Below are 144,179 nucleotides of genomic sequence, written 5' to 3'. Positions count from 1 at the left end.
TGCCTCAGCATATCTGTGACTGACACTTATCCTCTCAGAGATTCTGCACACTACAATACACAGGGTTGGACGCAGCTGCTTTCAAACCCCCCCCCCCCCCCCCCGTTTCTTCCAGGGTTGTGGCTTAAACTAAGTAAAAAAAAAAAAAAAAAAAAAAAAAAAAGGTCTACTATTAAGCCTTAGACACAGACTTTTTTGTATGATAACCTATAAAGAGAAACAGAGGGCTGGCAAGATGGCTCAGTGGATAAAGGTGCCTGTAGCCAAGCAAGACAACCTGAGTTGGATCCCCAAGACATACACACGTGGTAGACAGATCCAATTCCCACTGGTCCTCGTGACTCTTGAAAACTGTTGTTGCTTCAGATGATTCAATTTGGGGCCTTATGCATAATAGATATCACTACAGGGGCTGGTGAGATGGCTCAGGGGAACACTGGGTGCTAAGCGTGGACACCTAGGTTTGAACTCACAAGATGAAAAGGGAGAACCAATGCTCTCAAGAGCCCCTCTGGCCCCCACACATGTGCTCAAACACCAATCAATATAGAATAAATATCACCGCAGGGCCGGCATCTAGAGTGCCTGGACCGTGTTCAGTCCTTCAACGAGCAACTGTCCAGAGCCTCCTGACAGGCGCAGCTGCACGCTGATCACGGCACAGCGTTTGGACTCTGTGCTGACCGTTCCCTAAAGGCCTGTGTTGAAGGACTGATATCATCCATTGGCTTTAGGAGACAAGAGTCTAGAGGGAAGAAATTAGTCACTGGTGACTGTTTCTGGCCTCCCAACCCACACATACACACATTCATACTTAGAATTCAAAATAAAATCATTACAAAGGTTTTGAAAGGCTCATGTGTCCTAACACGAAAAGAGGCTCAAACTCTATGTGAACAGTAATGTGACCCAGCTGCTGGGGAGGCTGAGGCAAGAGAGTGACAAGTTTTAGGACTGCCTGAAGCATGGAGTATGTTTAAGTTAGCCCGATCAACTTAGTGACACTCAGCCTCAAAATCAAAAAAGGCCTGGTGACTTAGCTCAACCATTGAGCACCTGCCTGGCATGGGAGAGTCCTTACATCCCCAGTGCCGCTCCTCCGCAAAGAACAGACAGCTTACAGTTATCACTCCATCTTAACACTCATCTCTGAAGACTCTGTTAACCAGACCCCCGTTTCTCATCAGCTCAGTATATCCTCCATGGGCCTGGATCCCTTCTATCCTTAGCTAGAAGTGAGATCAGGCTCCAAACTCCCCCAGTTACACTCCTAAGGGAAGGTCTTGCTTTGGGCCTAGCCCTTCAGCCGTTAACGCAGCAGGGACTGTGGACACAGGAGCAGAATAAACCTACATTAGAGATGTCTGTAAGCAGGATGGGGAGATGGCCTCCGAACCTGCACAAAATGCTGTGTGGGTGTGCCAGCTTGCATGTAAGTCCAGAGCTCAAAACAGCTTGTCCAGGAATTCTCAGGACAAGCTGTCTAACCAGACCAGCCCCCCCCCCCCCGAAAGTTCTGAGACCCTGTGTCAAAGAATAAGATGGAGGGCTATCCAGGAAGACTCCTGATGCCAGCTTCCAAATGCAGACACACATGTACACACAACCACACCAATTTGAACAAGCCTACACACCACACACATACATACTCGGGGAAGGGAGAAGCAGACAAGGATCTCACCACTCACACACCCCAAACACAGCCCAGAGAGGAGAGGCATGGCAGGTCCTGTTGGAAGCAAGTGTCTCGTCATGTGGAGAAGATAACGCATGCTGTCCCAGGGAGAGGGACAGAGTAGCAAAGCATGTCCAACACGGACCTGCTGGCTCTCTCAAAGCCCGTGGCTCCTGACTCACAGCTCCGAGCATCATGGTTACCCAGCCTCAGCTCCGCAGGTGGAAGTTTCCCATTATCACCAAGTCCTAGCTTTCTCGGACTCTTCCCGTCACTCCTCTCCCTTGCTCCCACCTCCCCTCCGGCTCCTGCAGCAGTCTCTGAACTGACAACTGTTTGCTTTGGCGGGGGTTAACACGACAATGTTATTATCCAGCTAGATCACCCCTAGGAGATCGGAAGCTGCTTTCAAGATGAAGTGCGAAGTTTCTGCCATGATTTACAAGGATCCATGGTGGTGGGACTCTGCTCACCTCCTAAACCTTGCCTCTGATTCAGAATCCTGGGAAGGCCGGATGTGTGGTGCACATCTGTCATGCTAGGATGAGGAATTCACAACCACCCTGGGCTATACAGTTTGAAGCCAACTTGGGATATACAAGGTATTGTCTGTCTCAAAACAAACAAACAAAAAACCCATTGATGAATGGGGAATGTAGCTCCACTGTAGAGCATCTGTCTGCCACATAAAGATCCTGGGTTTAGCCCCTAGCAACACGTACATAGCCCAGGCTTCGCTCTAAGAGATTCAGGAGTAATTTCTCCAGAGAATGAGCTGGCCTCACGATGTTATTAAGTCACCATGTAAAACAGCAGGGCTGATAATGCTGCTCTAGTCAGACTCATCTTTCCCACAGATCTGGGTTCCTTGCACCTGCTTTGTTTCTAGAAGTACTGAAGTTTTCCCACGTATGGCCACGAAATCAGACCTGTTACCTCTCTTGTCCACTGCTACATTCTGGGCACCCGAATGAAACACTTGTCAAAAGAAACGAAGTAGAAGAGTAAATTTCTGACACCTAGTTAGCCTGCTTCACACCATGGTGATTACATTTCTCCCTTAATCCATATTCTTTGCAGGAGCCTGGTCTACGTGTCCCCGCCACGCTTGCATGTCTAGCAGGGTTGGCAGCGTAAGTTAAAGTTACCCAGACTTTAAATAGTGCAGGAGGACACATGGAAGTACATGGATGTCCTGTGCTGGGCAAAGGAGGGGTACAGGGTGGCTACAGAGGCAACGGTGGCAGATGGGGCTGGGGAGGCAACAGCTTTGTGGTCACACAAGGAGGCGGAACACTTTGAACACTGAGTCAGCAGACATTTTACATTGTGACTTTATCAGCTTCTATTACTAGCACAGGGGGCTACAGGCATTCAGGGCAACACAGGCAAGACCAATGGAAGACCAGAGTGAGCCAAGGCAAGACAGGGAGAAGGAACCAGGACAGAGAGGAAGAGAGAGACAGACGTGAGATGGATGATCCTGACGTCAGCAAGGAAGACTGCGGTCAGAGCACAATTAGATGTGGCGTTGGGGTTAGACAGGCAATGTGACAACGTGGACGCAGGAGCCAGACTGCCTTGGTTCAAATCTTAGAACTCGAACAGGGCTTAGGTTAGTTTGCCAAATGGGAAGGAGAGGCAGACAAGACGTGGGTACGGAATAGAAAGTGAAATTCTGCCTGGCCGATGAAGGGAGAGGAAGTCTGTGAAGAAGACAAGAGGTAGTGATTAGGGAGGGCAAAGAACCGAACTAGGAGAAGCCCAGCAGTAGAATACTTACAAGCAGCTATGAGGGTGGGAGTGGGGGGGGTGGGGGTAGGGGGGGTGGGAGGGAGTAGAGGGGGGATGGAAGTAGATGGAGGGGACGGGGAGTAGGGAGTGGGAGTGGGGGGATTGGGAGTGAGGGGTGGGAGTGGGGGGTGGGAGTAGAGGGGGGGGAGTAGGTGGTGGGAGTAGAGGGAGGGGAGGGGTAGCAGCAAGGAGGATAAAGGCGCTTACCATACATGCCTGACAACCTGAGTTCGAACCCTGAAGTCCACAAAAAGCTAAATATGGTGGCTCATGTCAGTACTTCTGGCAGTCCTAAGGTGGAGACGGGAAAACTGTCCTGGAAGCTCACGGGTTCATTAGCTTGTCTGAAACACTGGCCCCAAAACACGATGGCGCTGGTGAAATGGGCATGTAGAAAGTCTTCCCATCAAGTTTGACAACCTGAGTGTGTTCCCGAAACCCACATGGTGAAAGAACCGACTCCTACTCCACTGACCTCCACATATGTACACACACACACACACACACACACACACACACACACACACACACAATATAAAACCAAAGTGGAGGCTAGAAAGATGGCTCAGTGGCTAAGAGTATTTGCTGATCTTCCAGATTTCACTCTCTGGACTTCAAGAACACCCACGCACACTCATGGCACACACAAACACACACACGGACACATGCATCCAGGCAGAATTTAAAAACTAAAGCTAGGAGATGGTGGCACACCTTTAGTCCCAACACTTAGGAGGCAGGACAGCCAGGGCTACACAAAGAAAACCTGTCTACAAAACCAAAACAACCAAACAAATAAATAATAAAATAAAAACACAGTGCCGGAAAGATGTCCCAGTGGTTAAGAGCACTACACTGCTTTTGCAGAGGACCCGGTCTTTTTTTTTTTTCCTGAGATAGGGTTTCGCTGTGTGACCCTGGCTTCCTGGAACTCGCTATGTATTTCAGGCTGGCCTCGAACTCAGGGATCCTTTTGACTCTGCCTCCTGAGTGCTGGGACTAAATACCTACACCGCCATCCCCAGGTGAGGACCTTGGTTTTATTCCCAGCATCCACAAAGCAGCTCCCCAGAATCTGTAACTCCAGTTCTAAAGCATCTAGCTCCCTCTTCTGGCCAGTGCAGGAACTGCACATATGTAGTACACAAAATTCAGGCAAAATTATTTGTAAAAATAATTTGGAGAAATAAAACAAAACCTCACTCTGCAGCCAAGAAGCATTCCCTCCCCGCATCCAAAGTGAATCTTTGTGCCTGCACTTGCCACCACCCTGTCCAGCCGTTGAGGATGGCACCAATATTGAAAGTCTATGTCTTATCTCCCTTCTAGGTTTTTCCTCTCAGCTGAATCCTTCCCTCTGGCCTCCAGACACACACAATCAAAACAGAACCAAACACCTCACTTCCCTTTTTCCTCCCCAGTCAAAGGGTTGCCAGCTGACACTTCTCCTTCTTTAAAATCTGTGTTTATTTCCTAAGCCTTTGGCTCCTGAGTGTATATCTTTTATTTTTTATCTATGAGTACACACACACACACACACACACACACACACACACACACACACACAAGTGCAGGCCAGAAAGAGGGGATCGGATCCTCTGGAACAGGTGGTCCCGAGCCATCTGACATGGGTCCTATAAGATGAACTCCGAGCATCTGGAAGAGCAGCTTACCACTGAGCCACCCCTCCAGCCCTATTGTAACTTTAGCAGCCTTGGGCTCTCCCTGGCATAGCTCTTCTTTCTTTTGATGTGTGTGTGATGTGTGTCTTGTGTGAGGGTCAGAGGACAATTCTATGGAGCTTCTTCCACTGTTTTGTGGGTTTCTGAGACCCAGCGCCGGTGGTCATCGGGCTTGCCTGGCCAATGCTCTCCACGCGGAGCCATCTCACCACCCCAGCACAGACGGTTCTGATGAGCAGGCTCAGATAGGAACCTGAGCTTCATCTGCTTGAGGCACAATGGAAGAAGCACCTGAGCACAGTGCACGTGGAGGGGGAGGTGACAGCCAGGAGCAGAGGCCGAGGGAAGCAGCTGCCACACACACTCCAGATAAGGATGGAGCCTTTTAAGAACAGGACATGCCCCCACCGCAGTCTGCCATTGTCTTTGTGCCAGAAACGTTGGCATTAGTGGTGGGAAGACTGGCTTACCCTCTGACAAGAGAGGGCTAGATCTCCTCAGTGAACACGTCACAAGCCAGGCATGCTCCTAGCTTGCTTGCTGAGAGGTGAACAGGTGAATGCCTTCCTCTGGCAATCAACCACTAGAAAACAGAGCTCAGATCTGCCTTGATGTGGCTGGCTTCTGCCATTTGCCCAACAACTCTGATACATCCACCCCACTGAACAGCAAGGGGCCTCGTTCCTGAGCTGTCCAGGGACAGACCGATGCGTCTTTTGTTTAAATGCTTTCGATAGTTACTTATTTCCTAGGGCCTTTTTCTTTTTTAAAAGACAGGACCTTGCTACATACTCCAAGCTAGCCTGGAATTCTTGGTCCTACTCCCTCAGCTTCCTGAGTGCTGGGATTACAAGCACAAACCACCAAAGCTTGGTTTAAGACTCTCTGTTAAGGCATCAAGACATCATGTAGGAACTGGAAAATCAGCTCACTGGTTAGAGCATCTTTATAGATGACGTGGGTTCAATTCCCAGCATCCACATGGTACCTCACAACCATCTGTACCTCCAGTTCCAGGGGGTGGAAGGCTCTCTTCCTGTGGGTACTGCACTCACACGGTACGTATACATGCAGGCTAATTATCATATATAAAATAAACAAATATAGACTAAAAAGAAAGAGAAAAAGAAAAAAAAAAACCTTGGGGGCTGGAGAGATGGCTTGGTGGTTAGAGCACTGGCTATTCTTCCAGAGGACCCAGGTTCAATTCCCAGCACCCATATGGTGGCTCACAACTGCCTGTAATTCCAGTTGTAGGGAATAAGACACCCTCACATAGACAGACATGTAGGCAAATCACAAATGCACATTAAAAAAAAAATCAAGTTTAACACAGAGAACCATAAAATATACAAACCATTGTTAAGTCTAACTGAAGGCTGGACAGGAATGCTGACCTGGTCAAGTGTTTACCTTGACCACTGAGTCCACATAAAGGCAGAAAGAGAGAAAACTCCTGGAAGCTGTTCTATGACCTCCACACCAGTGGTGTGGTGTGTCCCTACCCCCATAAGCAAAATAAAACATTAAAATTCATAGCTGTCACATCCTTTCACTTTGCAAGTTGTCTGCAAGATCCAGCAGCCTTCCCGGGTACTGCATAATTAACGCTACTTGCTTTCCGCAACTGTCTGCTTCCTTCTGCATGCCTCCCCCTCCTTCCATCAGGGTGGGTACTTACCTTTGATGAGCCAGGATCATCCAATCAAGGACGCATTCTCAACTCACTGCCCCCAAAAGTCAGACAGAGGAGGTAACATGGTCTAGCACATGGCCAGCATTAGCAACCTTCCTGTGGTTTTTAACCCAGACAACAGACACAAAGCTGGACAGCTGCATTGGCCGCCTACCCCAGCCTGGGGATGGAACACAATCACCACGGCGCACGGCAACCTCAAAGCTGCCCCTCTCGGGCATCACACTTGTCTTTAAGAATGAGAAAAGGTCCCCAACACACAAAGTCAATTGCAGGACTCTCTATGTTTGTCCTTTGATGCTTAAACGTGAGGCTAAACTACAAGTTTCAGCACCTTTATATCAAGCAGATGCTGCAAAAACCTTTCCTTAGGCAGAACCGCAATCTTGCAAGGGCTGGTAACTCTGACTTCTACTTCGCAGAGTCTCCACTAATAAACCACTGACAGATGCGCCACAGCCGCCGACAGTCCAAACTCCAAGCTTAAGAAAACTTTTACCAACTTTTTTTGGTTGGAGTAGGGGGTTGAAGAGTTTCTTTGTGTAGCCCTGAGTGTCCTGGATCACACTCTGTAGACTAGGTTAGCCTTGACCTCAGAGATCCTCCTGGGCTGGGATTAAAGGCATGCACCTCCATGCCCTGCAACTTCCTTAATTAGAATGAGATAGGCTCAGATACTGAGAAACTAAAGCAAAACCAATTAGGGGTGTAGCAAATTTTGCTATATTTCCCTATAGCAAATCGGTCTTCTTTTAATCGTCATCGGCTAAACCTATCTTTCATCTGGAGAGACGACTTGATGGTTAGGTGCTCGGATGCTCTTTTATAAGACCTGTGTTCCTTCCCCAGCACCCACATGCAGTTCACAACTACGCGGTAACTCCAATTTCAGGGGTCTGACGCCCTCTTCTGGTCTCCACAGACACTGCATACTCGTGGCCCACAGACAGCGACGCATGCAAATCACTCATATACATAAAATGCAAATAAATAAATCTAAAATACAATCTGTCTTTCATGAAAGAAAGCAGCTATTCCATTCCTTTAAGTAACCTAAACAAAGTCACCAGCTATATTTTGTCCAAAATTCATACTTTTGTGAAATAAAGGTGCTTTTAAAAAGGAGGACACAAGAGCCTCATCTATCTTGCCCAGGAAACAAAACTAACGAAAATAAGGAGCCTGCATATGTGACCATCGCTCTCCGCCCCGCCCCCATCACGCTGTTACATCAGGTACACAGACAAGAACACAGGAACATGTGATTCCCCCTCCGACCCTCCACCTAGGGAAGAATTTGCCACCCAGTGACACCTGTCTAGATTCTGTAATGCAATTCTCTCTCTTCAAGAATTTGTGTTTGAGGTTTGGATTTTTTTTTTTTTTTAAATGGTTAGGAAAGAAGACAAATGGGATGTGAGGCTTGGAACTCAAATCTTAATTTCAATTTAACTGAATGATCTCGCTTCCTCCCGCTCCCCGGTCCCCCCTCCACCCCATCTTTATCTGCAGGAAAACGCAGGCATATTGGGTAAAATTTCAAATGAATATTTCGGGCAGTTAAAAAAAAAACATTCCCAATTAAGAGAACAAAAATGGAGGTTGGCAACCAAGGTGGAGATGGGGCTGAAGCCGAGGACGGTATGGGTCGCCCGAGTCCAGAAGGCACGGTGGCTGAAGGCAGCATGCGAGGATGCCACCGGACTCGTCGGCGGCAGCCGCCTTGGGCTTCTGCCAGGGACTGCACAGTCTTGGCTGCCCACTCGCACCTAGGGTTGGTCCGGACTTTAGGCTAGGCTCGTTCACTTCCGGTGACAAATCCCTCCCACCACCTCTAGAAATAATGTACCGTTTCCCCATCGCCTTCCTAAAGCCCGTCGGCCCTATAGAGAGAGGCGAGGCGCTCGGGATGGGGGTCTTAGCCCCGCGCGGGCAGCGGCTGCCAGCTGCGCAGGGAGTGGCTGCCACCGCGTCAGGGAGCAAGACAGTGGGGGTGGCATGTCATCCTCCCCCGCTCCCCCCTCCGACTGCAGCAATTGGCCATTAAAAATATAATAATCTGTTCTTAGTCTCCCCCAGGAACCCCAGAGCCTCGCTCCAGCGAGGAACCAAGTCTCTCCCATAGCGGTGCCTCGCGCCTTCTTCCCGCCCCAGTAACTGCCCACGGGGACCCAGACGCCCCCCAGGCCGCACCGAGCTGCAGTGGATGGGGGAGGGCAGGAAGGATGAGGGTTACCGGGGCGGCAGGGACCGGCTGAGCAAAGAGGTGATGGAAGGGAAAACGGGAAGAAAACAGAAAAAAAAAAAAAAAGAAGGGAAGAAAAAACCCAGAGGCATGCAAGCGGCTCCCTAGCCAGCTGTTCCAGCTGCAGCTTCCTCCGGCGCGGCCCGGGAGGTGCAATAACCCCCCCTCCATCTTTCTCGCACTACCTGTCCCCCACAACACCACAAGCACAGATTCCTCCCCACCACCCTGCAGCAGATCTCCGGCCTGTAAGGGGGTAGCAGGGAGGAGCTGGGGGGAGGGGGAGGCCTGCGAGTTTCTAACCTTGTTCTTATAAACAAACCCACATGTGCAGCTGCCGCTGCTGCAACTCACCCCACAATCCCGGATATAAGTCCTGCCCCTTTAAGAAGAAAAAAAAAAAAAAAAGCTTCACCCGCCTGCCTCCCACCCCACCCATCCACCAGGACCTTTGTCTCCCCACCCCCTCCTGTCAGCCAGCCCCGCCCTCCTCCCCGCCCCTCCAACGCGAAGAAACCAATAGGCGAAGAGAATATGGCGGGATCTGACGTCACCGCAGCTGGCCAATCACTGCGCGCGTTGGTGGGAGGCCTTGCGGAGAGCGCTCGGAGCACCGGCGGCGGGGGAAGAAGCTTGGAGTCAAGATGGAGGGTGTGGACTGCTCCGTGGCTTTGGCCGACGCTGCCGCCGGGTCCCCGCGGGACCTGAGCCTGGTGCCCGAGCGACTTCAGCGGCGCGAGCAGGAGCGACAGATGGAAGTGGAGAGGCGCAAGCAGAAACGGCAGGACCAGGAGGTGGAAGAGGAGAAGGGAGGCTTCTTCGCCGCCGCCTTCGCCCGGGAGCGCGCGGCGGCCGAGGAGCTGCTGCGGGGCGAGGCGTCGGCCGAGCGGCTAGAAGAGGCGGCCAACCGGCTCCAGACGCTGCGGAAACTCCTGAACGACTCGGTTCTGTTCCTCGCCGCCTACGACCTGCGGCAGGGCCAGGCGGCGCTGGCGCAGCTGCAGGCGGCCCTAACGGAACGGCGCCAGGAGCTGCAGCCCAAGAAGCGCTTCGCCTTCAAGGCGCGGAAGAAGGATGCAGCCGGGGCCGCCCAGGTAGACGCCGCACCCGTCGCCCCGGCCGCCCCTTCTCCACCCTTGGCCAAGGAGGAGGGCGCTCCGGGAGCCAGCTGGGCCTGTGGCTTCTCCAACCTGGAGTCCCAAGATCTAGAGAAGAGAGCCGAAGAGCTGCACCAACGCGACATCCTTTTGAGCGACCTGACCAACTGCACTGTCAGACTGCGTGGCAATCCCAACACCTTGCGGCTGGCAAAGGCCCGCGGCTGCAAGGTGCTCTGCGGCCCAGTGACCACCTCGGTGTTCCTGGAGGACTGTCGAGATTGCATCCTGGCTGTGGCTTGCCATCAGCTCCGCGTACACACTACCAAAGACACCCGCATCTTCTTGCAGGTGACCAGCAGGGCTATCGTGGAGGACTGCAGCGGCATCCAGTTTGCCCCTTACACCTGGAGCTACTCGGGGATCGACAAGGACTTCCAGGACTCCGGTTTAGATAGGAGCAAAAATAACTGGGACCAGGTTGACGATTTCAACTGGCTGGCCCGAAATGTGGCCTCCCCAAACTGGAGTGTTCTTCCTGAAGAGAATCGAGACATCCAGTGGGACTGAGCACTGGCCACACTTAGTTCCAGTCGGTTTACCTGATATTGTCTGTTTATGTTTGCGGTCATAGGGGCTTGAGATTGTTGAACGTTCCCTGCTTGTGAGTCTTATTAAATTCATAGACAGAGTAACGGGATTTTGCTACTTTGCTGACATTTTCCTGCCTTCCTTTGAGTATGACAGCTTTGAAGAATTAGGGGAAGAATGGAGGAGCTTTGAGGGATTTGCTGTTCTTACAGTTGGTCACAAAGAATGATAAAGCAGGTCTTCAATAAATAATAAGGGTGTCAGGAGAACTCCATTAGTGGACAGTTTAAATGGGAGTAGTAGCAAGCCCATAAAAGCTCCACTAATGGCTATTTTTCCCCCACTAAAGGTCTGTTCTGTATTCTTCAGCAAGGCTATGAAGACTCCTTCCTCGACCTCTGGACTCCAGTGTCCTGTTAAGTTTGGGGTTTTGAATGGACTCCCAAGAGGTGTACGAGACCAAAACAGTTATTAAGTGTACCACCTCCCTCCCTTCATCTCGTAGAGACAGGGTTTCACTGTGCAGCCCTGGAACTAGAACTCCCAGAGATGCCTGTCTCTACCTCTAAGTGTTTGCACCACATCTGATCACACTGTACACTTGTGTTATTTTTCAAACCCTCAAGAGCTATGTGGCGGTTTCTCTTGGCACTAAGTTCACGTGAGAACACTGGTAGCGTGAGGTCACTTCTCATGTGATGTGCTGCTGAAATTTGAAATTAGGTGTAGACTCATCTTTTTTTTAAACATAAGTTCCCATGCTAGCCCAAGTTGGCCTGGAACTTACTGTGTAGGCTGGCCTCAGAACTTATGGTGTCCTCCCACTCAGCCTCCTAAATGCTGAGATTTGGGGCCTGAGGCTTCACTCCCAGTGGGACCCCATCTTTACAACACGTGCAGAGTGTGAGCACTGAGCATGGAGTTGGGAAGAAAGCTAAACACAGGCCAAATTAAATGTCTGTCATGCTCCCACTGCTAGCAGACATCCAGAAGGAATGGAATCTTCTGTTGCCGCCTTGTTCCACCTGGAAACCACTCTCCAGCATTATTAATTGCAGAATTTACAGTGTTCTGTTTTGATTTGCTTTTGAGGTTGCACTCACTGCGACCTCAGCTCTGGCACTGGCTATCATAAAGAATTACAATGCTTGACATGACTTTTACACGCTTATGTTTGAAATGTGTGTGTGTGTATATATATTATACGTACATACATATATTATGCCTTGAGAAGAGGATTTAAAGTAGTTTCTTGGAATCTGTTATCTGACAGGGTGACAGAAGGTAATGGGAAGAGGCCTGGGCATCCTCAAGACGACAGACACTATTCCTGAGTAAGAAATGAGCCGGAGTTTCTTCCCCTTACCCACTAGCGGTGGAAGGGACTGCTAATAGTGTCAGGATATGCAGCATCTACGATGAGAAAAGTCAGTTACTTAGAAGAAACACTCCTGCTAACAGATGAAATAATGGTGTTCGTTATGGTCAGTCAGTCACAGCTGATCCCCTGCAAGAAGCAACACACCAGCGGCATACACTAATGGGCTTTCAATTAAACTCACTACATTTAGAAAAATTCTGGCATTTGATCTTTATTACCAGTAAGAGAAAAAAACAAGAATAAAAGGAAAATACTGGAGCTGACTGGTGGTGGCACATGACTTTAGTCCCAGTGCTTGGGAGGCAGAGGCAGGTGGATCTCAGAATTTGAAGCTGGTCTGGTCTACAGAGCAAGTTCTAGAACCTCCAGGGCCACACAGAGAAATCTTGTCCTGGGAAACCAAGAGGGGGAAAGATAAGTAAATAAAAGGACTGTTGCTAGGACGTGGCTCAGTAGTTGCAGAGGACCAGCCTCAGTCATTTCCAGAGTTTTGATGGTGGGGTTAGATTAGCTTGAAATCAGAGGTGCAAGCCGGCAGCTTTCATGGTTTTTCTCTCTGAGTGCACCCCAATCTTTTGGCTACACACTTCTTGTTTTACAGTAATAAGTAACCAAAAGCCTTTTTATTATTTTCCTTATACCTGTTATTTTTTTTCTGAAAAACCCCATGTAACTATGTCACCAAAAAGCACAATGCTCACATAAATTCACAATTCAGTGTCTGCAAAGTCAAGTTACACATTAACTTTAAAAAAAAAGATTTATTATATAAGTACACTGCAGCTGTCTTCAGACACACCAGAAGAGGGCATTAGATCCCATTACAGATGGTTGTGAGCCACCATGTGGTTGCTGGGATTTGAACTCAGGACTTCTGGAAGAGCAGTCAGTGCTCTTAACCGCCGAGCCATCTCTGGAAAACATCCATATTACAGGTCATCTGGGCATAAACCTGGAGTTACAGCATTAGCATAAGAACAGAAAGGTGCTAAGCAGGCCAGAGTAAGGTTAGTATTTTCAGCTTGTCTAAGTTTGCAGAATCTCTGCTTTATTGAGCTCATCCAAATGTCTATTTCCACAGTGCTTGTCAAAGTCTTTCGTATATGCAATATTAGTTCCCCTTGCAGCTTCTTCCCTCAGGGCTCCTCCACAAGCCTGAATTCTACCTCTTAGAATATGTACCCCAATTTCCTTAGGCAGTCAATGCCAGGGGGGCAGATCAGTATGTTCCAATCTCCCGGAAGGTCAGTTCAGTAATCCAAACACCCCTCATGAGGTCCAAACTCTTCTGCCCACCCTTTTACATTTTAGTTATATCTTTCAATTTTGCTCAATAATATTTCTGGATCACAATATATATTATTAGAGATCTCCCCTAATGGGGACCCCATCATTGCTCACTAATCCAGTAGATCCAGCTATTTCTTCCTGTCTTGTCCCTTGCATGCTCTGTGGACATCTCTATCCTTAGTGACCAGGCCCAGTGTTGCCTTGGGATCTTCAGTTCTCTTAACTACTAAAGCTTCAGGCTTCTCAAAAACATTTCCTGCTTCAAATATTTCCTGGTACCACTTATTCAGCATGAGTTGGCTAAAATTTCCTAGAGAACAATTAAGGTAGTCAGCCTCCACATCCAAACCTCCTCGTCCTGTTAGGCCTGGGTTGTCTGCTTGAATGGCCAGGACCAGAGTAGTTTGTTCCTAATCGACATTGTTCCTAAGAGCCATTTCCTTCTCTAGTAAGGCCCTCAATCCCTTTCCCAGAAATTTTTACCAGAGTTGGATTTAAAGACAAATACGGTGTCGATAAAAGCAAAATGGATGAGCATTCGGAGCAACACCATCTGCATACTAGAAAGCCAGAGTTGCGTTAACTGTCAAACTTGATCTGAGTCGGAGGAGGAGACAGGAGAATCAGGCTCACTGGCCCCCAGGCTAACCTAAAGGGACTCCAGGCCCCATGAGAGACCCCAACCAAAAAGCAAAAGTCAAAAGGGGAAATGCACCTCTGGCCTTAACATAAGCAGGCAAATGTGATCTCCCACTGAATCCACTAAGGAAATATAAGGTGTTTTGAAATCCCTTAGATCTTAGAAATATGTCTTTTGGTTTTTTCTTTGTCCTTCAGACAGGGTTGCACGTAGGCCCGGCTAGGCTGAAACTCATCTCCCTGCCTCAGCCTTGCCTGTATTATGTGCTTATATAACACTGCACTTGGCCACAAGTTGTAACAGTTTGAACCATAATCTGGGCTGACCACCTTAGCTCTCCCTGCTGTTCAGGGCCCTCTGTCCCTCCCTGAGTGACACCGTTTCCCTCATACCACCTGTTCCCAGCCTATGCCTGTGACTCGGCAAACCTCCCCGTTAACATCCTTCATAGCACCCGTATGGTGGTTGACAACCTCCTAACTCCAGTCCTTGGCCGGATTTTACCTCTTTTGGCCTCACAGGCAAACGCCCATATAAATACAGAATGGGGGCGGGGATACAAGAAGATTAATGTAAAATTATTCTCCCTGCTTGACCCTGGACCTTCGTGTATTTGAGGACCACTGTTTACACAGAGAACCTATGATTCACTTAATCAGCATCTAAGGAACAAGCTGGGTGCCATGGCACACGCCCTTAACCCCAGCACTCTGAGGCAGAGGCAGGCTGATCTGAGTTTGAGGCCAGCCTAGTCCACAGAGCAAGTTCCAGTTTACCCGGGGCTACACAGAGAAACTGTCTCATAGAATCAAAAGTTATTATGGAATATCTTTGTGTAGAGATGACTCAGCCATGTACCATTCTTAGCTGTAGGCCAAGACCTAGGGCTGAAATCCCTGCCTCGACAGGCTACGAGCATCCAGGATATTGATATCAGTGGTTTTCCTAAGAGGTTTGTTAATTTACAGATGCTCTGAGAGTGCTGTGTCTTCCCATCTATGACACAGCGGGCTGTGAGCTGGCTCAGCTCTGCATCTTTGCCAATCTGATAACACCTGTTATCCTCTTGATATCAATCTGTCATCTTCCTGTAGTCTAGTCTAACTGTAATTGTCTTCCCCTCTCTGATGTTTAAATCATTTTGTATGCCGCCACTACCAAACTGGTCTTTTTAAAGTATGTCTTTCTTGGTCTATACCTCTCCTAGGCTCCCCTTTTCCTCCAGGACTTGCTCCTGGCCAGTGAAGACAAGCTATTCCATTTCCTCAGACACGTCACACTCCGGCTCATCTGAACTCAGTCATTAATCACACACAGCATCAGTCAGGGCCCTGGTGGGAAACAGGCTCTTGAAGAAACTCAGGGGAGTCTGTGAAAAGCCTAACAGAGGAGCCGTCTATAGAGATGCAGGCAGTTTAGGAGAAGGAATGAGGTGACTGGAGCTTCCCTAGGGTTGAAGCTGGTACCTGGACAAGAGGGAGAAGACAGGGAAGGACACCGTACAAGCATCATAGGTTTCAGTGGAAGAACACAACCAACCCTTAGAGTGGAGGCAACTGGGGGACAGCCCCACCTGGGTATTGAGTCTCCTACTGCTTGACACTGGCTGAACCCAACTGGAAATGTGAGGGCAGTGTCGTCTGTTGGCACAGCCCATAGATGAATCAACTTCCAGGACACAGGTCAGGCTGGGAAAAAATGAAGACAGGATCTAGAGAAGCAAATGGAAGATGATTTGGCTACAAACATTTTCTTCCAAACTTCCTGGGCTCTGTTCCATCAGATTCCACACAGTTTGGGTGGGTCTGTGTTCACTGGCCAAAGTTTTGTATAACTCAGATGTCACTTCCTCTGGGGATTTTCCTAGTCTCCGAAAATGAAGCACAGTGTGAACATACATACTCTTTGTCTCTCTCTCTCTCTCTCTCTCTCTCTCTCCCTCTCTCTCCCTCTCTCTCTCTCTCTCAGACACACATACTTTGGGCAATGCTAGCCATGGTTTGGTCTGCAGTCCAATTAACCCAACAATGGGCAGCTGTGGATGGAAGTCCAAGAATCCAGTAGCTTCTCAGTCCCTTGAGACTAGGTGTTTCAGCTGCCCTTCTGCAATGTACTGGCAAGTAAATGCCAGCAGGTGAAGGACAGAGTCCCCCCTCTTCCAATGTCCTTAAGTGGGCCTCCAGCAAAAGGTGTGGTTTGTATTAACGGTGTGCACCTCCATGCCTGGACCTACGCTGTTTTTTACTTGGAACTTGTCCCAAGGTGGCCTTGAACTCAGAGATTTGTTTGCCTCTGTCTCCTGGGATTAAAGGTGTGTACTACCTTGCCTGAGCCTAAATTTTTCATGGCCACAGGTGTGCCCTCCATTTCTGGATTGTAGTTCAGGCCAGATTAAAAATCCAAATGAAAACAGTAACCAGATAATGATAATAATAATAATGCCTAGCATAATATAGCTATCCTTTGTTCAACTACTAATGCATAAACAATAAGCTAAGCTGGATGGGATCTTGCCTGTTTGTCCCCACTCCCTTAATTCCATTTAAATCCTTGAACATAGGATTTAGCTCCATTTCACTTCCAGATGCCCCTTTAATTACTCGAACCATACTTTTTGTATTTTTTTCTTTTTAAGATTGCTATGCTTGATCAAAAACCCTCTTCGTGAGACTAAACCAGAGGACAAAGTCTATGCTGAGCTGTTCTAAGACTTTCTTTGTCAATGCAATTAATGTAAATCTCTTTACCTTAGCTTCAGGTAGACTCTTCAGACAAGCAGTCACATTCTTCACCAACATATCACAGGAAGTCTCTAGGCCACATAGTAAAATTCTTCTCCACTGAAACCTCTTGGGCCAGGTCTGCACGGTTCAAATCATCTTTAGTACCAAAGTCTTCCATATTCCAACAAGAATGGCCCATTAAGCCCCACTTGAAGCATTCCACTGTTTTCCAAATTCAAAGTCCCCAATCCACATTTCTCCAAACAAAGGGCCTATAACACAACAATATTCCAGTCTCTAGAACCAAAGAACGACATTTAATTGGGGTTAGGTTATAGGTTCAAAGGTTTAGTCCATTATCATCACAGCAGGAAGCATGCCAATTAAATGTTGTCCTTTATAAGAGTTGCCTTGGTCTGCACAGCAATAGAAACCCCTCACAAAGGCAGATGGAATCCAGGGTTTTGTCACACCAGTGACAAAGTGCTCAAATGCTCTACCACTGAGCTGCATTGCTGGCAGAATGTTTTGTTTGGTTGGTTTTTGACCCCGCCCCCACCAGTTTTTAAGAAGGGTCTTACTGCATAGCTCTGGCTGTCCTTGAACTCACAGATATCTGCCTGCCTCTGGCTCAAGAGTGCAAAGGTTAAAGGTGTACACCAACATGCTCAGCCCAGAATCATTATATTCTGAGACAATATGAACAGGACAGGACCTTGAATGAGGTTGACTCTGAGGGCAAGTTGTTGGATTTTCCAGTAGCTACATTGTTTTAAAAAGCTCTTTGTTACAGGATCTCATGTGGCTCAGGTTGGCCTCAAACTTGCTGTGTAGCCAATGATAGCATTGAACGACCCTCCCTGGGTGCTGGGAGTCCAGCACATGCCACTATGCCTAGCTTGTGCAATACTGGGAATGAAGCCCAGGTTATCCCTCCATGCTGGGTTAGTGTTCTACCCACTGAGCCCCATCTCTAGTCCCTTCGTTTGACTTTTGTTTGAGATGTAGAGTCCCGGGTGGCTTCAAACTCTTGATCCTTCTGTTGGAACCTGCAGACAGTTGGGAATAATGGTGTGCACCACCCACTCAGTATGGTGGGTTTGTGATTAGCTGGAGAGCGTGAGCAATACAGGCCAACTCAGTCAACATTTCCTCAACTCCGGGGTGCCTCTGAGTCAGGCCGCTTGGCACATGATTTCAGCGAAGTCACTGTTTCTCTTGAAGCATTTAGGAAAAGATGAGACATCACAGGAGAGACTCCCAACAGGGAGGACAAACAAAACAGTTCTTAGGAAAGAAAGGCCAATGTGAGCGCCTGTAACCCAGGAGTTAGGTGTCTTCAGATACCGTGTCCTATGGAGGGAGTGAACTTTTTATAGTAACAAGAAAGTCAAATACCAGTTACAGCAAAGCTGGGGTGACAGCTCCGGGCCTTGGATGCTGTCTGTCAGCATTCTGAGACCTGTGATTGGTGGAAATCAGGGCTCTACTCATCCATGCCAAAGAAGGTGACCCAATGGCGACAAAAGATCTGGAACAGAGGAAGGCAGTGGGTGGCTTGAGGGGCCAATGATGACCCAAGAAATTGTGGCTCAGGACCTGCAATATTGCAGTCTCCCCAGGCCACTGACATGCTAATCAGTCAGTAGGCCTCTGGGGACCAGGCTCCGTCTGAGGATTCTGGTAGGATGGAAAGATCAGAGGGGGCCTCCAGCGTTAGCTGCGCTCTCAGAGGAAATGAAAAGGGGGAAGAAACTGCATCTTCCTAGCTTGGGCTACTGAAATCTTTGGGGGTTGGTATTTGTTCATGTCCTACTATAATGACAATTTCCAAAAGAGATCACAGGACTGTTGACTGACTCAGCTTCCAAAGAACTAGGAGTTAGACAGACCCCTGAGAGGCAGACAAATAAAGGGGCTCGGGTATATATTGATAATGGCAAACCTCCGATTTCCTCTTCACCCTCCTGACGTGAGCAGATGCCTGCTGGGCCTTTTCTCCTGCCAACAGCCACTCCCTCCATCTGACTGGTCTAGGCTGGCCAGATATGGTCAAGGGTGGCCTTGAACCTGTCTACCCGAAGCCATGAGCCTGTCAGCTTCTGTTTCTTTGCTGAAAATTGGGAAAGGGGGTCCACCCCAGGCCACCAACAGCACTGCTCAAGAGGTCTGCTCTGTGCTCTTTTTGTGTGTTGCACATGAATGTAAGTGTGCAAATGTGTATGTGCGTCTCCTATGTGCTCCCTGTTGTGTGAGCTTTTTTTCTACCTTTTAGTTGTGTTTTTTTTTTTTTATTCTTAAGGTTTATTTATTTATTTCATTTATATGAGTACACTGTGGCTGTCTTCAGACACACCAGAAGAGGGCGTCAGATCTCATTACAGATGGTCGTGAGCCACCATGTGGTTGCTGGGAATTGAACTCAGGACCTCTGGAAGAGCAGTCGGTGCTCTTAACCGCTGAGCCATCTCTCCAGCCCTAGTTGTGTTTTTTGATACCGGGTTTCTCTATGTAGCCCTGGCTGTCTTGGAACTCACTGTGTAGATCAAGCTGGCCTCGAACTCACAGAGATCTTCCTACCTCTGCCTCCCGAGTTCTGGGATCAAAGGGGTGCACCACCACTGCCAGGCTCCAAGAGTCGACTCTTTTTTTTTTTTTTAAGATTTATTTATATTTATTTTATGTACATGAGTACTCTGTCACTGTCTTCAGACACACCAGAAGAGGGCATCAGATCCCATTACAGATGGTTGTGAGCCACCATGTGGTTGCTGGGAATTGAACTCAGACAGTGCTCTTAACCACTGAACCATCTCTCCAGCTCTCTCTCTCTCTCTCTTTTTTTTTTTTAAATAAAAGTTTATTTCTTCCATGCATTGGTGTTTTGCCTGAATGTATCTGTATGAAAGTGTTGGATCCCTGGAAGAGGAGTTACAAACAGTTGTGAGCTGCCATGTGGGTGCTGGGAATTGAACACTTGATCCTTTGGAAGAGCAGCCAGTGCTCTTAGCTGCTGAGCCATCCCTCTAGTCCAGGGACCTTTTAATTTAATTGTATTCATGTATTTGTCCTTTAGAAATAGGTCTCATGGAGCTCAGTGTGTCTCTGACCTCCCCGTGTTCCCTTTTACAGAGAAAGTGTGCTACCAAAAGTGAAATTCCCAACTGCTGATGTGTTTTGCCTTTCTGGGGATACTTGGCAATGATGCATTTCTCCCTGTCATGGTTGGGGTAGTGTGAGAAGTGAGAAGCAGCCATGGATTCTGAAAACAGTCTGTGATATACTAAGTAGCCCTCCATAACAGAAAACTATCTGGTCCAAATGAAAATTCAGTTCACACACAAAGAAATGGAAATTAGGATCATAGTCATCTCTATTAACAACAGCAACTAGAAAAGCCTGGAACAGTTCCAAAGTGTCGAGAGACAAACAAATATAATATATAATAATAAAATTATACTGTGTGATTAGAAGATTTCAAGTCAGGCATGGTGATGCATGCCATTAATCCCAGCACTCAGGCAGAGGCAGGCAGTTATCTGAAAGTTTAAGGCCAACCTGGTCTACAGAGTGACTTCCAAGTCAGCCAGGGATACATAGCTAGGCTTTGCTAGCAAAAGCAAAAGTAACTCAATTTTGTACTAAAGGATGATGTACAGATAGGTTCAGAAACAATAAAATTGAACAGCTTCCTGGAGTGGTGACTCATGCCTTGGTTCTTGTGAGTTCGAAGTCAGCCTGATCCATAGAGTAAGTTCGAGGCCAACCAGGGCCACACAGAGAGAGACACAAACTCAAAAGCAACAACAAAAAGCAAAATAAACATATAGGGCTGGAGAGATGGCTCAGTGGTTAAGAGCACTGACTGCTCTTCCAGAGGTCCTGAGTTCAATTCCCAGCAACCACATGCTGGCTCACAACCATCTGTAATGGGATTCAATGCCCTCATCTGGTGTTTCTGAAGACAGTGACAGTGTGTTCACAGACATGAAATAAATAAATAAATAAATAAATATTTAAAAAAAATAAAAATAAACATATAAAATTTGAAACCCAAAATCTCTAGACAGAACTGCAACAAACAGATCGGATACCCAGACAAGCCTGGCGCCCTCGTGGCTCTGGGAATCAAGCTCAGGTGTGGAAACTGGGGAGTTCAGGTCTTTAACCAGCTGAACCATTTGACCAGCTCTACTTTCCATATTTTAAATATAACATAGGAAACATTTACAGAGGTTTAATTATAGCGTAATTTCCTGATGAAAGTGAAACGCTTTCCTCTCACGGGCCCATTTCTAGTTTGCTTTTGCTTCCTTGGTAATTTGACCTCAGGGATGCTGGTGACCTATCTCCTTTCCATCCATTAAAGCCATTCTTCTCATGACCACCAGGGGGCGCTCACAGGCTCAGCATAACCTCTGCTCTGTCCCTGCGCGGTTTAAGATCCACACAGATCAGGAGAAAGGTGCGTGGCTAATCCATCGTCCTTGAAGCTATTTTTACATGCCCATTTCTGGCTTCTTCTCAGCTCTTCTTTTCTATTTTCTCTCACCCACAAACGTGCCCTGAGGGCCTCCTACAGCCATGTAAACCCTGTTTCGGGGAAGCTTCCACATGCTTGCATGAGGGAGACAGGAGTCACCGCACCAAAACACAACAACTCCAGCCAGTGAAGTTCCTTCTTTCAGATGTCTCTGGTGGCAAAAAGGTGAAATGTTTTGAAGATCCAAAGATGTGAGGAGCCCGGCAGCAGCGCACCCTTAAATCTAGGCACTCTGGAGGCAGAGGCAGGCTTTTCTCTGAGGCCAGCCTGGTCTTTAGGGTCAGTTCCCAGACAGCCAGGAGTACACGGAGAAACCCTGTTTGGACGCTCCTTCCACACTAAAAACAAACAAATAAACAAAAACAAACAAAATTAACAAATACACAAACAAAACCCACAGTAGATCAAATAAAACAATCAGAGACCTGGGTTTAGGTCCCTAGCACCCGCAGCCATGTTGAACGCTGGCATGGTGGCTCATCCCCATGATCCCCGCTCTAGGAGTGGTGCATGGTCTGGGCTCCCTGGGCAGCCAGGTCAGCCCGGTGGAGACTGGTAAAGAGAAAGATACCAGCACCTCTACCCCATCCCCCATGCAGAAGTACTGGCACATGCACCTGAACACACATGCACACACATGTTCCTGAGTGTGAGGCGACTGCAAATTAAAACAGCAACGTGCTACCATCACACACACTTAAGAATGGCAGGGTAGCCAGGCACCATGGCGCCCACCTTTAACCCCAGCACTCGGGAGGCAGAGATGGGCAAATCTCTGTGAGCTTGAGGGTAGCCTGGTCTACATAGTAAATCCCAGGGCAGTCCAGGATTACCTAGAGAGACCGTCTCATAAGGTACACGTGCATGTGCGTGTGCGAGAAAGAGAGAGAGAGGGAGATACTCAGAGAGACAGAGAGAGGGAGGGAGGGAGAGTGGGGAGAGAAAGAGCGACAGAGAAAGACAGAGAGAGACAAAGAGAGGGAGGGAGAGAGGGGGAGGGGAGAGAGAGTAAGAGAGAGAGAGAGAGAGGAAAATTGGGGCAGGAGAAGAGTCCCTTGTTGCTTTTACAGGGAACTGGTGTTTGGTCCCTGCCCTGAGTTCAGCTGCAGAGATTCGGTCGCCCTCTTCTGGCCTCTGTGGGTTCCTGCACCCATGTGCACATCTTCCTCCACTCCCACCCATATATATATATATATATAAAATCTCCTTTCAAAATGTATATTCCAGCAGTTGAGGCAGAAAGGGGGATAATTCAAGCTAGCCTGGGCTACATGGCAAAATTCTGTCTCAAACAAAACAATCATAAAAATATAACAGTCATACAAGCTAGTACTGGTTGGGATGTTTTTGTTCAAATTTTGTATTTTCCATTCAAAAATTTGTAAGCCTAAAATTGCTTTTAAACTATCTACTAATTTGAAGTAACAATAAACTGGCTTGATGGTGCTGATATGGGAAGATTTCTTCAATTTCGAGGCCAGCCTGGGCTATATAGTGATATAGCCTGGGCTATAGAGAGCTTGTCTTAATAATGGAAAAACAAGGCAGAAAACCCAACCGAAGCTATAGACCTCCCTGCCTCCTTGCTTGTAACCATGGTGACAGATGTTGATTTGGTTGATTGTTTGTAATTGGCTCTCAAGTAGCTCACACCCACCTTGAACTTGCTACATGTAGCCATGTGTGGTACTGTAGTCCTTTAGTTCCCACATTCAAGAGGCAGAGGCAGTTGGATCTCTGCATTTGAGGCAATCTGGTCTACATGGTGAGTTGCAGGCCAGCCAGGGCTATATAGTGGGGCCCTGTTTAAAATAAAAACAAAACCACAAAACACCCAACCACCAAAATAGGGGTGGAATCTGGAATTATTTGTTTGTGATCTCTAACTAGAGACAGGGTTTCTCTGTGTAGCCCTGACTGTCTCGGAACTGTAGACCAGGCTGGCCTCGAACCCACAGACACCTGCCTGCCTTGGCTTCCCTAGTGCTGGGATTGACGGTGCGCTACTGCCGCCTTTGTTGGTTTTCTTTCCGCATGTGAATGGTTGTGTTGCCTGCGTGTAGGCCTGTGCACCACTGTGTGTCTGGGGCTCATGGAAATCAGATCCCCTGGAACTGAGTTATAGATGGGTGTGAGCCGCTTTGTGGGCGCTGGGAACCAAGCCCCAGTTTCCTGCAAGCACAGTCAGTGTTCTTAATCGCGGAGCCATCTCTCCAACCCCTGGAAGTTAAACCTCTCTTGTCTCAGACTCACAGATCCAAGAGACCCTCACTGTGGCTTGCAGGAACTGCCCAGCCTATACTTCTAGCCAGACTCTATTCCTTTGGCTCTGGGTTTTTGGGCTGAGCTGGGTCTAGCATGGAAGCTCCTCCTGGCCATGTTTTGAACTGGCATAGCTTTGTCTAATGGGATGACCCTGGCTAAAGAGATTAGCAGCTGCATTGAGGATCCCATTTTAATCCGTACTGTTCGGACTGTCTCTCCTTGGCTGGGAAGGACTCTGCAGATACCGCGGCCTAAACTAGCTCCGGTTACTGTTACTGAGTTAACGGGGATCCCAGGCTAGGGAGGCCCCAAAATGGGCAACTCCCTGCAGCTTGGGCCCATGGTGCTCTTCCCCAGACCCTGAGTGGTCCAGCCCCTGAGCGCATTCGGGCTAGGAGTGGAAACTGAACTGTGGGAAGCTGCTGAACCCACTTGGTAAGCATGGCGCTGCTCAAAGTCAAGTTTGACCAGAAGAAGCGGGTCAAGTTGGCCCAGGGGCTCTGGCTTATGAACTGGCTGTCCGTGTTGGCTGGCATTGTCCTCTTCAGCCTGGGGCTGTTCCTGAAGATTGAACTCCGCAAGAGGAGCGATGTGATGAATAATTCTGAGAGCCACTTTGTGCCCAACTCCCTGATAGGGGTGGGGGTCCTGTCCTGTGTCTTCAACTCTCTGGCTGGGAAGATCTGCTATGACGCCCTGGACCCTGCCAAATACACCAAGTGGAAGCCCTGGCTGAAGCCGTACCTGGCTGTCTGTGTCTTCTTTAACGTCATCCTCTTCTTGGTGGCTCTCTGCTGCTTTCTGCTGCGGGGCTCCCTGGAGAGCACCCTGGCTTCCGGGCTCAAGAACGGGATGAAGTACTATCGCGATACAGACACCCCAGGCCGGTGCTTCATGAAGAAGACCATTGACATGCTCCAGATCGAATTCAAGTGCTGTGGGAACAACGGCTTCCGGGACTGGTTCGAGATCCAATGGATCAGCAATCGCTATCTGGACTTTTCCTCCAAGGAGGTCAAAGAGTGAGTAGCCACCACACCGACCCAGGTCTTCAATTTCCTCAGCCTGCCCAGTTCCCTTCCCCCTTTATTGGGCATAGAACGATGTCTGTGTGAGGGGACATTGTGCTGGACCATGTGACATCGCTAGCGGCCTGGTCCCTCTGGCCCTTAACGATGGCAACCTCATCTGGTTCAACTTCACATCTGGCTGAGGTGAAAGAAAGATGCTTAGATAGATGGGAGTTACCAGGAGGACAGCCTGAACATGGGGTCCCTTTCTACAGAAAGAATGGGGTCTTTGGAGCTCATGTTATTTCTCCTTACTTATCTTGTTCCATCTGAGGTGGAGTCTGTCACATTTCCTGCTTTGTATCTCAGTTTCCCAAGCTTTTGATGAGACCAAAGGTACCTACAGGTCCTTGGATATGGTGAACTATCTTCCTGATATATTCAGGATGGGAGGGCAAACAGCCTGGGCTGTGCTTCTTGCTTTGCTCCCAACTGACATGTGACTGGCCTCTCTCTCTCTCTCTCTCTCTCTCTCTCTCTCTCTCTCTCTCTCTTTCTTTTTTTTATATTTATTTATTTTATGAGTACATTACAGATGGTTGTGAGCCACCATGTGGTTGCTGGGAATTGAACTCAGGACCTCGGGAAGAACAGTGTTCTTAACCGATGAGCCATCTCTCCAGTTCTTTCTCCATCTTTCAAGGAAAGATACTGGAATGTGTGACCCCAGAGTGCTTTTCCTGGCCTGTTTATGCCTGGTATACTGCAGGTGCAAATTAAATGCCTTCTTATTCTGGTCTTTCTTTTTTTTCTTTCTTTTTCTCCTCCTTCCTTTCTTTTTCTTTTCCTTTCTTTTTCTCTTCCTTCCTTTTTCTTTTCCTTACTTTACTTTCTTCCTTCCTTTCTTTCTTCCTTCCTTCTTTCCTTCCTTCTTTCGACTCAGGGTCTTATGTAGTTTGGATGCCTGGAACTCTTTATCTAGACTAGACTGGTCTTGAACTCAGAGGGATTCTTCTGTCTTTCAAGTGCTGGGATTAAAGGCACATGCCACCATACCTGGTGCGATGTTATCTGTGTGGTGTATACAGTGTGGTACAGTGTGTTCAGAGGGCAGGGGACATCTGTAGGGAGTCCGGTCTTTCTTGGCATGGTGGCACCTCCTCTAGATTGTGTCGCGTGCAACTTTTACCCACAGAGCTGCTTTGTTTGCTGGCACAGCGCTGCTAAGTTTTTCCAGGGTACTCTTGGTTTGTGTGAAAATGGAGTCCTGTGCTGGGGAGGTTTCAGGGAGAACCTCAGCCTCAGCTCGGGCTGCTGTTCCCCAGAGGATGCTCATTATGGAGGGGCCGTGCTCTGTGGCATCCCGGGGCAGTGGTCCGTCCTGGTTTTGGTTTTTGTTTGTTTGTTTTTCCTTCTGTTAAGTACTGGCAAATCCCGTGGGGTCTTGAACTGACAGGCACCCCAGCAGCAGGATGTGCTTGAAGCCCCGAGGCTGCTGGGTGGCTGGCTTCTAGCTTAGACGAGGTTTTGTTCCTTGGGTGGAGGGGAGCCCAGTGAAGGTCACTGCTTGGATGTCATTTTCTCTGTGGAAGGAGATTACAGCCACAAATCCCCAGGCAAGGAGAAGATCGTGACTAGCAATGCCCTTCTGATGACAAGTCTTGGGGACAGGGCAGGGGGGTGGAATTTGCATAAGACACGGAGGAAGTGAAGCCGGGGGACAATTAGAACTCTTGGGCATGAGAGAGGCTGGTGCTAAAACCAGAAGAAAGAAGAAAAAGATTTTCATTCATTTCTGGCAGTTTTCTCTTTTCTAAAGTGGACTCCAGATGGAAATCTTTTCTTTTTTTCTCCTTTTCAAATTGACTGAGTTTCACAAGGCTCTAATCTAATGTGTTTTAGTTACTTCCTTCCCATGCCCTTCTAAGCCCCCCACCCACTCCCAGTTTTAAGTTCTCCCTCTCCCTCTCTCTGATAAATGGACTCTCGTTACTGCTATCCATGTCACGGATGTCTGGCCACTGGCCTTGACTGAGCATGGATAGTCTGTCAGGACCCACGTCCTCACCTCGCCGGTAGCCATTAGTTGCCATTGATTCCTCAGTGAGAGGAGCTCCTGTCCGCATCCACACTGGGACTTTTCCACTTGATTCCTCGAGGGTCTTCTGCCCTCAGTCCGATGCTGCAGACAGTTCACAGAGGCCATTGCCCTGCTGTGTCTGAAAAGCACTGGCTTCCTCTAGCCGTCCACTGGGTCTTACGGTCTCTCTGCCCTCTTCTCCCAGGATGATCCCTGAGCTTTGGGAAGATGAAGGTCTTGGACATGCTAAGCAACTGCTTTACCATTTCTCAACAGCTGCCCTCCGGCCTGCCTTCCTCCTCCATCTTCCTCTCCCCTGCCTTCCTCCTTCCATTTCCTCTCCCCTGCCTTCCTCCCTCCATTTCCTCTCCCCTGCCTTCCTCCCTCCATTTCCTCTCCCCTGCCTTCCTCCCTCCATTTCCTCTCCCCTGCCTTCCTCCCTCCATCTTCCTCCCCTCCCGCCTTCCTCCCTCCATCTCTCCTCTCCCCTGCCTTCTCCTTCCCCCTTCCTGTCCCTCTCATCTTTATTCTCTCTTCCTCCTTCCCTCTTTCTTCTCCCCTACTTCCTCCCATCCTCTCCCCTGTCCCTTTCCCTTTGTCCTCCTCTTTTTCCTTTCAGGGAGGAGCAGGAGTTGTCCCTTTTAGCTACCCCTCCCCCCAGCCCTCTCTGTCAGGGTCTTGTCTTCCCCTTAGAGCCAGTTTTTAAAGAACAATATAAAACTTCCTTTGCAATTCCAAATTTCTTTTGCTTTGAGAGTGGAGAAATGACCCAGGTCACTCTACTCCCAATGACCAGGGGAGCTAAATTTCCAACTGGACATTTAACTCAGAACTACTTCAGTGGAACTAGCAAGGTAGCTCAGTGGGTGAAGATTCTTGCTGCCGAGTCTGACAATGTGACTTCGATGTCACATGGTAAGAGGCCTCACTCTAGCTAGTGTTCCCTGATCTCCACACAAACGCTGTGGCATGCTTGGGCTCCTGTCACAATAAATAGTATGTTTTATGTTTTTAGAAATCCTTTAAAAATTTACCTCTGTGTACCATACCAGCTTGCTGGGACAACATCATCTTAATTCCATTGTCCTGGAGGAACATTTCGCTACTATACGCACTGACAACATGATTGGCCACAGGAGAGACATGAAAATAAAAAAAGCAGGCAGGTCTCTGAGTCCAAGGTCAATTGGGTCTACAGAGAAAGTTCCAGGACAGCCAGGGCTACACAGAGAAATCTTGTCTCGAAAAACAAAAACAAACATATGAACAAACTAACGAACAGAAAAAAGAAGGAATAGGAAATTCTGACATTTGTAAAGTTTATTTATTTGTATTTTAAGACCCCAATCCCTGAGAAGTAGAATGCATTTATTTTTTTGGATTCTCAGCAGCCTTAGGGTAAGATTCTGATGGCAGGAACGAGGCTAGAAAAAGGGGGGGGGGGTATATGACTAGCCACAAAAGCTTTAAAAAGGAATTTAAATGGCATGTATTTATTTATGTATTAGTGTGGGGTGTGAAGGGGTGCATGTGCCACAGTTTGTAGAGGAGAGAGGACATCTTGAGTCTTGGTGCTTCTATGTCAGCACCCCATATAGCAAAGAGGTGCCCCTCAAACCAGAACTACCCCCTTAACCTTTCTTCCGCTCCCCTGGTTCTGCAGGCTGTCCTGAAGGCTGTAACTGTGCCTTAGCGACCCTCCTCAGTCCTGTATGGGCCTGGGAGAAGGGACTTACTGTGTTGTCACTGCCTGATATCTGTAGAGGTAGGAGCCAAGGCTGGGAGTGACCCCAGTCCACAGGGACACATATCTGTCCCCTGCCAATGTTTCTCTTATCTCATTTTAGGGCTGAGCCTCTTCCATCAGACTGGGGCGTTGGGTCCTCCTGATCTTCCATCAGACTGGAGCATTGGGTCCTGAAGAAGGACCCAAGATTAGCACAGGGAAGGACTGGCCAAGCTCTAGGTGGGTTCCAAGAGCCCTCTTCGAACACAGCTCTGCCCCCATCCCTGTATCACCTGGCTTGTTTCCTTAGGGCCTACCCTCTTTTGCACTGGCCAATTAGGGCCCCACTCACCTCCTGAGACAAAGCCAGGTCAGGTGCAGAGCTCCTTAAGGGGTGAGCTGGCTATTTATAGCAGAGCAGTTCCCAGGCTAGGAAAGTGCTTTACTTTGGGGGGAGGGCAGGGGGAAGGGGTTACTGGGTCTTGAGCCTGTATTCTAGGCTACACCTCACATCCAGGGCGATCTAGCCTTCTCAAGGCAGCCTGCAGACCCTTCTGGAGAAAGATGGAATTTAGTGGGTGACTAGATATATCAATAGGGAGAGAGACAGAGAGAGAGCTTGAGAAGGGACCCTCAGGCATCCAGTGACTTAATCCTCCTCAAGGAGCAGAGGCACAGCTGGGGAACTGGGGGGGTCATTCCTTTGACCCCTGACCTTTGGTAACCTATCTAAAGAGTGAGAATTGAAGAAATTGTGGTGGAGAGCTGACTGGGGAGGCTGTTTAGAGAGTGTGGTATATGAGGGACTGGCATCCTGCTCTCATCCTGCCACCTCCACCCTCTCCCCACCCCTCCCCCACTTAGCTTATTTTTCTCAACCCACTTCAGGTGGCTCAGCTATGTAAGGAATTAAGTCTGTTCTCAGGGAGCCCCAGTCTGAGGGAAGTATAGTCATGTCCTGTGGAGACCAAGGGTGTCTTGCTCACTAAAGGTTAGGGAGGGGAGGTGGGGAGTTGGGGACACTTAGGAGTCCCTGTTGGCCTCAGCCCCATGATTGCTACATGACCTCAGGTGCACTTGTAGCATGTGTGAGGCAGGTGTGCAAGTTTTACTTCATCTTGGGGGCACCTGAGGTGGGTGTAGAGACACAGATGGGGGTAGGCAGTGGATCCTGGGGTACAGATGAGAGGATCCTGTTTCTTACATAACTGTCTCCAGAGAACTGGGCTTGGGATAGAACTTGGTTGAATGTGTTAGAAGCATGACGGTGGCTCAAGACCCAACCCCATCTCCACGTAAAGTGGGTGTGGTGGTGTATGCCTGTGATCTTAGCACTTGGGGGGGGGGGCGAAGGCAGGAGGATCAGAAGTTCAAGGTCATCCTCAATGACAAAGGGAGTTAAAGGCCAATGTAGGACACCTTGGCGTCCTGAGAAGTGGGTAAAGTCCAAGGCAATAGGAAGTCAGTGGGCAAGCCTTCAATTACCCATGTGGTTTTAGACGAGGCTGTCCTTTTCTGGGTCCCATTGCCTTCTCTACTGAATCATCTGGTGGTTTTCAAGGTCCTCTTCAGTGGGCTTTGTGTGGAGAGGAGCCAAGATTTTCTGAAGGTCAAAGGCTTGGTCAAATGTGTCACCTGTAAGCCTGTGAGGTGATAGGTTCACAGCCACCCCATGAGTCCAGAAAGGACCAGCATCACAGGACAAGAGGAACTGTAGTTTGTTCGCTGCAAAACCCACGCCTACGCCTGGGTAGTAGAAATGGCTTTGGGGGATCTGTGTGTAGACTCCAGAGACAGCCTGCAAGTCAGCAGCAAGAATGGCCTCTGAGTGTGGGGGCCCTCAGCTTTGAGTAAAGCCAGTTGTGGGTCCTGGGTGCTTGGAGGGAGGAAATGTCTTGGAGACTAAATTTAAATTCTGCTCCGTGTGCCCAAGGCCACGAGCCTTCAAGAGGGGAGAGGTGGAGAGATGGGAGCGTCTGCCGGCCTCAGCCTCATGACTACTGGTCTGACCCTCATTTCAGACATCCTTGAGGTAGACTTGAGAGGTGGATGTACAGGCTTCACATCATACAAAGGACACCCAAAGGCCCTGCCAATATCCTTCCAGCCTGCCTTCCTGCCCTGCCCCACCTAGGGTACCGTCACCAGCATTGACATAGGCTCCGGGAGCTTGACAGAAGCCAAGCAAGATCTGGTTTACGCTGCCCTGTGCACAAAGGCGTCATCAGGGAGATGGCTCATCAACCGCCAAGGCGTATGCAGCCCCTGTCGCCCACAGGGCAGTGAGTGAGCCTGCGCACCCCCGCCTGGGAGAGAATCTTGCCCTGTAGCTACCCTCAAAGGCCAAGAACAACTACAAATTTACAAGCGACCGTGTCCCTGTGATGTCTGTCCTCTAGTCTGTTCGTTTTATAACCTGATGTGGGCTCCCCTGTTCTCTGATGGCTCTTGCTTGACCGCTGCCGGGTGAGGCACCCTTTGCGCATGCGCTTGCCCTTTGTAGTTCCTGTGCGCCATGCTCTCTTCAAGCGTAGTTTACATCTCTTCACATAATCCTCCTGGCACAAGGAAGCCGAGGCAGGCCAGGATTAAGGAATCTGTCTGAAGGGAAGGAACTGGTCTGTACAGGTCAGAAGTCAAAGCCAATGGTCAGTCCTCTCTTACCCGTCCCATGCCCGTGTCACCTAGTGCCACCTGTTAGGTAGTGCACCCTGTCTATCTGTAGTGTCAGGACTGAAGGACGTGTGGACATACGGCATAACCCACGTCACCAGGTGCAGCCTTCCTAGAGCCCTAACTAATCCCGATGGGCGGGAAGCGGCAGGCAGCTCTTAGAAAAGGCCCACAGGCGGATCCTGAGGCAAAGGGTGTTCTTGGAAAGAGAGAAGTGTAAATTCAGGTAAGTTGAAGGGAGCAAGTGAGTCGGCTCAGGTCGGGGGCGAGGGTTCAGCTCCTGCAAGTTGTCCTCTGACTTCCGCATGGCGCCATGATACAGGCGTGTGCGTACAGTAACAAATGTAAGAGAAACTTACCTTCGCAAGTAAGAAAGACACTGATAAATTAATTCTCTTGATGATGATGATGATGATGACGACAATCCCATAAAACTCCGTCTACAGAGATCAGAGCTTAGACTGCTGTGGTACAGGTTGTCTCTCCCATGGCTGGCAGGCTATGTGACCCGGCCTCTGAAGGGGTCACCCACAGGCACAGGGCGGCCACCGCCACAGCAGGCTGCCACAGATGTAGCTCACTGGAATAAAAAATAGAAAAAAAAAAATTCGGGACACTCTGTTTAAGGCCAGCATGTCAGACAACTGTGTGGGCTTTTCAGTTTTTGAAAACAATTAACTGTCACCATCATCATCATCATCATCATCACCATCAAGTGTGTCTTCGGTGTGTGCCTACAGGTGTGCATATTTGGCCGAATGCCTCTGGAGGTTAGAAGACAACTTGTGGAATTTGGTTTTTTTTTTTTTTTCTTTCTACCACGTGGTCTTGGTGATCAGACTTGAGTCACCAAGCTGGGCAAGTCCCTTTACCCACTGAGCTGTTTCAGCAGCCCAGCGTGGGCTCTTTCAGATGAAGGCCCAAAGACATTATTTTATGTTATGTGTATGAGGATGCATGTGCATTTATACAAGAGAACACATGGGTGTGTGTGGAGGGCTAAGAACAACCTCAGGGGCTGTCCACCACCACCACCACCCCTCCCCCTCTTCTTCTTCTTCCTCCTCTTCCTCCTCCTCCTCTTCCTTTGTCACACAAAGGAACTTGCCAAGTAGGCTATGCTAAATAGCCAACAAGTTCCAGGAATCCATCTGTCTGAGACCCTCAAGCCCAAGCCATGTATCAGCAGATTGTCTAGCTCTTTACCAGGAGGGCTCTCTCTTTAGCCTTTATTTATGTATTTATAAATATATAAATGCAAAAGGCTGCAGCCTTGTGTAATCTGAGCTGGCCCTGAATGTGCTGTGTAGCTGAGGGTAACCTTAAACTGACCCTCCTGCCCCCCACCTCCCAAGAGCTGGGATTACAGGATGTTCTACCACATCTTAAGTACACACATCTTAAGCGTGCTGACAAGCCCTGCGTAGGCAGCATGTACAGTTTGTGGGGGTGTGTAGAGCAGTTCTGGGCACCACCCCACGTTACCTCCTGTTACTCTCTGGCCCCAACCATGGCCACCCTCCTGTGACTCTGCTGCAAGCTCTGCTCACATTCCCAGCGTCTGCCCCTAGTAATTATTGTCACAATTCCCTCCATATAGACATCAACCACAGGGGCAGGAAGGACCTTTCACTGTAGATTCCTCTGGGATTGTGGGTCTCTGTGAAGGCGTAGCAGACCCTAAAACAACATGCATTAACACAGACACTTGGAGTTGCTGGGAGCCTTGTCTGTCTTTCAGAGTGAGTAAGGAGAGTCGGCTGTTAGTGTGGAGTTTACAGAGGGGAGGCCTGTGCCGCTCCCCAGCCCCCATGTCCTCTCTCTGCATAGGCCCAGAGCCAGAGCAGGCCTGGGTCGTGAGTGATCTATGAAGGGGAGAGATGGTTGGTGAAGGGATGAGGGCTCAAACCCTGCCTCCACCTTCTAGAACGTCCACTGCAGGAAGGCTGGGGTAGTTACGTGTTCTATTTGTAGTACAGTGGCTGGCACGTGGTGGCTGTTCACGGGCAGTGCGTGGATGAACCTGATGCTGACGGTTGTCCCGGAGCCTGAACCAGGCCGTTTCTCTTCCAGTCGCATCAAGAGCAATGTGGATGGGCGGTACCTGGTGGACGGTGTCCCTTTCAGCTGCTGCAACCCCAGCTCACCACGGCCCTGTATCCAGTACCAGCTCACCAACAACTCGGCACACTACAGCTATGACCACCAGACGGAGGAGCTCAACCTCTGGCTGCAGGGCTGCAGGGCCGCCCTGCTGAATTACTACAGCAGCCTCATGAACTCCATGGGTGTTGTCACATTTCTCGTCTGGCTCTTTGAGGTAGGTCCACAGAGGACAGGGAAAGGGAGCCTGTCAGACTTGGGTTTAACATGGTGAAGCCAGACCTGGTAAGCAAACCTACAGGGTCTCATGTAATCTAGGCTGGCCTTAAGCTTGATATGTAGCCAAGGCTAGCCCTAAATTGCTTATCCTTCCAAGTACCAGGAAACAGGTGTTCATCACCATGCCTGGCATCTTTTTGTGGTTGAGACATTCTCTCATTATGTTGCCCATGCTGCCCTTGTATTCATGATCTTCTGCCTCAGCATCCCCCAAAAACTGGGGTCACAGACATGCCATCTTGACTGGCATCATTACATACAAAATATTTAGTTAAAACTCAACATAATAACAACCTTTCTTTTCCTCCTTTCCTTTCCTTTTTTATTTTTGAGATAGACTCTCTCTCCTCTCTCTCTCTCTCTCTCTCTCTCTCTCTCTCTCTCTCTCTCTCTCTCTCTCTCTCTCGACCTGGCTATTCTGGAACTCTCCATATAGACCAGGCTGGCCCCAAATTCACAGAGATCTGCCTGCCTCTACCCCCCAAGTCCTGAGATTAAAGGCGTACACAAAATTAAGCTGTTTATTGTATTCACAGTAGCACGTATCCACCTCAACCTAGTTCTAAAACATTTCATTTGTCCTCCCAAGAAAAGTTTACACCCACTAAATAGTAACACTCAGCACCCCAGCCCACGGCAGCTACGCATTTGTAACTGTGCCTCTGTTTGTACCTACACAAACTCTTATGCCTGGCTTTTCGCTTAACCAGACTTTGGGGTTCTCCAGCACTTTGCCTGTTGTGTTCTGTGGCCTTGGATGGTTACATTAACTGTTACATGGGATCAGTGGCACAGAGACTCCCAGTAGTCCCCACAGGTAACGCCATTGATCCATGTATGATGTGTATGCTGGGACCTTCAGCCAAGGGAGTCTGTATGGATTTGTACTTTTGATGCTAGTCTAATCTTATGCCATCTAGAAGGCTCAGTTCCCCTTTTTGTAGTTTCTTGAAACTCAGCACTCCTGTATCCGTCATCTTTCTTTGTCCAAATAATCCTTGGAAGGAAATTCTAACACATGCTGGGAGCTGTTCTAGGTTCTGAACAGGCCATAAACTAGTGTGTGTGTGTGTGTGTGGGGGGGGGGGTGACCCTGTGCTTCATGCATCAGAAAACCTACACTCCAAAACCAAAATGTAGCAAGACAGAAACATGAGCTGAGGAAGTTTCCTTCTATTAGAGAAGATTCTTTGGATCTTTCTTGTAGTACACGCACAAGGGCAGGGTGTATCCCCACACCTCTTCTAAGCCACCACGGGTGGCTGGACCACATGCGAAAGAAAGCTTTTGACGTCAAGGCAAAGGCAGCACATCACGGCCATTTATTGGAAACGAATGTCATGTGGGAAGCAGCTAACCACCAGGTGGACAGTCACCGACCTAAGATCCACGACAAGATGGCTCCCTGCCCTGGGAGACTGCAGTGGACCCCCAGTAGCCTTCCAGCTCACCATTGCTGAAACCAGGTCACGGGGAACAGGGAGTCGAATACTTCTAACTTGTAGGGAGCAGAGCTGCCTCAGGCATTAGGCTGCTGGAGCTGAGGGCATTGCTGTAACCTTAGCCTTGACCTCTTGTGCATCCTAATCCAGTCAGGAGATGGTCAGATACGGTCAGTGTGGAGTCTATAGTGCAGCAGGCTTCCTTCAGGAGGATGTAGCTTTTCCCATTGTAAAAAACGTTAGTAAACTTTCAACAGACAGTAAGAATGCCTAAAATTGGCCAGTCACTATCATTAGATACTCCTAAAATTAAATACACACCCGTGCACCTACTGTTAGATGTTTGGTGAGGTACCATCACGACCCTGAGTCCTCTGGGGCTGAGGTGTGGGATGCATCCAATGTCTGGGAGTAGGGGTCAGTCCCACTCTTAGGGAACAGCCTGAAGCTGCACAGGAAACTTGAGCTTGCATAGAGGCAAGTAGTGAATGGGATACAAAATGAAAGGGGAAAATGGTACCTGCCTTGCCAATCGGCTGACAGCTCTACCCAGCCTGTCAGGTGCACACAAGGTGTGCTCTGCACACACAGGGTCCTACGCCGCCCACGGGAGGCAGCTGCTACCTCCTCAGAAAACCTGCAAGCTAGAAGGTGCACCATGGTCTCCTCTTTGAGTCTCATAGCCACCTACATGCAGGCTGGTAGGCCAGTCCAGGTACTTTAGGACACAGGGTCTGCCACCGTGGAGGCTAGTGCAGAGATGGGACCAGCTGGTGACCAGTTTCTTACCACAGGAAGAAGAGATCACCCCACACCCAGGGTGTGCAGAAGAGGGAACGACCTTTTATCTTTTCAGACTAATTTTATGTGCACGTGTTTTGTCTGTCCGTATGCATGTGTATCCTGTGTTCATCTGGTGCCAGTGGAGGTCAGCAGAGGGGGCCGGATCCCTTGGAACTGGAGTGACAGATGGTTCTGAGCTGCCCTGTGGGTAGTGTGAACCGAATTCATGTCCTCTGCAAGAGCAAGTGCTCTTGACTGCTGAGCCATCTTCCAGCCCCAGAAGTGACTCCTTTGTTGTTTTGAGACAGGATCTCTCTACATAGTTCTGGCTGTCCTATAGCTCTATGTAGCCCAGGCTGGCCTCAAACTCACAGAAATCTACCTGCCTCTGCCGCCTGAGGGCTGGGATTAAGGGCGTGTACCACCAAGCCTGGCCTGGGAGAGAGTTTTAACAAGATTCTATTTGTTTGTTTGTGTGTATGTATACATGTTTGGGCTTGTGTGTGCCGTGGCTTGTGGAGGTCAGAGGACAACTTGTAGGAGTCAGCTGCCTCTTTCCACTATGGGGAAATCAAACAAAAGTGGATTCTCTGCAGCAAGTCTCTACCCACTTTGCCTCAAGCCATCTTGCTAGCCGAGGAAGTGACATTTTTATCCCATCCAGTAAAGCTGCCAACATTCTTATGAACAAAGAAACAGGGCTGGACGTGGTATGAAGGACTGGTGTGTTCATCCTGGTGGAGGAAGGGCAGGAAGAAAGGGAGGGATAGACACAGCACAGGTCACTTAGGGTCCGCTCTGGATTAACAGGCAACTCAGGAGCCATGATGACGTAGGCAGAGGATATCAAATGTTCTAGATGATGATGTAGGCAGAGGATATCAAATGTTCTAGATGATGACGTAGGCAGAGGATATCAAATGTTCTAGATGATGATGTAGGCAGAGGATATCAAACGTTCTAAATGATGACATAGGCAGAGGATATCAAACGTTCTAGATGATGACGTAGGCAGAGGATATCAAACGTTCTAGATGATGATGTAGGCAGAGGATATCAAACGTTCTAGACATTCAGGGGTCTGGAAGGGAGGCCAGGGTTGGATGGCTCACTGCTCACAACTGCTCACATTGTCCTAACAGCCCTCCTACCAATGCCCCGTGTCTGGTGTAAGTCTCTGTTCTCCCCACCAGGTGAGCATCACTGCGGGACTCCGCTACCTCCACACAGCGCTGGAGAGTGTGTCCAACCCGGAGGATGCTGAATGTGAGAGTGAGGGTTGGCTCCTGGAGAAGAGTGTGCCGGAGACCTGGAAGGCCTTTCTGGAGAGCTTTAAAAAGCTGGGCAAGAGCAATCAGGTGGAGGCAGAAGGCGCAGATGCAGGCCAGGCCCCAGAGGCTGGCTGATGGCCTGGGGCCTCTCTCCTCCTCACCACTTAGTGGACTCCAGGGAATGTGGATACCCCCTTGTCCAGCTGAAAGTCCAAATTTCCCAAGAAAGCTGGTTACCTACTGACTCGCCTTGAAGTTCAGGGTCCTTAGGGCACGCTACAGACATTTGTGAGATGGCTGCCTCCAAATGTGAGTGACTGAATGCTCCCAGAGGATGCCTAGTCTCACAAAATTGGCCAGTCCAGGGCTCTGTCCAAGCGTGAGTCCAGTTCTCCCATAGGTGACTGGCTACACCAAGGGCCCCCCACTCCTCAGTAGTGTTTGCCTCTTTTAAGCTCCAGGTTCTGCATCCTAACCATCACTTGACACATAAAAACAAGGAGAAAAAACAAAACTCTAAGAGCCACGTTGTCTTTTCCTTAATGAAAGGGTTAACAGCTGGTCACCATTAGCTTACCGTTATGCAATGGAGGAGAAGCAATTACATGTTTGTATAAGTAATGGACTCCCCAGAGGGTTACCTCTGCAGAGAAATTCACAGATGGTGCAGGAAGAGAAAACTTTATAAAAACCCAGTGAGAGTTCCAGACTCTGTCACTTACTCCAGCATGTCCCACAATTCCCTCTGCTCACAAAGCGCTGGGTGAGCCACCGCCTATGGCTTGTCTGAGAAAGCCCCAGGTGAGTTTGCTGTCCTTCGGTGGGAGAGAAGGGACCAGGCCTAACCTCCTGGTGGGCTTGGGGATGTGGACCCAGATGGCCATGGCAGTCCGAGGGCAAGGACCTCGGGGAGCTTCCGAGTTTCCTCCCACAAAACACTATGGGAATGCTTCTGTATCCGGAGAGATTCTGGGAGACTGGCTGTCTTTCTGAGCTAGCCTGTGTGGGAAGTGGCTGTTTCTTCTGGGACTCAACAGACAAGCTCTCGGGAAGCAAAATATGATTTTGGTGGCACCCAGACTACGGTACCCAGATCACCACAGGGCTCAGCTGCTGCTGTCCTGTGCTACTTGGCTCTAACTCTCAGGGGGAGACCAGATTAGAGATGCTGGCACACCCAGCGAACTATGACCCCGCTGTTTAGTTTCCTGAGTCTCTCTGAGCAAGGAATGGCCCAGATGCTGAGCCAGGCATCTATGGAGGGGACCCTCAGGGTTCTGCTGTCACCTCTCAGAAGGGCCAAGATCATGGTGAAAGGTACCCACTCCTAACTATGTTGTCAACAATAACAACTATGTTATTAAGAGATATTAAAAACTGTATTGTATGAAAATCACTTTTGCTAAGTGACTGTCCATCTATTCAACAGCACACATCACAGGACACCCAGTTCTAGCCATTACCTGTTTAAAAAGGCAGAAGCCAGGTCCGACAGTGCACGCCTCTCTGATCCTAGCATTTGGGAGGTGGAAGCCAGAGGATCAGTTCAATGTCACCTTCTACTACATAGCAAGTTCTAAAGCTAGCCTGGGGTATATGAGACCAGTCCTTTTTTTTTTTTTAAATTTATTTATGAGTACACGGTCACTCTCTTCATACACACCAGAACCAGAAGAGGGCATCAGATCCTGTTATAGATGGTTGTGAGCCACCATGTGGTTGCTGGGAATTGAACTCAGGACCTCTGGAAGAGCAGTCAGTGCTCTTAACCACTGACCCATCTCTCCAGCCTCCATAGGTACATTTTTACAATTGTTTGTAACTCCAGCTCCAGGGGATCTGATACCTTTTTTTGGTCTCCATGGGTACCCATACATGTGCAGAAATAATAACTTCAAAAAGTCAAGTCTTAGCTGGGCGGTGATGGTGTATGCTCTTAATCCCAGCACTCAGGAGGCAGAGGCAGGTGGATCCCTTCGTCTGAGGTCAGCCTGGTCTACACAGTGAGTTCCAGGACAGCCTAGGCTACACAGAGAAACCCTGTCTTGAACACCCTGCTCCCAGCAAGCCCCCCAAAGTCAAGTCTCTTTTTTTTCATGCTGGATTTCTAAAGCAATCATTTTCCCAAATAGGTAACTGTAAGCGTCCTTGGAGCAGGGTGCAGGTTATGTGGTTCAGAGAAGATTTAGGATTAACTGCATTGGAAATAGTCTTAGGCTGCCAGAGAGTGACCAGGAAGACCTAGGCCATTCCTCTTGGTAACTTACCAATGCCCAGTAATACTCTGTACCAACCAGGCTCTGACTTATGTGATTGCAATCCCTCCTCGAGCTTGTGCAAACTCACCAACAGCTGTTTCAGCCCAGCTCTAGGCAGGGTCACTGGTAAAGACAGAACCAGGGACTTTCTTCCTTTATAAATACTGAGATGGGGACTTGCTACACCCTAGCACAGAGCTACATCCCCAATCCAGACTTCTTTTTGAGACTGTGTCCACTGTAGCCCAAGTTGGGCTGAAACTTGTGTAGACTAGGCTAGCCTCACACCCAGCCTTTTGCTTTTATTTTTGTTTTTGGTATACAGTCTCACCATGTAACCCTGATTGGCCCGGAATTTGCTATGTAGACTGGAATGGTTTTGAATTTACAGAGATCCGCCAGCCTCCACCTCCTGAGTGTTGAGACTGAAGGCCACGTCACCATTATCTTGGCCCATTTTTCTATTTTCAAAGCAGTAACAGTTGGTGGTTTCTTCTGCTCAGCACCCAGAAAGGCAGGAATCCTGGGAGTTTGTAGTCTCAGCTTAAGAAAGAACCTACAACTTCTTTTGACATGCTTCCAGCTCAAAACTAAGCCACCAAGTAAACCCCAAGTAACCTCAATATGGGCTAATAAGATTAGCTATTGCTCTGCTGGGCAGGCCCCCAGTCCCCCCTCACCCTGGCACCTGTCCTGCTAACCCAGCAGGTTTGCAGCTTAGCGAGGACCAGGGCTTCTCAGCCACTAGTGAAGTGGAGTTCTTGGTGGAAGGTATGAAGTCTATGCATGGGTGGGCTGGACACAGTCCCAGTTTGCTGTGGACATGGTACTGGCCGCGTGATGGAAAGAAACTCAAGGAAATAGAAACCTGGTCCATACAGAACCCTACATAGGAATGCTTGTAATCATAAGATGGTCCCCAACCATCACCCAGGCCGTTAGTTGGTGACTGCACTAAGGTCTGGACACCATTAGCACCCAGAGGCATGTGTGACTCTCAAAGTACTCGACCTTTTAATGCTTTTTAGAGACCCTATCTCATGTATCCCAGGCCTCGAACTGTTTACTTGAGATGACCTTGAAGCCCCGATCTTCCTGCTGCTGCAGCCCACCCGCTGGGATGTAGGTTGTAAATATCACAGCAGCTTTTGTGGTGTTGGGGATGGAACCTAGGGCTTCCCAAATGCTCAGTAACTATGTTCTCCAGCTCTAAAACACACTAGTAGGCACAGGGAGGCACTTAATGTGACTCCAGTCACCTACTGTTCTGGAAGGGGCACAGGACAGGAGTGAGAGCCAGCACTCAGTGCAGGGAGGAGGGGACCAAAAAGGTGCATGAAGGTCATGTTCTGCAGGAATGGGACTGCTTGTTTCCTATTGTGAAACAACTGTGCATTTGCCAAAAATGCAAAAAATTCTGTATCCTTAAAAAGGGTTAATGTCTGTGAAGTATACCTTAGTAAACATTACTAGATAAAGGTAGGGTCAGAGCAGCTGGGTTATGGAGGCACACACCTTTAATCTCGTTTGAGGACAGCCTTGACTAGAGTGAGTTCCAGGACAGCCAAGGTTACACAGGGAAACTGTCTCAAAAAAACCAAACCCAAATCAAAATCAACTAACACACACATACACATGACAGGAGAGAGAGGGAGAGAGGGAGGGAGAGGGAGAGGGAGAGGGAGAGGGAGGGAGGGAGGGAGAGGGAGAGGGAGAGGGAGAGAGAGAGAGAGAGAGAGAGAGAGAGAGAGAGAGAGAGAGAGAGAGAGAGAGAGAGAGAGAGAGAGAGAACACCAGCAGCTGTGAGGTGGCCTAGGAGTTAGCCTTCATGATCAGGAGGTGGGAAGCCCAGTGGAGGACCTGATGTTTGACATTTGCCACAGAGAACTTGATGTCTTGATTCAGCCTGGTAAGAATTCTGAGAACCCAGCAGAATTCCGCTCTGAATAAGTTTCCCTCTTTAACACATCCCCAAAGCCAAGTGTCATTGAGTGTTAAGGGCAAGTACCCGACAGGGAAGCAGGCAAGGCCCAGCCAGAGATGACTCACCGGAGAGTCTCCCACAGACCGGCTCCCTACTGATCCCAGTGGCCCAGCCTCCCAGCTCTCACAGACAAGCAGGAGACTTAATCATCTGAGATAATGTCCCTGCTTTCTGGGAAGGTCAGTGTGGCCTGGCTAGTGGCCATAACTGACACTAATAGTTTAAGCTTCTTAAATTTTAGGCTAATATCCATGTCCCACTTTTGCAGCAAGGTGACACAGGGAGCTCTGCTGGGGCCTTGTGTGTGTGGAACGAAACGCAGAAGACAGACATAACTCAAACAATGTCAACACCTAAAGCATTTATTTGAATATCTTTAAACTTTTTACATATGATACATTCCAAATTTTACAATTGTCCACAGATATTAAAATTATAGCCAATTTATTAAACATATGATTTTCCCTGATATGGAAAGCACGTTATATAAACATTTCTACAATGAAAACATGCGGGACACATGAAAGTAAGATGTGTGGGTAAGAGGAGCAAACATGACATTGCCACAGTGTGAGGGCTGCAGCTCCCTGGGAAGTCACTGCCCAGACCCTGACGTTCCCAGGAGAGAAACACAGGCTCACTCTCTGCTACTCCCAGGCTCCTGTGGAATCAGGCGTGAAGGCAGAAGTGTCAGTACTACCAGTGAAGATGTTTACAGCCCGCTTAGAACAAGCAAGCTGTGCTCATGATTTGTTTCCTTTTGGGTTGGTACCAGGGCTGAACCCAGGACCTCAGTCTTGCTGGGCAAGCCCTCTAGCACTAGGCTCAAGCCTAGAGATGTTCCCATGACTTTACATTTAAGCCTGGTGAATGGAAGGTGAAAAGCCAACAGAAGCTGAATTTAAAATCTAAAGAAACGGCATGTGTCAAAGGTCAAAAGAAGCATCAGTTACATCATCCACAGCCCAGTCCGACTATGTCAAGGGACGGGAGAGCATGGGAGAGTCTAGATGGCCTTCCTGTTGCAAACCCTCAGTTCCTGAACTGTGTCATAGAAGAGTTAACTCCTCACATGACCCTGGAGACAGTGCTATCTGCAGTTCTTTGAGCCTCTGGTCTGGATGTCTGAGCCTGCTGAGAAACCGAGGAACAGATACAGCCGAGTGGAACAGAATGATGTGACGTGAAAGGCTGAGTGAAAGGTTCTTTGAAAAGGTTCTTAGAAAATCTGAAGCCCCTCTTTGTTCCTGGAGACCGGAGTCCGTCCCTTTGCTGAGCCTGTCACCGTGTCCATGTGACACCACTGAACAGATCCGCCCAACGAGGAAATAGGTGTGCAGTGTGCTGGAGCCATAACTGCGGCACCAAGTGGCTATAGTTCTAGAAAGGCACCTCTTAGAATAATACCTAAAAAGGACGGATGTTTGTGTGCAGTCTGAGGAATGTCCTAAATCAGCCAGCAGACAAGCAGCAACCCATCTGATCCAGGAGATGTGGGGCAGGGCAGGCAGGACAGCTTAAAACGCTGGCTTCCGGATGTCGTTTGGTTTGAGACAAGGTTTCCTCAAGTTACCCAGGCTGACCCCAAGCTTGTAACATGGTTGAAGCCAGCCTTGAACTCCTAGCATTCCAAGTGCTGGGGTTACAGGAGCCCCGCACTCAGCTGAAGCCTCTCGTGTCCGCTGCGGTCTGCATGAGGCGGATTGCTTTCTGTTTAGCCTTGGGGCAGAGGCTATAGTCTAAAACCTAGGAGGTCATCTACGTTTCATAAAGCCCTTTAATTGAGTAGAGCTGCTTTCAAAGCCAAGTCTTGACGAAGAAAACCAACCATCTATAGCCATGAAAAGTCAGCTGTTCTCCATGCTAGGCTCTCCTGTTAGATTCCGCAGCCCTCTAGGTCACAGGGAGAAGGAAATCCTGTCTTCAAATTTAACTGTTTTGCTCTGGAGGTGAGGTCCAGTCCCAGAGATGAACTGCATCTTGGCCTTGGGACCAAGGTAGGATGTGCCATCTTGACAGGCCCGAGGGCTCCGTTTGGTCTCTGCTGGACAGCCAGCAAGTTCAACACCATCGGCCATGTGGATTCGCTCAGCCTACTGGCAACCAAAGCAGGCGGCATCCAAAGGACCAGGCTCCGGTCTAGAGAGGCTCTCAGTCCAGGTGACATCTGATCTCAGTCCAGGACACAGCAATAAAATCTGGCAGAAAATGATTTTCATCAGTCTCTGGAGCCAGACTAAAAAAATAAAACTGGGAAGAAAAGCTTAAATAAAGAATTTATTTCAAAATAGATTCAGCTGAACTTATTTCCCGTTGTCTTTCTGGAAATGCCAGCTGTGTCACAGAATTCCAAGTCAAGTTTTTGGTAGAGGAGCGATTATAAATGCTGCCAGTCGATGCCGACCAGAGTCTGGTTGGCCTCCTGCGCGTGTCCAATTTCCTCCGTGATACTGTGCTGCTGCCAGAGCTTCTGGATCTTTCGAAACCGCTCTCGGCATAAATGTAAAGGGTTCCCTCGTCTAGAAAGAGACACAGGTCACTCACAGGTACAGTCCATCCATCCCTCGAGTCCCAACCCCTCCTGCACCAGGAAAGGTACATGGCACTAGCTTCCAACTGTACAGCTTCTGTTCAGTGCATGACCAAACACACGCATGGGCATGTGAGAGCACCCCTCCCACCTCCCACACATGCACACATACACACGAAGGATTGGGAATATGTGTTGAAGAGAGAAGGTAGGTTCTCCAGTGCCACAAAGACTGAGGTCAGGAAACAGGGCCTCTGGCCCAGATCCAAGTTAAGAGGCTAAAACTCTTTATTCTGTGGGTGGTGTGTAAAAAAGGTCATGGGGCATAGGACGGGGTGGAAGGATGACAAGAGAAGACAGGGGCTGTCACCTAGAAGCCTCCTGCAGCCACTGGGCCCCAAGTTACTGAGTGCAGGCTTTGCTGGTCCCCAGGTGGCCCAGGAGCCACCCATCTGCTTCTAGTTTGGAGTCAAGGACCTTCTTGTAGGCTCTCACTCCTTAGGCTACAGGATGAACTGCCAGCAGGTGGCATATGGCCCAACCTTGGCTATTCAAATCTGGGAAGTCACATCTGCTTTAACTCTTTTATTCCCTGGGGGCAAGAAGTTTTGGAGTAGGGCTCTCTGAGTGGAAAGCAGAGGTTCCTCAAGGGCAGCTGCATCTCCATCAGTGTGACTCTCTTCTCCATTCATATTTATGGGCAGTTACATCTGGACCTGTGGGGCTGATGATGGGGATGCTATGTGGCAACTCAAAGTGGTGACAAACAGAACTGAGCTGCAGGCTCATGTTTTTCTTGTATGTGTCCCATGTTCCTCATGGCGGTCTCTTAGTTTGTATTTATTCTCTCTCTTCTTTGCCACACATGCGGCAGTTGGAGGACACTCTCTGGAGTCACTTTCTCCCCCACTCTCTATGGGAGTCCATGATTGAACTGTCACTAGGTTCCTGCAGCCTCTGCCACGCTAAACTGTTGCCAGCCCTTTTGTTTATTATTAAACCTAAAAGCGTATTCTCCACGCCTGCTTGTGTATGCACGGGCACATGCCATGCTTGGCCTGTGGAGCCAGAGGCCAGTGCTGAGGGGCTTCCTGTCTCCTTCCACCTCACCTCCTGGACAGGGCCTTTTCACCGAGCCCAGATGGGGTGGCCTGTGTGTGCCTTCAGCACTAGGGTGACAGAGTGTGGGGACCCGAGTACAAGCCCTCAGGCTTTGGAGACAAGCACTTCACACACTGAGTCATCTCCTCAAGACATATTAAAAGAATCAGTTTTGTTTACAAGTGAGTGGTCATGCGCGTGTGTGGGCGTGCTCACGCCTGTGTGCATATGCAGGCAGAAGCCAGAAGTCATTCTCAGGTGTCTTTCTCCTTGCCAGTGTGTTCCTGAGATAGGGTCTCTTGCTTTCTGTCTGAGCTCACTGACTTGGTGAGGCTGGGGAATACCTCCGTCTCCCCATCTCCACCTCCTCAGCACGGGGGTCACAAATGTGCAGCACCACACTCATGGGTTTACACGTCCTGGGGTGAGACCTGGGTCCTCATGCCTGCATGACAAGCACTTTAGCAATGAAGCCCTCTCCCCACCCATCCCTGGCTTTCCCAAGGTGGGAAATGAGCAGCAAAGCAGGACCCAGGTGCCCTCCTTGAAAATGAGAGTCCACCGGTAACAAGCCACCTCCAGCAGAACCCACACCCAGGACTTCAGGCTCATCACGCTCTCTGTGAAGGGCTTTGAGGCTCAAGTCAGTCTTCCTAGTCCCCAGGGTCCTTACCTGAGTCCCTGGTCAGTCTCCCCGTAGTCATCAAGGTAAGGAGGGGAATAAAAACATCCTTTGGTTTTGCCAGCTAAAAATAGCACCTGACATTCCCGCACTCTGTGGAGAGAGCATCATTGTGCACTTAGCAGGGCGTTAATTTAACTCAAAGAGAAAGGGTCTTTCCCTTTGTAAGAAAATAAATGCATGAGAGCCTAGGAGACAAGAGACGCCTGAGAGCAGCAAGGTATCTGCCCAAGTCTGGTGCAGGATATTTGATCACAATGTGAACACTGAGACTGTGTTACTGAAAAAAAACTGTTTCTAGTTGTGGTGCAGCTCAATTTTAGCACACACCTTTAACCCCTCTGGCTGGAATACAGACTTGCTTTAGTATACACCTTTAATCCCATAGTTTGTAGAAGGAAACTCTGTGTTTGAAAGTGATAATCAGAGAAAGACAGACAGAACAGGATATGCCCAGCTCCCTCAAGGAAAGAGAAGCTACTCAAGGGAGCAGTGCAGAGCAGAGGCAAGAGGGTTCCAGAGACAGGATGAAGAAAAAACAAACCAGACACAGGTGAAGACAGAAGGAGCCAGAAGATTAGGACAGACTGACAAAGATAGAATGAGGTCAAGCAAAGCAATTCAGAAGCCAAGAGAAGCCAGACTGAGTGGATCAGGGGGGAGAGGAGTTTGAGTCAGAGCAGCTGAGTTGACCAGCCAGTCAGACTCAGAAAGAACTAGAAAAGGGTGAGCTAATTCAGCAGGAAGTCTCAGAGGCTGAAAACACTGTAGGCCTAGATTAGACTGTATGGGGCCAGAAGCTCGTAGGACGAGAGCTGGTGTAGCTGATGAAGGCAGTAAGCCTGAGGATGAGAGACTTACTCGTCCTGACAGGGGCCTCTACCTGGACTGGGGGGACAGAGGGACAGGGCCCCACATTTAAAGAAGCACAATGGGGAACTGAGTTGGCAGCTGGGAGCTGGCAGCAGCCATATGGATATGAGAGAGCCTGGCCCGCTGTAGTTGGAACTCAGTGGCACAGGGGCTTCCAAAGCCCCTGCAGTGCTCCCGGAACAAGCCGGCCGGCCTTACCTCAGGAAGATGCCAGCCCCGGAGCCGCAGGAGTAGGTGTGCGCTGTGCAGGCTCCGACGTCCTCGCCCTCTAGCTCAGCTTGGCAGCAGTAACTCTGAGAACAGAGAAGACTCCCACACACGAGGCACAGGGTAGGGGCTCTGCTCTTGTCACCACCTGATTTGGGGCACCTGGAAGACAAAGACAATACCCAGTCCTGCTAGGAAGGGACAGGTAGGGAGCACCCTGTCAGGATTAACTATCCTGTGACGGGACACTGGGACACACTAAAGAAAACCACAGACCAGAAACATCCATGGGAGCAACATCTGGGGGACAGGCACATGGGAGCACCGTTCAAACAACAGGAAATACTACAGGGCAGGGAACAGTGACGTCTGCAGTCACAACGTGAAGTACTGTAGACACACACAGCCACTGAAACAGAGTGAAGCTGTATGAGTGACAGTGGTTGTTGCCTAGGAACAGAAGCCCATGTTAGCTTCTTAGACACACAGGGGAGGGGGAGCGAAGAAACTTCAAACTAGAGATTGCTTTCTTGATGGCTATTAATGATGGGCAGGTGGGCCAGGGCTTTATAAGAAAGCAGACTGAGCAAACCAGTAAGCAGCATCCTTCCATTCGTCCCTGGCCTCTGCTTCAGTTTCAGCTCCAGTTCCTGCTCTGAGCCCCAGCTCTGACCTCCCTCGGTGACAAACTGTAACCTGTGATCAGGTTAACCCTTTCTGTTCCCCAAGTTGCTCTGGTCAGTGCTTTATCACATCAACAGAGTGAATTTGGGCAGGGACTTAGCACAGCACTTGGAATGATGTGTCCAGGGTAAGGAGGGAGGTGCAGAGGAGATACCCAAGCTTCAGTGTCAGAGCAATGCTCGACTTATGAGAGTTTTCTTCATGCTGCTTGTGCACTAAGTGCTTAAAAATTCATTAATAATCACAAACGAAGGGCTGGAGGGATGGCTCAGCAGTTAAGAGAATGGCTGCTCTTCCAGAGGTCCTGAGTTCAATTCCCAGCACCCACATGGTGGCTCACAACCATCTGTGATGGGGTTAGTGCCCTCTTCTGGCACACAGGTACACATTCAGATAGAGCACTCATATATGTATAAACCTTTACATGGCAAGTGACACCTTTCCTAACCATGTCTGGAAAGGACCGCTGACTTCTCTTCCCCAATGACAACAAAGAGCACCCCAAGCCGTCTGATGGTCTGCAGAAGACCTGGGGACAGGGCACTAAGACAGTAACTTACGAGAAATTGGATGCCTGGTTAATGAGGCTGCTGTAATCTTCTGGAAGGTCTATCAGTTTGTTGGCTCCTCTGGGGTAGCTGTGATGACAGAAGTGAAGAGCGCTCAGTGAACACGGCTATGTTATGACAGGAGGCTAGCGCTTGGCTTAGTCAAACAGAGCAGAGGGAGCTGAACGGAGCGACCGAAGGCCTGGAACAGTGTGGGCCAGAGGTGTGGGTGCTGTGCGCCATCAGCAGGCCTGGGTCAGGGACATGGCTCCCTTCCTTGTAACCTATGGTGGCTTGGAGAACTAGGGCCTGCACTGCAGGCTCTCACTGCTGGACAAAAGTAGTGCCTGAGTCGATTTCTGGTTATGGTGGAGATAAACCTGAAAGGCCATTACCAGATAACTATCTGAACAACCTAAGATTATGTTCTAGCTGGAGGCTTCCTGGTAAAGAACAGGACACAACACTGTCTTCCCTAAATTAATCCAAATGCCTGTCAGTCTCCTGAGCAAGAAAGTGGCTCCCCGGGCAAGTTTTCTGTTGCAGAGACTTTAGAAATGGAATAAAGTCCTCCTATAATGACTGTCCCTCTTGAGGGTTCAGTGACTGTGTCCATCGTTCACGGTGAGACAGCTCAGCAGACACAAGTGCTTGGTGGAAGGAGAGAACTAATACCTGCAGACTGACCTCTGACCCCACACAGGTGTGACAGCCTGCACCAACATCCATACGCAAATAAGAATGTTAGAAAACAAAACTAAAACTAAAAACCAATCGACCAAACAAAACCCCAGCAAACCAATTCTGTCTTCTACACACCACTGTGTCTTGTTGGGAGCTGAGGGTGGGACTGATGTGCTCAGAATGAGGTTAACAGAGATGCCTTTAGTCTTAGCCCATTTAAGCAAATGTTTGGTGGCTTTAGGAAGGAGCAGCAGCCCACTGATACAACTTCAGGACTGACATCAGAGGGTGTGTACTTACTAGGGCTGATCTGAAGGCCCTCTAAGAATACAACCATTTTCTCACAATCAGCTACACTGGTTCTGTGACTCAAGAAACTCAGAAAGACAAATTCAAATCCAGTCAGTACTTCAGAGCTTCTTTCTCAGTGTGAGCCACTGCTACCCCTGTGTCTGTTCAGCACAGGAAACACTGTGTGGGTATCCACGCTCTAGCAACTGAAAGCAAAGTCTGGCCTCCCTTGTGGGGTACTCTGGACAGCACTAGCTGGTCATCATCCACTGCAGTTTACAGGGAGCACACGCTACAACTCCAACTTCAGAGAAGCACAGTGCCAGGAGTGGCGACTGTTCTCAGAGCTTGCCAATGACTACAATGAGCACTTCAAGTTAAGAAGCACGTGCCCTGTCCCACAGGCCTAAGACTACTAGCTAAAGTGGGGTGGGTGACAGGCGACCATTTACAAATGTGAAACCTTCACAAGGTTCAAACTCCTCCCAGCAGGCACTCTCAGTTCTGGATATGTACACGAAAGCTCATCTATGAAGTCTCCTAACATGGTGGTATAGCCTCAAGAAGCAGCAGACTTGAGCAACGAGACACCTGTGTGATCCAGAGGAACGTTCTACACAACCAGTGTGTATGAATGAAAATGGCCCCACATAGGTTCAAAGGGCATGGCACTATTAGTAGGTGTGGCTGGTTGGAGAAAGTGCTTCATTAGTGTGAGCTCTGAGGTTTCAAGCCAGGATCACTCTCTTCCTGGTGCCTGTGGATCCAGAACTCTCAGTAACCTCTCCTGCACCATGTCTGCCTGCAAGTTGCCATGTTTCCTGCCATGAGGATAATGAACAAAACCTCTGAACTGTAAGCCAGCCCCAGTGAAACGTTTCCTTTATAAGGTCATGCTATCTCTTCAGAGCAGTAGAAGCCCTAACTAAGGCACAGTGTTCAACCATCTCAGACACAGCTGAAATAAATGGGAAAAGAACTGGTCTTGACTGGATAGTCAGTAGGGGATGCTGTGGTAGTCAGGTATCTCCTCCCAGCTGACATGGAGCAGGGACACAGGTAAGAAGCTCATGGATAGCTGGGTCTGTGCATTGTCGAGGTGTGAACACTCCTTCAGGAAAGAGGTGGGACAGGCAGAGGCAGCACCTGAGACCCAGCCTGTTTCCTCTGGCTCTAAGCAGCCTTTGGTCTTGGGGGCAGGGAGCCTGAGTATACAAGGTTCTCTGGGGTTCCTGAACGGCCACCCCCACTCTTCCAGTGAGTAGCCACTAAGCCACATCCTGCACGTGACAAGTGACTCCTAACTCACCAACTGGAGCTGTCTCCTCTGCTCAGGAGACGCCCGGCTCATGGAAGCTCATTCTACCATTCCTGATATTTGATTCTCTGAAACTCTTCATAATGGAAGAGGATAAGAAGAGATAAAGAGAAAAACAGCTAACAAGACCCAGTATGAAGACCTACAGTTCTAAAAGCAATTTCCCTCTAACACAGCTAACGTGGCTTTCTCTTCTCTATAAGGATGCAGGGTACTTTGTTCTTGTCGGATGCCTGGCAGGGGGCTGAAGTGTGAGGCACACTATCTTCTGGAATCTGGGTGGTCAAGGGCCACAGCTCCAAAGAAACATGGCCTTCACACTCCATGTGGCTTCTTACTACCCACCACGAACACCCAAGTTCCTCTAACTCACCTTATTGCTCCTCTCTCGCCATTCAGATACCTTTTAACTTCACTGTGCTGGCACCAACTTTAAGGCAAACAGAGGAGGAGAAGTTATTTTTATTTTGTGAGACAGCTGGCCCCTGACTCAGCCTTCTGTCTCAGCCTCCTGAGTGCTAGGATCCCTGGATTTTCCAACATTTACCAGTTCTCTGACATAAGTACATTCCAACCCGTCTTCAGGTCGTCTTCAGGTCGTTCTCACCTGGACCACACACTTTTCCTTACAGCCCCTCCTCCTCTTCTCCATGGACCACTCACATTTCCTTACAGCCCCTCCTCCTCTTCTCCATGGACCACTCACATTTCCTTACAGGCCCTCATCCTCTTCTCCACAAACACTGCTAAGTTGGCAGCAATCTCACCCCAAAGCCAAATCCTTAGCTAGACACTCATTCTTTTTTCTTTTCTTTTCTTTCTTATAACTTGAATGATATGCTGAAGTCTATCAAGTTCAGAAGTGAAAAATTTTGAAATGTGGAAGACTAAGCTTTATTTTCTAAATCATTCTAAATAATGCAGAAAAATGTCCAGACATTACCTTTCAATCAGAGAGTTTATGATGTCACTGTTTTCTTGAAAAAGGAGAATGAGGTTGGTTGGTAGGGAAAGGTAGTTACATAAGTGTTCAAAATGGCTTGTTCCAGAAGCTGCAAATGGGAAGGAAAAGAGGCATAAACACCCAGTCTTACGTCCCCACAGAAGCAAGAGCGAGCGGACTTCTCTCTCTCTCTCTCTCTCTCTCTCTCTCTCTCTCTCTCTCTCTCTCTCTCTCTCTCTCTCTCAGACAGATCTCACTACATATCCTTCGCTACCCTGGAACTAACTCTAGACCAGGTTGGCCTCAAACTCAGAGATCTGCCTGCCTCTGCCTCCCATGTGCTCAGTTTAAAGGCGTTCACCACCACAGCCAGCCTCTTTTTTAAGTAAGGCAAAATTAAATATGCTATGTATGCAACTTGTAAGAGGTCCCTGGTAGAATATGACTCCATGAGCAGGATGGTATCAGATGACCTTTAAACCAGTTAAAGTCCTTGTGACTCAGCCTGGGCCTTTGTAAAACATGCAAACCTACAGTTTACATCCTGGGCTGAGTGTGAGCCTAGAATAACAAAAACAGTCCCGTAGGTGCTCAGGACAGGACAGGGCAGTACAGAGGTCAGGTGGCTCTGCACTAGAGATGGACTCACACTGGTCCCCACTGTTAATGCTGAAGGCAGAACGCTGATGCTAGTCAAGCAGTCTTTAGGAGATGCTGTGCCCAGGCCTCCTATGACCAGTGCTAGCACAAGCAGGGATGAGACAGAACCATGGCCCTCACACTACTCTCCTCAACAGAGTTGGGAAAGACAGGGGAGTACGGAGGAGCAACCCATAACTGCCACTGAAGAAGAGACAATGCCATGATGCCAATGGAATTTCCTGTGCTACAGAGAGAACTGACTCGCAAAGTTGTCCTCTGACATCTCTGTGTACACACACACACACACACACACACACACACACAAAGTTGTTTTTTTTAAAAAGAAGTTCTAATATTGTTAGTTTTTGTTGTTTTAAATCTGAGGGAGTGGGGCTGCAGAGATGGCTCCATGGTTAAGAGGAGCCATTTGTTGCCCTAGCAGAGGGACCATGTTCAATTCTTGGCACCCATATGGTGCCTCACAACCATCTATAACTATAACCCCAGTGTTAGGGGTTCTGACAGGCACTCGTGGTACATATAGATGCATGCCAGAAAAAAAAAATAAATTAAATAAATCTAAAAACGATTAAGAAATCCGAGGAACCTAGATTTTGGGTAATATATAAAGTGAGCCTTGCTTCTGAGTAATATGTACATAAGGGGACAGAGCAGATACTCCTGAGACCCCAAGTGCTGTGAACATACACCGTTCTCTCAGGCACAACACACATGCACAGATGCACATGGGCACTCAACAGGGTGTGCTGCCACAGCCAGGCCCTAGGCTCTCATTAGTTCATCACGTGCACATGTTTGTTGTTTCCCGGGGCGTGACCCGAGGCCTGAGCACATGAGGCAAGCTCTGCACCAGCCATTCCCGTTCCTAACTCACCTCCTTTATTCTACCTATTGTTGTGGTTATTATTGTTACTATTTTTGAGGCAGCATTTACCAGTGTAGCAATGGCTGATCTGGAACTATGATGTGGACTACAATATCCCTGCCTCCCAGGGGCATTAGATTACAGGCATGTGCCATCAAACCCAGCCTCATCTTTACTCTAAGTAGCTGGAGTGGATGATTACAAACATTTCCCACACTTTGGAAGAAATGGGAAGTTACCTTGAAGGTCTGGTGGGGCAGGGACTCCATTCAGATAGTGGAAGAACAAAGCAGAACACTTGAGGAAAGGCATGATGCCAGCCCGGACGCTGCTCCACAGGTGCCAGCCAGAGGGCGCTCCTGCCAAGGCACTGAGGAAGAAACACGTGTCTTAGGAAAAACGAGGGAAGTCCACTGTGGTAAAGCACAGTCTGAAAACCAAAGGCTGACATTGGGAATTGCTGATGCTATGGTCAGGAGGTGTGGGTCAAAGGCTGGAAACAGCCTTAAGTATTAAGGGACGTCGAGAATACACAGAGATAGAGCCTCCAATGATAAATCAGGATTTACAAAAGTAATATAGCTACATATGCAGAAAAATTAGAAAATGAAAACCCAAACCAGGTGTGGTGACACATGACCCCCAGCACTTGGGAGGAAAAGGCAGGCAGATCTCTGTGAGTTCAAGGCCAGCCAGGGCAACATGTGGAGGATTCATCTTAAAACAAAACAGAAAACCAAAACGCAGCAGTTATTCCAGAATCCTACACCACTGTGACTTCTTCAGGTATACCGCTTCCATGCTAATTTGTTTCAGGCAGCTCTAGCTAAAGGAAGTTTAAAACTACCATGTTACCTACAACACAGCACATGCCATAATTTTTAACCCATCCATTGCATTTCAGAATGGATCACAACTGATGTCAAACTATGCCCCCCACAAACATCTGGATCACTTTTAGTTCTTTGCAGGCATAAAAACACCAGCATGTATCTGTCAACCTCTGTAAGCTGTTCTGTGTTTTAGATTATTCATTAGTGCAGATTCTCAGATGGGATAACTCCATCAAAGGACGTTTTAAGAACAAATATGTGTGCACTCAGAGGCCGGGAGAGGATGCTGGGTACCTGTTCTCCATCATTCTACATTCATTTCTTTGGGGCATAGTCTCTCACTGAGCTGGAGGCCAGCAAGCCCCAGTGACCTCCAGCCTCCACTACACCCAGGGCTTTTTACACTGGTGCTGGGATTCAAACTGAGGCCACCATGTTGGTACAGCAAGCACATTCCTCCACTGGCTCCAAGTCTCCAGCCCTGGACAAACATTCTCCTGACTTCTTGCTAAACATTGTTCAGATCTAAGCAGGACTCCTACTCTAAGGCACAGTGACACTGGTGCACTGCTCTAAGGACCGAATGTAATCTGTCACCCCTGGACAGCACCTTGGAAATACACTATGCTAATCTGATTGCTGGTAAAACAACATGTTTTAGAAAAGCAACTTCAGAGTGCATCTGAGCAAATGAAGGCCTCACGGCATGCCAAATGTGGTCAGCTCCAGACACTGCCATCTTCCTCTCAGGGACATCAGCTGTATCAGGTATGTGAGCAATCACTCCCACAGGTTCTTCTTAACACACCATACACAGCAATTTCCCCTAATTAACAAATCACCCCTTTCTCTCGATCATTCCTATTAACTCCTACTGGCATGTGGGAAGTGCCAGCCATGAAAGATTAGGGTCTCACCTTCCAGTGTACTGGTGAAGTGTTTTGTGCAAAGAAAGAATGGCCAGTTCTTCCTCCCCAGTGGGATTCCCTTGATCCATGCCATTCTCTTCTGAAAGACAAGGAAATACTTGTGGTCTCCATTGCTATTATGTGGCTGAAAGGGCTGATAAGTGCACCACCCAAGCACCCAAACATACCCACACACTCACATGTAACAGGAAATATAAGTACATAGGCTTTCCATTCTCAACTGTGCACACAGTACGGATCCCCATCTGACTAGTGAACCAGCTATTATACAGTGGGGACTATCAGCTAACACCCCGTCTTGCACCGTTTAAATAACAGGGTGCTTGAGTGGAAACAGAGCTCTCGAATGAGCTCGCTGGGGCACTACTGAAATGTTCGAGCACAAACGTAACTGGTATTCTGAAATTCAACATTCAGCTGATCTGTGTACAGACGAAATCAAAGAAAGCAAAACCGTTCAAACTACAGGGAATTTTCAGAGGAGAAAAAGATGGAAAATATCTAGAGGAAGACACACAGAAAGAGTAACCTGACTGGGATTTATACACTGCTCTCTCCCAAACACATTACCTGTACATGAGGTAAGTAGGATCTGTACGATGTGTGCCATAGTAACCAGGTGGAAGATGTGCAGGTCTCCAGTGGCCAGGCTGCTTCCTGAAAAATCCTGACACTGCAGAGCTGGAAAAGCGAGCACCAGGCCCACCTAGACAGCAAACGGAGTGTCAGCATCAGCATGGGCCTCTCCTCTCAGCTACTCCTGCATGCGTGGGATCTCCTCTAAGCTTAGCCCTTGATTAAGCTTAAAGGGGAGGAAGGGAAATGTCTGAAAATGCACTGAGCTCAGGGATCTGAGTGGAGCTGATGGGGCCTCTCATTTATCCAGTGGGTCCGTATGAACAAATTCCTGCTAATGACAAGGAACAGTATGTGAAACGCTTTCGTGTTCTTTCCACTTGTTTTTTGTGTATGCGTTCACGCGGTCAGAGGACACGACCTCCATGTTTGAGCTGTGGAACACATAGCCAATTTTTTTTTTTTTTTTTTTAAAAACGAAACACACGAGGTAGCATTATTCAGCCATTAAGAATGAAGTGAGGTCATGTACAGGGGAAGGAATGGAACCAGATACCATAGTAAATAAAAAATGTCAGACCAGAAAGACAGATATGGGAGGTTTTATTCTCATCTGTGCTATCTAGATTTAAAAGAAAAGAAAAAAGTAGAAAGGAAGAGAAGGGGCCCAGGAAGCAGGAAGGACAAGAGAGTAGAAGGAGGTGATGTGATCAAGGTGTGTGAGTGTGTGTACGCGAGTGCAGGAATGTGCATATACCTATAGAAAATTCACAGGGAAAGTTACAATTGTGTACAATGAACATATCCTAATTTAAAAAATATAAAAAGGGAGAGGAGGCAGTCTGTCACCAAGTATTGCAACCGCAGTGCTAGAACATTTTGTTTCCTAAAATGCACAAAACCACTGAGTGGACTGTGCATAAATGCCAGCATTGCTCATGTAGCCACTGCTATTTCTGCCTCTTAGTGGGTTGAGAGCAGACAGTTGTACTACAATCTCAGCCACAAAGCCAAGGGAGAGAGGAAGGAGCACAGACCCATCTAGACAAGGTGGAGAAACCCACTACGACAGTGCTTCCCGTCTGCCTGTCTGTCTACTGAGTCATCAAGTCCAGGTAGTGTTTGGAGTGCCAAGAAGAGGATGCAAACTGTAAACACCTACCAGTAAATGAAACATGTCGATGTCTAATATGCACGGGAGGTCTTCATAGCTGTCGCTAGGCACCAAGGCTAGAGATGGAAGGAGACACATCAGCACACTTCAGATACCAGCATGAGCCTCAGAAGCACGCAGTAGTGACATGTCTGAATCTACAAGCTGGAGCACCAGCAGCAAACAGTCCTAGCAAACACCTTATTTGTAATGAAGAGATGTTAGACCTCTACACACAAGATTCCCAAAGACCAGAAGCTGCCAGAACATAGATGGTTGTAGACACTGAACACTCACATGCAAAGAGTTTACAGAAGTGTCCTTGTACCACAGAAAGTAACGCCACGGTCCAATGTGCTGCTGCAAAGCGTGTTAACGACCTGAGACAGTCGTCCTGAAATAAAGACGCCTTACAGTTAGCAGAGAAAGGAGCAGACCCTGTCTAAAGATACACAACGGAACAAACAAAAGCCAGTCAACAGCAGCCCCCACACGACGCATTGGCATCTTTACAACAGGTAGGCTTTCCCGAGGAATGAGCATTCTTACCAGTCTACAAGGCAGAGGTCCAAACACCGGCTTCTCCTCGTCACTTAAAATTCTTTCTAGAGATTCAGGATGGTTGAGAAGGTAGGCTGAATGTCATGTATATTTTTAAAGCTACTTATTCTTTAAACATTTTAAAGTTTAATTATTTCTGAGGAGAATGATTCTGTCAGGCTTTATCATTTATTATTAACCCCCCCCCCCCCATTTTTATCAAGACAGGGTTTCTCTGTGTAACCCTTACTGTACTGGAATGACCTCTGTAGACCAGGCTGGCCCAGACATCCGCCTGGCTCTGCCTCCCAAGTGCTGGCAATGAAGGTGTGCAACATGACTCCCAGCTAGATTTTAACATCTTTAAGCCATTTTACAAGAATTCACTTTGGATGGAAAAAAAAAAAAAGAGCTAAAGGGTTCAGCGCTGAGGCACTGCTGCTTTTGCAGAGGACCTGGGTCTGGGTCCCAGCATTCACTTGGTTGCTCATAACCGTCTGCAGCTCTAGTGCCAGGGCATCTGATGCCCAATTCTGGTCTCTGAAGGCATCAGGTTCACTTGAGGTGCACAAGTATACACACAGGCACACATTCATAAACATAAGAGTAAGAAAAACCCTAATGAGTGCCTCAGTAAAAAAGTAGCTATAACCATCACCTAAATTTGTTTTCTGTCACTATACTTATCTTAGAAGCTGTCAAACTATCATTTTGCCTGTACACAACTTTCTTGATTTCTTTTTATTACTTATTTATACTGCTATTCATACTAAATATTGATTTAAAAGTATGAGTGTTTGTCTGCATGTCTGTCTGTGTACCACATTTGTGCCTGGTACCCAAGGCAGAGTCTCACTTGAAAGTTATAGCTAGTAGAATCTACTGAGGCTGGCTTCAGAGTGTGTCTGCCTCTGCCTGGGACTAAGGAGTGTGTTACCACAACCAGCTTCTAAGAACATGTCTAATCAACTCTTGGTGACTTAGGAAGCACAGCGGTGAGTGTCTTACCTATGCTCTGGATAGTGTATGCACAGGTCCCCCAGCACATGATGGGCACACGGGGGTCACCTTCATTGGGATGAACCTTCAGTCCCACCTTGTAAGTAGCTGTTCCAAATGTCGTTAACATTTCTTTGATGCTATCAGAATATGGGTTCCTGTGTAAACATGCATAGGATTAGCTCACAAGTTGCACACATGGATAAAACAGCTCCATCTCTAGGTCATTCTGTCCCGTGCTGTAATCAAACCATTTAACATATACAGAGACAGCCGTGTGTCATTGTGCCGGACTGAGGGGAGATATATTCTATGCATGAGCAGAGGAGAGGCTCAGGGCTGAAGGCAGGACACCCACATTCATGTACTATTTGAACTATGGAATTTCTGGGTCACTCTTAGGAATGTCCCTCACATTCACAGAGACTGGTGTTCCCAGAATAGAACCTCAGAGGACATGACTACACACTGAGATTTGAGACTCCTTATGTCGAAGACTGATGGCAGCTACTGGCTTTGCTATGAGACTCAGGGCACTCTGACTGGCGCAGCAGGTGCCCACTGAGCGCCTGTGCCTTACTGTAACTAGCAACCCAAGGAGCAGACACACGGAAGGAAATGTCACAACATTCACTCAAGTTAGCAAGCAGAAACAAAACTTGGGACTAGAGAGGGTGAGCAAGGCTTTAAGTTCAACCCTAGGGTGGGTGGTGGTGAAGTCAGGCTGGAATGCCTGGGAAGACAATGAGCAGGCCAATGTAAACACAGAGGACACTTCAGAGGACAGAAGCCCCAAGGAGAACCTCACTCCACACACAGACTCTGCATGACAGACAACAAGGCGGGAAAGATTCAAAACCTGCCAGTTGCCTACGGAGTCACTTAAAGGGATGTTGGAAGGACATTTCACACACTCCAGACAAGAGAAGACGCAAGAGTTCAAAGGAGTTCTGTGGTTAGGAGTGAGTCTGAATGGCGTTTTCTCAACAGACACACGAGTGTGCAGGAGCATTCCACATGGCAGTGCATGGCCACTCCTTGCACTGTGAGAAGTGAGACACTACTTTGAGAAGGAGCCAGCGTAGCACCATGAGACCCTGCCTCAAAAACAACATAACAAACAAACTCACATAGCCAAGGACAACTACCAGGACATCTGTGCCCTGTGCTGACTGGTGTAAAGACTGAGCTGTGTGCTGCGGTAGGGCCTCCTGGACAGAGGACACTGGACATGTCTGAGCCCATGGAAGAGCAAGTTCCAGGCACCGCCAGGCACAAATGCACTCTTCAGAAATCCAGCTTAGAAAATGACAAGGAGCGTCAAAGCACAGGAGACACCCGCTGCCTCAGGATGGACATCCTTACAACACACAGATTATTATCAGAAGAAATACACAATGCAAAAGCTGACGATTGATTTAATCCCAAACTGAAAACAAAGCTCTCATTCAATAAGGCATTATTGACTTCAAAACACAAACAGTACAGCTCAGTGGTAGGGCACCTTCACTCTTCAGGCTACAGGGGTTGGGGAGGGAATGGATGCAGGTATAGAAGAGACAAAGGGCATATTGGCAAGCATGGTGGCAGAGGCCTGATGCCCTCCAGGCCTGTTCACTGAGTCACTCAGGACACAACTCAATCCCATAGGGCATTACGTCATCATGTATGTCACCTCATCATTACCAGACCTGGAATGACCTTTTGTTACAGACAAGGGAGCTCAGGGAATGAGCTGTGGCACCACATTCTGGACCCCAACTGTCCACTGTAACTTACTGGCTCTTGGGGTCAAGATGGGGAACATTCTGGTTTGGACCCAGGTGACTAAGAGCTTGGTGGGTCTCTAAGAGAATGGTGGGAGTCGGAAGGAAGCCTGAGACCTGGTGAGCTAGCCCAGTGGCCAGGATTAGACGACGTGATGATGTGTAAGGGAGTCGGGGACACTGTGGCAGCATACCCGGGGGGCAGCGTTGCTGGTCAGAGTGACCCCACCGTAACACTAGCTCACTACTACTTCCCAACTGGAGTTCTGCTGCTGCTGTGAATCGTAATGTGAATATCCAATGTGCAGGGTATTGATATGCGACCCCATGAAGGGTTATTCCATCCCACAGGAGTCTCAACCCACAGGTGGAGAACCTCTCTGCTCTCCACAATCTTACGTTTTGGCTAGCCTGCCACAACCACGTCACACATTGTGTAAGCTCCAGGTGCCATTCCTCCTTAGTCTTGCTAGACCAAGCTCCCAATGACTCACTGAGCTTCACTTCCAATGGGCTGGATTAAAAGGGAAGAATATACTCACCTAGGATAAAAATCAGGCCTGAAGCCTTCTGGGATCGGTGTTGTATTCATGTGCTCTGTGTCCTCTGAAGAGAGTGTGTCTGCAGAAAAAGGCGTTTTATATAATTTTTTTTTTAGCAAAATACAATCAATACAATCTTTATGTACCTTAGACATGTGGTCAAACAAACAAATATAAACAAATAAAACCTAATTCCCATTACTCCAAACTGCTGAACTATCCCCAGGAAGTGCAGTGAGCATTTCTGTCCCACCCAGCCCTGTGTGGCCACCCAAGCTGACCTCGAAGCACAGCCCTAGGCTGAGCAGAGCTGAGATAATGCAGTTTGCATGTTCGAGAACAACAGGAACATTGGCCCCACCAGTGAGAGCTGCCACTGCAGTCTCCCCATGCAGGGGTTCCGTCAACAGCAGCAGGATGTGTTATTACAAACACGAGCTGTGTGTTCTCAGAAAAATGAACAGTCAAGTGTAGTTACCATGACAAGGACAAGAGCAACATTAGTCAGGTTACTTATTTTGAGCCTGGATAGGGCCATGTAGCCCAGGATGGCCTCTTAACTTATGATCCTCCTGCCTCAGTCACCCCAGTGCTAAGATTAAATGTGTGTCACTATAACCAGCTTATATCAGATTTTAAAATAGGAGATTGCATTTTTAAAAAACTATAGAAAGAGACTGTACTTATCTATTTTTGGTTCTCTGAGATAGGTAAGGTTTCTTTGTGTAGGCATGGCTGTCCTGGAACTTGATCCACCTGCTCCTGCCTCCTAAGTGCTGGGATTAAAGGTGCTTGCCACTAACGCTCCTCAGAAAGATTTTGTTATTTATTTATATATTTTATTTATCGCTGAGACAGAGCCTTAAACTGACAGAGACCTGCCTGACTCTGCCTCTCCAGTACTGGGGTTGAAGGCTGTATCACGATGCTCAGACTACTTATATTTTTAAAAAGACTCATTTGTTTTTATTTTATGTGTTTTCCCTACATGTAAGTCTGTGTACAGTGTATATGGCGCCCACTCAGAGTGTCAAATGCCCTGAAACTGGAATTACAAAGGGCTACCATGGAGGCGCTGCCAGATGGACATGGGTATTTTAAGAAAGCAGCCAGTGCTCTTAGCTGCTGAGGCATTTCTCCAGCCCAGAGTAAGTTTTTTTTTTTTTTTTTTTTTTTATAAAGATTCTGCTTTTATTTCTCTTTGTGTGTGTATGAGTGTATACATACGTGCATTTTATTTCTCTCTCTGTGTATGAGTATATACATATGTGCATTTTCTCTCTGTGTGTATGAGTGTATACATATGTGCATTTTATTTCTCTCTGTGTGTATGAGTATATACATATGTGCATTTTATTTCTCTCTGTGTGTATGAGTGTATACATACGTGCATTTTATTTCTCTCTCTGTGTATGAGTGTATACATATGTGCATTTTCTCTCTGTGTATGAGTGTATACATATGTGCATTTTATTTCTCTCTCTGTGTATGAGTGTATACATATGTGCATTTTATTTCTGTGTGTATGAGTATATACATATGTGCATTTTATTTCTCTCTGTGTGTATGAGTGTATACATATGTGCATTTTATTTCTCTGTGTATGAGTGTATACATATGTGCATTTTATTTCTCTGTGTATGAGTGTATACATATGTGCATTTTATTTCTCTCTGTGTATGAGTGTATACATATGTGCATTTTATTTCTCTGTGTATGAGTATATACATATGTGCATTTTATTTCTCTCTGTGTGTATGAGTGTATACATATGTGCATTTTATTTCTGTATGTATGAGTGTATACATACCTGCATTTTCTCTCTGTGTGTATGAGTGTATACATATGTGCATTTTCTCTCTGTGTATGAGTGTATACATATGTGCATTTTCTCTCTGTGTGTATGAGTATATACATACGTGCATTTTCTCTCTGTGTATGAGTGTATACATATGTGCATTTTCTCTCTGTGTGTATGAGTGTATACATGTGTGCATGTGGGGCCAGAGGCCAGAAGAGGGTGTTGGATGCACTGGAGTTACAGGTAGCTGGGAACTAACCTGGGTCAGAGCATGAGTGCTCTGGGTCACTGTGCCATCTCTCTAGACTCTCTTTTCTATGTGAGCACAGTGTCGTTGTCTCAGACACACCAGAAGAGGGCATCGGATCCCATTACAGATGGTTGTGAGCCACCATGTGGGTGCTGGGAATTGAACTCAGGACCTCTGGAAGAGCAGTCAGTGCTCTTAACCACTGAGCCATCTCTCCAGTCCCTAGACTTTCATTTTCAAATACTTTAAAACAATTTTACTTGGAGACACATTTTCCAACCAACTTACACTTCAGAGGAAAAAGAAAGTTCCCAGGGCCGAGGAGATGGCTCAGGGGTAATACACTTGCAGCCAAGGCTCACGACCAGAGCTGGGTCCCTGTAACCCACATGGTAGGAGTGAACCAACTCCTCAAAGTTTCTTCTGATCTCCACATGTGTACCACAGAATGCTCATGGGCACATAAAGGCACACACACAACATACAAACATATATATGTACATACATATATACATGTAAAGAAACCAAACCAAAGCAGGTTGCCAGCACTCACCCGCAGCACTGTCTTCTTTCCTTAGTATCTGTATCACCTTTATCTGTTGGGTCATTGTTCTAGTCCATTGTGTCAGATCTGGTTGGTCTGAAAAATTTAACCTCCTAAAAGAGATTACAGAGAACACTCAATTCTTTTGATTAGACCAAGACACAAAAACTTTCTTAAATGACAGACATATTTTAGACATCTCAAATATTTGAGAACCAAGGTTGGGGGTAGAGAGATGGCTCAGAGGATAAGGGTTCTGGCTGCTCTTACAGAAGAAGGTTTAGCTTCCAGCACCCACATGGTGGCTCACAGCCATCTGTCACTCCAGTTCAGAGTGGTTCCATGGGTACCAAGCACACATGTGACACAGACACGTGCATTCAAGAGACTCATGCACAAAAAACAAAACACAAAACAAAAATTAGAATAGAAAAAATTTGGTGTATCAAAAGAAAAAAAAAATCTGGGTTTAGTGAAATGGCTGAGGCTGACAAGCCCAGTTCGGTCCCTAGAGCCCAGGGGTGGCAGGAAGAGAGCAGTGTCTTCAAAGCTGTCATCTGACCCTCCCATGATGGACCACGGCATTCCATGAGTAAGATAATGAGTGCAATGCTGGCACTGAAGCTGAAAATGCAGGCTGGACACTGGCCGACAGAGATGAAGCTATATTTTGATTAATGATGACAGTACCATTGAGAACTTCACCTATTTTTAGTACTGGAACATGGTAGAATTTCTTAAACCCCACAATCACCACAGACATTCACCATATGCTTATGTGATGAACCGAGCAAAGCCCTTACTGTAAGACACTCAAAGCAGCCCGCTTAACGGTGCAAGCGCTATGGTGGACAGCTGTGCCCATTTCACACACGGAGACTGAGCTACACAGCTGACACAGGCCACGAGGGGCAGAGCTGAAACCATCACTGTCATGTCAGAGCCCACAGACTGCTCTTCAGTGATGGCTATGCCATCAGTAACCACCATGGAAAAAAAACCAAAATCCAAGCCACCAAAGTCACGGGTAAATTCAACAAATGTAGTTTTTCCTCATTGGCAGTTAGTATTTCCTAGTTCAAATACAGGGGTAATTTAGCACCATGGTGCTCTCTTCTGATTAAAAACCATAAAGTAAGTGGGAACCTGACAATAGTTTATAAATGTTTTATGGCCCCGGAGACAGAGCCAAACTCAGAGTTCCTAAAACAAAACAGAGAAGCTAGCCTCTGCTTTGAATTGAATCCAGAGAACTGCCAGAAACAAGTAATTCACACTCATAAAACTTATTTGCCTGTGTGTGTGGATATGAACCATATGCGAGCAGTGCCCGTGGAGGCCAGGAGAGGCATCGATGCCACTGAACTGGAATTACGGACAGCTGTGAGCCATCATGTCTTCCCTCAGCCTCTGGGGCAGGCAGGATGCGGGGCAGCGTACCTGCTGAGAATGCTCCTTGGAGGAAGCAGCAGAGGGATCACAGTGTTGCTCAGGCACTCACAGAGCGGGCAGAGGAACTCGCCATTCTCTACATCATAGCTAGTGTGTAAGCGCAGTCGCTGTTGCCTTCGCTGTTCCTTAGCTTGAACGGAATCAAAATACCTTCACAATTAGAGAACAGAGGTGTCAAAATCCAAGGCGTTCATGTCAGCAGGAGGTCAAGCATCAATATTCTAAGGCATTTTTCTCACATCAATTAAAAACATGGACTCCTGAACTGAACTGAACTGGCTTAAACTCAGGCAGTATGACTTCTGAGTTACTTAATCCTCAGAGTGGATGTGGAGTTCTAACACAAACACTATAAACAATAAGAACAAAACCTGACGAATCTAAAAAGCATTTCAGGAGCGCTCTCACTGGTTGGCGGTCCCTTGTCTGCAGTGGCCACACTAACAGTAAGCACAGTGCTGGGCTCAGTGCTGAGGAGCAGAGTGCAGGGCACGAGAGGCGCCCCCTTTTGGCACTAGGAGTCACTACAGCCTTGGGAGACACAGAACATGTACTAAGACCTCTGGAATCCAGAGCTGCTCACCTTGGACCTGAAGAAAGGATATATTTATTAATCACACAGCCTATATGATACAGGCTCACTCTACTGTACCACATCCTTCTGTCTTTTCAGCTAGTTCCCTAACAGATTCCTTCCTTCCTCTGGGAAGATGCAGATTCTGATACAAAGCGACATTAAACATGTTCCCGACACTCTTGTTTCTTGTTCTTCTTTCACACTCATTACAAAGCAAGTATATATTAATTAAGAAAATCTCTAGGAAGTTTGCCAGGATCTTTAGTTTTTTTTAAATCCCCACCCCCAGAATGAATTTTTCATTGCTTTAAAAGTCAATTCTGAGCCTTCAGATCGCTTCCCTTGAGTAATATAAGAATATAAATTACCTTTGCCAACAATGGGCATGCATGGCGTGCCCACAGCTGCCAGTGTGTGTTCCACAGGACAGGTCAGGGTGCATGAATAATGGGTCATATTTTTCTGCATTACAAAACAAACAAATAAAGAACAAAGCAAAACTCCAAGCATTAAACTTTCCTATGGTCAATGTGCATTCCAGGATTTGTGAAGACCTAGGCAAGGAAATGCTAATTTATACCGACTTTAGGTAGCACTAATTTATGCAAGACTCTCAGGACTTAAAAAGTGGAGCTTGTAAGTCTCATCCCTTGTGGGCCTGTAGAAACCACATAGCCCTGAGCTCTGCATCTGTGGCTTCACAGAAGGTGGATCCAAACGTCCGGGGAAACCCTCCACAGGTGCTGACACATTGGCCTGTTTGTCCTTGTCATTCCCTCATTAAACAGCACTGAAACTGTAACCTAGGAAGATAGGCCAAGGTCACACACAAATCTTATGCATGGGGCAGTGTTCTCCCTCACTCAGTAGTGCAAGGAAACCCAGCCTCCAGGCCCCTAGACTGTCACTTGCAGTGAGAAGTGTTCTGCCCTGGAGCTCCCTCAGTACTACACAAACTTGTACAGGGACCTGAACATCTACTCTGTCTGGATTATGATGGATCATGATCTATCTGAACAAAGCTTTGTTGCTGAGAGTCTAATTCCCCATCATGCCTCATGCCTTGATCTCAGAGCAGAAATGCTAAGAGATATGTCAAGATACAGTCCCACACTATATAGCCCTGGCTGGCCTTGAACTCACAGCAATCCTCTGGCCTCTGGGCAGGAATTACAGATGTGAGTCACGAAGCCTGGCATGGAGGCTGCTTGTGTTTTGTCAGCGAAGCTGGGCTATGAGGTAATAAAGCAGCGAGAACTTACCTGGATCCTCGATGACTTTTGTTCTGTCTTTTGACAGCACAGTTGATCTCTGAACAAATGCCGCCAAGACCATGGCCCTGCTTTCCACAGTAACCTCTTGTTCCTCTTGACATAATATACAGGTGACAAATTGTCTCGGCTCAGGGACCTGTGTTTGTGCTGGGCCCAATGCTGTAAGAGCTGCGTCTGAAACAAGAGGGCTGCAACAAAAAGGTTATGACTAAACCGAAGGAGCCTAAGATGTTTCCCTATGGTCAGACTCCAGACAGAAAAAGGTTATGACTGAACCGAAGGAGCCTAAGATGTTTCTCTATGGTCAGACTCCAGACAGGTACACAGTGAACACGTGCTCTTGTCTTTATAAGGTCATGCCATCCCTTCAGAGCAGTAGAAGCCCTAACTAAGGCACAGTGTTCAACCATCTCAGACACAGCTGAAATAAATGGGAAAAGAACTGGTCTTGACTGGATAGTCGGTAGGGGATGCTGTGGTAGTCAGGTATTTCCTCTCAGCTGACATGGAGCAGGGAGAGACCCAGGATTTTTTCACATGCTTAAAGCCATCTCTACCCACACAGCAACCTGCCTGCAACACACACCAGCCTGGACTGTTCACTCCCTCATGTCAAAGGTTCGTTGTAGAACATAACACTTTCTGTGGATATATCAATTACTCAGAGGCAGACATTACTTTTTGTGTATGTATGCACATGTGTGTGAGGCCATAGGTCACCCTTGGGTCACAGGACCTCCCACTGTCCTGCAGCTTGCTGATTAGGTCAGGATGTCTCACTGCCCCAGCACCTGTCCCCTGACACTGAGATTACAAGCATGTGCCAGCACATGGCTTTTTAAATGTGAGTTCTGGGAGCAATTTCAGATTCTTGTTTGTTTGGCAGTTTACTGGCCATCCTGGCGCCAATTCCCTGGCCTAGAAGTGAACTCCACTAACCAGAGGCCACAAAGTGACCCACCACCTCTACTTAATTAGAAGTGTACAGAGAAGCAATGGCTGAGAGGGTCACCTGCTGTCCAGAGTGGCAGAGGCGGGGACGTCCAGCTCTATAGTCTGCTGGAAGAGCTCTTTGTTCTCATCGATGAAGTGCCGCTGCATCTCAGACATCTGGGCCATGATCTTCTCTCGGCGCAGCCTGGCGATCTCCGCTTTCCTCTTCCTCTCCGCTTTGTCTTTGTCTCTTGAGCTCTGGAACAGTGCTCCATTTAGTTACTCTTAGAGGCTGCACACAGTCTTCCCTAAGCAAAGCATCTGCACTGTAGGCACTAACTAAGATCCACTCTGTCATTTTTGTATGTAAATGCAAGAGTCAATCTAAAACGCTAAGGGAAAAAACAAACTAGATATATATATATATATTACATAATTATCTTTTGGAATTTAATGTTTGTGACTATTGTCAACTACTGACTTACTGTAGAGAAAATTTGTTCATTTTAACCTGCTAAAGTTTTTTTGCATTATTAGTTTAGTATCAAATAACTTTTTTGAGACATCGTTTCAATATGTAACAGCCCTGGTTGGCCTGGAAAGTTAGGTAGACCAGGCTAGCCTCAAACATACAGAGATCCCCCTTCTGTCTCAGGAATTGGAGAACAGGCACATGATGGCACTCCTGGCTTTACCTTGCTCTCTATTACCTCTTCCATTATGGTTCCTTCTGCCTCTGCCACAGGGCTGGTGCATGAACTCTCTCTTATCTTCTTAATCGAATTAAACATCTTGAAAAAACAAAATCCCCAAACCCTGTTATTTTGACGTTAAGAAATGTTATTATAAATAACAAATATTTAATGTTTCTCACAAGACACACAACAATGTGGAAATGTTACCTTTAGCAACCACCTAATCATGTCTTTGTGGACTTCCAAGGAGGGAGCATTCTGCAAGGTCTCTAGCATAGCTAGGATGCTTGGGGAGTTATTTGGTGCATCACCAGGTTCTGAGAGAGAAAGAGAAGGCACAGTAACAGCTAACACTTCATGGCACTTATCCCTGCCAGAGAGACCTGTGACCACTTACAACACCTGCTGCCCGACATTTGACTCCTCTTAGACTGTGTATGTGTCTGTGCATGTGTGTGGGAGCTGGAGGCCAGCAGTCTCCCTCTCTTGTTCCCCAATGTATTTTTTGAGACAGGATCTATCACTAGACTGTGTTCAGAGATCCCTAGAGTAGCTGGCCAGCCAGCCTTTGGGACACACCCTCTGGAAACCGACACCTTATAGCTATGGGACCATGAATGGATTTAGAGCTTTGTATGGTTATTGGAAAATAGAAGCACCACTGGCAAATAAGGCGGAAGGTACATGGAAAAAAATGCCCGTGAGACAGAATGGATGGGCTGGTGTCAGTGAAGACAAAGCATGTATGCAGAGGGCAGAGGTGGCCTCCCTCGCCTGCTGCTCTTATTTACATTTGAGGGAACAAAGCAGGAAACCAGAGCTGCGTGACAAACAGGCTCACTTCCCACTCCTACAGGACGAGGGAACACTCTCCTCAGCACTTAAAACAAACAAAATTATATAAAAAAAAAACACCCAAAAACCAAAAAACCCCAAAACAAACAAACAAACAAACAAAAAAAACCAAACCCAAAACAAAAAAGGCTCCTTGCAGCCAAGGAATTCCTACTTCCCCATCAACACAATTCCCCTGTATGCCAATGACAGAGCGAGGCAGGGAAAGCACAGTGGGGGTGGGGAAGGGCCATCGTTGGGATCAGAGAGTGTCACAGAAACCAAGTGGGGCAGAAAATGACACAGTCTGAAGGCCTGCATGAAATCCACAGCAGTGATTCACAGCTGCCACCTTGAGGAGGACAGAATGCTGTCTGCTTTAAAAAGGAAACAGGTTTTTCTTTTATGAGAAGTTTGCCAGGTGTGGTAGCAAATCCCAGCACTTGGGAGGCAGAGGCAGGAGGATTTCTGTGAGTTCAAGACCAGTCATGTCTACATTGTCAAGCTCCAGGGCTGCCAGGACTACTTAGCTTGTCTCAAAAACAAAAAAGAATCGAAGCAGGCATGATGGTATACACCTTAACGCCAGCACTAAGATGTAACAGCAGGCAGGCAGGCCCCTGTGAGTTCAAGGCCAGCCAGGCTCATACAGTGAGACCCTGTCTCCATAAGTAAACAAATATAAAAGCAAATATACCAAGAACTAACTGGTGAGCTTCAGTAGTGTGTATGAGGGTTTTAATATGTAACCCCTTCAGCTTCTCATATCTACCTCTCTCTCTCTCTCTCTCTCTCTCTCTCTCTCTCTCTCTCTCTCTGTGTCTGTCTGTCTGTCTATCTATCTATCTCTATCACACAATAGCTAATATGTGAATGTATACACACCTTTAAAAATTGTTATTCTACGTGTGATTACTGAGGATTGAATTTAGGATTGCTGGAAAAATTCTAAAATAAAAAGTTGGAAAACATCTCCCTGGGTTTTTAAAAAGTCATATTACTCAAAAATAAACAATGACAAAAAAGTCCAATTCTTTTATATGAAACTAGAACCCAATGCCCTACAGCTAATCTTTTGTTTCTGAACACTGCAGGACACCATGTTTTTGTAAGTTAATAGCAGTAACTAAAGGTGAGATGCTGACAACATAGTTGGTGTTTATCCAAGTATAAGGCATGTCTTAGAGATGAATTTCACAGAGGGACCACACATAAGCAATTCTTCCGAGGAGGTTCTGGACCAAGTCCACTTGAATCTCAAAGGCTAAGCCGTGATCTGTTGCACCTGCTCTCAGGTTAATGACTCCACATTATTTTCTGCTGTTTGTGAGTTAACGTTTGTGTAGTCGAGGGGCACACACAGACCTGTAATGTTCTTATGTTAGGACCCAGTGATACTACCACCCATGCCGTATCTCTAACAGATGGCCCCAAAGTTTTTCTCCCAGGATCACACGGACAAGGTGGCTGCGGATACTAGTGGTCAGTATGAGCTTGTCCTGTACAGAAGTTAGGAGCTGATATTTAATATCGCTCAGCGAGTGCAGGGTGAGTGGAGAGGCCACACGTACTTGAAATCTTCTGAGTGAAGGTGAACGTCTGCACGTGCCCTTCCACAGCATTTTCCAAATGGTGCTTCTCCTCCTGCAGAGCCATCCCGATCAAATGCAGCACCTCAAGCAAAAAATATCATTGTAGAAAATAAGAAGTAGGAAAACCAAAATACAAGTATATATTTAAAAGAATAAAAATATTTATTATTGGAAAATGTCAAGAGTAAACATGATAAAACCAAATCCTGATTGTTTATTCAGTTAAGAGAGGTCAGGTAAGTACCTAAATGGAGAACTCCTGGGAAAGAAAACCAACATTCCCCAACCAGAGAATGGGAATCCTTAGGTTCTCTATGGCTACTGCTGGGACAAACAATACTATACTAGATAGGAAAACACCCATCTGGGTGATCAAATTCAAGACTGTGGCATCTAATTAACTTACCCATCCTGGTAATATCTAGTTCCCATCTTCTGGGACTCAACTTCCTTTCCAAAATATTTTAATGTAATTTAATTTTATGTGTGTGACTTCCTGCATGCCTGTGTACCACATGCCTGGTGCTGTAGGAGGCCAGAAGAGGGTCCGACTCCCTAAAACTGGAGTTCCAGGTGTTTGTAAGCCACCATGTGGGTGTTGGGAATCAAAACTCTGGTCTTCAAAGAGCAGTAAGGGATCTCAACCACTGAGCCATCTTAGCAGCTCCTCGAAGGACTAAATCTTAACCATTTGAAATACAGATACTTTTTTCTTGAATGCTAGTTTCTCAGAAACTGTTCCTTGCATGTGTTTGAGAGAACGAGAGGACCCTGAGCCTCCTGCTCTGTGTTTTTGTACCACAACTGTCTCGCTCCAAGGTTTGAAGGGATGGGTGTGAGCTACTCTAACTTTCCCTCCATGCAGGGCAGTTGGCTACTAAGGACTCCCAAGAGCTAGACAGGCCTGGAGACGGACAACCTACACTCAGGACCAACACTGCATTCTTACCCCATCACTCCCATAGGTAATAGTCACACAACAGCGGCAGTGTTGAAGACAGAAAAAAATTCAACATATACATAAAACTTACCCTTTGCAGCATAGACTCTGACCAGGCTGATCCATGATGTTCTACAGCCCACTGCAGTATTGTCCCCATGATGTAGAGCATGACATCACACTGCAAGATGTTAACCAGACTGGCAAACAGAGGGCAGAATGGTGGCAAAGCTGGAGGAGGAAGTGCTGGGAACAAAGGAGGACATGTTTAAAGGAACCGTCCCTCTCCACCACACAGACCAGGCTTGCCTCCCACTCAGAGGCTCATGCCTCTGCCTCTGTGGGATTAAAGGTGTCAGCCTCACATCTGGCTTGTTAGGAACTTCTTTTTAAAAATGTATGTATGAATGAATGAATGTATGTATGTATGGAATGTATGTATGTATGTATATATGTGTGTATGTATGTATGCATGAATGAATGCATGTATATAATGTGGATTTTTTTTTTTGCCTGTATGTTTGAGGGTGCTAGATCTTGTCTGGAATTGCTATATCTAAGAGCCCCTCTTATCTACTGTAATGTTTCCAGATCTACAGAAAACCATTGACCACATTGACTTGGTACAGACGTCCTTCTCTACCAGTGTGTGGGTGGGGGGGGTATGTGAGGTATATATGTATGTGGTATGTTTGTGTGTATGTGGTGTGTGGTATGTATGTATTTAGTATGTGTATGTGTGTTTGGGGTGGGGGGGGGACATGTGTGGGTGTCACAAGTCTGTGGAGGCCAGAAGTTGACCTCAGTGTCTTCCTTGATTACTTTGTGAAAAGTAATATACACAGACCAAGGCTGGGCCTACCAATGCTTGGCTAGTCAGATAGCTGTTTCGCTCTGGGTGTCCCTGTCTTTGCTGGGCCCCACTTGCTGACAGGGCCTACCACATCCACCGAGTTTTTATGTCTTCTGGGTTCCAAACTCTTCCCTAGCCCACTGTGTCATGTGCTATGCTTTCCTGAGTCATCTTTCATTCCTGTCTGTGAGACAGGAGGGAGGCAGACAAACTGGCAAGGGACTGAAGGGGCTATAAAACTGTTCTTGGGCCTGACTTCCGTATCCTGAAACCCCTACCCGAACACAAGCAGCACCACTCAGAATGACAGGGGTGACGGGGACACTGGGGCACCTGCAGGCAGACACTGGACAAACCAGGCCAATGCAGAGCCATTTCCAGATGTCTGGGGAAGGCACAACAGTTTCCAATGAACAAAGCATCTTAAAACTACTGCACTTGCTATTCATCAGAATGGGAGAATGTTCTCACAAAAGCTTATACTTAAATCTCCCACCTCACCATGGAGAGTCATCATGGCCTGGAGAATACATTTTTAATAAGAGACTGATGTGTGTTTTTGGAAAGAAGATTAAAATACCTGTATCTTCTTTATTTTCTCTTTTCAATTTCCGCTGAGCTTCCTCTGCCTAAGGAAAGACAGAGTAATATGGATAAGGATTACAAACGTATCGATTTAGTGATGCTGTGCAAGTCTGTCTTCCTTCATTAGCACCTCCCATTTTAAAGATAGGGACCCACATAGCCCAGGCTGGTCTTGAGCTGATTTTTCTGCCTAGATACCAGGAATGGCTTGGGTAGTAGGTTTCTATTTTTATATATGTTTAGCCCACCCCTAATCCCCTATACAGCAAGGTTAATTCTTTTTGTCAGTTAACAGAATCCTCAAGTGTGTTCCTTAATACTTCAATTTCCAGGGAAAACAGGTACAAAATGGAAACTTAGCTTAGGCTTGAATGCTATGAAACATATCTAAACAAAACAAAAACTTCACAATTTTATTTTTTATACCATCTATCAAAAACATATTAAAAGAAGATTGCAAAATGTAAGTCTTTGAAATTACTAGGAAAACTGCACAAAGGCAAAGTGCATATCAACCAGTACAAAGGTAGGCGTGTGTCAAAGGGGCGAGGATAATGACACACGCTGAAAAAAGCCAAGAGAAACGATCCGGGACAGAAAACTGCGGCAGAGTGCTTGTCTGACACGAGCAAGGTCCCAATGTGAGCCCAGCACAGAGAGATAAATAAGCTCATGTGACCATGTGACACAGGTCTGCTGTGTTATCTGTGTCCCCATAAGGATACTCACTTGGCACCTCCCACTGCACTGAGCTCCCCTTACCTTGGACTGCTCTGCCCTGGAGAAATGATAGAAATACAGGTTGAACTCTCTGGCACACTCTGGCTTCAGCTCATACATGCCTCGCCCTGTCAGCCCAGGTTTCCTATTGGGAAGAACATCATTAGCAACGTCACACAGACCAGGAGCCTTAGAAGTTCCAGAAAGACGGGCACTCTCACATCTACAGTTTCAGGTTGTCAGGCTGAAACCGTTCTGTGGGTTGACATGACACTACACATTCAAAGCCCTCACAGGAGCCATCTTATCCAGCACCTCCACTGTGAACTAGTCCGAACTATGCAAATGAATGTGATGGAGACACAGCCCAAAAAGTCCAACAGAACAGGTTTGAAAAGTGCTGCATTCCTAAACCATAGAATACCAGCATACATGGTGTTACCTTTTCTGTTTTAACATGGAGTGCACATGGTGTTAATGTTTCTGTATTAACATGTAGAATATATGGTCCTATCTTTAGAATCTATAAAGATATTGTAGCTACAGTGTAGGGCAAGAAAAGCAGGATGAAAAACTATCCTGAGGCAGGAGATGACTTAGCAGTTGCTCCTTTTCCAGAGGACAGCTTCCAACAACCACATCAGGTGGTTCATGACTGCTAACTCTAGCTCCAAGGACTTGTACACACACACACACACACACACACACACACACACAGACACACACACACACACACACACACACAGACACACACACAGACACACACACCCTGATCTTAAACACCAACGAGAAGACTAATCCAGAATTAAAACTTGAAAAGTCCTACCCCTCAAAGCAAGAGCTTCACCCTTAGTTGTATCAAAAGAAACACATTACAAAGTGATTGCGGAAGCTGGAAAGACAGCCCAGAGGGAAAAGACACTTGCTGCCCAGCTTGGTGACCTGAGCTCCCTCCCTGGAACACTCTGTAGAAGAGAACAGACTTTTCCACTGACTTGTGCTTTGACTTCTACACACATGCCACAGTGAGCACAGGTGCACAGAAGGTACACACATGTCTAAAATTAAAGTCCACAGAGCATGTCATGAACTCACTTGAAATGTGCTACAGCCTCGATGACACTCTCCATGCCAGTCTCCTTGTTCTCCTGAAGAACAGAAAGCAGTGTGCTCAGGGTTCAAACAGCAACTGCAGTTATCTTGTCCCTGACCCTCACGGTGACCCAGGACCAGAACACTGCTATCCACTGTTGTTAAAGACTGGAGATTCCACAGCAAGTTGAAGGCCAGGACTGAACACAAAGAGCAAGGGTCTCTCTAACTGAGACCCCTGGTCCGGGAAGCATTCCCAAAACTACCAGAGAAAGCTGAGGCACTTTCCCAGCTGACACATTAGTGTCCAAAAGGTGTCAGAATGATGTGACTAAACCCGGCCAACCAAATTAATCAAGACCTAGAACTGTACATCCCTGGGCAAAACATGTTGAAGAGAGGCTAAAGAAACAGTTCAGCGGTTAAGAACAACTGCTGCTCTTCCAGAAGACCCGAGTTCAATTCCCAGCACCCACATCAGGTAGCTCACACGCATCTATAACTCCAGCTCCAGGGGATCCGATAACTGTTGTCTTCTGAGCTCTTTGGGTACCTGTACTCATAGGTGGACACACCCACACATGGATACACATACACATATTTTAAAACACCAAGTAAAGCAACAAGCAAATGCACTGAAGAGCCTTGATGAAAATAGAGGCCCTTCTCAGCTGCAGAGCTCAAATTCTGAAAAGCTCCAGAGCTGAAAATTAGGTTGCTGAGAGCCTAATGGCCTTGGGAGGAAAAACAGTTAAAATTCAACCTATGAATGTCCTTATACCAGTGACTTTAGTCACCTCAATGCTAAACAAGAAAATTCTTCCATGGGCTGGTAGTGGTGCACATCTTTAATCCCGGCCCAGGGAGGCAGAGAGGCAGGCGGATCTCTAAGTTTGAGGCCAGCCTGGTCTACAGTGAGTGTTTCAGGACAGTCAGGGCTACACAGAGAAATCCTCTTGAAAAATGAAAACCAAACCAACCAACCAAACAAAAGACTCTTCTGCACCTGCACAGAAAAAAGTCCTAAGAACTTGTTATCTACTCAAGTGAGTAGACACTTCCTCCCTCAATCGAATTTGTTATGTGCACTCCTGGGGAGTTCAGACGGACCCTAACATGCCCCTCTCTGTGGATAAAACCACTTAGCTCCAAGTACCATGTTCTTCAGAGTTCTCTCTAGTCCTGCTCTGCTTCCGAGTCAGTGTTCCCAATAGTCTCCTTTCCAGATAATTCACTGTTTGGAATACCCACATCTGTGACCTTAGCTTGTACCCATGGGGAGAGTGCACAGGGTTATCCTGCACACACTGGTGGGTAGGGGAAGCTCACTAGTTTTCTTTTAAAGACTATAGACACTTACATCTTCAGGCAGAGACTTTACCAGCTCGCTGTGAGCCATAGGCTTGATGCTCAGCTGATGGATAATCTCCCGCTTGATTTCATCTGTGGTGCTCACCTGTCCAACCCCAGGGCTGAATCTTTCTCCTGTCCAAAATGAAAGGCAGATGCACACAGTTTACAGACCCATGGTACTTATGTGTACAGACTTCCAGTTCCCACAACAGACTCCACCCTCTGAGTCACTGTGCAGTGGGAAAATAAAGGCTGGTCTGGTATCCTGAGTCTGATGCTGACTTGAGGTTTTGTGGCTGCTTTGGAGGATCAGAGGTCACACCCCACTGGAGGTCACACCCCACTGGAGGTCACACCCCACTGGAGGTCACACCCCACTGGAGGTCACACCCCACTGGAGGTCACACCCCACTGGAGGTCACACCCCACTGGAGGTCACACCCCACTGGAGGTCACACCCCACTGGAGGTCACACCCCACTGGAGGTCACACCCCACTGGAGGTCACACCCCATCCTCCTCTGTGCTTCTGTTTAGGACAGAGAGGGTCTCACCTTGAGACCCTCTTTGTTAGGGTTCCCCCTGCCAGCGGGATTGGCTACTTTACAGCCACAGAAGATCTGAACAGAGGGGTAAATGACAGAGCAGAAGGGATAAAGAACTAGGAAAGCAGGGCCAGCGGACACGAGACGTAGGTAATAGACATCTGTGAGCCACTGGTCTCCATTAATCTGCAGTTGCCATCTTTGGAGTCAAGAAGACATTTATGTCAAGAACCAAGAGAGAAGCAACAGAGCGAAGATTTAAGTCCTAGCAAGTTCCTGCTCACTATCCTGTTTCCTGTGCCAGTCTCCCTCCACCCTTCCCCAATACAGCCTTTCAGTCCACTCTGCTTCAGCCATTGCACCCTTTCCTCTTTTTAGGGAGAGGGAAAGGGTGCGTGCCCCCTGGACTAACCGAGGAAGCGCAGACCCTTGCCAGTCTCACACGCTGACAGGCAAGGTAGTGTGAACTCACCGACAAGCATGATGATGAGGTAGAGCATCTCTTCTATCAGAGTGTTGTTCTGCTGAACGACGTCCTGCGGGAGGAGCGTCAATCAGAGGTGAGGACTCACGCACTGCTATCCCTCATGCAAACAGGACACACGGGCTTTGTGACGCAGGCTCTTACCTTGTGGGTAACCTCAGAACTGAATCTCTTCCCGTAGTCAGGTGTGCTGAAGATCTGATAGAGTTCAAAGCGGCTGAGCATGATCATCAGGAAGTGGTTTGGATCCATCATGGAGACACCTGTCTTTTTGTTTGTTTGAGGCAAAGGAGAAGAGGAAGGTCAGAAGGGACACCCATTGTTAGTGAAAGATGTTTAAGGCTGCACAAGAAAACAGCTTATTTGGCCACCAATTTGAAGGAAAAATGGACACCCACTTAGCCATACCCTATACTGTGTGGCTGCCAAAAGGGGACAGGAATCTAAGCTGGTCAAACAGTCCACAAACAACTCTCAAAAAACTAAACCCCAGGAGAACCGCATGGGTTATTCCAGCTCCTTTTCTGTGTGTCAGTCCACAGAAGGACACGTCTATGAATTTCATCAGTTTCCTATCAGAGTTCACTGCCTACTAGGAACCGACAGGAGTATCAGCTAAATATTAGTATTAGTATGTAAATGCATACACTATTACTGAGATTCTTTTGTGGTAAGCACTCCATTACAGAAAATGACAGCTTCTACATTCTTAGAAGTTTTAATTTTCTTTTTAAAAAGTTCTAAATCAAACTGGATCCTAAGAGCTGGGAATGAAGCAGAGTCCGGAGAGAGCAGCCAGTGCTGGACCACATCCATAACACCAACCATTTGGGGACTGCTGCTTTTATTAAGTCTTTTTGAGACGTCTCATTATGTAATCAGACTGGCTTCGAACTCAGAGATCTTCCTGTCTGCCTCCAGAATAATGAGATTAAAGGTGTGCTATTAAGTCAGGCTCTTTTAGTTTATAGAATTTTATGGTTATGCACATGTGTGTCTGCTATGTGAGTGCTGATTCCACAGACTGGAAAGGAGCTGAAGTCCCAGGCAGGCTATGCCCAGGCAGGCTATGCCCAGGCAGGCTATGCCCAGGCAGGCTATGGGCTGCTGATGGGGGGGACCAGGCAGAGAATGCTGGTTCCTTTGAAGAACAGCAATGCTCTTAAGCACTGTGCTGTCTAGCCACGTTTTCTGATTTTAGCAGCTCTATCTGGCATGCTGATTCTTACACTGCTCTGGAGATTGGATGGAAACATTCTGCAGGCTGTTGGCCTTAAGTGGGGAGTGTTAGTGGACAGGGCAGGCAGGATTCAGAGATATGCAAATCAAATGAGTGTTAAGTGACTGACTCAGTGGAACAAGACCAAGACTCCCCATGGCCCCGAAGTCAGGGCTTTTAACTCATTACCTGAAGCATCACTATGTCTTTGTCGAACATCTCACGCCTGCATTTCACATTATGGTAGTAATAGATCTACAAACAATAATTAGTTATATTAGGTCAATCAGCTCTCATGAGTATGGCTTCCTGATCATTTCCCCACTTCAAGAAAAAACATACGGGTTTGTGTAAGTACAAGCATGCACTTTCTTGTGTTTGGAGTGTTGTGGGCTTTTAGTTAACACTATCTTAGTATAAATAAACCAATAAACTAGAGCTATCCATTGATGGCCCCTACAGATTCCAGCCAGTCTTCTGGGTCTCCCAACAAAAACAAAGGACTGTTTCAGAAAGTTTAGGGCTCCCAAAATTGTGGATGATGGGAGTAGAGATGGTTGAGAAGGTGGAGTCCTCGCTGCGACATCTGATGACCTAGGGTTGATCCCTGAAAGTCATGTATAAGTCAGAAGCTGGAACAATTGCACAAAGTTATGCAGTGACTTCCACATATGCTCTGCCCTCCCACCCAGCCTCCTGTCTCCCTTTGTCTCTCTGTCTCTGTCTGTCTGTCTGTCTCTCTCTCTCTCACATACACACACTGAATCTTATAGTTGATAAAAAAATTTTAACCTTAATATACTTTTTTCTTTTTTTGAGACAGGGTCTTGCTATGTAGCCCTGGCTAATCTGGAACTTGAACTTTGAACTTACTGTATAGATAGATCAAGCTAGCCTCAAATTTCTATCTGTCTGTGCCAAGTATGTGTGTTGGGTACCCTTATAGGCCAAAATAGAGGGTGTCAGACCCCTTGGGGCTGGAGTTACAGGAGGTGGTAAATCATCTGAGATGGGTGCTGGGAAATGAACCTGGGCCCTCTGTAAGAACAGCAAGCACTCTTAACTGCTGAGCCATCTCTCTCGATCCAAGAGTCAAAATTTTCAACGGCTAAGTCTATTTAAAACTGTAAAAGGTTTCTCATAAAAGCTAATGAATGGAATCAAAACACCATAGACTTAAAAAACAAAACTTACCTGGTTTACTAGAGAGAAGCCATTTCTCCTCCACATCCCAGCATGCACTTGGGCACATAAGACAAGACATCTGAGAGGATGCTCTATCAACATGGGTGGGCTCAGTTCACTCTGTGTCAAAAATAAACCACTTGTTAAAATTTGCAAAAGGAAAGATGGTTGAAAGGAAAGCTTGAAGAATAATATGTCAAATCTGCTTAAGATGTATTTGTGTGACAGTTAACTTTGTGTTAACTGGCTAGGTTCTGGTCAGCTTCATCTATTTGAGGCTGAGAGGCATTCTTTATAAAGAGAAATACTTTAGTACAGTTTGAAAATGGCAATTTATCCATTTATCCTCTATAAAGACAGTAGGTAGGCTTTACTAACTCAGATGGAGCTGGCTGTAGAAAAGGGAAGTTTCTCACGTGTGTGTGCTGTGGTGCGTGCCTGGAGGTCAGAGGAAAACCTGGCCTATCAGCTCCTGCCTTCTGCCTCGTTTCCGGCAGCTCAGCTCACAGGTGCTGTGCTATGAATGTCCCTTGCCCGACATCTTTCCAAACTCATAAATGCTTGAGGCAAGACCCTAGAGTAACTCCTCAGCTCTACCCCCACCCACATGTGCACACAAAAACTGGAAACACCCCCATAGGCTCTGTTTCTCTGGAGAATCCAAACGAATACAAGTTTGTTTCAGTTTGGTTTCAAGTACCACACACATAATGACTAGATGTTCTGTTCAAAGTCAAAGCCACTTACTAGAGGTAGGAGCTCTGGAAATTTATACGCCACTTCACTTTTGCTTAATAATACATGCAAACCTGCATGGGAGAACAAACAAAGACGGTTTTCTATAGGTAAAACTAGTGTGCAATTGACTCAACTCAGCCTTATAAAATAGCTTTGGGCATGTATTGGATTACAAATGAAGTTATAACATGGCCGGTATTATAAACAAAGCTTTTCAACAAATCTCTATCAGAGGGAGTCAGAACTCACCTTCATCAATACTGTGGACATTTTAGAAGTAAATGCTGGATGTACAGACACAGATAGGCAACCAAAGCAATTTATACCCATTAGCCAGTGTGGTGTTATCTCCCAAGCCACAGGCTTCATTATTGCTAGAAGTTGAAATCCTTCTGGCAACTGAGCAGAGAAACTGGTCCTGGTCTCATTATCTACGCTGACCCCAACCTCAGAATGAAGTTTCCTAGAATTCCCAGTTTACTTCCTGTCCATGAGAGGAGCATAGTTAGCTCAATCTCAGGGCACTCCTAAGGCTACTGTTTGGGTCAGTCCTCTGACAGAGAGTGCTTGTCAGGATCCATCAGCCGCTGTTCTGGCCTGAGAAGTTTCCTTCTCTGCGCTGTTTCTACTGAAGCACTAGCAGCACCCTCTCCACCTTGTCTGTGAACTGTTTTGTTTGTTTGTTTTTGAGACAAGCTACATAGCCCTGGCTGGTCTTGAACTTGTGGTCAGTCCCGCCACTGCCTCCCAAGTGCTGGGGTCACAGGCATGTGCCACCACGGCCCTATATATGCTTTGTGTATTTATTTTGTTCTCTATTCTGATTTCAAACATCCAGGGCAGGGCTCATCGACTATTGGGGTTGAAGGTGCCCAGACAAGCACAGACTTTCGGGAGGTGAAGACGTAGGCAAAAAGGGGCGTCCTTTTCCCTGGGCATGATTATTAGCCCTTGCTTCTATCCAGATGATTAGGTGTTGGCAGGATGGCCTGGCATGTCACTGAGATGCAGCAGCCCACATTTTTGGCCTCTAGTACTTTAGTCAGGTCACCAGTGACCAATGGATTTAGTGGCTGAAAGCAGGAGGGGGAGGAGAGAGCTTTGTCCTATGATCAGCATGTTACCTCTTCTTTCTTCTGTCCTTTATCCATTCCCTCTCTTCCTCTCATTATTTAGGGGCAGGGTCTCTGTAGTGCTGGCCTTGAATTCATTATAGGCCAGGCTAGCCTGGAACTCAGGGTAAGCTTCTCCTGAGTCCTGAGCTCACAGGTGTTAGGCAGCACCCACAGCTGTGCTATTTCACTATTAGATGTTTACAAACAAACGCTCACAAGTCTCAGTGGAAGAAACCTTGGACCACACCCTGATGAACACACCGGGATAAGGTGGAGGTCCACCAGCCACAGAATATGAAGATGCTCAAAACAGACCTTTCAGAATAGAAGGAATCATTATTACTTGATCCCATGACATGGAAGCAGTAAAAAACTTGATCCATAATTTAATAATTTGGATAAAATGGGCCAATTCCTTGTAAGATATCAACTGTCAATACTCACAGGAGGAATAGATAACCTCAACAAGGATATGGTCTATCAAAGGAGCTGAATCAGGAATTAATAACCTCTTCAATATACAGTTAAGGAAGCCATGGTATGGAGTCTCTAGTTTCCCCTTTAGAAATAACCAAACCAAACCAAAAAACCAAACAAACCAAAATACCAAAGTGCACCTTTATATCACATTTAAAAAGTTACCGAGCCACAATCATTAATTACAGGCTCTGTGATGGCAAATAGGGCGTCGATATTTTCTAAGAGTGAACTAAGGGAACGCAGTGTGAGCAGGATAGCAATTACCTAGAATTAAGAGATCTCAAAGCAGTGCTTCGAGGGCCCATCTGGGAAGTTAGGTGCACACTCACAGCCTCTGGTTCACAGAATCAGGTTTACACAGTACAGTGATTTCTAAGTGACTTGTAAATCAGCCCAAGATCAGTAAGACATTCACTTGAAACCTGCTTATTGGTCAATGAATAAAGAGCTTAGAGAGAAAAGCTATGGTGGCTTTGATTATTAGCAGTGGCTACAGGTGAGCGGTCAGTGTGACTGTGACAGACTGAGCTCAGTTACTAGGATGTGATGTGCAGTGAGGTCAGAATGAGCCCTGCAGTAACATGTTATGGATCCTGTGCCCAATCGCCTCAAAATGTCAGCCTGGCTCCTTTCTCATTCCGACACTAAGATTTTCTATACCTCAGTCCTCCCACCTATGGATCAAGTGTAGCAATCTTTACTTCATAGCAGAGTGATCAGATGGGTGAGCACATGTAGAGCTTCCAGGATAATGCCCAGCACACAGTAGGTATGCATAAAAACAATAGTCACTTAGGAGAACTTCAAGGTTCTTTTTTTAGGGGAGATGCTTTACCTGCAAGCAAGCGAGAAATTGGGAGGTGAATGCTAACTTTTTCTTGGGACACACAGTATCTGATAGTTTCCACCGAGTGTCCACGAATACTGAGTGTGATTGGCTGTTCACCATCAGTAAATCCTCCATGACACTGCGTCAGCACAGCCAGGCATTTCTTGTAAGCTTCAATTAACACTTTTTCCTAAAAAAGAGGTTTGTAGCATAAGTTACAAAAGACTGGATTGCAACATTTATTTAGTACCTCAAGTGATAATTTGGGCCAGCCCAAACTCAGTTTTCCCTCTCAGAATGCCACTGTCCTCTCCCCAGCAGATGACATCACTTAACAATAAAGCTGTGGAAATCTACAGGTTACCAGTAACACTTTCCTCCAGCTCTTGTCCCAGGCGTCAATCCCTCCAGACAGAAGTTCTTAAAACACAAATCAGACCCGGCACTGCTAGGTACATACTAACGGCCGCTCACCTCATAGACTGTGACTCAGATGACCTCCACAGTCCAGACATCAGGCAGCCCTGCCCACCCCTTCCTCCAACTCCAGGCTCCTTGAAGAGCCTTCTCAAAGCTCCCAGATAACCACAGGCCTCTCATCACATAGCTGTCTCTGGTCTCTGAATGATGTAGCTGGTCTCTGAATCAGAAACCCTTTTGTCCCTGTCTGGGAGGTTTTCATACACTGTTCAAATCTTGTGGATGCTTTTATGACCTCTGACCTCTTTTTGATGAAAGAAGGCCAAAATTATTTTAAGTCACAGGAATAGATGTAGCAAAACCAAAAAGTTATTTTTGGATAAACATATCCATTATTTTTGTAGGTTTAGTGTCTGGAGATGATTATGGAGAAAATAAACATAATTTGATAAGGGCATACATCATTTCCTCCTTATTTTTTAATTACACTCCAGAATTTGAGCTTTTGAACCTGTGTTGAGTATGCAATAAGCTAAGCTTACAAGCACTTCCTCAAATCTCTCACTTCTCCCCAAACTTCGGCCTGCCCACTCCATTTTCTTCGGAGTCCCCACAAGAAGGAACTCACATCCAAAGCACACCAATCCTGCACCATGGAAATGACGTGTGTCAGTTTCATCTGCAGTGTGAAGGCTGCTTCCCACTCGGGCTCCATTTCAATGTGCTGTCCGACCTGACGTGTGATCGGGTCCATTCCCTTACAAAGCAGAGAGCGTTTGTGAGAATAAGAACTAGTTTTTTCTTCACCCAGAAAACTTAGCTCAATAAAAAAGATCAAAAAAGAAAAAAAGAAACCACTGGAGCGATGTGTAAGAAATATAAATTGAATACAGTGACTCTCCAAATGATAAAATTTTAAACAGAAAGCGTCAGGAGAATGTATGTATGCATGTATGTCTGTATACATGGATGTATGTTTGTTTGAAACATGGTCTCTTTAAGCAAACATGGCTGGCCTGGAGCACAGGGCCCCACTGCCTCAGCTTCCTCTGGGCTGGCATTACAGAGATGTGTCCCCACCTTCCACAGGCTTTGTGTGCCGGTGGTGACTGAACCCAGGGCCACAGATAACCAGGCACACGCTTCAGCAGAGTTCCATCCTCAGCCCCTTGACAGGCTTGTAAACTGTCACTCAACATGAAGTATACAGTTATGTTAGAAGACAGGTTTTATACTAAGATGTAGCCCACATTGTTGAGATTGTGAGAATGAAACCAAGACAAACAAACAACACCGTTTAATACAAATGAGTATAATTTAAGAAAGGAACTAGCTAAACTATCTTGGCATTTAGGAATCCTTTTACTAGCAGACAATACAGAACACTCCCAAATTTGCAAAAGGGAAACGCCAATCTTGATCATTTCTTAGAAATAGGACGACAGGAGCCAGCACAGTTCTTTCTAAGTGTTTATAGAGATACCTGGCTTCTACGTTAGAACTGCTTACACACTGATTGGTTTCTACTCCTCCTATGATTTGCATACAGCTATGCTTCATAAAGAAACTAGTCAGGAAAAGCGTTTTAGATTGTACTATGTACATATCCCATCAAGAGAAAATGGAAATATAGAAACATTAATAATAAAATAAGGGCTATCGAGATGGCTCAGCGGGGAACAGAGCCTGATGCCACTCTGAGACCCTCATGGTACAAGGAAAGAGCTGATTCTGTTTGATACAAGCATCAGAAAACAAGTACAGTTTCTCAAATAATAAATGTAAGAACATTTCCAAGTATGTACACCAACAAAACAGCCACACGAAAGGACTAGAAACCCCTCAGCAGTACTAATGAGAACCCAAATGTGTTTTTTATATTAAAAGCTTTTTCCTTCCTGTATTTTGCTTGCACTAATTACATTCACACAGTGCCCAAGGTGATTAGAAGAGGGCACCGGGTCCCTGGAACTGGAGTTACAGTTGGTTCAGAGCTGTCACATGGATGGATGGATGGTAGGAACCTGGAGCAGCCAATGCTTTTACCTGTTAAGCCATCTCTCTAGTCCTAACCAAAACATCTTACAAAAACCCCCTTATTTACTATTATTGTGTTTTGTGCAAGGAGACCTGGGGCAGAACTCAGACCATCTGACTTTACTGTACATTTTATGTACAGAGCAGCCTCCCTGTTCCACTGAGACATTGTCTGGGTTCTCAGGAGCTTGAGTTATACAGGAATGTCTTGACCCAACTGATTTTTTGGAAATGTGCCCAAAATGGTGTGTGGGGAAGCAAACAGAAATGTGTTTAGTTTCTACATACCTGCATGCACTTCAGTAACTCCAAGAAGGCATCGAACCCTTGTAAGAACTTCTGCCTCAGCTCATCGGACCACTCCGTTGGTTTGCTAATCAACACATACCTACACAGACAGACGGCAGTGGCTGTGAACACAAAACATGGGCTGCCGTTTTACAAGCTGTAATGGGTCTGGAAACGATGGAATACTCACTTGAGATCTAAGATAAGGCTCTGAACTCTCCTGAACTTGAAGGCTTGGAGGGCAGTGTATCGTTCAAACTGGAATCTGCCCTGGGCATCTCTGTGTTTCAAATGGTCCATGAAGGCCTTAATGATAACAGTCATCAGGTTCTCTTCTGTGATGAGCATTCGAGCCTAAAACAGGGTTTACCAGAGTCTGGTCATCACCTTCCGGAGCAGGCATCATTAGTTTAGCACTTGGACTTTAGATCTTCAACACAGATATCCTAGATAATAAGTGCACTACCAGGTCATCTAAAGACTCATCTATGTTTTATGTGAATAAGCACTTGTCTGCAATGCACATCATGTGCAGCACAGTGTGCAGTGTCCACTAAGGCCAGAAGGGGGCATGACGATGTAACTGCCTAACAGAGACAATTACACACACTGTACAGTGAGTATGGGTACCTGCTGCAGGCTACACAGGTTTATGTCACTGATTTTCAAAAGTTCACCAGCTAACACCTCTGCTTTTCCGTCTATGTGCCCAGAGCTCTAGGAAGTGAAAGGTCTCCTAGTCCTGAGCTCTGCCATTCCAACACAAACTGTCGAGTGGTTTTGCACTGTTCTGGAGCTGGTGTTTAATGCCCACCTAGCTACAGTGTGAGTATGTAACAGAAGATGCAGTAAGCAGTGAATATATAAGGGTGGCTGTACACACCCACACGGAATATACTGTTAGCAGTCACTGTCTTCCGGTTCTGACTACTCAGAGAGTACCCTTTGTACACATGTAGCAGTGCCCACAGTTTGGCTCATTCTTTGTGAGCATCTGTGTGGTCAGTATGGGAAGTGTGAAAGGCTCAGTTTCTTGTCACATTTACCAGATTGGACTGCTGTCACCTGTCACCTGCACTGCTTTTGGGTCTACGGTAGCACAGATGTCACAAATATCCACTATGTAAAGTAGCAGCAAGTACCTAGAATAACTTCCTGCAAGTGGGACCACTGAGTGGGGGACAGTCGAAGTCTGACAATATCACCAGCCTCGTGTGAATATTCAGAAGCAGGTCAGAGGACAACTTCCTGTGTCATTTCTCAAGCACTGTCCACTTTTTTTTTTTTTTTTTTTTTTTTGAGGCAAGTTTTCCCATGGGCCCAGAACCTGCTAAGCAGGCTAGGCTGGCAGGCCAGCTCAATCCTGGCTCTTTCATGTGGGTGCTGGGAATCAAACTCAGGTTCCCATGCTTCCAGACCAACCACTTTACCAAATGAGCCATCTCCCCAGCTCTCTAAGTTGCTGGTCTTGGTTAGACTGCCCCGGGATGAAGGTGGACTGACTTGGGGGTGGCTCTGGTGACAAAAGTCCAATAGCTCCACAACACTGGTACTTTTGCTAATATCAAGTACACATCATTTTTAGCCAGGGCTGTGTTAAGCATTAGTAACAAGGCTTCTCACAAAACTAGTCAGTGTTCTTTTGCTTGCAGTCGGGGTGAGGGCAGCCGGTCAATAACTGTATAGGGAGTGACAGAAGCAGAAGAAAGGGGGCAGGACGGAGCTCCCAGAGACAGGGCCACCCAGACAGAAGCTGCACAGTGAAGCCAGCAGCCTTTCCTGGGCTCAGTCCTGAGAGGCTGAAGAGCTAAGCTCCAGCTGTGTAGAGGAGCAGATAAGAGGAAGGGGACCAAGCTGGCAGTGACATACGGCTTTAATCCCAGCATTCAGGAGGCAGAGGCAGGTGGATCTCTTTGAGTTTCAGGCTAACTTGGTCTACAAAGTGAGTTCCAGGGCTACACAGAGAAACCCTGTCTTGAAAAGCTAAGCCCTGCTTGCACATCTCCTTTCTTCCTTCTTTTGGCCTCCCCTCTTTATGGGCTATGGGCTGTGTGTGTGTGTGTGTGTGTGTGTGTGTGTGTGTGTGTGTGTATGTCTGTCTGTCCAGGTATTCGGAGGCCATCTGCCCTATTGCCCTTTACCTCAGTTTTTTAAGAGTGGGTCTCTCACTGTTTCTCATCACCCTTCCTCTCTGCTCCACCCTCATCCCATAGGCCATCACCCCAGCGTCAGTGTTACGTGGGGGAGGGGGTCTACTGCACTTGCCAGGCTAACTCTAATAAGGCATTTTCTTTAAATACCAGGATTCTAAACCTGAGCATCTGGATCATGTCAAGCCCAGGTCGAGACATGTCTGTCTGTCAGGCCAGGGGAGATAGAAGGTGGGACTAATCAATAGAAGGCCCAGAAATAGATTTGACCCAGACAATAGATGGAAGCAGAGGCTGTGACAAATCTAATATCCTATTTACCCATATTTCACAGTAGTTCCCATGGGCTTTACTGAGTAATGTAAAAGAATAAATATGTTAAGAAGAAAACCAAGAACAAATACCTTCATCAAAGACTTGTTTAGAAATTACAGTAATTTTCGAGTCATCACCCTCAATTCCAAGATCTCAGTAGTCGTACATGCTATAGCCTTTCAAGTCCCTCAGGCAGCTCTGTAAATCCGACTAAAGGCATCCTTCAAAACTTCTACATCCCCGTGAGCACCTGGACTGTGCTACTCTTCTCTGACTGCCCTTCAACTTCTTACATTTTAAAGATCAATCAGTTAATTAACTAATTACCCTGTGTGTGCACAGTGTGGGGGAGGTCAGAGGACAAGCTGTTTGAGTCCCTTCTCTTCTCCTTCCTCCTGTGGGTCTCAGCAGTGCACCTGGGTCTACAGCAGCAGGAGTGCCTTTGCTAGCTAATTCCCCTGGCTTTGCTCCACTCACTTCTAATGAAGTTCCTCAGATTCACTTTCTTGTCTTTCTCCAACTTAGAAACAGACAGACTTTTAAAATCACAAATGCAGGGCTGGGGGGGGGGGCTACAGCTCAACAGCAGAGCGAGCTTACTTATCACGTGTGAGGTCCTGAGTTAGATCTTGGTATTGCAGAAACACATGCACACATGCACAATAAATCAAAATACAGATTCAAGTGCCCTCTCATGCTCTTAAGATACACACACAATTCTTTAATTTAGCATATAACAACATTCATTAATGAGCAATCACTGAAAGATACTCATCAGTACAACAGTCCTTAACAAAAATAAATGGAAAAAAACCTGTCTCTCTCTCTTCTAACTAGTATATGTACTTGTTAGGGTAGTGCATACAAACGGTAACCCTGCAGAGCCGTGCTCTGTGCTCTGCCCCCATGCAGGTCCCTCCCACTGCAGACCCTGCACACGTGTGCCTTCCTTCACCACACAGGAACCTTCCTAATCAAAGCTTCTGAACTCTGGGAAAGGCAGGATTTCCCATATCTTCCCTCTCAGTAACCAAATTTACTGTGTACTGGTGTTTGCCTGCATGGGTGTACACTACATTCAAACTCAGTAGTGTCTGTGGAGGCTGGGGCAGCATGAGAGGCTGGGACTGGAGTAACAGGCAGTTCTCAGCTGCCACGTGGTGCTGGGAACAGAACCAGGGCCTCTGGCCCAGAGACTTACTTATTCATCTGAGACACATCTGTTCTGCTCCCTGTTTCACATTAAGAAACCATGCCTAGTAAATGCTAATATTTTTGTTCAACAAAGTCTGATTTTTAGTTACCAAACATGAAAACCTTGATTTATGGAAGCTTCAGGAGTGTGCTGGCTGGTTTTATGTCAACACAAGCTAGAGTCATCTGAGAGGAGGGAATCTCAATTGAGAAAATGCCTCCATAAGACATGGCTGGCAGCAGGCCTATAAGGCATTTTCTTAATTTGTGATTGATGGTAGAGGGCCCAGCCCTTTGTGGGTGGTGCCATCTCTGGGCAGGTGGTTCCGGGTTCCCACTCTGTGTGAGTTCCTGTCCTGACTTCCTTTACTGATGGAGTATAGTGTGAAAGCATGAGCCAAATAAACCCTTTCCTCCCCACACTGCTTTTTAGTCATGGTGTTTCAGCATAGCAGTTACCCTGACTAGGTCAGGGAGTGCCTGGCAGGCCTGAGCAAAAAGACAGACCAAACAGAGTTGCCTTGGCTGCTCTTTCCTTATGAGGGGAAGGGTTGAAGAGAAAATTCTTCAAGATCTAAGGTGGCATTTGGCGCATTATCTGGTTTGAATGTCAAGAATGTATTTGATAAACCAACCAGCTGAATGTTATCGGTCCAAACTACTAGGAAACCCTACGGAAAAGTAAGCAATGAATTGAAAGGGACTATCCTCCACGATCACCGTGATATTCAAAGGTATGTTTTGTAGGTTGGCCCTGACATCTGACTGCCTCCTAAAGAAGTATCCCTATCCAGGGACACACAGGCCTTACCTCTCTTATTCTGAAGCTTAATGGGAACAGAGCGCTCTCTAGTCTGTAGTACTTACAAGTGAAGGAACTGTGAATATCTGAACCGAGAGGTCTGCGACTGAAAACTCTCTGTCGTGGTCATCTGTCACATAGTCTCTCTGCAAACGCTCATAGTTCTAGTAAGAAGGCAAAAAGAGGCAAGGAGTGCTGACTGAGTCACCGAGAGGCAAATGCTACTCACCAGCGTAGGTGCGGTGAAGAACTGGACAGACAGAGCGGTCACCGACACTGCTCGCTCGTGATCATCCTCCATAAAATCTCTCTGCAACTGCCGGTAATTCTAGACAACAAGGGGAGATTCACCTCTAATCCACAGCGACCAAATGCTGAGGATCATACTGAAAAGTCAGTGCTGGAGACGGCAGCGGAGGGCACTGCTAGACAATGGACACTTGAGGACTTGCTGCTTCCTGAACTCCCAAGGCCCTGAGGCCACTGTGCACTGGGTGGGAGTGGGACACGGCACTGTCATGCTGCCTGTCCCCAAACTAGGCTTGTGCTGCTTCAGAACACATATAAGCATGTGACTCCTTCAAGGTATACAAACACAGATGTGCTGATAAAAAGAGCTCTCCAAATGACAATCACATGCTTCTCTATTGGGGACATACATAAAGTAAGTGCTTAGTGACATCATGAGCTGCTGATGGCAAACCATGAGTCAACTCTGTCAACCGTCTGGATTCAACATTCCCATCCCCAACCAACAGAGGCACGCGGCCTTGGAACAGTGGCCGAGACGGATTCATAACGGCACGGAGCTTCGGCTCCATCATTCCACATTCCAACTGCTGTGTTTTGATTTTCGGGGGGAACGGGGCAGGGAGTTTACACTTTTATTAATAAAGGGCAGAAAGATGGTGAACTTTCTTAGAACAGTCTGACTGTTAAACACTAATATTTTTGGAGTCCATATACTATAGTCATTCCTTATCTAACCTATTTATCATCAAAACTGAAGGAAAAAACCCTACTTACTTTTGCAAATCGAACAGCAAACAGTTTCTTATACTTGAGATCCATGAGCAGGCTGCTCATGAAGAGTTGATGATATACGCTCCGAGCACCTTCAGAAAAGAACAGTGTGAGACAAGCCACAGTCCTACTTCCATAGCTCCATGTGTCTCAAATCATAAGGACAAAACTCTCTGCTTTGTTCAGAGCGTAACATTTGTAATTAATCCGTTTATTTTTAAAAATGATTTTATTTTAATTATCTACATGTTTGTCCATGTATGCATGTGTGTCCAGGAGATAATGGGTCATGGAACAGGCACGGGCAGGTGGCTGTGAGCCACCTAATGTGTATTTTGGGAACAGAACTTGGGTCCTCTGCTAGGGGTCTGTGTCCTCTTAACCACTGAGCCATCTCTCCCACCTTGCAAGGTTTCTTAAAAATAAAATGCATACAAAGTCAATCCTCCTCCCCTTTGTTCTGAAGGAGAAAATTTTGTAGGGGAGGTCTATGATCTAGAGTAAACAACCTTTATATTTTATTATAAAATCATATTTAGAGTTAGGGAAGGTAGTACATGCCTGTATTCCCAGAACTTCAGAACCAAGGTAGGGGGACTGAGTCCCACACCAAGGCTCCAGGCCTGCAGAGGCTGCTTACTCAGGTCAAACACCTCTCTACAAATGTTTTTTCAAAAGTAAGGTTAGAATGCTAATGTCTGAGTGTGTTTGCTAGTGACTGAATATAGCTTTGCAAATTGTAACTTTAATAAGCATAAATATACTCAAATTAAACATTTTCAAATTAAAAGAAACTCTGATCCCTCAACCCTTAGAAGCAGTAAACAAGTCACCTTTCCATAATTTGGAATCATTAAGCATCAGTCTGTCAACTAGAGAAGAGTTTTCACCATCCGGACCTTCTTGTAATCCAACTTGACACAAAATCCGGCGAAGGCCATCTTAGAACAGAAGGAAGAGTAGTCATGGGACAGAAACCAAAAGTTTCAAATGCTAATGAAAGATGACTTCAGGGGCTCCAATCAGAGTTCCACATGACTTAGTGGTGGTTAAACTAAGAAAGTATCGCATTAGCTATTTTATTTTTACAAAAAGGAGAAAAAAAAAAAAAGAAATCTCAAATGACAAACATCTCTTATTTTAGAACATCAGAATTAATGTCTGTCAGCACGACAATGGCCCTCTCTGCTTTAATGAATTGAATTAAAGAAAAAGATACAATGCTGTTCTCTAGGTATTTAAGTTAACGGGGCAGATATAGTAAAACCAGCTGTAAACACCATGTTTTAGGAAGCCATCATCCAACACTGGTAGAAAAATCCACAACCCCTAGACTATAATATGCATAATATGGGTTATTAGTGCCATGTGAAATATTTCCCATCAAACTGAAACCCACTACAGCTCAACCGTCAGAAGCCTGGAAAACAGACCCACATCTTGTAAATGTCATGCTCTAGACAAGCTCTCCCAGCATGTGCATAGGGTGAATCTTGCCTGCATTTTTAACCAGAAGTTCACAGTGCAGTGTTTTTTAACAGCCTTCAATACAAACATTAAGGACCTGCCCTACAGGAACATTCTAATGTCTTGTCTCCCTATGACAGAAGCACAGATCTATCCCTAACTCAACCAACGTGCACGTTTGGCTTTGGGTATGAGGTTCATCCTTGTGGTATATTACAATTGTCTCTTTGTAAGCAGAGAAAAGATAAATCTAAAACTAAGCCAACACAAACTGTATGTTCCAAGAATACATTTTCAGAGATTCGAAGTATTGGTCTTGTATAGAAGCTGTAGGAGGCCAAATATTTAAATGATTTAATTTTGTTTAAATTGTATCATCACAGAGTTTTAATTATGACAGCATTTTGCAGCTTCCCTTGTGAAGTGTTCGACAGGATGTGTCACTGAAAATAGTTCTTTTGGTCAAGTTATTTAGATATGGTCTCAACAATTAAACCTACCTGAGTATCCAATAACACTTCCCAGCCAAGAAAGAGCTTTCAAACCAAAATTCTGATGAGCGGCCACGGAGGAGTGCATAACCTGGACTTTGAGTGGTTTGGTCTGTCTGCTGGTGTTCCTCTTAAAGGAAACAAGGAGAGAAGACTGACTTAAAACAGCTGTTTAGGAGGCAGAGAGACATCAGCATTCTCAGTGCACCACACCACCACACGAAATATTCATGTGTCTGTGGAATAAAGCACTTTTTAAAAAAAATTTAATGATTCAGGTTACTTTCTAGACAGAAGCTAAAGATTCAGAGACTTCATCTTGTGAGTCACCAGGGTCTTTGGTCATGTATTAAAAAATCCATAGCATCAACATAAATACTAAAATAAGCTTGCTTTCTGCCTTTGATTTCTTTCTTTTTTAAAGATTTTATTTTTATATGTGAGTACACTGTGGCTGTCTTCAGACACACCAGAAGAGGGCATCGGATCCCGTTACAGATGGTTGTGAGCCACCATGTGGTTACTGGGACTTGAACTCGGGATCTCTGGAAGAACAGTCAGTGCTCTTAACCACTGAGCTCTCTAGACCCAATGCTTTTGATTTCTTAAAAGACTTAAGTTATTTACTTAAAAATAATTCAGATCACTGAACAGATTTATGTTATTAACTTTAAAAACCATGCTAACATACATACAACATAAATTCACCTTAACTACTTCTAAGAACATGGTTCAGTACTGCTGTTTAGTGGTTACCCACTTGGAAAGCCAATATTTCAGAACCCACCCACCCCCTGAGCTCACAGCTCCTCCTACTCCTGCCTCTTGCTGGATTAAAGGTAGGTGCCACTATGTGTCGTGTTAAGAACATTTGCTGCTCTTGCAGAGGCCCCAGGCTTGGTGCTGAGCTCCTACAGGACAGCACACAGCAGCCCGTAATCCCAGCTCCAGGGCTAGTGTCTCCTGCTGTCAGTTACCAGCATACAGCACAGACACAGACATGGAGGCACAACACTCACACACACAAAATAAATCTACAGATAATTAACAACAAAGCCAAAAATCAGGACCACAGAGGTAGTCAGGGGCTGAGTGCAAAGAGGCTTCTGAGACGTCTCTGCTGAGACAGGAGAACAGAAGACGCGTTCCCGAGTAGCCATTACCCCGTCAGCAGTCCTACAGAGCTGTGAGAGAGCTAGAGATCCATGTCAACAAACATGATCTCTACACACTTAGGTGCTATGGATTTATAACGGCATACAAATGTCTTAATAAATGCTGAAATAATAGTTAGTCTTAAGATAATAAATTAAGACATGCGTTTAAATCACTTACCACAATGACTGTCTTTGCTTGGTCACAGTACTGAAAATCTCCATATCGGACAGACCTACGCCCCTGGAAAGGACATTTAAACTAACTGTAAAAGCATTATACTTAACACGACTAGCCTGCAAACCAGGAAATGCTTCAACACAACAGCCTGAGTCAGTCCTTATTAACATCTAGCCTAGTCACCATAAAAACCTAAAAGTGTTCTTTAATGTTATCTTCAATGCTTAAACTACCAGTGCACAGTGTGCACACTTGTATATGTGTATGTGTGCAGGTGTGTGTGTGCCCATGCACCACCCTGACAATACATCATTTATTCTATTTATTCTAGCTGACTTCTGTAATGGCCATTCTCATGCCCAGTATTTTTAATCACTGAGCAGAATTAGGGCAACTATGTATTCTTTCTAATGCTCTACCTGGCAACTGCCTAGTTCTATAGTTCTAGCAATATATACTTGGGCCAATATCCAAACAAGATAAAAAAGATAGCCTACTTTCAGCTACCTTTTCTAGACGAGCTTGTCTGTAAGAGAAGTTCAATTTCTTCAATCCTAGACATTCAGAGGTAGAGTTCAACACAGCAAGTTCTAGTCAGCCAGGACTATGCAGTCAGACCCCCATATCAAAAAATGTTGAGTTTCTTACGATACATTACTTACATCTCGATCCACTGTAGTTGCAAAGCCAATGGCTTCCTTCTGTGTGCAGTTAACGGCTTTCTGAAGAGTATAAATGACCTGCTCGTAGGTGTGAACCTCATCATTAAACAGCATGCAGTAGTAGGTGTCACTCTTCTCTCTGGAAAGCATTGATGACATTAATGTGGTGTAAAAAGTGGGCATGTCACCAAGACAGGCAGCTGAGGGAAGGAAGCCAGCTTAAGTGCTGGCCAAAGGGGTGGGGCTGATGCAGGCAGCTAGTCAGATAGTAAAATACATGAGTCCATGACCAGAGAAGCCCATCAGTGCTCTGTGGTGGTGGCCCTGGGCAATTAAATTAAAATAAAGTCAAACTAAACCAACCCAAAAGCTGGCCTTGGTGGCACACGCCTTTAATCCCAGCACTTGGGGAGCAGTGTGACAGGCAGATGTGAGTTTGAGGCCAGTCTGGCCTACAGAGGGGATTCCAGGACACATACAACACACACAAGAGGGAGAAAGAGAGAGACACCTGTTTCTCAGGCGTTCAACTTAGACCAACTGAGTCCCATGACCAGACCACAATAACTGTCAGCATTTCCAAACCAGCACTGCACAATTTGTCCTATTATTAAAACACTCTACCCTGCTGGGTCGTCATAGCAAACACCTTCAGATCCCAGGATTCAGGGGACTAAGGCAGAGGCAGGTGGATATCGAAGTCTGAGGCTACTCTGGTCTAGAGTGAGTTCTAGGACAGTAAGGTTTACACAGAGAAAGCCTGTTACAAACAAAAAAACCAAACAAAAAAGCCATCCAACACTTTACTCACAATCCCAATTATCTAGAACACACTAAAAAAACCAGAGACATCAACCTCTGGTGACTGACATCCAATTAATCTAATGACCTTGTAACATCCAATCTCCAGCCTCTCCAGCCCACAATCACCCTATGAACAAGCAGGACTAACAAGCAGGGAGTGACTTTTTAGAGAAGACTGTGTGAGGTGAGCATGTAGCCAGGGACAAGCAGCCAGTCCTTCTAACACAGCTGTGGCTGAAGTCAACTGTCTGATCACAAGATTATGACCTCAATAGTCTAAATAAAAATGGCAGATGTACAAGAAAATAGCACAGTGTTGAATAAAATTTAAAATTAGAAGCAAAATGCCTAAAATTGCATTTAAGCATTTCATAAATCCCCTAAATTCACTTATATATATAAGGGCTCATCCCCTAACACCTTTCCAGTTTTATTAGTGGGCACGGTGGAGCTCCTTTAATCCCAGCACTTGGGAGGCAGAGAGAGGTCCATCTCTTGAGTTTGAGGCCAGCCTGGTTACAAAGGATGGAGAGGTGAGGGTTCATGTGGGTTCTTTTTAGGGATCAAATTCAAGCTGTCAGGTTTGCTGGCAAGGACTTTACCTACTGAACCATTTTGCTAATCCTACATAGTTTAACACTGTTATAAACCAATCAATGTAGGAAAACCTTCATTGACTAATTATACAAACTGCAAAACTGTAATACCACACTTAAAATTCTGCTAAAATCTAACCATATTCTTAAAAAGTACTAGGACAGTAAGGTGGCTAAGCAGGTAAGCACAGCTGCTGTCTGTGTGACAACCTGAGTTCGGTACCCAGGACCTACTTAGTAGCTAGAACTGCCTCCTGCAGGCTCTCCTATGACCTCCATCCATATACCAATGTAAATACTCCCTCCTCCCCACATACAAATAAACGGATGAATAAATGTAATAATTTTAAAGGAGAAGATGTAGTCTGTATGAAAGCTGTTACAATTTAGAAGTTTCATATACATAAGGAGTGGAGATACTTACGCCATCTCTAAGTCTTCAGGCAATTCACTTTCTTTTTCCCATGTCAGCATATCTACTGCGTATCGAAACATAATAGCAAAAATGTTGTAAGTTCTTGCTATCACATCTTTTGATAAATGCACAAGAGGATCCTGAGGGAGAACAGAAGATACAACCCATTAGTGCACACCGTCTTCTGCCTTCCAGCTTCAGCTCTCAGACACGGAAGGCTGATAGGTTCGTTTCTCAATTTCTAGATTTAATCCTGTATGTGTCATAAAATACAAAATTAAACTTCCTAAAATGTTTTCTTTCAACGATCTCAATTTTAAATCAGCCAAGTCAAAATACCCAGACACTCAAATACCCAGTAAATATAATTAAACATTCTGGAATGGCACACAGGCGTCTCTAAATTCTAATATCAAACCATTTTCCAGCTTTGTATGGGAAGCTTTAAGTGGCAGAATTGAGGAAAGGTCTGCAGTCACGCCTAACCATTTGAGTCTGATCCCTGAGGCCTACACAGTGGACAAAGAGAACCAACATCTTCCTGCAAGGTGCTCTGATTTCTACACATGAACGTGTGGTATACATGTATACACACACACCAAAACCCAACCAACTAACCAAAACAAAAAAACACCAATACAACCCCCCCCACAAAACAAAATAAGCAAAGTCTATCAGCTATCAAATTTACATGGAAAAAACATGCCTTTTCCTATGTAGGACCTGGGAGATCTTTCTTAAATTAACAAAGGAGGTGTCACACAGTGTACTGTGGTCCCTGACGCCTACTACCTTTCCTGTTCACTCCTTCCACCACGGGGCCATGTGGAATTTTGATGGGCTTTTGTTAAATGCCACAGTGCTGGGAGATACTGTGGTTTAATAAGGGGAACCAGGTGTGCTCAACACAACATATCTATTAGCCCAAGTGCCTGTTCAACCAATTTCTCCATTATCAAGACAGTGCTTGCAATGGACAATCTTTTAAAAATTATTTTTAGTTTACTGGTATGTATGTTTTGTGTAGCCCATGCTTGCCTGGACTCTCAAGAGGTCAGAAGAATTGGTCAGATTCCTCAAACAGGAGTTACAAATTGTTGTAAGTCATTATGTGAGTGCTGGGAATTGAACCTGGGTCAGCTAGAGGAGCAGCAAGTACTGCTCTATCAAGCTGCTGAGCCATCTAGCTCTGCTAAGGTCAATGTTGATTGACATGTTGAGGGAATTTGGTATTCTCTAGGAGACAAAGGTCTGGGTCTGGTCTTAGGTTTTTTGTGTCTTTCTTACACAAAGGTTTACTGAGGAGGACAAGCCTCCCTAAAGTCAGCTGCACCTTCTGATGAGGAGCAGCAGGAAAGAGGTTCCAGACGAAAGCCTGTCTGAATTCACTTCTAAGCAAGTGCAGCTACAGCTGCTGCCATCAAACTCCAGGCTCTGAAAATTTTGGCTTCCCAAAGTGACTGAGTGTTAGTGAGTCTCCAGAAACTCCTAGGGCTTGAGTGCCAACAGGAATTTCTGAGGTTCTCAGTCTCTTCAGCGTGCAGAGGGCCACCTGGACAGGCCAGCTCCTCCTGCATAAGCCCAGACTCCAGTAATTGGAATCTATCTGCTCCTGCTGGTTCTGCTCCTCATCAGCACTTTAAGTTGCTACAAGATGTGGGGCTCTGCTCCCACAACTCTGCTGCTATGATGAGATGGAGGTTACAGACAAAACATTCAAACAGAGGCACAGTGCTCAGCGTTAGAGCATTGGTTGCTCTTCCAGAGGACCTGGGTTTGATTCCCAGCATCTCCATAGTAGCTCACAACATCGGTGACTCTGGTTCCATAGGGATTTGACACTTTTGGACTCTGAGGACACTGTACCTACATAGTCCAAAGACATACAAACAGGCAAACATCCACACACTAAATAAAATGTGTGTGTGGTTGGGATAATCTTGTGTACTGGGTAAAGGCTGACTTCTGTACCAGCAGAGTGCTGTGCACTGTCTGGAGTTTGGTACTGTTACTTTTATGAAGCATCACCTGTCTCAGTATTTCATCAACCTTCATCACCTTCTGACTGGTTCAGTAAAGAGCTGGAGTCCTGTAGCAGGGCAGGAGAGGAAAGGTGGGGCATCTGGGCAAGTGCAGGGGTGGGTGGCCAGTCAGATATGGAAGAAGAAATAGGTGCTGGGACTGAAGAAGGGGCAATATGCCCATGGATGAATGTAGATTAGAATAAATGGGTTAATTAAGTTATGCAAGCTAGCTGGGGAAAAGCCTAAGACATAAGGTCCGAGCTTTCATAAGTAAACAAATATAAGTCTTTGTCCTTACTTGGAAGCTGGCGGTTCAGAGATAGTCTGGTGATATATACATATATACACATATATCTTTAAAACAATGAAGTATGACTGCATTCAAAAGTATTTATGGATAATAAAATTTAGATTTCACATCACTTTGGCATGACAAAACAGAATTCTGTCCCTTTTACCCAAATTATTTTACTTTTATTCTTTTTTATGCATATATGTATGTGGTATGTTTATGTATGTAGGTAGGTACTTGTACACATGTACATGTGTATAGAGGCCAGAGCTAATAATGTCAGGTGTATTTTTCTATCACTGTCTACTTTTTCTGAGGCTGAGTCTCTTGCTGAAGCTGAAGGCTGGCTAGTCTAGAGAGCCTGCCTTCCACGGACATGAGGATGTAAGTTAGCCCTAGCACACGAGATAAAAGCTGGAACAGTAAGTACAGCTGCTTAAAACACTATTAGGCAGGGTTCTCTGCAGAACAGAAGCCCTCACTGGGGAGGAGACAGGGTACCCTGGGGCTCACCGATCAGCTGTTCAAGAGACCCTACTTCAAAAAGTAAGGTGGGAAGCAACAGAAGAAGATGGTTCTGACCTTCAAGTGCACACACATACACACTCACGCACACTCCTAATCAACACAGTACACACTTAAAGACAACTTTGGGGGTGTCCTTACCTCCTCCTCCACAACTTCAGAACTGCTAAGTTTGTGTTTTTGGCAGTAAGGACCCTCTTTCCACGCCTCAGTGTCACCACAGTCACAGAAGCCTCCACCTCCTGATGTGGTCATCTTGGAGAAAAAAAGCAGACAGTATCTGGTAAGAACTCACTGGATTATCGAATGATAAGAATGTCAAGTGCTGAGGACAGAAAATGCCTAAGTGTTTCCTTGCTTTGGAGGAAAAAAATATCAAATAAAAGGGGACTTATTGATGTTTTTTAGTAAGTAAGCGATTTCAAATGAAAAAGAGCTACTTTGGTACAGCGGCAAAGTCCAGATCATTTCAGAGGTTGTGTCTGCATACACTTCTTCCTTAATTAGACTGCAGAGGTTCCCTGAGGCTTTGCTTGGGAGCACTGCAGTCTGTGCTAATGATACCATAACACAGCAGGTTCAGGGAAACAGTTTTTTTCCCTTTAACAGCTCCTAAAAATCTGTTCTTTGGAAGTGTTGGTAAAAGGCACTCACTGTTGAAACTTCATTATCACCTGGAGACTTCATTAATTAGTCACACTTTCTTAAGCTAAGTAACCAGTTACTTAGACTCTACAGGCTAATAGGTGGCACACCAGAAATTCTGCTTTAAAAAAAAAAGTACCACCAAAACCCACCAACAACAAAATCAAAGAAGCCTTAGGGATGGGTAAAATTCAAATGTACCATATGAATTCTATTCTATTCTGGCCAAAGTAATTGTTTGTGTGCTCTGTATCACAGCATAATCAAGGTCAGTCTGCGCATTCCACTTATTCCCGGGAGATGCAGATGTGGGCCAAGAAACATGGGTAGGCGGCCCAGTGGGAAACAGCAACGCTGCTTTGGTTGTGCACACGTGCTTTTGTTACCAAACACCAGCCTGAGCAGAAGGGACTGGGAGCCTCTCCTTGGTCATGAGAATAGAGACAACTGATTTTCTATGTGGCCCCTCTGGATCAGGGTGAATGAGAACAAACCTGTGGAAAGGCCCTGACCCAGAGGCTCCCTAATTAAGAACAGGACTAGAGTACCTTCCACCATTTTATCTTCCCCTGAGAGCAAAAGGTTCCTCTTAGCAACTGTCCTTTACCCTCTGAATCCTGACGCACCACCTCCTATTCCCAGTAGAGGAAGAAAGGCAAGTCTGGGGATAATCTCCCCATAATAAAACTATCCAGAGTCTTAGTTGCTAGAGGTGGCCCTAAATGACCCATCAACACATGCCTCTTTAACAGTCATTTAAAATACCAGATCAAACTGGTGGACGTCAACACAGAAGGCCTGATTTCTGAGTTATCTTTCTTCAATCTTCGAGTTCCAAGCAGCATAGGCTTATAACTCTTTTCTATGCTGACATCTCTGCTCCCCCCTTGGGGAAAACTCAGGGCTTTGCCAGCCCAGGCCCATCTACTTTCCTGAAAACAAATCTAAAATTCCACAGTATGAAAACTATCCTCTCCCCTTCACTGTTAAATATCTCGGCTTTAAAATGAGAACGAATTTGAAGGTTCTAGCAAGGGACTCAACTCCTGTCATGCTCTCAAGACTGGACTTGCATTTGGGTAGGTCTTGGTTTTCAACTGAGCATGTAGCTTGAGGAGGGGACCCAAGCAGAACAGTGAGGGAGAAGGGGACAGCCACCTAGCCACAGGTCAGCTAAACCAAGCTGGGAATCAACAGGGTGACAGACATTGCAGCCAGCTTGCCCACACAGCCATTAAATCTTAAAATGAGACAAAACTAGTATAAAAGCCAATACTGTGTGCGGCTGCCATTTGAATGGTACTGACCCTGTATCGATGGTCTCTGTGGATACTACCCAAGAAGCACTCCATGCATAAAACACAGGTGGGGTCGACTGCACAGTCTCTGTGAAGTTAAGAAAAAGAGAATGAATAAATCAGAGAGTCAAAAACTCATACATTATCCCGCAGCATCAGAATCTGGTGCTGCTATGTATTCGAATGCTAAATCCTGGCCCCCAGCATCTGGCTGCAGTCCAGATGAACACAGGCTCATGTACACCAGATGATGTGTAAAGTTTGCCTGCCAATCTTCTCTGACTGGTTACATAAAGGTGGCTGGCAGCTAGGTACTGGGGTGACTGAGGTAGGTGAGGCTTTGGTTACTAGGCTGGGAGATGGGGAGGAGAAGAAAGAGGAGAGAAAGCAGATCTTCCTCAGACAGGATGGACCATGAGCACATGGCTGAGGGAGAGAAGTACATCCCGAGGACAGACTGGTGGAGCAGAAATAGCCCAGGAGAGACTCTTGGTGAGTGCAGCTAAGAAACACTAGTCTACCATACAGTTTAGGGGTAACGGCCCTGTAATTGTGCTAAAGCTAATTAAATCAATAAGGCTCTGACCTGATTTTGGGGGACTGGCCAGGTCATAATAAGAACCAATAAGAGTTATTAAATACATATAACAACAACAAGGTACCTTCTACCAGTGCCAAAATAGCAGGCACCACTCCCCCAAATCCATTAGATCTTCACTCAATGAAATCAGCTCAAAGGTTTAGTTTCAAGACTAGAATGGTCCACTTCTCCATAGGTCCAGAACACCTGACCTAGGAAGCTAAGCAAACCTTAAGTCAGAGCTAAAGTGCCAAGCGCTGATGATATTTTATTTTGAGACAGGGTCTCTCTGCACACCTTTGGTTTCCCTGGAACTCACTACGTAGATCAGGCTGGCCTCGAACCCACAGAGATCTGACCACTTCTTCCTCCCAAATGTTGGGATTAAAGGTTAAGTTTTCATTATTTGACTCCTTGATGTTCTTAGATTCAAATCTATCTCTTCTGGATTTTTCCTTTTGGATGGGTTTCTCTCAGTCTTACCTCTATTGGGTAAAGGCCATTGTGTTTAGCACCCAAAATAAATTCAAGACAGTTCCGACAGTTTGCTGATTTGCTTGTCTATAGTAAAACAAACAAAAAAAAAAAAAAAAAAAAAACAAATTCCCAAAGAATGGGGTGGCAAATGTTCCTATGAGACACAGATGTCTCAAATATAAGACAGAGTGAATATTTGAGGCTGCAAAATCCTGAAGGCAGGATTTTCTATGCTTAATCTGAAGAACGCTTTCAAGAATAGCTGGTTGACAAATAAATGCCACTGAACAAGAATTGGAAACCTGGGGCTGGAGATGGCTTAGCAGTTAAGAGCACTCGAGGCTCTTCCAGAGTTCCTGAGTTCAATTCCCAGCAATCATACGGTGGCTCACAACCATTTGAAATAGGATGCAATGCCCTCTTGTGGTGTGTCTGAAGACAGTTACAGTGCACTCATATATAATAAATAAATCTTTTAAAAAAATGGAAACACAGCTAACAGCACTATTAAAGAAGCACAGAGTGAGCAGAGAAATGTCATCTTTGTACTGTCCCCTGTACTCTCAATAGTAGCACTGGGGTCTGACAATGTCTGTTGCTCCTGGGGCACTAGATACACTTTTCACATCTGCAACCGGGAAACAGGAGCTCACAGAGCAGCCCCATTTGGGATAACAGGAGATCTGAGTTCAGGACAAGTCCATAGTGAGTTACCAACTCTAGCCCCACAGCCCATGTGTGCTGTCTACGCAGTGACCTTTGTGTGTTCTTCGCGGTAAGAGAGCTGTACTACAGACAACTTGATTTTCCACTAAGGGTCAAACTGCATGGAGGCCGGCTGCTGATGCAACTTCAGAGCCATGTTACAGCAGGTCATCCTGTGGCTGCTGCAACACTAAACCACAGCACCACCCCAAAGGGGCTGGGACTAGTGTGGCCAGCTGTGGTGACTGCCATCCTGTTCACTAGAATGATATCTGAATCTTCAGCATTGCAAACAAGCTGTTCCCATCATGCGCATGACACACCTGAAATCCCATGTAAAGAAAGAAAGAGTGAACCCTACAGGGGCAGATCACAACCCTGTCTTAGAATAATTCACCATAACTCATTCTTCCTCTCCTCCATTTGGTGTGCCCATAAGACAAGCTGTCTCAAATCCCAGCAGTACAGTTCTCTCAAGAGGCTGCAACCTCCCTTGTCTCTAAAGTAACATTTATCAAGATCCCTAACTTTAGGATTCTTACCCCATAATTCTTTCTCTAGGACAAAGAACCTAGGAAACCGGATAGAGGCTTTGTTTTGCTTTCTTTATCTGAGAAACTCCAGCCTTTACTAGGGACAATAGTTCCCAACAGCAGGCCACACTTCTGAGTCTCAGTGGTCACGAAAAATAATCCATTAAAATAAAACAAGAATACTCAAAAACAACCAACAACTCATATATTTCATTTATTGGTGTGTGTGTGTGTGTGTGTAAGAGAGAGAGAGAGAGAGAGAGAGAGAGAGAGAGAGAGAGAGAGAGAGAGAGAGAGAGCGCATGTCTATGTACCACAGTGCACATGGAGGTCAGACATAACTTGCAGCTGTCGGTCCTTTCCTTCCGTCATGTGGGTCTTGAGGATTTGACTCAAGGTTAAGGCTTGATGACAAAGACGCCCCCCTTGCTGAGCCATCTTGCCAGCATATTACATGTTTTCTAATATTTAGTTTTAGTATCTTAGATTATATGTATCTCTGTGTATCTAAATGTGGGTATGTGCACCTTGAGTGCACGAGTCTGCATAGGACAGAGGTGAGTTTGTCTCCCTGAAACTGGGGTTACAAGTAGTTTCAAGTGGACCAACATGGATGCTGGGAAGGGAATTTAAGTTCTCTGCAAGAGCAGACAGTGCTTTTAACTGCCGAGCCTCTCTCTAGCCTCTATGATATATTTTTAACAACAAAGTACATGTCTACACATTTGAATTTAGCTGCATTTAGCTGAAAAACAAAACAAAACAAAACAAAACAAAAAAAACCCCAGTCCATTTCCACACATTTTATTACAGATGAGTGAAAAAGCTCTGAACACACTGGTACAGTGAGAATAAAAGACAGGCAAGAAGAATGAAAAAGGGCTTTGCAGTCAGAGGCCTGGTGTGACATGACACATTGTGCCTTCCTAGTGGCTGGAAAAACACGGAGGTGCCTCAGGCCTCAGAAAGCAAACTCCTTCTGATTTCCTCCTACCAAACCTGTTTTCCCCGTCTAAGCCAGGTTACCAGAACTGGAAGTACACTCATCCCAGCCTTTCTGTCCTGAAGAGAGCCACAAAGAAACTTGAGAGTAGCTAAGTGGATCCTACTGGAGATTCCAGAAGAGTCCCTACTCCACACCACTACAAGAAATGCTGCAGAGGCTGAGGATACATAGGCAGGCTCTACTGGGTTACCACTCAGTCTATTATTAGCATTAGGTCTTACCCTCTTGTCCAATCATGTTCCTGCATGATTGTTTGAGCTTCAAGCATATTCCATAAAAACCAAAAGGGCTGCAGCACGGAGAGTTTACAGAATGCTGAGCACCCCGAGGGGGACACACCCTGTTTCTCACATCCTGCCCTGCGCATCAGCTCTATCTTTGACATGATTTATAGTAGCTCAAGAAATACAATTCCATGCGGCAAATTAATCAAGGAGAGCCACAGGACTCTTAAGCAATCCCTCCTGAAAACAAGGGGGTCAGAACTGTAACAACTGTTTGAGATGGGGGGGGGGTGATCCTATAGAACTGAGGTCTCAACCTATCTTTAAAACTGCCTGCACTCGGGTGGGGAGGTGTGTGTGTGTGTGTGTGTGTATGTGTGAGAGAGAGACAGAGACAGAGAGAGAGAGACAGACAGAGAGACAGAGAGAGAGAGACAGAGAGAGAGAGAGAGGGATGGGGACAGATGATCTGCACACATTTTGTCATTTGTGTTATGAGAATATAACAGAAGAAACAGAAACTGAATCTGAGTTTTTCTTTACATTGGATGTAGTTTTAAGCTTTATTTTTTTAAAGCTTTATTTATGTATGTGAGTACACTATAGCTGTCTTCAGACACACCAGAAGAGGGCATCAGATCTCATTACAGATGGTTGTGAGCCACCATGTGGTTGCTGGGAACTGAACTCAGAACCTCTGGAAGAGCAGTCACTGGTCTTAACCATTGAGCCATCTCTCCAGCCCAGCTTTAAGCTTTGTGATTGTAGGGAAGTAACTCAGTCACTGTCCCTCGGGTTCCTGAAGGGCATTATTTCAGAGGCTATGGCAGGACTAAGTGTGATTCCGCCTGATTGGCAAGTATGTAGGGTAACATACACTCAGCTCTCCCACCATGGTGGCCACTGAGACCAAGTGAGATGAGATGAAATACAGAGAGGCTCAACCATGGGCAGCACAGCGCAGAGACAAAGGAAGGGAGCCCACGGCAAGTGCAGGGCAGCCCAGTGCTACAGGCCATGCTTAAGCACAGCTGAGACTGGAGTTCAGGGGAGACAGCACAGCTCCCCTCTGTGCTCAAGGAGCCAGAGAGGTAGGATGAGTGTGGGGTGGAAATGTCCTGGCCATCATCATCATCAGTGTGAGACATGCATCTTTGGACACGTCTATGGGGATGTTTCCAGAGAGGTTTAAAGGAAGCAGGAAGACCCATCCTGAATTCGGGCAAAACAAGCCCTCAGGCTGGGGTCCTGGCTGAATCAAAGGGAGAAGGAAGCTGAAGAGGAGCATCCATCTCTCTGCTCCCTGACTGAGTTAGTGTAGCCAGTGCTCCATGCTGAATGAGCCTCTCTATCCCTGCTGCAGCCTCCATCCTCCACTCAAATGGACTCCAGCTTCTTGGGTCTTTGATGTGGGCTAAAGATTAGTGGATTCTCTGGGAATTACCCAGGTCCTCAGACCAGACTGGTAGCAGTGGTAGGAAGCTTCATGGACTGAGCCGGCCACTTTGGGGCTCCCCAGACACAAGCACGCCAGCCATCCTAGCAAAAGCTCTTTTATAATGTGTCCACATTCTGCTGGTGCTGCTCCTCTGAGAACTCCCCTAAGGACAGAAGATGATGTGGCATCAACCCCCTAATTAAGGGTCAGGCGGGCTTTGCAGACTTCCTACACTGCTGTGCAACAGAGAACAGCACACAGAGACAATCTAGCAAGCAGAGAACTGGGGGCTTCAGAGTTCCGGTCAGGGCAGATTTCCAGCAGACACAAGAAGGCTGTGTCCTGCTCATGGTAAGAGGGTGACCACATACAGCTGGGTGGCAAGAGCCAAGCATGGCTGCACAGAAAAATGATGGACTCAAGTTCCTCCTGTCAGAGCAGGAAGCTACACAAACTCAGAAAGAACCCAGATGGGTTGCTTAGAACTAGGGAAATCACTGGAGCCTGACCTGGATATCTATTTCAGTGCTTGAACCGAGATAAAATGCAGCCCTATGAGAGGGTGCTTGGGACATCCCAGAAATGAGCACACTTGCTACCTGACCACTGTGCTATTTCTAAACACCAACTCTACTAAGAAAACCAGTTTTTCGGAAAATGGTTGATTTCAAGGCAAACTGGGAGAAATCCAAGATGCTACCATGGCATCTTGTGTCAGAAACTAAGGAAGCCCTATGATAAAAGGAGCTGTAAAAAAGAGCTGATGATGTGGAAGATTGCTACTGTGGGAGGTGAGGACAGAGAGCTCAGATCAAAACAACAGTCAGCACTGCATCAACGGCCACGCATGTCTCACATTCAATCCTAGAACTGCACAAATGTTAAAGGACAAGGGAACTCAAAGTGTGTGAGACAAAGGTAGCTAAGGAGCCAAGGCTTTCTCACAGAGGAAGTAACCTCACAGTAGAGACAGCACCATAATCAGGTGACCAACGGTACTGCAGGCCATGGCAGGGTCAGATTCCTCATCTCTGTCTCTGACCAAAGGTACAAGGATCATGTACCAAATGAACCCAACTGAAAGGACATTTTCAACATAACTAGTTTGTAATCTGCAAATGTATCAAGATTATAGAAAAAAATCAAATTAAAAACTGAGGGTCATATTTAGACTTTAGATTTTAAAAATATACAAATGTGTGACTGACTTGTATCTTTTGGGTATAAAGGATACTGTGAGACCCATTGAAGTGTAGCTTCCATATTCATAAACCACAAGGCTGAACTGGATGTATTCTCTCAGCATCAGTAGTACACACAAAGGGGTCTTTATAGTACTAAGAGTTCACTCTAACAGTGCTTCACTGTATAGTACAATCAGAATTGGCATTCCGACCACGCTAATAAGGGAAAACTAACATGGAAACCCAGACAGCTTAATTAGCTTAATTTGAATTTTACAAGAAAATGCCTTTACAAGTTAAACAGGACCTCTAGCAACAGTATGTCTACACAGTGGAGTATCATCTAGCCATATAAACTGAATGAAAAGATGATGCTTTTGTCAAACAGAAACTATACATTTGCATACATATATCCTTCCTTTTGAGACAAGGTCTATGTACCCCTGGCTGTCCTGGAACTCACTATGTAGAGCAGGCTGGCTTCAATTTCAGAAATCCACCTGCCTTTGACTCAGAATGCTGATATTAGAGGCATGTACCTCCACACCTGGCTTATGTGTTTATTTTCATTACAGTGATTCAGTCTGTGTGCAATGGCACACATGTATGGGCTTTTGAGTGCCATGGAGTATGAATGAATGTCTCTCCTTCTACAGTGGTCTCTGGCATCAAATTTTGGTCCTGAGGCTTAGCAGCCTTCACCTACAGAGCCATCTCACCAGCCCATATATTCCTTTTTGTGTATATGTGTGCATACTTATGGTTAAAATAGTCTGTCTGTATATATGCACACGATACCTATTATGCATAAGAATTTCTGGACAAACAAAAGTGTTAGAGGTTATATTCAGAATGTCGGAAGGGTCAGGGCTCCGTCTACTCTCTCAGATCAATTTCATCAACCTTTTAAGGTCATTTTGTATCAGTAAGCCCATTCAGCCAACATATCCTACTTTCTATCATTCCTAATTAAGAAGAAACTCCTTGGAGAAATGGCTGGTTCTCCATATAGGTCACAGCAAATACAGAAAGCTGTGGGCACCTCATCATGCCAGAGAGGACAGAAGCTAATAATGAAGGGACAGGAGAGCAACAAAGGTGCTCGTATGACAAGGTTCCACAGTCAATTCTGGAACAATGGCCTCATCAGAAAGAACCACAGTGCGCACCATGCATCAGGAAGGGTCACGAAGGAACTGCAGCCAGCACAGAGACGGTCAGTTTCTCCTGTGCTGGTGACAGGCTGTTTCTTGAACTGGGTAACCATTTTGTGAATATTTGCTTCCAAATTAGTTTATTAAACTATGGACTTTTAAATGTATAGATTTTACAATCTAGAAATAAAAACGTGAGCTTTTACAGAACTGTAGTATTTTACCTGCAGGAGTATGTAGGTTCCCCTACTTTAAACACTCGGCCACAGAGATGAGAAGGCTTGTTTGCCTGCTCGAGCTTTGGAAATCCCAGTGCAGGGTCTTCACCGCAGATGTACCACTCCATTGGTCCCAACAAGATGTGCTGTGCCAGTGTGTCTTCCTTCTGAGGGAAAGGGTTGGGACCCCGGCAGTAGATTTTGGGCACACAGTGGGCTAAGTGCTGGTATACTTCTCTGGTGAGGTCAGTTGCTTGCAGCCATTTCTTTAGAAAAAGAAAACAAGGTTTTAGATAAGATCAACTGACTATTGGCTTGAGTAATTATATCCAACTTTATTTTTGTTAGGAAACTACTAATACTACTAATAATAAAAGTCATATTTTGTTTATACTGTTCTATATTAAATTTAATCTGTGCCAGCAAGATGGCTCAATGGGTAAAAGTGCCTGCAAGATGACTTGATTTCAACCCCAGGATCCCCATGAAGGTAGAAGGAGAAAACAGACTCCACTGGGTTGTCTCTTTGCCTTGATATGTGCCCCCATCACACCACCCACCCACACTACTCTCCTCACTCAGACCTCAGTTGCTACGTTCAGTTGGTGTCTAATGCTTTACTCAAGCATCATTCCAACTGTGACAGATTATTTTTTGGTCAGGGATAGATGAATAGTGGTGTGTGTATTCATGTGTGTGTGTGCATGTGTGTGCAGTCTCTCATGAGTGTTATCCCACAAGAGCCTGGCCTATGGACTATGGCTTCTTTCTCTGACCAACTTCTCTGTATAAATCCTTTCCCCTTGGCTCTCCTCACTAAATACATATTGAAAACAACAAAACAAAAACTTCCCTTTTCTGTGTCTCAGCTTTTGCTTTCAACTCTTACATACCTGGGTATTTCACAAGTACCAAGTCAAAATGCCCAAAATTTAGCTGGAAACCTTCCCACCATCATCCCAATCTGTGAAGATCCTCTTCTGCTTCACTGAGCATCCAATTGCTTTGTTTCCATCATCAGGCAGGTATCCCCAAACACTCCAAATCCACTCATCTTACCCATCATCTCCAAGTGCACTTGCTTTGCCTCCTGCAAGGTGTCTTCCCATCCATTTCCTGACTCCCTTCCCCTTTGTCAGGTTTAAAACAGTAAGTACCAGTGAATGACTGGGAATTTGTTTACATTCCCACTGTACTTGTGAACAGAAAGAAAGGAGGGGGTGGGAGGCCTCAGGCCTGCAGCGGGTCAGGTGAGTCTCCTGCCCCCCCATTTGGCCCCACCCCACGTGCTCATTGCTCTCTTAAACATCTTTGTGTCTTGTTGCCTCTACGCCAAGAAAAAGTTTATAAACGTCAATACTGAGATAAAATGACCCACTTCTACTAAAACACAGTTACCTGAACTGCTAACCCAGCCTTTACTTAGGTTATGATCAGTCTTGCTAAAACTCCTATTTGCAGGGCAGTGGTGGTGCATACTGTTAGTCCCAGAACTTGGAAAACAGATGCAGGTAGATTTCTGAGTTTGAGGCCAGCCTGGTCTACAGAGTGAGTTGCAGGACAGCCAGGACTACACAGAGAAGCCCTGTCTCAAAAAGCCAAGAAGAAAATAAAAGACTCCTAGTCAAACCAGGCATGGTGCCGTGTGCCTGTAATCCCAGAACAGCGGGAAGACCAAGAATTCAAGTGACTATGATGAAACCTAGCACCTGAGGAAGTCTGTGTAAAGAGCTGAAGAGTTGTCTCAGGGGTTAAAGCACTTGCTGCTCTTGCAGAGGACCCAGGCTCAGTTCCCAGTAGCCACGTGGTGGCTCCTAAGCCACCAGTAACTTCAGTTCCAAGAGATGTAACACCCTCTTCCAAACTTTAAGGGCACCAGACGTGCACACAGTACACAGACATACATCTGGATAAAATGCCCATACACATAAAAGATAAACAAATTAAAAAGTAAATGTAAGGCCTTCATGTAACTATTATCTACAGAAACTTCAACCCCCATATTTCCTTCTAAAAATAACATTTCAAATATTCATGAGGTAGGCTGGAGTATGGCTTTAATCCCAGCACCCAGGAGGCAAAGTCAGGTGGATCTCTTGAGAGTTTGAGGTCAATCTGGTCTACAAAGGGAGTTCCAGGAAAACCAGGGCTATTACACAGAGAAACTCTATCTCAAAAAACAAAAACAAGCAAACAAATATTTCATGAGTAGTATATATTAACTTTTTAGTCAATTTCATGTTCCAGAGAAGTTTTGCTAAAAATCTAAACACTTGGTTCATAAGGAACGGTACTGAGAGAAAGCTGTACCATGAGTTTTTACTGCTTAGGTAAAAGTACATTTTCCAAAAACTGCTTTCATGCTTACTTTATGTAAGAGGAAGAGTCTAAAGTATTTTTTAAATAATAGTATTTCTTAGGAGACAATCCCAAGATCTTAAAGATTCTCCCCCTTTAAAGAGTAGCTCTAGATCAAAATTTTGTATTTGCAGGAATAGCACATGTGAGCAAGCATGCACACATACAACTACCTTAAGTTCTATACTTACACAGCACATGTGAGCAAGCATGCACACACACAACTACCTTAAGTTCTATAGTTACACAGCACCTGTGAGCAAGCATGCACACACACACAATTACCTTAAGTTCTATAGTTACACAGCACCTGTGAGCAAGCATGCACACACACAACTACCTTAAGTTCTATAGTTACAAGGACAGTGCAGTCTTACTCACTGAGGAGTTTGTTTGTTTGATTCTTTTTTTTTTTTTTTTTTTTTTTTTGCTTTCTTGACACAGAGTCTGTCTATACAGTCCTGGTTGTCCTGGAACTCTACAGACTACAGTGTAGACTATATAGCCTTGAAGTGTAAGATGATGTCTTTATGCAGGAAGGCAGGTACAAGATAAAATGAGGCCTGTCACTGGATGAGAAGGAAGGATGGGCGGGAACAAAGTCTTAGAAAGAGGAGAAGTCGGAGCGAGGAGGAGGAGCTGGGAGCAACAAGAAGGCAGATGTGAACATTCTTCTCTGCACATAGATAGAGGTTGTTATGAATATTTTTAAGGGATGGGTTTGTACAGGATTTTGTGCTGTCTAATGGGAAAATTATATCAGATCAATTGGATCAGAGTTCATTGTGTGGTGTTTTCCTTCATGTGGTGACTTAACTGAGTTCAAGAGAAGGTGCAATGGCGGGACGCACCAAGCCCTTTACAAAATTGGGACACATGGGTTTGGTGTGGTGACAACCCACCAAGGGAACAGTGACTGGGAGCAGTGTAGTGAAGCGCCACGCTGGAACAGCTCTCGGACCACCTGGGTCAGAGAGTACTTGGGGGCCAGTGTGGAGCCACAGAGATAAATTACTGTTAGTTCCATATGGCCCTACAGTCCTGGAACTAGTGTGGGAGCCTGGGTCAGAGAGAGCTGGCGGCAGCGTAGAGCGGTAACTGGTCATCTCTTTTTTTAATATTTACCATAACATTGAACTCCCAAATATTCTCTTGCTCTGCCTCCCAAGTGCTGAGATTAAAGGCATGAGCCACCATATCTGACTCATTGGGCTTTAAATGACACCTTTACTGTCACATCCAAGGGTAAATGTCCAATTGTTTACCCATTGTTAATGTAAGCGAAGAATAAAGATTATCAAATTAGCCTATGCCCTTTTATTTATGAATGAAAAAGTAAAATGTCTGAATACAATTTTAATTGACAACACTATGAAAAGTTTTACTTAAAAGCATTTTTTCAGTGGGAGAACAAAACAAAATGATACACACACACACATACACACTCACTCACAAATAAGTTTAAGGGTTGGAGAGATAGGTCAGAGGTTAAAAGTGTGTGCTGTTCTTACATAAGAACATAGTTTGGCTCCCAGCACCCACCTGTAACTACAGCTCTAAATGACCCAACACTTTTCTGGATATTGTGGGTACCTACGCTCATGTAAGTGTACCCATTCACACACACACACCTTTTAAAATAAAACCTAGAGGGTGATAATAGGGTCTCACTATATAGCCCTAGCTAGCCTGGAACTCCTTATATAGATTAGAAACTCACAAAGATCCACCTGCCTCCACCACCTGAGTGCTGTGATTAAAGACATGTGGTACCAAGCCTTGTCGGAAGTCTTGAATAAATAGATTTTCAAAAACAGAAAGGACAGGGGCTATAGCTCAGGTGTAGAGCACTTGCCTAGAGCGAGCAAGGCCCTGCATCTAAGCCCCACCGCGGTAAGACAGAAAGCACAGGAGAATGAGAACATGAATTTTTAAAAAAAGATTACATTTAAAATGGTGAAATGGGTAGGGGGATGGGAGCACAGCCTGTAATTTCTGCAATTGGTATGTGGAGGCAGGAATATCAGAAGTTCAAGGTCAGCCTCAGCTACTTAGGAAGTGGAGGTCAGTCTGTGCCACATAAGATCCTATTTAAAAGAATGAAGAAAAAAACTAGTTTTCCTTATTTTATGTTGGATCTCTCCTAAAACCCCATGTCTACAGCACTGTAAAGTGTTTCTTTGAAGAAGTTATGTTGCATTAATAATTGTGGCTCCAACAACAGATGCAGAAAATCTGATCCTAAAGGTCACAAAAGCAGCTGTGGTGAAGAGACAGTGGCAGAGACCCCGAATGCAGTCCCCAGTCTCACGGAGTGGCTCACAACCACCTACAACTCTAGATCCAGATGCTGGATGACTTCTTTTGGCATCTTAAGGGCACCAGCGTGCATGAACATACACACAGATATATAAACACACAAACATATACAGAACTAAGAATTAAAAACAAATATTAGAGGAAAGAAAAGTTATGGCTATTATCCTTACACAAAACATATCATTAGTAAAACAAGTATCAAATTTTAAATATAATTTTATTATGTGCTATATTATTTTAGAACCTAGCTAAAAAGACTGACATATGTTCCCCTTTTCTAGAAAGTAAACTACCAGAGCTGGTAATGTAGGTCAGAACAGAACATAAGCCCTGAGTACAGAACCCAATATTGCCCAAATTAGTAAACAAATTGAAAAGTTTACTACTGCTGTGTGAAAAATTAAATAAAGCCACATAATGTATTTGAACTCTATTACACACACTGTAATCTGATTAAGCTTAGCATCACTATATAAAACAAGAAAATTTTAGGATGTTCCTCACAGTGATTGCTCACACATTTCTCAAAATTACAAAATCAACAGCTTTCTCTATCGGTTCTGCTCCCTGTAGCCGAGGGTCCACGTGAGGCGTTACTGGGATTTCTAACTGGGCTGTGCTTTTTTTTTAAGGTTTATTTATTCTTATATATGTGAGTACACTGTAGCTGTCTTCAGACACACCAGAAGAGGGCATCAGATCTCATTACAGATGGTTGTGAGCCACCATGTGGTTGCTGGGAATTGAACTCAGTACCCTTGGAAGAGCAGCCAGTGCTCTTAACAACTGAGCCATCTCTCCAGCCCCTGGGCTGTGCTTTTGTTTGTCCTTATTTCAGATACGTGGACTAGAGTAATAGGCATGTAATACCCTGTGAGTTCCCATCAAGGAAAGAAAGAAACTGCCACCTCATTCCGCCAGAGTAAACATGCTAGGACGACATTCCCCGCCTTCCTTTTATTGAAGGTTAAAGTCTTGGGATTGAGAGCATTATAAAAGTATAAACACAAAACCAAAAGAGTCCCTAGAGGTCGGGCTCCTGCATTACTGTTTCTAAGTGTTCTACAGCCTATTAAATTTGCATCTTCAAGCACATCTGCTTCCTAACAAGGCTATATGCAACATGCGAGTTAGCTAGCTAGAAAACAGCAAGCCCTACTGGTAACCAGGAGTACAAAGCTGAAGGAAAGCTACATTAATAGGTAGAAATATTCAGAGATAGGCACTAAGACAAGTGTTCATCATAATCAAGTAAGAAATGTAAAGCCAATCATGAGACAGTATTTCTCATGGCAACAATCAAAGGCAGACAAGAGCTGGCGAGGATGCAGAAAACCACGAACCCTCCTGCCCTGCTGACAGAATATAAAATGTGGCAGCCACTTTGGAAGACAGGCTGGCAGTTCCTCAAAAGAGTTATTAACATATGACCCAGCAGCTCCTCTCCTAGGGACACGGCCAAGAGAAATCAAAAAGCATGCACGAACACATCTCTACACAAATATTCACAGTAGCACAGTCCAGAGATCCAAACAGCACTAAGCACAAATATCTCTCCATTGGTGAACAGATAAGATGTGCTATATCCATCTGCATATGGAGCTATTGTTTGGCAATAAAAAGGAATTGAGTGTTGATATATCCTACAACACTGATGAACTCTGTGAAAAGAAAGGAGGTAATCACAAAATACACTGTATGATTCCACTTATATGAGGTTCAGAATAAATGAATCTATGGAGATGGAAAATAGACTAGCAGTTGTTTACAGTTTGGAGATCTGAGGAGAGATGAAAACATAAACAGGAACTTCATGAGCATCCAATTCTAGGAATGCTCCCCAATCCCTGAACCACACACTGTGCGCTGTTCTTCACTAAGACTGTTCACAATGTGAAGCTAGAAAGAAGCAACACACACAAAATGCTACACAAAATATCTCTAATGAGTGCTGGCAAGAGCCCACTGGTTAAAGGAGCTTGCCTGTCAAGCCTGGTAACCTGTGTTTAATCCCCAGAGTCCACAGAAGATGGGACTCTCCACATGATGTTCCATGATTTCCAAAGAGAGCCTGGCATGCAGGTGGATCCACATCCACCCATCCATCCATCCCTCACATACCTACTCACAGACACAAACTCAAGCTCATGACAGACATTTTTGCAGTCTCTCATTTGCTATGTGAGCACACATGCCCGAGGAGAAGGGAGCATCAGATGTCTTCCTCAATTGCTTGATGCCTTATTTTAAACAAGTCGCTCACAGAATCTGGAGTTCATCAACTCGGCCAGACTAACTTGCTAGCAAGTCCCAATCCTCCAAGTCTCCTGTTCTCCTGGTATCACAGCTATACACTGCAGTGCCTGAACAAGCCATCTACCCAGCTCCAAACTTCCTTTCTTTTCTCTTCTCCCTCCTCCCTCCCTCCCTCTCTCCCTCTCCCCCTTCTCTTGAGACAAGAATCCCCTATATAGCACAGGCTGGATTGGAACTTGCAAGTGACCCTGCTGCCTCAGCCTTCTGAGTGCTGGGATTACTGATTTGCACCATCCAACACAGCTTGGATTTCTTTTTATGCTTGGGAGAAAACAATACATGTACTTCTTAAATGATAATCACCTATGAGAACATACAAGAATAATCAACCATACTTGAATCAATTATACCAAGGTGAAGACTGACAGCAGCTGGCTTCCCTGGTCCCCTCTCAAATTACAACAGTAGAGTCAAAAAGGATGTGGTAGCAAAGTCTTTCTTTTGCCTAATACAGTGTGTCAATCAAGTGTCGAAGACTTGGTACTTACTCATAGGTCAGGTCTGGTTGTCACATGTCTGGAAATCCAGCACATAGGAGGCTAAGGCAGGAGGATTATGAGTTCAAGGCTAGCCTAGGATACACAGAAAGCCTAATGACACAAAGGCATCGGCACTTATTAAGTTAAAATGGGATTACTTGGGTCTTAGAAAATTACCAACTATAGAGGTCTAAATTCTGCAATAGTTGCATTTTTTATTAAATCTTTTCTAAAATTTACTTTTAAAATATATATGTATACACACACACACACAAACACACACACACATATATATATATATATATATATATTTTATATATATATATATATTTATATATATATATATATATAAAATAAACACACACACACATATATATATATATATATATATATTTTATATATATATATATATTTATATATATATATATATATAAAATAGCCCTGGCTGGCCTTGAACTCCATGTAAAGCAGGTTAGCTTCAAATTGACATGAGACTACCTCTGCCTCAGCAGCACTGGAATTAAAAGTATGAGCCACCACACCTGACTAAAAATTTCAGTTGTGGTCAAGGGCTGTGCTGGGGCCTAAGGCTGAAAGAACAATGTTAAGTATTTGGCATCCTAACTAAATGTACTCAGGAGACCCCTCCAGACATAATAGCATCAACCCTAATGTGTACCTGCTCCATTTGAAGAGCTTCTCTTGGCCTTCAGACTGCATTTCCTTAAGTTTAATTTCATATATCTATATAGGAACAGTGCTTAAAAGTAAAGTGAGCTCAGATGGAGATCTCAAACTCAGAGTAAGCACAAGTTAATGAAGTTCTGCTGGGGGCTGAAGAGACCACTCCTGAAGCATCACCCACACTAACATCTGTCACTCCAGCTCCAGGGGACCTGGAATACGTACATACCCCAACACAGGCATACAGAAATACACAGTTATAAACAAACAAATAAATGTCTTGTTGCATTTCCCTTATTTTCCCCCATTCCATCTGTTTGAAATTTTCAGCCCCTAAGAGCGAGCTGGGAGCAACAGCCTCTGGCACTGGCTTTATAAATGATTTCCTCAGGATCCTCAGCAAACCTGAGGATACCTCACCACCACCAGAATGTCAGAATGGGGGTAACACAGCTGGTGTCACCACCACCAACAGATGCAACAAACTCAGTGGTAGGGGAAAAAAATCCCCTTTGCCTCCAACATGAGCAGATTTGACAGTTATAATAAGAGACCAAGTCGCTTATTAATTTGCCTGTTTTCTTGTAACCAGGCTTTCATTTCTTTTTCCAGATATCTTTGATAAGTCAAAGGCAGATGGGGCTGGGGGAGGGGAGGTGGCTAAAACCCTTGGTTTGTGCGATATCACAGAGGAAAACAGACTGCACACCTCACTTTGCCTTAGATATATATATATATATATATATATATATATATTTATTTATTTATTTATTTATTTATTTATTTATAGAAATATATATATTTCTGAATGTAAACTCATCAGGCAACAATGTATTTTTTTTAAATTGTCCCCACACTCTCTCCATTACTTCTACCTAAACACAGCTAAGCTTCATCAATTCACTCCAAATGTTCGTCAGCAGCTGCACTTCCCAATGACTGACCCTAACATCTAGAGTGATGATGTGTTCAAGAGTCACTCATTTCCTGGGCTTTTTCAACTGCAGGCCTCTGAGACTAGGCTCCAATTGTCTGAGCTATTTACAGTCACTGTGGACAATCTGTTCTGATAGGTGTCCCTCGCCCTCACTGGGCAAAAGATGACACCGAGTTTGTTGAGGCTGTTGTCTTTGAAATTTTGCTACTTGTATCTGCCTGTTCGTACTCCACCTTAAGTCCTTACTATTCTGAATGGCTTAAGTTTAGGGCCTAAGGGCTCCCAATAGGTTGTGATCAACGCTATCATTAATGAGCTTGCATCTGTTAACCAAAGCTGCTTTCTCAAAGTTATATAACGTTTGTTCTCCATCCAACTTTTCCCAACTCCTAGAAAAATTATGTAGTTAAAAAAAAAATCTCCCAGCCTCCGTGCTCAGCAAGCGTGTCAAGACCTTACACACAGGCACCAACGTTGCCATCTAACGAAATAAACAAGTGCAAAACAACTTTCTAAAAAAGCACGGAGTGGGGGGAATGTCCGACTGTGCTGTTTGCAGCCTGGGTACCCACCACCCCCACCCCGCAGTCCCAGCAACAAAGTTGAAGGTGGGTGAGGGTAGAATGCTTCGGCGCAGACATTGCTCCGCTTATCCCAAGAAAAGGAATCAGAAGACACGTAGGGCGCTTATGCGACAACGTTAGGAAGCAGCTTGCTCCCTCCCATCTTCCAACAGCCAGGATATAAAGCAAAGGCCCAAGTGCTGTAGACTTAATGGAGGGTGAAGATAATTAGGGATAATGAAAGCGAGGTAGTAGAGTCGCCGGGTATAAGGAGGATCTGAGCACCGAAGACGCAGAGCAGGCTCGATGGCCTCCTGGGTCCTTTCCCCACAGGACATGGCCAGCACGGCTGTTACCCGAAGTCAGTGGCGGGCTCCCGGATTTCCAGGACTCTGTTCCTCCCCCGGGGCGCGGCCTACGCGGGCCGGACGTACCCCTCCCGGGCTCCCGCACTCACCCCTGCGATCTCCTCGGCAGAACATTCCAGCAAACTGCGGTCGATGGCCTGCACCTCGGGCTCCATCTCCGACGCCATCTTCTCTCCTCGCCCTCTCCCCGGGTGCTCTCGCCGCTGTCGCCTCTTTCCGGGCCTCAGCTTCGCGTCTGCTCCCGCAGCCGCTACAGTCACCCCTGTCCCGGGGCCGTCAGTCCCGGGCCGTTCGGGCGGCCGCGAGCCGAGCTGCGCAAAGAGCAAAGCGGGACGCGAACCTGCACCGAGGACGGCAGCCGCTTGCGCGCGCGCCCGGGCTCGGCGCCCAGAAGTCAAGTCGCCTCCTCGCCCGTGACCCGGGGAAGGACACCGAGAACCCCAGGCCTGGCACTCCAGATGGCCACTACCGCGTTCAACGCCAAGAGAGGGGCAAAAACACCCAAGCCGGGGAGCAGAGCATTCTGGGAACTGTAGTCGTCCCCTGCGCGAAGGGAGAGAAGCGAAGCCTCTAATAAGGAGCGGCGCACGAGTACCATGGGAGTTGTAGTCCCATCCCCTGGCGGAAGCCTGGGATAACAATTTAGAATCTGTGCGAGGGGCTTGACTCCAGAAGAGAGAAATACGTTTGAGCTCTCGTTTTAGTCTCTTAGTCCTATTTATTCTTGTCATTTTTCGATCTCCCCAGTACCAAGAACAAACGTTCCTGGCGCGATAGCCACTCAGCTGTCAAAAGTCTGATATCTGATAAGCCCTCAATTGTCATTGAATGAATGAATCGCGCGTTCTATTCCGGAGGTTCTAATGCCTTGTCATCCTGGCACTAGTCACCGAGGTGTATTTGGTACCGAGATTCTGAAAACTTTTAAGGCACATTTGCAAGGCATTTAGTTTATGACCATTGACATATATATATATATATTCTTTTTAAAAAAGTCTTGCTGCAACAGAAAGGAAGTCTAATGAGTCAACTTAAAGACCAACTCTCAGAGTAAAACAACCCTGGAAGCACACGCTTACTTCCGCGTCCAGCCTGCCGGCGTCCTGCGGCTGCGCGGAGGGAGAGCCAGAGCGAGAGCTGCGACTGCCATTGTTTTTGCAGTTTCTAAAAAGGTCAAGGGGAAAAAAACAACTTTAGGGTTCAATGGCAGGCCACAAAGCAGCAGAAGAAATACTGGATATTTTTCAGCTGCGTTGCCTTAAGACTATACTGACAGAAGCAGATACAAAAGATCGATTGGAGGCTTTACTTATACTGACTGTAATTTATGACATGCATTTAAATGTCTTTTAAATTATCTTTGTGGAGAAGTTTAGGCTCTCACAGATGACCAGACAACCCTAGTTGCCCTGTAGGAAGAGGCTGATATTTTGTACTGGAGTTGTTAGGGTGAGATCTTGGAGCCGGCAGCTGTAACAAATTAGGCTCAAGTGTGTTTCTTCAATACAATTAAAGAGATGAGCAATGATGAAGAGGCAGAGAAAGGAGACATATTCTGTATAGCCAAATTGGGATCAGAAACAAAAAAGTCCAGTGACCCCCCCTCCCCCCGCCCACCCCCAAGTTCACCACCTTCAGAATTCTGACAGGAGGTGTTGCAAGTGTCCTGGACAGCTCTTTGCTGACCCCCACCTGCCCTCAGAGCTTGAGAGTGAATTGGCAAGGAGTCAAGGACTCAGACTCCAGGAGCAGGTGAGAAACGCTGCAGCAATTTCCTCTGAACACCAATACAAGCTCCTTTAATACCTTCCACCCCTGCCTCACTGATCCCAAGAAAGCATCTCTTTTAACCAGCAGTTCCGGATTGGCTGGCATTGTTTGTTGCTCTCTTAGGCAGTCCTCAATTAGGTCCTCCTGCAGGAGATGCCTTTGCTGCTACAAGGTCCCCAGCGTTTATATAGAGGCGCTGTTCCTGCTACAATGAGGTTTAGGTTTAAATAAAGGGCAACCCTGGTCAAATGGGGTCCTAGTCCATCACTGATCCCTCATTGTCTTGACTCCATTCTCTCTTGCAAGATGCTCTGACAAGCTGTAGAAACTGTAAGAAATCTCTAAGAGGAAAGCTCGAGCTCTGGCTAACGCCAGATTCCCCAGCCTTTTCCAACTCATATTACTTGGAGTCCATTGTCTTAATAACCTGGTAGCCAAAGGGAGGAGTGTGTACCTTTGATGTGAACACAAAGGCATTATCTAAAGTCAGGAGTGGGACCCTGGAAGAGCGTGTGGTGGTCTAAATGAGAATGGCACTTCGAGGGCGGATATATTTAAATTCATGGTTCCCCATTGGTGAAACTGTGTGGAGGAAGTGTGTCACTAGGTTTCAGATTTCAGAAACCCTTGACATTCCCAGTGAGCTCTTACCTCTGCCTACTACTTGTGGATCAGATGTAAATCTTCAGCTACTGCTCCATAAATCAACATGCCTACCTGCTTCCAGGCTCCCCACCATAATGTAGACTCACCCTCTGAAACCATAAGCTACAACAAACCCTTTCTTCTATAAGTTGTACTGGTCATGATATTACAGCAATAAAAAAGTAATAAAGTCAGCATCCACTCTTTGGAAGTTTGCCTTGAATTCATAACCCTCAACAAAGAGGAAGAAGGTGAGCCTTAAGCCAGTCAGATATTTCAGGACCCTCCACATGCACACATGTCCCCAACCCAAAATATTACTTTCTAAATAGAAAAATAAAACCTTTTCCACACATGAAATATCTGCTCCTGGAGATGAAACTTACTATGTCCTGGCTTTGATTTCCTAACTTAAAAACAAAAACAAAAAAACTACTGGACTCATAAGGTGCCTCAGTGAATAAATGTTTGCCACACAAACTTGACAGCCAGAGACTGTAGTGAAAAGAGAGAAATAACTTTCAGTAATTGTCCTTTGACCTTCATATATAACATGGCATGAATGCACATTTGCACACATCACACGATTGTAATACATTTTTAATTAAAAAAAAAAAATGATGGCCGGGTATGATGGCTCAGTGGTTGAGAGCACTTGTTGCTCTTATGGAGGGCCCAGATTTGATTCCCAGCCCCAATATAGTGGTTCCTAACCACCCAGAGCCCCAGTCCTAGGAGATCTGGTGACGCCTAAGGCACCAGGCACACACAGTGATAGAAAGAATGTCTTGTATACTGTGTAAAAACATCCACCTGTTAATAAAAAAGCTGTTGGCTAATGAGCTGAGGCTGGAAATAGGAGGAGAGAGAGAGAGAGAGAGAAATTCTGGGGAAAAGGCATAGGAGATTTGCCCCCAAATCTGAGGAGGACAGAGACACATAAAACTAAGAAGAAGGTAGCGTCCATGTGGTATGATTAAAACAGAATTAACACTTCTAGAGATTAAAAAAAAAATCAATCAATCAATCCATCTTAATCTCATCACTTGGAAGGCAGATTCAGGTCTCTGAGTCTGAGGCCAGCCTGGTCTACAAAATGAGTTCCAAGACAGCCAGGGCTACACAGAGAAAATGTATCTAAAATAAAGAAAGTGCTCTTTGAGGCTACCAAGGTGGCACATGGGTGCATTACCTGTAATTCCAACATTTGGGGTGTTGAGGCAGGAAGATTCCCATCCTCAGTTACATAGAACATTCAAAGCCAGCCCGAGCTACTGAAAAGATAAATAAATAAATCTTGAAAAAGGAATGAAGCCAGGTTATCACGAATGCTACAAATTATTTGCACACTTATCAGGCATGTTGATTTATTCCCAGAAGAAAGCTGTGATTTACATAGAAAACAAAAGTCTTTACACAGATCAGGTCTGGGACATGTTTATGTTTTCTGTTTCATTTTTCCACCTATTATAATATTATTCAGACTTTTAAAAAGATGAAAACATATTGCCAGGCTTGGTGGTACTTACTCTGTGGACAGAGGCTGGGGGATGCCTGAATGTTTGAGGACAATCTATAAATACAGTTCCGGGAAGATTGTTTTACATTTGTTTGTTTATTTACACTATTTGTGTGTGAGTGTGTGTGTGTGTGTGTGTGTGTGTGTGTGCACGCCTGCCACAACACACATGTAAACATCAGAGGACAACCTGTGCAAGTTTGTTCTCTCCTTCCATCATGTGAGACCAGAGACTTGAACTCAGGTCATCAGGCTTGTGGGCAAGTACCTTTACCTATGGAACCCACAGACTCATTATGACCTTTTATTGAGTTTTTTTTTTTTTGTTTGTTTTGTTTTTTTTTTGCATCGACATGGGAAATGGTATGAAGTTCTCTTTTTTTGTTGAGACATTTTGTGGTTTAGGTATCAGTGTACTGTGGCTTCATAGAAAGAGTTGGGTAATGTTCCTTCTGTTTTTATTTTGTGAAATAGTTTGGGAAGTATTAGCATTAGGTCTTCTTTGAAGGTCTGATAATTCTGCACTAAAACCATCTGGCCCTTGGCTTTTTTTTTTTGGTTGGGAGATTTCTAATGACTGCTTCTATTTTCTTAGGGGTTATGGAACTGTTTAGATGGTTTATCTGGTCCTGATTTAACTTTGGTACCTAATATCTGTCTAGAAAATTATCAAATTCATCTAGATTTTCCAGTTTTGTTGAATATATACTTTTGTAGTAGGATCTGACAATTTTTTAAATTTCCTCAATTTCTGTTGTTATATCTCCCTTTTCATTCCTGATTTTTTTTATTTGGATACTGTCTCTGAGCCCTCTGGTTAGGTTGGCTAAGGGTTTGTCTCTCTTGTTAATTTTCTCAAAGAACCCGTTTCTAGTTTTGTTGATTCTTTGTATGGTTCTCTTTGCTTCTATTTGGTAGGAAGATTAGCTTAGAGTATTAGAATAGATCAATGACTCCCTAGCTTTCTTGTTGTAAGGCTAATCAGTCTCATTGATTTGTAAGCTAACTGGAGATGAAGAAAAATAGCTACTTCTAAAAATGCTTTTATACATTAGCATTAAAAATTTAAAGTTAATAAAGCACTATGTAAATCTATCTGGGGGGGGGTCTTTGTTACCCATTTTGTTTGTTTGTTAAGCATCTACTTTAAAGTACGATTGGCTCTCTTTACAGCTGCCTGTTCTGTAAGTTTGTGTGGTATAACCATAATATGCTTTATACTATAATATGCATATTATATTGTTTGATTTTTTTAAGAAACATATGCTGGAGCATTTTTAGTCTTAATTTGTACAGGTATTCCCATAATTGCCATAACTTCTAATAAATGTGTAATTACAGAACCATCCTTTACAGAACTTAAATAGTTGCCCATTGAAATCCTGACTAGGTGTTTATGGTATGGTGTACATATTTTAAATTTTCCAAACTCTGAAGAAATGAAACACATCCATGTACATTTATATATTTCAAAACTTTCTTTAATAAGAGTTTTTAACACTTTAATCTCCCTTCTTGCCTACTGCCCACCAGAGATGGAGAAAAAAATTAAATAAGGCGAGGAAAATGTGGATCTGTTTAAAAATAGTATTTTGGGGTGACTCCAGTCTTTGCTGTCAGAATATCAGCAATTCAATTCACGCGAATTAGCAGTGGTACCTCAGCCCAGTTGCAAACACTATTCATGAATCACCAACGACAGTTTAATCTAGAAGAAACCTCACACTCTGCCAATAAGCGCAAGTCTGTGGAAGTAGCAAGAAGTCACCGAAATATTACCAAAAGTTCTTTGTAGGCACATATTTTTCGGTCCTATTTTAATAAGGGTTCAACCTCTCCTCATGTCTACCACCTAGCATAGGTAAAATACAGGGCAAGTGAACATGTTTAGTAATAGTTTTTCAGGGTGATTGTTTTTGGGCAGCAGTTCAGTCCCATAGCAAACACAAAATACAATTCAGCAGCTGCAGACCAGTCCTCTCAGCAGGCAGACACCACACATGAACCAGCAGCTGTGGTTCAATCCAGAAGAAACTGCAAGTTTCATCAACTGGCTGCTGAAGTGATGAGCTGCCTCAGGAAACCTGTGAGCAGTTCTTTGGCAAGTTTCTCTCAATGGTACTGATACCACAAGTGCAGCCCAACAACATAATGTAAGGTGAACCCATGCATGAATGTCATTACCTGTTGCGGTAAATACTAAAAAGCGGATTAGCCTTTTATCCCCCGTTAGTGCCAGCACCCAGAGACACTATGGCACTGCACGGATCTCTAACTTGGTGGCTTTATTCTGCCTCAAAGAACTCAGGCATGGTTTACTCCACCATCCCTGTTGCTTCTGTCCCTGTGGATCTGAGCACCCTGATATGTTCCTTTCCTCCACCACCCAGTAAAAACATGACTCCACATCCATTAACTTATCAATCAGGGTTATATGTTAAATTCTCAGTCCACAAACCATGAACACAATAAACTCACAACCAACATACAAAGTATAAACTTCCCATCCAGAAAAGATAAATTAGACCCATAGAAACCCTTAGAAATAGTCATAATGATCTCATCAAGCTAGAGATGTGCTGAGAGAAACATATACTTTGGCTTCCATGTTGCCTCTGGAATCCTCACCTCCTACTGCCTCCTCTTCTGCTCCTCTGACCTCTTTTACTGCCTATGTCTTCATTATCCAATCATGTATCACCTTAACATCAACCCACACATCACCCATTCTGTTTACTTTAAAGAAAAAAAACCTTGGCCTTTAAATGTAAACTATTACCATCTGAAAATATTCTAAATGACTGTTTTCTCAACGTTAATTAGCTTGGGTAGGCTATAAAACTAAATTAGTCTTCAACTCTGTCAGAAATCTGAGAATGGCCAAATATCTAAAAACATAGGAAGTCTAACACGGTTTCCAGAGCAGATACAGGTTATAGAGACAAATCTCCATTAGCAGTCCCCTGTTAGCAACATGTGAGAGTAAGTCTTCAGCCTTCTGGCCCAGGATCAATTACAGACCTTGAAATGCAGAAATATTGAAGGGCTGATAATTTTGGCCCAGCAAAGATTATCAGTCTACTATTTTGCATAAGGTGTCCCTTTTTGGACAGTATTAATCCATAGATGAAGTCGGCAGTTTCTTCCCAGTGGCTGCCTAGCCACAAAGTATACCTCACCTGGAGGTAGAGATGCTCAATTTCTTCATTAAATCCACCAAAAGGGAACTGTAAGGAGCAGATATATCTCAACAAAAGATAAATATAATTAAATGCCATAATTTATGGATTTCTGACATTTTTTAAAACCATCTAACTACAAAAAGTATTTCTGAATGTTAAGCCCTGTCTACTCCTTGCCATTTTTAATTGAAATATCTCAAAAACACCCTTTTAATTAACTCAGAACCATGAGTTTGCTACCCGACCCTTAACTATTATTGTTTAATCAACTAAAAAGAGTGTATAATAGTAGTTATAGGACTGGTTCTAAGCCTTGCATTCCCAGATGTATTGTATAGGTGCAGTAACTATATGAAAGCAATAATACTGATCTCCGTTTTAAATCAATAAGAAATTATACCAATGAAAATCTTAAATCTGTATCAAATAAATTCTATACCACTGTAAAGATTATAACTTCAACTTTGTATCAATTAGAAAGATTTTTACCAATGTAAGATATGACTTTAGCTTAGTTAACAAATGAAGATTATGGCTGTATAAGTCAATCTGGCTAATTACTCCCTATTAAATTATGACCATTTCTAAATTTCTTATAAAAACAACCTTGCAGTAACCACCTTCACCTCTCAAAGTCCAGGGAATCGGGGTGACTACTCTTTATAGCTTCTCCAAACTGAATATATGGGCATTGAGAATTAAAAGTGGAGAAGGAAATGAGGAAGCTGGCCAGGCCTCAAAAAAATAAAAAGAAAAAGAAAAGCCACACTGACGAGTTTCACCATAGCTGCAATTCTGATACACACACACACACACACACACACACATATATATATATATACATACACAAAAACATTTAAGTATCAAGATATATTTTGTTTGATCCTCTTGAATTTAGTTTTTCAGGCACTCTCCCTCTACCAAATCTGATCCATATAACTCTGGAAGGTACACAGAGCCAAATCACACTTTTTAAAAACACAAAGACAAAACCTTTCTCCCCAAATAGCATGTTCCTTAGTCAGCAACTAGACTATCTTGTATTTTGTAATCTCTCCCAGAGAAATAATATAACCACAGAACTCAACATAACACCCACTTTGAAATTTAAAATAATATAAAACAAACGAATAAACTAAAAAAAACTGTATGATTTTATTCTTGAGCCTCTAATAATCTGTCATGTCAAGAAATCAACTCAAATTCCCGTGGATCTTACGCTGAGAAAATATGAGCCTCTTTTGGTAATTTTATGATAACCACAAACCCTCACTAGCTGGCATCTGATGAGTCACATGGCCTTAGGGGGGGTAATTCACAAAACAAACCATCTTACTATCAATTACAAATCAATAAGTAAGAAATTTGTAAAATCAGGACTTTAGTCTAAAGTATTTCGATCTGTCCAGCTCTCAGCCTGGAGCGTCAGATCTTCATTTATTAATAACTTCCTTAACATATGTCTGTATTCACTCTGCCTGGTATAGAGATTTCTATCTTAGTTTGGAACCACAAGTGAAAATTCCCATGTGATTTGGGTGAATTTTATACTCTCTTCTTCTAACTAGAAAAACAAACTTAACTTGTGCATTAATTTTTTATACCATCTTTAAAACAAACTAGCTTTTAATACATTCCTAAATAATTTTGTCAAAGAATCAAGTAGCTTTTAATTTTTCAATCTGTGTTAATCTGTCTTCTCACAGTAGGACACCCATAGCCTGCTAGCAGGTTTCTGTGTTTCTTTTGTTTAAGGTTCCCACACTTGAGACATCATGTGACTCAACATGGCCCTGGCCCCCTCTTACTTAGAAAATAAAACTTTCTAACTAACTCTTAGGCTGATAGTGGTAGCCTTTTGGTAGATTCTTGCCTAACATGCTGGTTTGCAAACTATTATGGTAAATATTAAAAAGTTAATCTGTTGTTACTTGCCCCCACAGTCTCACTCCAAGACAGCTGCGTCAGGTGCTGGGAGCTGTTAGAGCTGTGCCAGTAGCTGCACCAGCATGGAGCTGGAGCGCAATCTCCTAAGTGGTTAGTTCCCAAGCCTGGTACCCACACATCTTGTTCCACAGGCCCAGTAAAAATATGACTCTACATCACTAACTTATCAAATAGGTTTATATGTTAAATTCTTAATTCACAAACCCTCTACACAATAAACTCACAACCAACAGACAAAGATATAAACTGTCCATCCAGAAGAGATATTTTAGACCCATAGAAACCCTTATAAATAGCCATGGCAACCTCATCAAGCTAGAGATGTGCTGAGAGAAACATACATGTTGGCTTCCATATTGCCTCTAGAATCCTTGCCTTCTACTGTCTCCTCTTCCACTCCTCCAGCCTCTTTTCCCCACCTACATCTCCACTGTCCAAACATTTATCATCTTAACATCAACCCACAGTTAGCAAAGAATAGCAAGGCAGAGTAAACCAAACCCAATGCTCACTCTCACTATCTGTGGGGTCATATTTATACTCCTTCACATGTCTGCTATAACAAGACATCCTTTCACCTGTGTGCCCAAGTGAAACATTATTTGACATAACTGACTTTCCAAACAAACCAGAAGTTTTCACTTCAGTTCTTTGGTTCATTTCTCTCTAAGAAGTCACGACAAACAATGATCAGCAAAGAAGGCAAGGCAAACCAAGACATCGTCCATTGTCTGATGGGATATATTTACACCCTTTTTAAACATTACATATTCTCTCAAGCCTCCACTCTAGCAAAATATCAAATGTCCTGTTTCCAGGTAGCTTCCAGAGAAACGTCACATGTGTGTTCTCAGCAAAATATTCTCCCACATGTCATCCTCCAATAAGACAGTTATCAGAAACACATTGCATGACACAACTGAGTCGTTACTTCACATCCATTTGCCAAATTCTATTTCTTTGGGTACATTTTGGGTTACTCTCTACAGATAATGGAGTTTTGTTATGCAAGAAACAGGTAGGACATTTCTGTATAATCTCTTTGGCTTGTTACCAAGAATTGGCAAAAACTGTCTTTAAACCCATGTTGTTAACATGGTCTTTTAATGAAATTTGGGAGGTTCTAGCACATTTCCTAATAGTTGATCAATTTTGTTATTACCTTGTGCTAGAAGGTTTGTTTGGTAGACCCATCTGGAATCTGATGTATGTTACATACAATGGATTTTTATTTCTGATCACTTGTTGTAGTTGAATAAACAATGAATTATTTTGAACCATCCTGCATAAGTTCATAAGCTTTTTAAAAAACAATCCTTTATGCATATTGAGAGTCAAGAACTATATTAAGGGACTGGAGAGATGGCTCAGCAGTTAAGAGTGCTGACTACACTTCCAGAGGTCCTGAGTTCAAATCCCAGCAACCACATGGTGGTTCACAACCGTTTGTAATGTTGTGTGTTTGAAGACAGTGACAATGTACTTATATACAATAAATAAAGCTTTAAAACAAAAAACAAACAAGCAAACAAAAGAACTATATTAAGAGATTCAGGAAAATCCAATAATATCAGTAAGAATATCATACATCTCTGATTTTTTAACTGAATCTTATGGGATCTGAGCTGCTTTTTTTTTTTCTGGCTTATAACCTGCCATTCCTGATTTATTTGCAATGTAGGGATCTAGTGATTACTGTACCTTTTACTGTATGAGGGAGAAACCAATTAGTTTATATATATATTGGAATCACTGCTTTTGGTATATTTGTTATTTCTTTCTCCCAAACAATTACTGTGAGCCCTTTGCCATTCTTCATTTTCTGCCCGTGACAAGGAAATTTCAGCATTAGTAAAAGGTACCACAATTTCTCATGTATCTATTTTTGCTAACTGATGAAGTCTCAAATTGTTCTTTCAGAATCAATTCAGAGACTTTTTCTATATAGGTCTTTGATTTTTTTTTTACTCTGTGGGATAACAATATTCATTCTAAGATATATTTTCTCTGTGTAAAGATTACTGTGATAGAATAGGTAGAAGACAAAATAACTAAAATATAATCCAACTTTGGCTCCAAACAATCTATATGTGTACCTTGTAATTTCTTTTCTATCAGAGCCAATTCATTTTTAGCTTCAGCTGTTAATTTTCTTGGACTATTTAAATGTGATCACCTAGTAAGGTTTGAAATATATTATTTAGCTCTTAAGTGCTTAATTCAATTGTGGTCCTTAGCCAATTAATGTTTCCCAACAATTTTTGAAAATTATTAAGAGTTTTCAATTTGTCTCTACTGATTCGTACTTTTTGTAGTTACATCTTTTATAAACCTTTATTATATCCTTGATAATTAATAGAATGTCCTCTTAGCTTCTTTTAGGGAGCAGTTTATAATCTCCAGAGAGGCAAAATTCTTTTTACTTTATCAAACATTTTTTTCCTAAGGTATTTGTATCTGAGCAAGCCAGTAAGATATCATCCATGTAATGGCAAATTATGGATTAAGGGAACTGTTTAGAAATTATTTCTAATGACTGTTGTACAAAATATTGTCTTAAGGTAGGACTGTTATCATTCCTTGTGGTAACATAGTACCTCTTTATTGGACAACTTTTATTAAAAGTAAGTGCTGATAAAACAAACCTTTTCCTATCATGCTCATGTAAAGGGATTGTCAAAAAGCCATCTTTTAAATCAATTACTGTAATAGGTCATACCGTAGGTAATAAGGAATGCAATACTATTACATGTTGTAAAAAGCTCATTGGTTGAATGATCTTATCAATTGCTCTTAGATCTGTCAACATTTTCTATTTGCCAGATTTCTTGTTAATGACAAATACTGGAGAATTCCAAGGGCTGGTAGACTTTTCTCTATGTTGAACCTCTAGCTGCTCTTGAACTAGCTTTTCACGTGCCTATAACTTTTCTTTTGTCATAGGCCATCGCTTTATACAAATATATTTGTCAGTTTGCCACTTTAGTGGTAAGGCATCTGATGATCTACAAGCAGCAGCTCCCCTATATAAAGTTGAAGAGTCAGTTTCTGTTGAATCCAGCTTATGGATAGTTTAGATAGTCTATAACTGTCTTTGATAATATTTTACTTTTTTTTCTTTTTTATCATTTGTTTTTTATGTGTATGAGTACATTGTAGCTGTCTTCAGACATATCAGAAGAGGGCATCAGATCTGGGAATTGAACTCAGGACCTCTGGAAGAGCAGTCAATGCTCTTTACTGCTGAGCCAACTCTCCAGCTCCATTTATTAGGAACATCTCCTTTTTATAGCCTGTCTCTAAAGCCAGAAGAATGCTAATTTTTTTCCTCCCACTGTTGCAATAGACATGTTTCATAGAGGTTTATGGCTATATTAGTCACATATGTCCCTAATTTTCCTATTTGACATTCTGGTTCTATGCATGTAATTTATTTAGACTTTGTTTTGCCTGAGACAGTGTTGCAATTCCTCGTTGCTGTGTAGATACTTTGAATTGGCCCATCTGGATTTCAGGAAGTATATGACATTCAAGTTACATCTGCCCTTGTATTCATTAATTCTTAAATCTCAATTCCACCTAACCATATTTTAAAACGTTGTCTATTGTTTATAGTAGTTTGCCAAGATATCTGTGTTTTTCTTGGTGTGTGTGTGATATCTTTAGAATCTCTTGATTTATTCATGGGAGTGGCTCTATTCCTGTTAAGTGTTTAAGTTTTGAGCAGTTTTGTTTGTTCTACCAGGCTTAAATTCTTCTAATTTTTTTTTCAAAATAGACTTTCCTTGGTGGAGTGGAAACCAATAGTTCATGTTTTTTGTCTGGCCTTTAGTGAAACCCCTTAGCCAATTTTCTGACATTAAGGAATTGCCCTGGATATTTTTGATGCTCTACATTTTTGAGCCTTATGTCCATTCCTTCCATATCTCCTACATTTCACAGGAAACATTTTTCCCTGGATTATTATTACTGTAGAAGAATTTACCTAAAGGGTTGCTTATATTCAGTCCTTAAGGAATGACTTGATCTTTCACATTCACAGCAATAGGCATTGTTAGTTTTCATATGCCCTGTAATTGTTTGTTCAGCCATGACTGAATTGTGAGCATTGGATTCTATACCCACAGCAGTTTTAATCCATTCATAAGAGGTGTGGATCTGGACCTTAAGGGTCTAATAGCCTTTTTTCTTTCATCATTAGTATTTCACAGGCTACAGATTCAATTAAAATGTCTCTATTCATGGGATCTGACACTGCTCTATTCAGAGCTTGTCTTAGTTAAGGTTTTACTGCTGTGAAGAGACACCATGACCAAGGCAACTCTTATAAGAACAATATTTAATCAGGGCTGGCTTACAGGTTCAGAGGTTCAGTCCATTATCATCAAGGTGGGAACATGGCAGCATCCAAGCAGGCATGGTGCAAGTAGAGCTGAGAGTTCTACATCTTCATCTGAAAGCAGCTAGCAGAATACTGGCTTCAAGGCAGCTAGGACTTTAAGATGAGGGTCTTAAAGTCCACGCCCACAGTGACACACCTACTCCAACAAGGCCAGACCTCCAAATAGTGCCACTCCTTTTGCCAAGCATATTCAAACTATGACAATCTATATGCCTGTGAAATTCATGATGTCCTTGTTTCTAATGGATGAGTAGTATTCCATTGTGTAGATCTGCCACATTTTCTATATTTATTCTTGAGTTGAGAGACCTCTAAGCTTTTTCTAGTTTCTAGCTGTTATGAATGAAGCTGCTATAAACATAGTTGAGCAAGCAGGTGTCCTTCTGAGATGGTGGAGCATCTTTTGGGTATATGCCTAGGAGTAGTATAGCTGGGTCTTGAGGTAGAACTATTGCCAGTCTTGAGAAACCGCTAAGTTGATTCCCAGAGTGGTTGTAAACTTTTCACTCCCACCAGCAATGGAGGAGTGTCCCCTGCTCCACAATCTTGCCAGCATGTGCTGTTCTTCCAGTTTGAGATCTTAGCCGTTCTGGTGGGTGAATGGAGAATCTTTAAATGTTTTGATTTGCATTTTCCTGATGACTAATGATGTTGAACATTTCTTTAGGTGCTTCTTGGCCATTTAAGATCCTCTGTTGAGAACTCTCTGTTTAGCTCTTGCCCCATTTTTAAGTTGGGTTGTCATTGAGCCATTAAAATGTCATTATACAGAGCCCAAAGGCTCTATATTGTTGAATTTTTCATCTTATTCTCTTTAATTTTATGAATTTAATATTTTACCTGCTTATAATTTTTTCACACTCGGGTTCTTTCCCTTTTTAGCCCTTTAACATAATTTCAAACATTTTTTTTTTTACCTGATCCAAAGTTTCGCTGTGTTTTAATTTTTTTCTGTCTCTCTGTATCAGGCTCTGCTCCTTGTGCTGCTCTGTGACTGGCTTGGCTCCTGTCTTTTTGTCCACAGGGAGAGGTACTTCTACCTTCCCTACATAACTGGGAGCTGCCCCTCACCAAATTCCAATCCCTCTCCCACAGGCAAGTTGTCGGGCCTCTGTGCAAGATGGATGTTCTGTGTCTGCTGACATGTGTCTGGCCAACAAGTGGCCTGTCAGCTTGGTCTCAGACTGCCCTTGCCAGTTTGGGCTGAAACTGCTGTTTGCCCATTGACTTTGGCTGGCCCCTGGCTGCTGCAGGGTTGTCTCCAATGTGTATCCAAATTGGGTTACTGAAGCAGAAATTTCTGGCTTCTTTGGAAATTCAGTTGTGTCATGTGATATCTTTCTTGAAACGTATGAGAGAATGTTTTGCTGGGAATACACATGTGGTATTGTACTGGAAGCTACCTGAAAAAGGGCAAATAATGTTTTGCTGGAGCTGACACTTGAGAGGACATGTGATGTTTGGAAAGGGCGTAAGTCTATCCCAGCAGAGTGGACGACACTCTGGCATTGGTTTTCCTTGCCACTCTTCGCTGGGCTCTGTTAGGCTTTCCTGTCTCTGGTCTTTGGATGACACTCTAGTATTGGTTCTCCATGCCTTCTTTGCTGATCATCATTTGCCGTGACTTTGTAGAGAGAAACACACAGAAGAACTTCTCTTAACATTCTGGTGGCTTCTCGCTGCTCCCGAATACTTGGGCCACTTGGCAGAGCCTGGAGGTCTAGATGGAAGCTGCCACTGCTGATTCATAGAAACTGAACTTCTGATATCCTGAGAGCACAGATTTGAGTCACTCCAAAGAACTATCTCTAAACATCCTCTTTTGTCCTGTTAGCCTTTCTTTCCCACTACCTCTGGTGGGCTGTGGGCCAGAAGAGAGGTTAAACTGTTTAAGAGCCCTTATTAAAGTTGGTTTCAAAAACATCTAAGCCTACGTGTTAGTTTTCCCACAGGCTGCCTAGCTCTCTCGCGCCTTCTCACCCTGTCTCATTCAGCTCATTGGCCACAGGCGTTTTTATTGACAGGTGGATGCTCCCACATATTGCACTAAAAATTTCCTCTGTATTTCCCCTTTTTAGTCCAATAAACGGCTTTTCTTCTAACATTAATAAACTATATACAAGAACAGTCATGAACACTATCAGATACAAATTACATTCACAATGTCTAGTCCATTTGTCTTCTACTTGCTCACACCTACATCATATTTTGTGAACATTCTTCTCCATTACCTTCTGATTGCTTTAATAAAGAGGCGATAGCCTATAGAAGGGCAGGAGAGAAAAGGTGGGACATCTGGGCAGAGAAAGGAACTCTGGGAAAGAGTCAGTCATGGGGAATTTTGCCAGCCAGCCATGGAGGAAGACAAATGTTCTGGACTGTGTAAAATGAATTATAATATTCTAGCTCCTTTGTATAAAAGACACACAGTTCTTGTATTTTGCTTATAAGATGCCAGCCTTGATTAGGCAGGTTTTGAGCTATTCTAACTTACATCCCAGACATATGTCCCTTGTTACTTGCTGTTTGTCTTGACCACATGCTTGTGGTCCATTTCCTTTGATGGTGCCTTCTCCTCCCTTTGACTCCTTTTTTTTCTTATTCTGGTTTCTTCTGAGACCCTCACTTTATCCTTAAGTCCTGCTTTTCTCTTCCTCCTGCCCAATCACAGGCTCTGGCCTTTTATAAGCCAATTAACTTTAATTTGGGGAGCAGGGTTTACACAACAAGGCCAGTGTACATGAGGATTTTCTCTTCTAGAACTAGGCAGATCTTGGGGTACAGAATTTAGCATTTGAATACACAAAGGTATCAGACCGACCCCAAACATTTCCCCCTTTTGTCCAATAAAAGGCTGCTTTTCTTACAGTAATAAACTATATACAGTAATGACAATATGGAACAGCTATGGAAAGTATTAGGTAAGGTTTGCATTCATAATGTCGTGTCCAAATGTATTTGGTAACTTAGGAGACATTATTTTATTATCTATCCTATCTCGGTGAGTTTAGAGTTCTGTATCTAAATCATAACTTGTGCTACTAACCTAAAAACATTTTCTTAGACCTAAAAATAACTTTTATACCTAAAAGATAATCTTAAATCCTAAACAACTTATGCTTGATTGTGAGACTAGAGCTATCTAGTCTTAATCTCATCAGAGCCCTGAGAGGAATAAATATTACTGAAAATGCAGGAAGAGCAGACAAATGGCTTCCAGAGCTTATGGAAATGACAGACATAGCCTGAGCAGTGCCCTTAAAATGTCTGTAACGTCAGAGCAACCATCTTCACCTTCTGGCCCAATATATCTGACAGACCTTTTGTACCGCGGGGATCACGAAGAACTGCTTAATTAAGTGATATGAGCTAGCCGGGGAAAAGCCTCAGCTATAGTCGCTACATTTTCATATATAATAAAAAGTCTCTGCGTCATTACTGTGAGCTGATGGGTTGTCCAGCAACAACCGTCATCCTCTTGATGTGTGTACACATGTATGATGTGGCAGTGTGGGAGCATACCAAGCACGTGGGTGGGGAGCTCAGAAAACAAGTCTGTGAAGTTGGCTCTCTCCTTCTGCCTTTAAGTAAAACACTCATTTTATTTTATTGATTGTGGTGTGTGTGTGTGTGTGCGCGCACGCGCGCACGCTCTCGTGCATACATGTCCCTGGAGAGCAGAAAAGAGCATCAGATCCCCCAGAGTTGTGTACCACTGGTTGTGAGCTAATCAGTGTAGGTGCTGGGTTGTAAGCTCAGGTGTCTTGCAAGAGCAGCAAGTGGCCTCCATCTCTGATCCATCTAAACCTCTCTTCTCCTTTCATCTTAATGTGGGTTTGGGGCATTAAAAACAGGTTACTAGGTCTGCTCTGCAAGTGCGTTACCCACTGAGCCCCACTGCCGTGCATGGATCTTCTAGACAGCAATTTCTCTCTGCAGGTGTGCCTGCTCTGAAACGGATCTGCACTCTGAGCTTTTCCATGACTCCGTGTTTCCTTTCTAGGAAGTTGGCAAGGTACTCCCAATCCTAGAACCTTCTGTCCAGGTTCCAGAAAAACAATGTGTAAAAGAATCTTATGTTCAGAGTCAAGGAAAAGCCCATCCTGTTTCTTCTGCTATCAGTGAGCAATTTTCCCCAGTACTACCTTTCAGTGATGTTACCTACCTCTGTCTTTTCCCTTTTTAAAGACACTTTCTCTGTGTAGGCCTGGTTATCCTGGAACTTGTTTTGTAGACCAAGCTAGCCTGGAACTCACAGAAATCCATCTGCCTCTGCCTTCCAAATGTTGAGATCAAAGGTGTGGGCCACTGTGCCCAGCTCCACATATTCCTCTTCATTTTGGGGCTCATCACCTCTTCCTGAGCTTTATGTGGGAGAGGTTAGCTTTAACCCCAGTGTTTCTTTGTCCCAAGGTTTTGTCCTCTGTTTCTGTGTAAGCATTTGGCTTCCAGTTCAATGTGGCAAACTGAGTGCCTCATGATGGGGGTGAGGGAGGCTCTACAATTTGGGATGTGGGAAGGAAATGAATGAAAGTAAGCAATTAGAATCCTAAGAGCACAGCCAGGATAGAAAAGTTCAGCTCAACTAGGGGTGTGGCTCAGCCAGCTACAGATCCCCAGTGCCTCACGAACTGGGCAGGTGGTGTACTCAGACACAGAGACACAGCTCAAAGTCACTCTCAGGAACATGGTGGGTTCGAAGCTAGCTTCGGACCCTGTCTCAACATAAGTAAGTACACACAAATCAATAAACAAGAAACCCATGTCAAATGTCTTTAAACTCACAATGCTCTTCATAGTATCCCATGAGAGATCACACCATTATGTAGTTATCTTTTTTTTTTTTTTTTAAAGACATGGTTTCTCTGTTCAGCCCTGGCTATCCTGAAACTCGATCTTTAGACCAGGCTAGCCTTGAATTCAGAGACGAACCTGTCTTTGCCTCCCTTGTTGAAGTCAAAAGTGTGTACCACTATGCCTGGCTCTATGAATTTATCTTGATTGTGGAATTCATCAGCTCTTTCTGGTGTCTTATGTGATGAACATAATAGTGAATAAAATTCCTTTTCCAGATAATTACCAAACTCTTTTAAGGATTGCCAAAGGCTAAAAGGAAGAGATTGTTCTGGAATGCTCCGCCTCCACATTTTTAGATCCTCTGTGGGGGCTGGGACTGGCTCAGCTGTTAAGAGTTTGAGGTTTTGGGTTTGATTTCCTGCACCTACATGGTGGCTCACAGCCACATGTGGCTCCAGTCCCAGGAGACTGGCGCCCTCTTCTGGTCGGCAAGCTTATGATGAACAACCATGTATGCAGGCAAAACACTCATACTTCTTACTCTAATTTACAATAAAATAAAGAAATTCCCAGCCAAGTTGGGGTGGCGCATACCTTTAATCTTAGCACTTGGGAGGCAGAGACAGGTGGATCTCTGAGTGAGGTCACATTGGCCTATAGAATGAGTTCCAGGACAGCCAAGGCCACACAGAGAAATCCTGTTTTGAAAATAACAAAGCAAAACAAAACAAAATAAATTTTCTTCTTTTGTTAACGTTATTTACTATTTAGTTTTCTCCAATATTGTGTTCATTGGATCTACGCTAATTTTGGTAAAGCATGTATTCTAGTAGCTTTCCAAGAACTGCTGTGTGCACAAACAAGACAGAAGTCTCATAGTTTCCGATACTATTGTCAAGAGATCCACAGACATTGAAGTCTGATGGTTGTGCTGACCTGGTTTTCTATCTCAGGAATCCTACAGGTTTTTAATCCTTAAAATTCTGAGTTTTCACAGTGTTGTGAGTTAGTGAGGGTTAATTTTTATACATTGGTGCTGGGGCCAAGAAGAACCTCCCTTTCTCCATTCCTTCCTCTGACTCTTTCTGTTTGCATTTATATGTGCATGGTCTATGTACATGTGTATATGTGCATGTGTAGGGGGGGTGAGTGTGCATGTGTGCATGTGTATGTGCATGTGTGCGTCTGGGGTGAGTGTGCATGTACATGTGTGTGTCTGGGGTGAGTGTGCATGTCAAGTGTGTTGAGGCCAGAGCTTGATGTCAAGTGTGATCTTTGATCTTTTTCTGTTCTATTTTCTGAGGCAGAGTCACTATAGAAACCAGAACTCTCAGCCATCTTGCCCCATGGGTTCTACTGTCTCCACCTGAGCATGTTGAGGTTATGGACAAGCCGCAGTGTGGTGCTGTGGGTCCAAATTCTGGTCCTCATGTTTGCAAAGCAAGTAATCCATCCACAGAGAGTCATCGCCCCGGACCCTACTACGTGGACCATTTCTGCATGACAATGTATTGTAACTTTAAATTTTTTCAAATCCCTTTTATTTTTTTCTGTTAAAAAAAGCTTGATTTTTTTTTTCCGGCTGTGTAGGCAGAACCCAGGGCATGCAGATCCCAGAGACCCTGGTTCAGGTTCTTCTCCAGGGCCAAGGCAGCTTCCATGGCCTCCTTCCATACCCCATTTATCGTGAGATGGCTTCTGCACATCCTGGAAGAGTGCACGGCCCCCACGATCGTTTTGCAACTTGAGGAGATGCTCGGCGCCCTTGTGATTCTCCTCAGCCAATTTGCAGAAGTGGCCTACGGCCTTTAAAGTCACATCATCCTGATCAAAAAAAGAAGCCCAGAGAGAGGTAGGTGTAGGAGGCCGAAGGTGCAAGTTTACCAGGTGGTTCACGGCAGCTTCCACTTCCGTGAAGTAATTCTGACTAATCTGAGAGGCTATGGCTGGTCCAGAGTACTGGGCCAACCGCAAAGACGGTGCTGGCCGGTCCTAGGAGCCGAAGGCGGCAAGGAGATGGTCCCGGAGGCAGCAACTGGAGAGACTTGTAAGGCGGCTGGAAGCTAATAAGGTGGGAGTCCCTGGGTCTGTTCCATTCAAGCACTGTTGAAGCAAGACACAGACCCACGGGACCTCAAAGGCGGTGCCTCGAATTCTATTTTTAATGATGTTTCTTAAACTCTTTAACCTCCCTTTTAGCCCACAGGTAGTGGAAAAGAAAGGATAGAGGGATATGTACCTGTTTAGAAAGGTTCTTTGGAGTAACTCCTGTCGGTGCTGTCTGGAAATCAACAGCTCACAGGTCAGCAGCAGCAGCTCGATCCACGGGCAAACACCTCCTGGAATACAGCAGCAGCGCAGCTCTGCAGAATCGGGTTAGAGACAGTGGTGGCACGACCTAGCAGGGACAGCCAGGCCTCAGCCTGGGCTCCAGTCAGCGGGAGGGAGCAACAGGACACAGGAGATGTTCTCAGCTGTTCCTCTCTCAGGGAAGTGAAGACGTGAGACCCACAAGCCTTGCACAGCTAGCTGGACCAGCAAGCCAAGCTCTGTTTCTGTCACTCTGTGGAGTCCTGTTTATACCTTCCAGACATCACGTGTCCTCCTTGGTCTGCCTCAGCCCAGGTCTGCCTCAGCCGGAGCATCCAATCAGCCCGAGTCCATGGAAGCTCCAAGAAGCTGCAGCACACCACAAGGTTTTTGGTGGGTTTCTCTGGATGGAGTCCCTACAAATGGAGCCTAACTACACAGTGTAAGACGGGCCAATACATGTGTGTTGTTAGCAAAGACCTTCATCATGTGTCCTTTCATGTGCTTGCTTTAGCAGAACATCCCCTCTCCTGTGTCTGCTTCAGTGAAACATTCTTTCATGAGTCTGCCTTATCCTTTCACCTGTGTCCACTTCAGGAAAACACTCCTTCACGTGTTTGCCCCAGCACAACACCATCCAACCAACTGACTCTCTAGAGAACCCTCAAGTTTCCATTCCAATTTATCTTCAATTTATCTGAAAATTTTACAGGTTTTTTCATTTTTTACTTTGATTTCCTGTGCATTGTAAAACCATGTGCTTTGTTCCAGATTACTCAGTAGGTTGTGCTTAGATCCATTGTAACGTTTCATAAAGCTCACAGGGCTGTGAGGGGTCAGTGCTTGCTGCTCTTGCCTAGGGCTGGAGTTGGGTTCCAAGCACCCACAACTACCTGGAACTCCAGCTCCAGGAAATCTGACACCCACTTCTGACACCCACTTCTGGCTTCCACAGGCACCACAGGTATTCTACACATGGCATACACACACACACACACACACACACACACACCCCACATACACACATACCACATACACACATACACACATATACACACACACATACACACACACCACACACATATACACACCACACACATACACACACATATACACACCATACACATACACACACACACACACACACCCCACATACACACATACCACATACACACATACACACATATACACACACACATACACACACACCGCACACACATACACACATATACACACCACACACACACACACACATATACACACCATACACATACACACACATACACACCACACACACACACACACACCACACACACATACACACATATACACACCACACACATACACACACATATACACACCATACACATACACACACATACACACACACAAACACACAGTATCAATCAAGTCCTTTTGTAGGAGCTGGCCTAGATATAACTGGGTTTGACCCACTTATTTGTGGCACATTTATCTGTTCCCTGTTATCTGTGCTCATCTTTTGCTCCTGCTGCTGTGGACAGGGAACAATTATGTGACAGAAGATAGTTAAATATTTTTACATTTCATTCTTATCTATCACCCGTCTGTCGATGGGTGAGAGAGTATTGTGTCAGCACGTGCACGTGGAGGTCAGAAGACAACATGGGGGTCAGTTCTTCCCCTCTACCATGTGGGTCCCATGGGTTGATCTCACTTGTTGGATTCAGCACCAAGCACCCTTACCCACTGAGACATCTCACCAACCATGGGAATGGTCAATATCATATCTCTACAACCTCTGCTGGGCATGGTGGTGCATACCTGTACTGGTAGCATTTGGAGGTGGATGCAGGAAGATCAGGTGTTTGAGGCCAGCCTCAGGTACTTGAGGAGAGACAGACTAGCTTGTGCTATGTGAGACTCTTGCCTTATGAAGCAAATAAATGGTTTGCTAGAGAATTTTAGGCTTCCTTATTCCTGAGTTAGGGAAAAAATCCTCAGCTACAAGCTAAGGGATAAATTCGTCCATCTTTTACTTGGTGGGAAAGCAGGCCTGTATGTGGAGGTCAGAGGAAAAGCCTGAAGGGGCATCTCGCTCCCCTGCCCACCTTGCCTGAGGCTGGATCAGATGAGTTAGATGATGGGTGTGCCAAGCTACCTGGCCCTTGAGTCCCTAAGAGTTCATTTGTCCCCCAGTCTCAGCCTTCTGGAGGACAGCTGTGACTACACAGGTGTGCCTCTGCCCCCAGCTTTTCTGTGAGTTCTTAGGATTCAAACTCAGATCCTCACACCTGATTGGCAGGTGCTTACCAATGGGCCATTATCCCAGACCTGAAAGGGCTCTAAACGGTTAGGTCATATATGTGTGTGTGTGTGTGTGTATGTATGTATGTATAATTTTTTATCTTGTGTTCACTGATGTTTTGTACATGTATGTCTGCATGAGGGTGTCAGAAGCCCTGGCTTTTGAATTACAGAGAAGTGTGAGCTGCCACTTGGATGCTGAGAACTGAACCCAGATCCTCTGGAAGAGCAGCCAGTGTTCTTAACCATTGAGACATATCTCCAGCAATGCATAATTTATTTGCAAGTTACATAGCTACAAATTGGACAGCAGTAAAGTACAATCTACCTATTAGCAACCAGTGAAACCGTAACTTACAGAGACAGGGATGGGGGGTTCTGTCAAAACAGTGCCATTGAAGGGAATGTGGAGGGCTAGCAAGGTTGGCTGAGCAGGTGGGGCTTGCAGGGTTGGTTGAACAGGTAGAGAGAGGTGTGTTTATGAAGTGGAAACTTCTGGTTTTTCTGGAAAGTCAATTATGTCAAAGGATGCTTTACTGGGGCACACAGGTGAAAATGTTTGGCTGAAGCAGACTCAGGTGGAAGGATGTTTTGCTATAGCAGACATATGAAAGGATACATGATGTTCAGAAGGAATATAAATATGACCCCACAGACAGTGGTTTGCTTTGCTTCACAACACGCATGTGTTGGTTTGCCTTACATTGTGCTGCTGAGCTTCACTTGTGGTGACATCACAGAAAGAACCTCGCCAAAGAACATCTCCTGGGGTTCCTGCAGTTTCTTGCTGCTTCCGCAGACTCAGGCTGGTTGACGAGCTGCCAGGCTTGCTCTGGACTGAGCTGCCCTTGCTGGCTCCTGTGTGGTGTCCGCCGAGTGGACTGGACTGCAGCTGCTGATTCATGTTTGGTGTTTGCTACTGGAGTGGACTGAGAGCATCGGGTGGTGGGTTAGAAGGGAGGTTGGACCCCTATTAAAGTAGGTTGAAAAAATATATGCCAAATGTTTATATATGCCTGATGACTTGAGTTTATTCCTGTATTCCTTAAGGTAGCTAGAGAGATCTGAGAGTTACCTTTTGACACCCCCCCCCTTCCAACACTCCCTGTGGCCTGTGTGTACCTGCATACACACATTTTTGAACATGCAATAAATAAATAAATATTTTTAAAAGAAAGCGGTGTGTAGAACCAGCAGGAATGTAGGTCAGTTGATAGCAAGGCTACCTAGCAAACATAGGGTCCTGGATCTATCCTTGGCACCATAAGTATGGAATGATGTTGAATAAGCTCAGTGGTTAAGAGCACGCACTGCTCTTCTAGAGGTCCTGAGTTCGATTCCCAGCAACCACATGGTGGCTCACAACCATCTGTAATAGGATACAATGCCCTCTTCTAGCATGTCTGAAGAGCTACAGTGTACTCACATACATAAAATAAATTACTTATTTAAAAACAATAATTTATAACAAACACTTTGGATTCATACCATGGCAGGGTTCTCCCTCCCCTTACTCTGTGCATGTCCACCTGCCTGTCTCATCCTGAAGAACAAGTACCTTTGTACCATGAAATTCCTAACCCAGACTTTAGGGCTTGACACCATTCACATTGATTCTGACAGTGGACTGAACATCAACCTTGCCTGGAAACAGGAACACAGGCAGAAGGTTCTGTATTCTCCGTAAAGCCTGAGTTCAAGCCACGGGGTCTTCTGCCTTTGATTCTGCTCATTGGAAGGACATTTTGTATCCTCCTCTCAAATGGACCCTCAAGTAGAGACAGTAACTGCTCTCTAGGACTGTTTGAAATGACCTTGGAACCTTCCGTGATACTGCTGGAGGCCTGCAGGGGGCGCTCCCGTCCAGGGCTGGCCTTCTTGCAAGCCCGACTTTCGGTGGGGCTGGGCTTTCTTATGCATGCAGTCTCTCTTTAACAACGGAGCTTGCGTTTGTTTAAAACTGTTACCAGCGACACAGCTGGGGGCCCAGAAGTACTCAGTGTCGCTTTGTCATTTTAGGTTTCATAAACAGCTGGGAAGTGCCATTCAAAATGACCATCTTCAAGCAGAACATAGAAAATCAAGGTCAGAAATCAACCTAACCCTCCCGAACTGTGTAGATTGGGGTGCCCTTCGAGCTACTACCAGCCATGGTGCTGCCAGGATGCCGGTTAAGACCCATGCCTGGTCTTTAGGATGCCGGTTAAGACCCATGCCTGGTCTTTAGGATGCCGGTTAAGACCCGTGCCTGGTCTTTAGTAGGAGGAGTTAGAGAAGGAGAAGCCTGTGTGGTACAGGGTGATTTCTTCTGAGGACCAGTCTGAGAAAAACTGCAGTATGATTGCGACTGAATTTTTTTCCAAACTGATGGAGCTTCTATTTCAGTTAACAAAATGAAATGCAAAAATATAAGCAAAGACAGAGGTTCGGGCATAGCTGTTGAATTACCCCTAGTTAATATGTCACCCTTGCACGGAGTAACTTGAATGTCTGAGTCACTCTTATCAGATGGTGGCAGGATTCCTGGAGAATTGGAATTTCATTGTGAAGGAACCAAGTAAGCTCTGGCCTTGCCAACAGAAGACTGACTAAAGCCAGGCTGTCTGACTTAGCAAATAAAAATATGCATACTAAGTTAATGCGAATTTCAGACACCAAACTCAAACACTTCATTTCATTCGCTCCAGACAGGGTCTCACTGTGTAGCTTTGACTGGACTTCCTATGTAGACCAGGCTAAGCTGGAACTCACAGAGATCCCCCTGCCCCTGCCTTCCACTCCCTGGGATTAAAAGTGCGCACCACAATACCCAATCTCACTTAATTTTTAAATTCTCAGTAAGCACTAAAAACAAATTTGGTCTTCTGTGGAAATTCCAGTGTGCAGGGTGTGAGGCCTGTAATCCCAGAAGGCAGGAGGCAGGCAGAGCTCTGAGTCTAAGGCCAATC

General features: G+C 45.4%; 3 protein-coding genes across 4 annotated transcripts; 2 read left to right on the top strand and 1 right to left on the bottom strand.

Annotated features, from left to right (window-relative positions):
- The first annotated feature begins 9,730 nt into the window (after positions 1 to 9,730).
- On the top strand, positions 9,731 to 10,822 carry TBCC (tubulin folding cofactor C). Its single transcript, XM_080916664.1, has one exon. The coding sequence runs from the start codon at positions 9,737 to 9,739 to the stop codon at positions 10,757 to 10,759; it is 1,023 nt and encodes a 340-aa protein (XP_080772790.1). The 5' UTR covers positions 9,731 to 9,736; the 3' UTR covers positions 10,760 to 10,822.
- A 13,241-nt stretch (positions 10,823 to 24,063) lies between these two features.
- PRPH2 (peripherin 2) lies at positions 24,064 to 37,124 on the top strand (the record flags this gene model as incomplete). Its single annotated transcript, XM_080917398.1, has 3 exons — positions 24,064 to 24,644; positions 33,185 to 33,431; positions 36,912 to 37,124. The coding sequence occupies 3 exons, from the start codon at positions 24,064 to 24,066 to the stop codon at positions 37,122 to 37,124; spliced, it is 1,041 nt and encodes a 346-aa protein (XP_080773524.1).
- Positions 37,125 to 41,606: 4,482 nt separating this feature from the next.
- On the bottom strand, positions 41,607 to 118,839 carry UBR2 (ubiquitin protein ligase E3 component n-recognin 2). 2 transcript variants are annotated; one of them, XM_080916802.1, is made up of 47 exons: positions 118,463 to 118,839; positions 108,356 to 108,615; positions 100,840 to 100,918; positions 99,029 to 99,142; positions 96,056 to 96,186; positions 94,232 to 94,370; positions 93,570 to 93,632; positions 92,244 to 92,364; positions 91,110 to 91,217; positions 90,280 to 90,368; positions 89,483 to 89,581; positions 84,983 to 85,146; positions 84,793 to 84,892; positions 83,096 to 83,224; positions 82,054 to 82,237; positions 79,633 to 79,694; positions 78,895 to 79,005; positions 77,890 to 77,955; positions 76,626 to 76,748; positions 76,470 to 76,533; positions 75,461 to 75,585; positions 74,104 to 74,156; positions 73,051 to 73,153; positions 72,284 to 72,332; positions 70,942 to 71,096; positions 69,890 to 69,992; positions 67,692 to 67,801; positions 67,500 to 67,580; positions 66,869 to 67,047; positions 65,845 to 66,044; positions 64,951 to 65,044; positions 63,994 to 64,155; positions 62,563 to 62,666; positions 59,959 to 60,037; positions 57,660 to 57,808; positions 56,661 to 56,716; positions 56,409 to 56,505; positions 56,121 to 56,188; positions 54,953 to 55,088; positions 54,371 to 54,461; positions 52,860 to 52,990; positions 51,093 to 51,201; positions 50,523 to 50,579; positions 47,869 to 47,946; positions 46,616 to 46,786; positions 45,536 to 45,637; positions 41,607 to 43,750 (listed from the first exon to the last, which is right to left on the bottom strand). In XM_080916802.1, exons 1-47 carry the CDS (start codon positions 118,538 to 118,540, stop codon positions 43,609 to 43,611), a joined length of 5,268 nt encoding a protein of 1,755 aa, XP_080772928.1. In that variant the 5' UTR covers positions 118,541 to 118,839; the 3' UTR covers positions 41,607 to 43,608. The 2 variants fall into 2 exon arrangements, with proteins under 2 accessions (XP_080772928.1, XP_080772927.1); XM_080916801.1 differs by lacking the exon at positions 89,483 to 89,581 and adding an exon at positions 89,319 to 89,417.
- Between the last annotated feature and the right edge of the window lie 25,340 nt (positions 118,840 to 144,179).

Source organism: Micromys minutus (genome assembly GCF_963924665.1).
Source record: "Micromys minutus genome assembly, chromosome: 5".
Taxonomy (NCBI): Eukaryota; Metazoa; Chordata; class Mammalia; order Rodentia; family Muridae; genus Micromys; species Micromys minutus.
Note: the sequence above shows the minus strand (reverse complement) of the source record. Positions and strands in the feature narration are given on the sequence as shown.

Bases quoted from the DNA above. Each gene is read 5' to 3' on its own strand.
- UBR2 (XM_080916802.1), bottom strand. From the start codon at position 118,540: ATGGCGTCGGAGATGGAGCCCGAGGTGCAGGCCATCGACCGCAGTTTG. The intron at 71,097-72,283 runs GTATTTTAATCT...CTTTGTTCCCAG, and splicing joins AGAAAATAAAGAAGATACAG to CACTTCCTCCTCCAGCTTTG. The intron at 52,991-54,370 runs GTGAGACCCTAA...TTTCTTCCTCAG, and splicing joins CTTCACCAGTACACTGGAAG to TGCCTTGGCAGGAGCGCCCT.
- TBCC (XM_080916664.1), top strand. From the start codon at position 9,737: ATGGAGGGTGTGGACTGCTCCGTGGCTTTGGCCGACGCTGCCGCCGGG.